Source organism: Pagrus pagrus (assembly GCF_965226575.1).
Source record: "Pagrus pagrus genome assembly, chromosome: 23".
NCBI classification, from domain to species: Eukaryota; Metazoa; Chordata; class Actinopteri; order Spariformes; family Sparidae; genus Pagrus; species Pagrus pagrus.
This window is the reverse complement of record NC_140205.1, coordinates 10346933-10468828: the sequence shown is the minus strand read 5'-3', so window position 1 is coordinate 10468828 and position 121896 is coordinate 10346933. Positions and strand designations below refer to the sequence as shown.

Below are 121896 nucleotides of genomic sequence, written 5' to 3'. Positions count from 1 at the left end.
GTGTTTTCCTGTTTGCTGTTGTGTTTTCTTATCTGCCGTTGTTATTTGCACTTCAGGGCCACCACAGGCTGAATACAGACAATAAAAAACTTTACTGGATAATGCTATATGTTTGATGAGTCATTTGTATATTATACTGCAGCATCTGAAAATCAAATAATCCTGATGCTGCATCATTGTTCATATTTTCAGTTGAAGGACATAAAAGCAATGCATTAATAATCAATCAAAATATTTCTAAATATTTTTTTAATGACTTTGTGGATGGCTGTGATGTTTCAGACAGTTACCAGAATTACATTTTCAAACAATATCAAATACTTCAAGTACTTTGTGAATGAAAGGTTTTTACTGAGAGCATAAAAGCTCCTGACTGATTGTTGAAATTCTAGTTAAATTAATTTATGAAAAATATAGGTTTGTTGTCAGAGGTTATTGGGATTTGTTCCATTTCTCTATAAAATAGATGCTATAGTCTCTTCAAATTCCCTTTTCTATTCTCTGTTTTAGCCTGGTATTACTGTTAGTGTCGTTATATTTACACTGACAATCACACAGACAACAAATACAGTACAAAAACCATATGGACAGTTTAATTGACTCGGTACAAATCATGGCGTCAGTCAACCAACATACAATGTGGACACATGTCAATCATACATTATACAGAATACTGTATACTGGGAATCACAAACAAAAATCAGACAGTTACATAAACAGGCAAATTCTCAGGCAATTTTGTCATCAGTCAGTAACTTAAAGACATGCTTTGTAAGGTGATTCAGAGATAAAATAGAAAAACGCTACGGGAACACTCACAGCCCAAAATACAATGAAATGATTTAGTTAAAAATATGAAACACAAGCAAATACAAAAATACCCTATATGCAATTTAATTTACACTGTTAATTTACATTGCAATTACATATATGACATTTCTAAATGAGATGAAATTACACTGAACATTTTTTTTTCATACGACATCTTGTTTTCCAGAGTGAGTGCTTCCATTATTGTTGTTTTAATCATGAATTTATAAAATGTAATTGTTATTTATGGCGAGTAATTAGAACAACTCACATGGCAATGGGACCTAAGTAAAGTAGAGGCAAACAGTCTCCAGCAAACGCATCGCTGTCATCTTAAAACATAATTTTTGTTTTAATTCCAGTAACATTTATGTTAAGGTACAACTGTATCTTTGTAGGGGAATACATTGCACCATGTAATTGCATTTTGTGATTGAAAAAATCTTAATCAAAAGACATTTTGAATTAATGATTGTAGATCTACTTCCTGTGAACGTTTCAGTTTCCAATCGTACGGACAAAAATAACTGAATACAGTATGCACAAACACACAGAAAGACACAGCTGATAAAGACAGAAAGGCAGACATTTTTTAAAAGATAATGTCACAGAAACAAACATTTTTGGGATGTAATCCATGTATAAACTCAAAAAATCTTCTTTATATTTATATTTATGTGAATTTTATATGTAATTCCATTACTTTCTTGGCACAGAGCCATCGCCCTTTCAGATTTGCAGAAGATTCACAGAAACTAATATTGCAAACGACCTTGTAAAACATTCTAGCAGCAACACTGATGTTACACAACAATGTTTACCATATATCGCTGTAGCCCTTCTCTCCCTTCTCTCATTCATTGCTTAAAAAAGCGTGTAGTCTGTAGATGAAGCGTTCAGCATGACAGAGGATTCAATGTGCATGCTTGCAGCTGCATATATAATATGCATGTGTGTCTGCAATATACAATTCAGTGGGATATGGGAAATGAGAGACATATTTTCCCCCCTGGACTTTTTTGTTGCGTCTTTTGACTCATAATCCCCCTTCATCAGTGCACGTCGGCTACCACCTGCATCTCTTTAGTCCCTTTTCATTTTGAGATTCAAAGTGGTGTGAGAAAGAAACTAATGGAAAAGTCTCCATGGCAACAACAGCCCATTAACTTGATTTCTTTGCCGTTTTCAGTTTGTGTAATATTTCCAGGAGTCGACCAATAAATGCTCGAAAACCACATCCAAGGTCAGTCGTGAGAGATTAGCTTTGTTGGTTATCGTGAGCAAAATGTGCAGTATTAGTTTAAAAAAGAAATCCACTTGAGGTGTCCAGTATCCAAACACATCTCTTGACTCATTCCAATCTCCTCTTTTAAATGAGAATGGGCGAAACAGCCAAGTCGTCCATCATCAGGAAGCAAGTGCAGAGAAGGAGAGACAGGTGAGGAAGAGGGAGGCCGAGAGAGATATAACAGACGCTCCTCCACAGTCATTGGCATTTTCCTACAGGGACAAAAGAGAAAGTGATTTCACATTGCGTTGAAGCATAAAGTTTATAAAAGTGTGTTTAGCCAAGCACGTTAAACACTTGGTGCTGGACAGACACAGAGGGGGAAAATACATAAACAGACTACGCACACTAGATAATGCTCCCATGAACATTTATTACCTACATGTGTGACGTTTTGGGTGCAAGCAAGCCTTTTTATATACATTTTATAAAATCAGGCAAAGTATGATAGCAGATATAGAAGCTATGACTGATAGCAACAGTACATCACCCAATTAGAAAATACTATTTGGGTCACAGTAGTGTAGTAAGACACTTAGTCAGTAAGAAAGGAGGTGTGTTTTATCAGAATTTAGACGCTTGATCAAAGCTGCTTTACACCATCTCCAGGGTGATTCATGGGTAAGCAACCAATGAGAGGCTAACCTGGGCGTGGTAGGCGTGGCAGGACTCGGGGCGTCTGCGAATCTTCTGTGACCTCATCCTGTCACACTTCACCGAGGCATTATGTGCTGCGCAGTCAAGGAGCGACAACTTGAGCAGGAGAAGTTTCTCTCAAATTCTCATTCAAATATTAATACAAGCATTTGGGGCAGAAAATTACACATTTCACAAACGCACCATAGCAGGCACAAGGAATATGAGTAAGAGGGGGCAGCTTGGTTCAAGGCGAGGAGCTTAATCAAAACAAAATTATAGTGTTCACGGTGGGAAGCTGGTCAGAGATTGTGTCCTTGTTGCTACATTACGGGATCCTGCTTGTTGGTCTGTCCGCACCCTCTGCAGAGAAAGAGAGGGAGTTTGCAGCAACAGCACTGCAGTACAAAGACAGGGCAGCAAACTGATCATGTTTATAGGTACATTTTGATCTTACTTATAGTATATTTTTAAGGTACAGATGTAGAGCACAGCTCTGGTCAACCTTTTCTTCTTCTACTAACATCGAGCAAATGTTAAGTCTAACTCTAACGATCATTAGATAAAGGATAGATAAACTAACATCCTCCATCAATTCCAGAATATCAAAGGATATATTTGACTTCCTTGGGCTCCATGTTGATGGGTGGGTACTGTCTGGAGCAGTCGCAGTCTGCCTGCACCACCAGCATCAACAGGTTGCTCTCTGGGATCTGTTGCACCACAAACATCCTGACACACACAAACACATGAATAGAAAAAGTGTGAAAATATGCACACAAACAAAAGCACAGAGAAAGAAAACCTCTCATGTAATGTATGATATTGATACTTTGTCCAGTAGGGGACGCCAAGCCAGGGCAGATTAAATGTCCATGATGACCTGTATGACTGATTTCTTTTTAAATAATCAGTATTTTATACAAATTTTATATTACATTTGTCACATTCAGGTCCAAAAATCAAATGACCACTATATACTGTAAATATAAAATGAGAGAAAAAAATAATAAACACACATCAGATGTATAATCCTACACTGATACGGATCACAATCTAATCTAATTCACAGACTGTTACATTGATAAAAAATCCTCAAAACCCAAATAATGTTTCACATCATCATTAATAAGATTGTTTCTATAAAAATAATAAAATAAATGAAAATAATTCCCAAGATTTATTTGAGTTGGGCTTACTGGATAATAAAGTGGACCTAACATTTGGAAATCTAAGAATCTTGCGGTTCTGTAAGCTTTTTGTGAGGCGTTATACCTCTCTTAGCCTCATGAGGGCGTTCACACTCAACCAATGATCACAAACCTGCTGAAATAATATAGTATCCACAGGACCACAGCTTCTTCTCTCTCTGTCAAACACACACACCTATCCTCTCCCCCCTCCTTTTACCTCCCCCTGTTTTTTCCATCTCTGTTTCTGTCACCTTCTCTCCCCCATCTCTCTTGCTTTTTCATTTTACCTCTCTTAATACTTCCTCTCAGCTTTCCAGCCTCTCTCTCACTCTCCACACGCTTCTCGGTCTTTCTCTAACCTCGCGCACCCTGATCCAATTCCGTTCCTTTCTACTTATTTCCCTCTTCCTGACACTCTTGTATAAACACACGCAGCTCTCAGTATGCAGAGCAGAGCAAAGCCGTAGAAAATGGATTTTGGAAGGACAATTTAATATGACTGGTCTGGGGCTTAGAGAGGACTGCAGTGCAGATTCGTGTGTGCATAAGTGTGCATGAGTGTGCGCTTACTTTTGGCAGCGTCCGCACTTGATAATGCTGTTGGTCTCTTTGACTGACGGCTCGTAGACGAAGCTGGGGTACTCGGTGTCACACGGCTGCAGGATGTCCCCTTTTTTCTTATGAGCTGAGGCTAACAGAGGAATAGACGGGGTCATGTCTTGAGGTTAGGAATTAGATTAAGTGTGTGACGTTTTGTTGGTGAGTGACAGGCTGAGAGAGTGTAATAGGAGAACTCTGGGTGCTATTTAAATGCTTCACACTTGGGCCATTTATTGCTCTTTCTACCATGACCAGAGGTGCTCTAGCTTTTTGTCAACTCCAAGCAAAAGGGAATTTGGTGTGTGTGTGCAGGTAATAATGGCTTTGACATCTGGATGTGAGCTATGCTTCCTGTCTGACTTCCCCTGCATTACATTCGTTTCAGTGTAAGACTTTGCTTAGTTCTTGTTTTGAAGAACGTGCCAGTTGCCCCTTTGCCCACTGAGAGCTTCTTACATAATCAGACACACCGAAATTCATTTTGTTTGAAGTACCCTACAAACACTACATCACACGCAAAAAGCAATTAAAAGGCAGCTTTTCAGAACACCGATCTTCCCTACAAAAACACTAAAAGACAGATACTCACACACGCTGAAAGATGGCTTGGCTGAATGGGGGGATGGTGATGATGATGATGTGGAGTAGGAGGAAGAGTAGATTGACAGGTGGAGTAATGAGGAGGGCGAGTGTGTGATCGATGGAGAGACAGAGGCAGATGAGAGGTGAGAGGATGAGACAGGATGTTGTTATTCCATAATGACCTCCAGACCGGTGACCAATGACACACACAACTCATGGTATAAGCTGGTATTGAACTACGGTAACATGTTTTGCACAGAATGACATGATGAAAGCGTAATGGGTTTTAAATGAGTATGAGTGAGTGAAGGGTTGATGGTGAGTAGTATTGGCCCAGACTCCAGGAGTAAAAAGTACAATATTTGCCTCCAAAATGTTGTGAAGTAGTACCTTAGAGATGTACTAAATGTACAGTACTTGAGTAAACATAAAATTTAGGGTCTGTTTTAGTACAAGGCTACACACCATGTTTGTAGAGTGCTACTATCCATCATGGTCTTATCTGTATAAGTCAAAGCTGCATAGTGTTTATAGCTTTATTTTTAGATCTTATTTTTCTCCTGTCTTGTTTTTATTCATCACTAAATCAGTTTTTTCCTCTGTGGCTCAGGAGGTAGAGTGGTCATCCACTAATCGAAAGGTTTGTCGTTTGAGTGGAGAAGTGTCCTTGGGCAAGATACCAAATTCCTCCCAGTGTCTCTCTATCAGTGTTTGAGTGTGCATATGAATGGTAAGTGCTCCTGATGAGCAGGTGGCACCGTGCAGGCAGCTTGTGCCACCAGTGTGTGTAAGTGAGTGTAAATGGGTCAGTGATGACTTGTGTTGTAGAGCACCGTGAGTGGTCAGCTGTAACAGGTGAATTTCCATGGTGTGGGATCAAAAAAGCTCATCTTATCGTTTAAACATGTCATAGCACGTATTGAAAGACTTTTGTCATAAAGAAGAATAGAGTTTGATCTTCACTGGCCAAACTTTGTCTTCAAGAGCTCACCGTCAGCGAAGTGGTCCGAGTGCCAGAAGCCACAAATATTAAACTCCAGGAGAAACCTTGAGAAGAAGAGAGGAGAGGAGAGTGGACAGAGATAGGGAGTCAAATTTAGGCGGCTAAACCAAAGCAGATTGCAAGCAGATTGCACGCAGCTTCCAAAAACTGGGCCAGGACCCAAAGTTGTGTCAAGGGAATATTAAAATGGGTCCCCAAGTTATTCAGCAGTAATTGGTGTTTTGGATTTTTTCCTTAACTGGATGACCAGCCTGTTCTTTTTAATGAAGCTGCTTGATGGAACGTGTGACTTTTTAAATTCAATTTGTTAATAAAAAGACGTCCCTTTCAAAACTTCTAATTTTCTTGACATTTATAAGACGTAATTTAAGTCTATATTTTGTTGTTGCTCATCCTGAGGCTACATATTTATGCTTCATTAAGCTTTATTGCTCAGTTTAAAACACTTCAGAAACGTTAGGAAATTTATCAGAACATAATCAAATGTAATAATTTACATAACTCTGAGGAAGTAATTAAAATAGTTACATTACTTATAGCATTTTTAGCATGGTAACTAAAAATCGGTAACCTATTACATTTCAAAAATAACATTCCCATCACTGCTTATGGATATGAAGGTGTCGTCATAAGCCAGTTAGCTTAGTTTAACATGAAGACTGGCAACTGAGGGAAACAGCTCTATTCAGCCAGGCTCCGTTCTACAGGAAGAAAATCCACCTACTGGCATCTTCAAAGCAAATTTACATGATATGCCTTGTTTGTATAATCCATAAAAAATCATGTAAACACTGTAGAACGAAATTTTGCAGTTTCACGAGGGGTTTCTATTTCTTTAAAAGATTTTGTTCCCCTTTCATGTGGTCATTTTGCTAAGCTAACTGACTGTTGGCAGTAGCTTCATATTTACCATACAGACAAGAGAATTTGTCCTCCTATCTAACTCTTGTTAAGAAAGCAAATGAACACGCTGATGTTAAAATATAACTTTCCACTGCTTTTACACATAAACAGAGTGTACTGTACGTGATACAATAAAAATGAACAAAAATCTCCATTATTTTCAACATTTTGACATGCTGTTTGCCCCAACAGCAACACTTACAGCAGAAAGTTGGAGAGAAACCACTTGAGGGCTGCAGCCAATCCATAGAACGGCTGAAAACATAGACGGACAGATCAATTACAGTTACTGCAAAATTGATTGGACCATCATGTTTATAATATTGAATACAGAGTGAGCAGACTGTACATACACTGAGGAGTGGACGGGCGCTGCTGACAGAGTGCGAGTTCATCTTACACATGGCCTGGTAGTCGAACAAGGACACCCTGAGGAGACACACACACACACAAAAGCACATGGTGCTGCTCTTCAGGCAGTATTCACTGGCTTACATCGATTCCTTGACCTCCTAGAGACTATTACACACAGTGTCGCACAGCTGAGTTTAACCTTTGTAGAAACTCTGATCCCTAACTTAATTTAGAAAGAAAGAAACCTGAGTGGAAATGATCTCCCTAGGATTATTTCCCTTTCTAAACAGGTGATTAAGCTAATGTTTTGACTCTGCTACACTGTGTGGTCCTTTAGCAGGTAGAAGCACAAGAACACACAAATACACACACAAATCTGCAGATGCGTGCATATACAGAGCACAAACATACACACACACACACCGTCAGTGAAGTTCATGCATGCTCCGAACCGGTTATGTAATATCTTGTGTCAAATGAAGCATGACGAAATCTTTTAGCCGTTTAAAAATAGCACATCACTCATGAGATTTCAAACATAAAAGACGGGCAAAAAGTAAGAGGGAGAAAAATCCGGAGCAGTCAAAGAAGCTCAAAGGGAAAAGCAGGGATATCTACACCACAAATACAAACATGGGGCGAATTAGTAACCTTCTGCACGTTGAAAATAAAGCACAGGGCTGAAGCTCTAACATTACATATCAACAAAAACAAAGCTTTTAAGTCTCTATAATGGCGGCAAAGCTTGCCCTTCAGGCTGTGGGTTTCATGCATTCTAATGCACGGCTTAGGTGTATGAGAACCAAAGGAAAACACGTGCAAGGCAACATCTTGGTTAAGACGAGACTCAACAGCAACAACTTCTGTTTCTAATACGGCATGCAATCGAATTCAAGAGACAAATTCAAATGCATGGTGCTGTGAGCATGAGACACTGAGATGCAAATTGGGGCAAGTTTTTCCTCACTCGAATCGAGGGTCGAAGGACAGAGGGTGTCGTCTCTGTACAGATTGTAAAGCCCTCTGAGGCAAACTGTGATTTGTGAATTTGGGCTATACAAATAAAATTTGATTTGATTTGATTTGACTTAACACTGCAATGTGGGGGCGGCTTCATGCCTTAGAGATTTAGAGAAGTTTAAATGAAGTCTAACATGAAGGAGCTCTTCCAGGCCCTGTCAAGACTCAGTAGGACACACAACTATCCTGTCGACCAGCCTGGAAATGACAGAAAGACGTTACCTTTTGAACATGCCCATTCTGATTAGTGTGGTCATCACCGATCCGTCAACCTCGCCAAAGAATCGTCCCGCCTATCAGAAAAGACAAAGACACTTTCACCTAAATTGGAAATGTACTATCAATTATTCCTCTATGTTTTATTGTGTGTTGGTTTAAAAGCAATGTGGCTCACCACACATGACTTTGTTAGAGTGTCTTTTTAAAGGAACAGTTTGTCATTTTGGGAAATATCCCATTTGCAGAGAGTTAAATGAGAAGATCGACAACACTTTCGTGTTTGTAGGGTAAATACAGACACAAAACTGACATTGAAGAATTAGCTGCATTGAAAGCCTACTGTCTCCTCATGTCTCCTGTGTCTCGGCCAAAAAGTCGCACTTGAACACACCGCAAAGTCTATAGTCGGCGGCCAAAAAGCTTGTACATTGTGCACCTGCATGAAAGAAAATACCTCTTTGCCGATAAACAAACCGTTGTTATGATTAAGCAGCATTTTTGAACACCAACGCTCTTGCTAAGACGGGTGCTTTTAATCAAGAATATGTCTGATAAAGAGGCTGACCGTCGGTGTGATGCGTCAGGGCCTTCAGCTTAGCATAAAGATAGAGGGGGAAACAGCTACGTAGTGTGGTTAAAGGTATCAAATCCGCTTAGTAACACCTCTAGATCTCATTTTTTAACATGTTATATCTCGTTTCTTTAATCCTTTTCTTATCAGATTGGATTAGCGCTCCTTCCTGATCCAGACCTTTACGTGAATGTATAAAAAAACTGAAAAAGAGCACAAAAACTCTCACTGCAACAGTTAAATTTCAGTGCACTTTGCTGCTTTACATATATTTTGTTGTGCTGCATAATTCTATGCTGGGAATTGTTGTCCCTGCTGCCTCTGTAGTGCTGTGCTACTTATACAGTTGTTGTGATTCATAAGCACTGACTCATTTTATTGTGTACGCTTATCATTGATAGTTGCTGTGGGAAAAGGCTGAGAATTGAAAATCTGAATATGTAAAAATATTATGACTCCCTCTTATCACTGCTTCTGGGTAAAAGACATGCATCTTAAAATATTTTTAAGTTTCATATTGGCACAAAGGTCATGAAAGTCATTTAAAGCTTTAACAACAAAATCAACTTATGTAAGGAGATGGAAAATGCAACAATATTAGCTAGTTGGACCTCACTCAGTTGGACACAGTGTCCAGGCCACAGACAGGATGTCAGCACTGCTGGTTATCAGTGATTCATAGACTGAGAGGACAGACTTCTCACTGAGTCACCAGGGAAATGTAAGAGATTTTGAGATCTATAAATGTATTTCTGAATTATACAAAATAATTTTTTCAGACTCCAGGTGTGCTTCTTTTCTTGTTCGGTAATGGATGAATTAACAGGAGTGAGAGCTCTGAAATAATCAAGTCAAAGACTAGAAAGTCTAGAAAGCACATCTTCTCTGTGTCTGTACGTGTGAGTGTGTGTGAACTTACGTCATTGCGCTGTTTAGAAATTAGGACAAAGCCATTATTGTCAATCACGTAGCAGGCGATATCCTGAGATGAGAGACAGAGGCAGAGAGAGTGATTACTTATGCAAGGAAAGATCTGTGTCAGATACCACTGACTAAGATAATAATGAGCACAGTAATTCATATAAATCAAACCATGAGTTATGAAATGACTCAAGATTAAAGCTATGAGTCTGTTTTTTTACTTTTGTGGCAACATATAGTAGCAAAATATGATCATTTTTTAAACTTTTTTCAGGCTAGCTTGGGAATTTAGATTCACTACATATCAGATAAACAACAAGATATACTCACAAAGCTGTCACACCGAAGAGGACAAGTCCCCTCTACATTCGAGCACTGGAGGACAGAGGAAAGCAAACGTCTGTAATGAGTTTCTTTAACAAGCAGAGAAAACACAGGTGATTGGAGCTGTGATGCTCATGTTAACATATGAGTTTAGAAGGGCATGTTTGTGTATGTGGGGAAATGACTGGCACACATGCACTGCTGGTGTTTGTCTGCTGAGGTGTCATGCTTTAATATGCGCCAGTGTAGACAAGTCCACGTGTACGTGTGAGTGTGAAAAAAAAAGCTGTCTGTGTTGGTGAGAAGGTGTTAATTTCGTGTCTACCTGTGATGAGCTCCTGCAAGTGTGTGCATGTCTCACGTCTTTAAAGTCTGTGACTGTGCGTGCATGTGTGTGTAATCTGCTTAAACTGGAGTGTGAAGATGACTTCACAGAGCTCAGCAGGTGCTGAAGATGTTAAATTTGGGTCTGTAGAAAAAGGAGAGTGAGGAGGGGAGACTGTGCATACTCACATCTGTGTCATTCGGCTGAGAGGACATGAAAAGAGGAACATAGAGATAAAAAGAGAGAATGAAGAAGAGAGAGACACATTACTTCAGTTAATGATGTGTAAGTCAATGTACTGACTATACGCCTTTTCAGAGCACATTTTTCAGGAAAGGGCAAAAGACTGCCGATGTTTCTCTTTATTATTTTTTTGGTAAATTTCTCTAACAGGTTTTCAAGTAGGCCTGAAGAAATGCAGCAAATCGATGGAATGAAAAATGCAAAACCTGCATTTTAATAACAGGATTTATTTACTTTATACGAGCCAGTCTGTAAATCTAACCTCCTAACATTTTCCTTCATCAGTGGAAGGGCCATGAGTCAAAATGTCAATAGCTCTCCTTATGACTTTATGGTCCCATCTTATGTCCAGAGTATGTGTGGATTGATGTCTATGGACAATATGTCTTTGGTGTCATGGTCAGGCTATACAGAGCGTGTCGAAGTGTGAATGAGACAATCTATCATCCTTTTCAATCCCATTAGAGCAAAGTGTCAGTCTTTCTCTCTGCTTCCCATCGCTGCCTCCTGAAATAAACTACAATTCTTTGAGTGCACTGACAGAAAGGATGATCCTTCCCCACATGCTGGTGGCTTGAGGAATACAATTTGTAGGAAAATATATCATCTGTTTCTGCTTATAACGCTAATATAAGTCAAACAAATCGATCTTAAGACCTGCTAGTGAAACCAGTTGGTAAAATTGACATTTTTTTCCCTGTAACTTTGGGCAGGAATTGGGCAAAAACAAGTCAATTTTGTCGTGATTGGTGGCACTATGGACTTCTTGAAATACAAAATGTTTTATTTTACCGGGTGTATTCATTTGCTCACCAAATTTGCTCATTAGATAATTTTTATTTGTGTGCACAATTGCTACTTTGGTCTAAAGAAGTGTAGAAAAGGTTCATCCTCAGGGGAGCATGGATATGCACAGTGAATTGCAGGGGACAAATCCTTCTTATATTGTGATGTTTCCTGTGTATAAACTGGATTTTACTCTGAGCTCTTTCCCTCTGAGGGCCAAAACTAACACTTAAAGGTGCGCCATGGGTCAAAAGCAAACTCGTGTTGTATTGCATTGTATTGTTAAGATGCTAAATAGTATTAGGATCCCAAGCTGACTGGCTTCCTGCGTAAAGTAACTCTGCAGCCCCATGCTCATATTATAATAAATGATTAAGAATCAAGGATCCTACATTTATAGGGCATTTTAATTGCAAAATAAAAAATAAAACGGCATAAATATAATTATGTACTTTTTCATTGATTGACTGTCTTTACCTTCCGCAATCTCGCTGCTGATGAATCAAAATCATAACTGCCAATTTGCTCATCTCATCTAACAGCTTTAATGTGTGTTTATCTCCTCCATAAACAAGTATTCTCTGACTAATCCAGCCTCTCTACCTCTAACATCACAGCCAGCATTCTAAATGTGGGCAGCATGTAAGAGGCTGCTCCCACAGATCCTGTGATGGTAAATGTGTCTCGTCTGGGAGCTCCAGGAGGAAGCAAGGTGACGGTGAGAGCATCAATTATCACTCTCGCTCCCTGAATCGAACGTTTTTTTCACCCTGACTGCACGCATAAACACTTGAACTGAGAGTAAGTAACACTCCACAGCAATAAATCTATTCAATATTGTGCTATGCTTTGCTTTAACACATATACTGTATTTCAAATAAAGTGTTCTGTCTGACGATAGAACATTTTTATACATCCATAAAATCGGTCTACGCACAAAGATCAATGTAAAATTGAAAATGTTGCAGTGCCGAGAGGTCACAAACAGTATGCAAGTAACAAAAACGGCATTACAGAGAGAGGAAAAATCTTCTGATTTATTTCTCATTACTTTTCACCTCACAGCCACTCACTGTCAGACAAAATATAGCAGCAGCAGACTGTGAGAGATGTACGGGTACTTACACTGTTGGATTCGCGCTGTATATTTTAATGTTAATGTGTCTTTTACAATTTTAACTAGGGTGGAAACATAATGTGTCAGTAGAGCAGGGCGGTGAGGTACAAATATGCAGTCTTTCTTTTTTAAAATTCCTTTGTAAAGCATTTATAATTGTTTCTTTCTCTTTCACTCGCTCTCTCTAGCACACACACACACATGCTGAGATAGTCGACAAAGCACAGTGTGCTGTACAGTGATGTCAGAACATTTTCCCATTAACATTCTGACTGTTTCCTATTAGATGGCAGCTCATGCTTTATTCCTCACTGATTCATAATTCATCAACTAATAACATCTTTCTCTTAAGGTCAACCTTATACTGTAGCTCTCAGGTCAGACAGGGTTTCCCTCACTTATGCTTCTTAATGCATGAATGCATCATTGCCACTGCATAAACACAACAAATTAAATAAAATATAAGGCCACATAGATGAAGATCCAAAGATTTATAGATATTTCCTTTCTCGTACAAGTACAGCATTTTGGCAGAAGTCTTTTGAGGTAGATGGTGTAGCTGCCACGTGACTGTTTTTTTCACTTCCTCCTGAATATAGGTACGTCATTTAGGATTTACAGTAGGTACAGTATCCTCACCCTCACCGGAGCTTAACACTTTAAATAGACCACAGAGAAGATTTCACACACAAACATACATGGATGGACACACAGTCAAGACAAGCACACACTGTGAGTGCGCATGCACACATCCCTATGAAATAAAGATGCCTGACAGTGAGTCCATGACAGGGAGATAAGATGATTATGTAAGCAATCTGAGGAGGAGAGGGAGGGCTGAGGTGAGGAGATGAGGGAAGGAGGAGGGGGTAAAGGAGATGAGAAAGGAGGGGAAGACAGAAAGTGTCGAGGGGAAGAAAATGGAAAGGGGGGAAGTGTAAGGGAGAGGACAGAAAATTGAGAATTAAGTCAGTAGAAGAGAGAGTGGAGAGTGGAAAGGACTTTCAATACAGCATAAATCTAGTGGGTAACAAGGCTGCTGCAAATGATACTAATGAGTTCTTCGGTGATGAATATGGACATAACAACACACTCATGCGCAGATGGTCATGCATATGGTCCTTGTCAACGTGACATTAACAGACACATACACATATACAGTAGCCTTGTCTTCACACCTCCACAAACACACACACAGAAACACACTCGGGGGCTGCTGAGCCTTGCTGTGGTAGCTATCCATCATTAAATGGCCAGCCAGCAGCCCTAATGCTCTTTTAACTACTGTCATTTACAGCCATGGGAGCAGAAGAGGAGAGCAGTCATCAAACACCTGCTACAGCAAAGGTGTTACGCCAAATTAGGCAAGGTTCTCCCGAGCAAAATGTTTTCTTGAAGGTGTGGAAGAACTCAAAGGATAACATAAGACTAGGGCTGCAACTAACTCTTGTTTTTTTATATTCTCGATAAATCTGTTGATCATTTTCTCGATTAATTGAAGTTTAGTTATTTTGTCTATAAAATGTCGTAAATTATATCATCCTAAACACAGAGGATGATAGATCCACTATCCTCCACTCTGCCTTCACGCACCTTGAAAATGAGAACACCTACTTCAGAATGCTGTTTGTTGATTTCAGCTCAGAATTTAAAACAATCTCACCCATGAAACTCATTGGAAAACATAACACTCTGGGCTTGAGTACCGCACTCTGCAATAAGGATATTGGACTTCACAGATGGTGAGATTTTGGACATTTTTTCTTTAAAAAAATGACTCGAACCAAAACAATGAATCGATAATGACAATAGTCGGGTATTCATTTAATAGCTGACAACTAATCGATTAATCTGAGACCCTCCACCGAAACAAGTACTAATGAAATCTGAGCAGCACAAAAGTATCCACTAAAAACAATTCTAATGATGACATTTAATCTTTAAAAATAATACATTAGGCAGGGTAAGCACTCCTTTAGCGGTGGGTGCAGTGATATGGAAAACACTGCATTACGCTTTGAATTAAACAAAGTTTAAATACTGTAATTACCAACTAATGGAGCAGAAAAAGAGCCTATAATAATCCCTGACTCCTTGTCGTATGGTAATAAATGGTGTCGGCACGGCCTGGTGGTTTAAAGGGATATTCATGAATACAGGACAACGGCCTCGGGCTAAAACCCTGAAGCAGTGTATCATCAATGGCCATGTCTACTATAGAACAAGATACAGAGCCGTATTCGAGTTGCACTTTAATGTAATCCTCTCCTCCAACATGAAAAATAAACTATTAAAAGTTGATGTGAGAGCAGTTTAGTAAGAATTAAATGTTTGAAAGGAGGTGTTTGCACAGATGTTAGCATTTTTTGCGACTGATCACTTCAGGAGATACAGCAGGAGTCATTATTTCAGGGTGTGGAGGAGGTAGTTGATAGTACCATTAGTCAGTAACTGAAGTAAAAGCACGATTGTGTTTGTTTGTATTCCACAAGCATTCCTAAATATAACTGCTGTAACCATAAATGCATCAAACTTTCTCATTAGTGCCGGCATAGTTCGGCAATCAACTTGTTTTATAGTGGACATTAAAATGTACAAAGAAAATAATATAAATCTGAAATGGAAAAAACTGAAGCAGTAATGCAATAATCACAGGGTTTAATTAGCAGGGACACCTGACATTCATCATTCTTTTCTTTTTTTGTTTTTCTACAACATTCACAAGACTTTTGTAAGACAAAAGTTGTAAATAGCTGACAACTTAGCAAGAAGTCAACGAGAAGTTATATCAATTATCCGTTTGTCAGTGTCACAATTCTTTATTTTAAAAATATGAGGGATTCATTCAGTCAAAGGTCTTTCTTTGTACTTTGTTCTTTGTTATTAATTATTGGAGAGATTCACAAAAATCTGCAAGAACTGTTATGGTGGAGAACTCTTAAATTGAGTGTGTACCTGTGCAGCGATGGCCAGGAATCTGGACTCAATCAGCTCCAGAGTCATCTGGACACCGATGGCTGCAGAGACAGACAAAGAAAGACAGAGAGAAGTGAATTAAGCACTGTCAAATTGGTATTGGTTAAAACGGGTATAGAAACATACAGATAGTGGAAGGGAAACACCTCTGCGAGACCAATGCTTGGGCTCTGAACCCCAAAGTGCCTCTCTATCCATTGCAAACATTATTAGCACATGTCAAAAGTGTCATGGCAACAACATGGAAGCAGGAGGAAAACAATGTACACCACCTGTGGTCACACAGCTGGATCTCTCCAGTATTATTATCGTTTTGCTACTCTTTGTATGGCTTCTCAGTTCTGGGAACTGCAAGGTTTGTATGTTTTCAAGATACATAGTCGACTGATTTCTTTTTATACACATTAGATTTAAATAAAAATTATCTCAAGCTACAGAAAGGCTGAACGATAATTTATTGCAAGAAAACAACCTCATTACATCCATAAAAGTGGTCCTAGACATGGCTGCACACTCTGTAGTGTGGGTTTGGGAGTTTAAAAGCAAACCATAAGAACTTTTTTTGAACTTTTGCTTGAATGTTTTCCCTCATGATCTTACATGAATATTTATAATCTGGCTAATTGCAAACAGTAGTCAACTTGAAGCAGATGTGTTACTCTCCACGAGCCAACCAAAAATAATTCTTGTTGGCATAAGAAACTATCCACAATGGTAGTTGTTTCAATTGTATAATCAAGTATACAGTCTGATGCATGATCAATAATGGATAATGAAAGAATTAATTGTGATCTTGAGATAACAGCGTTAAATATAGTATTTGCAAGCAAGGCTGTTCTCGACTTCCATATCTTACTATGACACGTTAGGAGCTCCAACTTTTTTATATATGTACTTTTTCAAAATTCCAATTACTAGCTTTTTACAGAGCTTTCACCCAAATCACACCGACTTCATCAGAAAATGGTCATGGAAATGGATCTTTTTCCAGCTCAGCGGCTGTTCATGTACAAATAAATAGAGCTTTTGTTTTTCATGCAGTTTTTGGTAAAACTGTCCAAATTCCAAGGTCAAGGATGACCTTAAATGGTCAAAAAAATACATGGGATACAGTTGAAAACTCTGGAAAAATAACATTCCTAATGCTACAATCACTTCTGTCTGATATGAAGACTGTGCAGCTGCACTGTGTGTATGTAGTGTGAAACTAGTAGAACTAGTAGAAATATATACATAGTATTAGTTACAGCACTGCTGTGATAATATGTGCAGTAATGGTTGTAACAGCCATAGTAGGCTGTAAATGGAGAGGGAAAGTTTAATTCCAGCAGTTTAGAAGAAAGAACATTAATGAGCCGATTAACGTCCCAGGGTGAGAGACTATCTCTCTCTCTCGGCTCTCAGGCTGGAGGAGTAGAAGAGGACCTGCTGTACAGATCAGCTCTGCCTTCAGAACTCAACTTATGAAAATCCTTTTACAGTAACTGGCCTTCTGAGCCTCAGCACCGCTGTGTGAACCGACTATTCTTAGACAGTGTGTGTCTGTGCACGCGTATGTGTGCGTCCGACCTCTGCCTTCAACATAGCACTCCCAGTCACAAAACATTAAGCCAAGAATTAGTGCGCGTTTGTACATGTGTCATGCGCACGCACACACGCGCACAGCGGCAAAGTGATTGCTTGTGTCAGCTTAGGGCCGTACGTCCATCAGCATTTTAGTCAGCGTGGTAATGCAAAAAGGAACTGTAATTGCATAAGTTCTCAGCGCACACATACTGTATACACCCACAAACACACACAACAAATACACACACACTGCGAGGGAAGATATGACACTTCATATTAGCATCAAAGACTCAGCGTTTTCCTCCCAGCGTGCTTTGTGTACTGCCACACAGGGAAAGCCTCCGCGGTGCTCACAGTACACAAAACACATATAAACACACATGCCTGCACACGCACCCACCTCCCCTCACACATCCTCGCACATATAGACACACAGCATGCACTTATACCCACATTCGCTTCATCGCGTATGGTACCTAATACACACAGTAGATTAATTATTTTAAGGGAGTCAGGTGGCTAAAAGGCTTTATTACAGGGGGTGATTAGTTTATGGGTTGGTCATTTTAATGTCTGGTTTGGAGGAACAAAGAGAACAGAGTGAAATCGACTTATTTTGTTAGCTGAAGATAAAAACATTTAGTGTATTATGGTTAGACCTCAGCCAGTAGGTGTTTATGTCTTACTCCATTCAGTAAAAAATCACACATCACAGCTAGGGTGCATTGCGTGGAACTCATTGGAATAATTTTCAATTTCATTTCGGCAGCCTGACATGACTGAATTAATCTAACTTTTATTGCAAACGGTGAACTATATTACTACATTGAAAAAGAAACAGCATTTAACAGTCCAGTGTGTAGGATTCAGTCGCATCTAGCAGTGTGGTTGTAAATTGCAACCAATCTACAACCACATTGCTTGTAGATTGTGGTTAGAAGGGCCTCTCCAGAGCGTTTCAGTGTTTCCGGCTCCCTCTGTTGATATAAAAGGTTCATTCTAAGGTAACAAAAACACAACAGTTCTCAGTTTCAGGTGATTATACACTAATATAAACACAATTATGAATATTAGATTCCATTTCTGCCAATGGATCCACTTAAATCGAACACACTAGACCTTTAAAGTGTATTGTGCAGGTCATGGATGATATTGATCCAGCACGTTGGATCACTGCATCCCTAATTGCAGCTAATCGCTATACAAACCATCAGGGTCATGGCGAGGATTTTATAAATACTGATGTCATAAGTCCAAATTTCCACAGCAAAGCCCCAGCCACCCAGGAAATGTATGGCTTGTCACCAATCAAACTCTAAAGAAATCAAAATGTATCTATGTATTTTTTTTTTCAAAAATATATCCTGCAATTTTCTCCTCTCCAAACCAATATCTGGAGCCAGGTTTGCTATTCTGGTGGAGTAAAATCCCTTTTCTTTCAATTTATTTATTTATTTAGGCTAAAACAGTCAAATCTAGTCTAAAAACATCAGCCTTAATCCATCACAGAGAACATCAGGGCTGTATTAGTTTCCTAATAACATTAGTGTTGTAAGGTAACAGAAATAAAAGAGAACCATTGACTGCCCGGAGCAGTACAAAACTAATGTACATAAGAAATATAAAACTGCACAGCATGCCTTTGAAGGCTCCGCAAAAATGCAAAGTATACATAATTTGTAGCCAAGGAGCTAAAATTATAACACCAGTATGGTAAATGAAAAGGTTATTTCATCTCAGCCCATAGCTATAGGCTGAGTTCAACACAGCTCACTCAATTATGCCTGTAAAATGCTATTAGGAGATGAATTATGGATCAGTAAGGGTAAGAATAAACCATGAGCTGTATGTACTCATGGGGATCAGGACAGATATTATAAGTAAAAGGCTCCGACATGTTCTGTCTGAGGGTATGAGAGTCTGTACACTTGTTTGGTTTGTGTGTGGATTCCGTCCAATCTCTTAAAAATCGGTCAGGACGCTGAATCGTGGCTGTAATCGGCCTGTAATCAGTCATGTACACAGAAAAGTTTGTTTAGCTAATTGGGGAGTTGTTTATCTATTCATAAAGCTCATACGGCTCCAGGGCGGCTGTTCAAAAATGTGTGAAAATCTACTGGCTAACGGTATGGATAACAAGAGAATTGTTTTGGTTTGACGATTCTTCTGTGAATACTGCCATTTGTCATGTGTGTCCCCTATGAAGAAAAACATATCACGCATAAGGACGCAAAATCGATGCTCTGTCATTTGTGCCAAAGGCACACAGGATCATCTACGCCTGATTTGTGAATTTTCTGTTCAGGTACTCAAACAGTGTCTCCCTCCCATCTCCTCTCCTAAATCGTGCTAGTGACCTTGAAGTCATCTCCCGCCACTATAATCTCAGATAAAGTGTTGGAAGACCATTATGGAGGGCAGCAGTAATCTGCCTTCCTTCCCACTCTGACTTGGAGGCCAAATCTAATTAAAACCATCACACTGATCCCTCTGCGTATGTGTGCAGTAATAGATGTTTTTTCCCAGAATGTGTGTGCAAGCATTACTCAACGTTTGTTCAGTTTGCCAGCACACAAGAATACGCATAACCTTGCAAGCATGCAGTGAAAAGTGTGTGCGCGTGTGTGTGTGCTCGTGAGCTTGAAAGTGTGTATGCTTGTGCGAGACCGTATCTTGCACACTCACAGTCTGAGCTGCAATTAGCGTGAGCTGCCAATCACAGAGGAGTGCGCTTTCAACAGGAAATGAATTAATGAGGAAATAAATAAAAAAATTGAAGCAACCAAGAGCTGCAGTTAATTGGTTATTACACTAACGAGATAGAGGGATGAGAGACGGAGGGGTGCGAACTGTGAACGATGGGAAGAGAGAATGTGTGGAAAAGGACGGGGGACGGGGGGGACATGGGTAAACAGACTACAGGACCACAGAAACAAAACATGGAGGGGTAGGAAGGCAGAGGAAAACAACAAAATAACTGAAAGACGAACATAGATAGACATAGGAAGAATGAAGAGGACACAAAAGCATAATAACAAATATTCAATATCAGTGCAATATCGGGCTAAACAGAACCTGCAGACCTCAGATACATTCAAATTTGTACATCACATCATCATTTCTACAATACGTGTCATATTGCATTTACTTTACATGCAAGTGAGCTGACTTTCATGTCAGGGAGTGGTGGGGATGATGGAGGTCCGACAGCTGGCCTGAGACCACTGTTAGAGACAGCGTTTCAACAGTTGTAAGCGTGAAGCCATCGGATATTTTTAGAGATATTTTCCAGTTGCATTAGAGGCAACAAAATCAGACATTTTTGAAGGGACATGCTTTAACATATTCAGAGTTTGAAGAAACGCACATTGCCAACATTTATTCTGGTAATTGGTTTGTATATTAATAGTCCACTACAGTTAAGACCAGAATGTAAGGCACAAACCCCAGTCTCCAACTGTCCAATGCTTTGTAAGACCATCATCCACCTCAACCACTTTGCAAAGAGCTTTGTGAGGCACAATGATGATACTGTAAATGCAGCAATTTATCAGAATTTTTATGAACCCGGGCTGCACGGATGTGCGACTAAAGCTTACTATTAATGAACAGACAGACAGAAAGAGACACGTAAAGGTGACGAGCAGATGGCCTTTTGCTAAATGGAGCAGAGCAGAGTGTCAGGTGTCTGACAGACTGGAAAGAAAGACGGAAAGATGGTGGAGAAAGAAGGAGAGACGGAAGGCTATCTGTCTACCGACCTACCTACAAGTAACCATCCATTCATCCATCCAGATTTTTCTATTTGGTTAAAACAGAGCTTCTGTGCAGTTCTATAAATGGGTGCGTGCATATATATTCACACATTTTTGGCATCATTTAGTGTGTTTGATTGTGTGTGTGTGTGTGTATATGTGTGAGTGTGTGTTGTGCTGAGTTGGCAGATGAGGTCAGCTTGTGTTAAATGACCAGAGAGCAGAGTTAGTGTTGATGGTTCCCTGAGCAAGACCCTGGAGTTGAGGCTAAATATATAGATGTCACACACACACACACACACACACACACACACACACACACACACACACACACACACACACACACACACACACACACACACAAACAGAAAGACAGAGTCAATAAATTAAACTGACACAATGGCTGTGTCTCTGGGCACAGAGGGGACACTGAAAATAGGGCCACTAGTGAGGAGGTCATTTCATTCTTTTCTGTTTCTCTCTTACAGACACACACACATGCACTCACACACACACACACACACACACACACACACACACACACACACACACACACACACACACACACACAGCAGATACTGTATTACACAAAAGCGGAAAAATGCAAGGGGGTAAGGGAGGGAAGACCAAAGGAATGAGCACATAAACAGACACACACAGACAGACACACACAGATCCAATAACCAATACAGGTCATCAACAGAGCACAGACATTGTCATCAAAAAAACTGATTAATTAATGTAATGGAATCAGGTGACGCAGGTGGAATGAGAGTGATGGAGTGATGGAGAGGGCCAAGAGGGAGGACAGGAAAGGAAGAGGGGATGAAAGAGGACGAATCGATTTTTAATAATATTATGAGTTGGAAACCCTTTTCATTCCGACCAAGCGTGGCTATCAATAATGAAGCGAGCGAGATCAAAAGGTTGTGTGTGTGTGTGTGAGTATGTGTGTGTTTCTAAGTCTTTCACATGTGTGTGTGTCTGAGTATAGAGAAAACAAGACAGGTGGGAGGTGTTGAGAGGAAAACAAGAAGTTAGGGATGGTGTATGTGTTTTTTTTTTTCAGGACGTGTGAGCACCAGCTTCAAATTTAAAATTCACACCTACTTAAAAAGATAATTCTGCTTTATTAAAGCACCATTTATTCAGTTTTGGCCATCGTTCCTGTTGGTAATAATATCACTGGAGACTGCACTCCATGAAAAGGTTTCATGCCTGTCATACCTCTGACCACACTCAGCAGCATTGATGACACCCAACAGTGATGTCACAACCTGGGAGTAAATTTCTACATCACTGCAGCAAGGTGAAAACCACTGGAGGTCAGGAAAACAGGATGTTCATGGGGTGTTAAGCGACTCTTTCATTTCTGACATCTGAGAATATGGTGACCTCGCTAAAAAGCAGTCAGAAGGGGAAGGAAACATGAGCTGTCAGATATTAGACAAACCACCAATACACCTTTCATGCCAGACAATAAACCCACCAACATCCAGTAACATCTGGCTTTTGTCCTCAAAAAGGGCACAAGGGGTAAACCACTCCAGTCACGGTATTTATTAGCTCTACCTCCGATTGGCTCGATGGATGGTGAGTTCATGTTTTTCAGTCCATCTCAGTTCAAGCAGCAATCACTTATTGTTTGGTCGTTGTTGAGTTTGAAGTAAAAGATATAAAAAGTAACCACCGTAACATTATGACTGGCCTCAAATGCTGCTTTCTACTGTTCCCTGTTTTCTGGCGTATCCATGATGTCAAACATGACAACCCAGAAAAAAAAATCAGAAAGGCAAACTTGTCTACTGGCAATGGGAAAGGAGTCTATGGCCCATTTTCAGAGGGTTTTCTCGGGTTCAAAATACCCTGATATATGCAGTAAATTTGGTGTAAAAAGGTAATATATAGCCAAATTTATTTGGAAGAGAAAAATGCTTTTACTGCACTGATGATGACGCAGAATACCTCAGATAACTCACATGAACACTTTGGCCGAGAGCGCAATAGGGATTATGTAAAAAGAGACATATTGTACTGTGAGGTTTTTTCAGTTGACAAGTTATTCAAACCTTGTCCTCGAACCACAATGTCTTTGCACTGCATTTAACCAATGAATCCACTGAGGGTCTTTATATTAAACTGTTATATGTCTGAATAAAACTATCTGAAAGGAAACATTTCTTAGCTGTTTTTTTTTTCCAGCTGGGTTTTTCTGTGTACCGATTTCAAGCTCACCACCTACTTGTGTATTCTGTGCCTAGTTTGAAGTCTTAAAAGTGTGCTTTGTATTTGAACCGATTGTGGACAACAAGATTACTGTTTATCTGAACAAATGTCAAAGACTTATCATGTCTCTTTCTTTAATGCCTTATCTCTTTTCTCATTTCTTGTACACACACAAATTCACACACTGAGACTACACTGACAAAGACACAATCGCACCAACAAAGGCACACACACAGATTATAGCTTTCTCACTTAGGAAAGTCACTTATGTTCTCTTCCTCTCTGTCTCCCTCGCAAACACACAAACACATAATTACAGTTTTTATCCACAAATGCCAAACATTCATCAGTATGATGGAACCGAGTGAGAAGCAGTTCAGAACATCGTTTTTTCTCATCCTTTTTTTGACTCATTTCTACCACATCTTTCTTGTCTCTCTCTCTTTCCGTCATCTTCAACATGTGACAGTTGACCCTGTGAAAACTAAATCTCTGCCTCATTGCAGTTCATCTAAATCTTATCATTACTGTCTCAATATCTGACATCTATATACGCTTCATACTGTAATCTGCATCTTACTTGCTTCACTTGCTTCATGCCCAAAAAGAAAAACTACCCACAAGATGACAAACGGCATTAAAGCTTAATACTGACAAGAATGGTGCTTGTAAAGAAGACAAAGAGACAAAAAAAGATTTCTGTCATTTAAAGGAAACAGTGTTGTTGATGAATCAATATTGCGGGGGCAAAAAGATGCACAGTTCCCACTGCATTCCTTAAAATTGGTTTTGGCTTATAACGAGACTGGTAGTGTGATTGGTAATTAGATTGGTAATTAAATATTTGACTCTAAATAATTAATGAACTGTCCACGGATCCAGAAAGAAAAATACAGAGTATCAAAACTTTTTCAGCAATTATAATTTGACTGACTACACTGAAAAACATGCTTCTCACTTTGAGTTTTATTTTGAACTTTTGACTGGACAGGGCTGACTTATTTTTCTCTCCTATTTGGTTAGTGAGGCAAGCACAAACAGACAAAACAAAATTGCCATCAAATTAATCATATATTAAATCACTCTTTGTTCACAGGCAATTGTTCAAAAAGCTGTATCACTAGGTCTATCTTATTTACATACAGATACAATAAGTAGATCACATTTTTGGTTTCATGCTGAAGAACTGACTTGGTACACCTCTTCTCTTAATGTTGGCAACGTAGGAACTGAAGATTTTTCGTCAGTCGAAAGTAACTCTGGATGAGGGCATCCTTTATCAGACTAATATCTCCCATCCCACATACTTTTTCAAGACCTTGACCAAAAAAAACGAATCTCACTCCACAAACAAAGAACTGAGTAACCTTTCAACTACAATACCAAAATTACTGTTTGAGTTTCACAGAAGCTGCAGTGCTACGTTGAACAAAGCCTGAGCAGATCCCCGTGACTTTCTGATGGAGAGTGTTCAATAAAGTCATGTTGCCATGCAACAAACACTGCGCCAGCCAGCAAAAGGAGTTATGGCAAATTCTGGTCGACTCCTCAGAGAGAGAGAGAAAAGAAAAAGTTCAGCATCAGATGATTATAATGATCAGTTTGAAAATAAATCCTTGACGTCTGAACACGCATACATACTTCAGCACTAACTTCCACACACGCACAGGCAACTGACGCACCAGCACATAAAAAAACATAAAACATTGCATGAATTCAAAGAACCGTTTAAACTTATAGCCTCATAGGTGAGGAAATACAAAAAGAAACACAAGCACACACATTCTCAGCTAAGCACATACACAAACAGATAAGCACTACTGATCTTGACTCATTTAACTAGTACAACAGATAAATAATTCAATCTGACCTTTGACCTTAAACTCTGCAAAGTCTAGTAATCATTGTTTTTGTCACAATTTCAGGAGAGAGGCACAAAAACACAGACACACACCTCTGTGCTGAAGCTCACTAACCTCAGAGGAGTCGCCACAGGCTGCACTGACATCACGTTACCAAAGCAACAGGCAGAAGCCTGGGATTGGATAAAAAGGATGATGACTCAACCTCCCTCCCTCATCCTCCTCCTCTCTCTCACCATAATCTCTCCCTCTGTCTCTCACTTTCTCATGCGCAACTTTTTGAACGTCAAGGATGCAGACAGAGGCACGCGCACGGGCAGAGCCACATGATATTTTTCAATTAGAAGAATGGAAACGGTGGCACGTGTCCGCTTGGGACTAAGTAGCTTTGAATTATACACACAGGAGGCGCACTCGCAAAGACACACACAAACAGAATAAGGCTGCAAATGTGTGCTATATAATCTGATAAGCAGGTACCACGTTCCCTGTGGAGCACGTACCAAACACTACATTATAAACATAAAAAGAGAAATTAAGTCATGCGTTTACAGAGCTGTGTTGATGGGTTTCTTTTATTGTCCACTGACACGGCTAAAAGACAGGCGGAGGATTCTGTCAACTCCGTTTAGTTTTTCCAAGGTGACAGAACCAAAGTGATAGAGTGTTAAATGGCCACCCTGCCTCTTTAAAATGGAAATAAATGCTGTTGACACTGGTGGTAGATGTGTGTGTGTGGACCATCTAAGTCAGCAGAGCCTACCTTAAGTTAACCTAGTTTCACAGCCTCCTTGAGCAGGCCTGTTGGAGGCACGCTCACTAAATCATTCATAGAGGAGAGACAGGGAGAAACATGTTCCTGTGTGTGTGTTTGATAGAGAATAAAGAGTAGATGCAAAACGCTGCGCTCTGTCTTCTGTTCTGAATGTTTACATGGCAGTTTGCACTCATAACAGGGCTATTTCATCACACATCAGAAAAGGAATTAAAGTGGCGACATTTTGAGGCACTAATTTGCTGTGAAATTCAATTACCTACTCAATCTTTTATAATACGAAAAGGAGATCAACATGGCACAGGGAGTGTGTGTTTTTTGTGTGTGGTCACCCCTCTTTCATTACCTTAGCAATCCAATTTTATGGTGGCAGACCTTAAGTATATGAATTTTGGGTTAATACATCAGCATATTCAGCCACAATCCAGGCCGCTAATAAATGTTTTTGTACAGGTACGATGGCACCAAATGTGAACTTGTGAACTTGTGTAAATCTACATTTATTGATGTTTTTGGCCACTTGAGGGCAGCAAAATGAGCTGTAAACACAACACTGACATACAATCACCTCATGATGTTGATGCGGTGAAGGTGTTGACAACATGCCAAATTGCACATCTGTCCAATATTCATTCCACTTAAAAGTCTGGGGTCTTTAGTTGCTAAATGCTCCACTTTGTTCACCAGCTAGTCACTTTTTTCGTTTATTTTGCTGCAAACAGCTGGTAACAGTAACAGACAGGCGCTGTAAAGCTCTGTGGAGCTGAGGGTGACTGCAGGGCCAGGCGATTATCATCTGTGGGGTTTGTCAATACGAGCAACCGCTTTCACATTACACACTTTCCAATGTTAGTATATAAATATTGATTCGTGCTGATTTAAGGAGCTAGACAAGTGCTTCAGTTTGGACAAAGCCAGGATTGCTTTTTTCCTTGCCTCCAGTACAAGACATTTTTATTGACCGTCTCAAAAAGAAAGCGAACAAGCATTACTAAAAATGTCAAACTATTCCTTTAAGGTATAGGAGAAACATTGAAATAGAGAAAGAATTATAAACCCATCTTCTCCTCTCTCCTCCCTTTTCCATCTACTTCCATGTTTCCTCCCTCGACATCCCCCGCCACTCTCCTGTTCCTGTCTCCCTCTCTAAAATGACAGATGGTGCTCGCTCACCTCTCCCCTACTTATCTCTCAATTATCCCTCTCTCTTTTTCACTCGATTCTTCTTTTGATCTCTTGTTGCTTGTCTCTTTCCCTGTCTCTTTCATTTTACTCCCCGTACCTCTGCTGTTCTCCTGCTCTCTCTTTACGTCACCCCTTCTCTGCCTTCCGCTTGCTTTCCCTCCCTCACTTTCGTCTCCGTGTCCGACCCACGCCACTCTCTGTCTGTCTCTCCCTCTTCCTCCCCTCTAGGAAATCCCTCTCTACCATCTGTCTGGCTGTGATGAATTCCGAGCCTTTCAGAACAAATCAACTTGGCCAAATTAATGAGACTCTCCAAGGGGATAAACTTTGTGTGAGCGTGTGCGAGAGAGTGCTTGTGTGAGAGAGTGAGTGTGTGCACCTAAAATGCTTCATAATCCGTCGTGCGCACCACTTAATTTATCCTGCAGTGACAGATAGCGTGTTACAGGGAAATACAACAGACAAGGCTGGCTGCACACATTCAGTTTCTTAAACCATTGCGGGTCAGGACCCCGGATGGGCCTGTTTTTGGTCGTCCTCACATGCTAACTGCTGCTTTTTTTAATGAGGGTGAGACACTACGTTCACTTTCAGCCACACGTTCCAAAAATTAGGATGCAACGCATCTACTGGCATATATTTTTGGGGACCAATTTCATGACTGCATAATAAGTCAAGCTCAGACTATATGGAGCCTCTAGTCTGGCTACTAGCTACGGTTTATGCGGTCTGACTGCAAGATGCACCAGTGCTGGAGGGAAGGCAACATGTCCTTTTGCTTTAAGTGTTTGCTGATAGCGAGCTATAAACAAGCACATATGGCGTTTCAAAAAGAGGCATATTAATTTCACTGATAAAGCTAATTAATCAGCATGGCAGTTTAATCACATTTGTTTTCACGTGTTCAGTTAATTTCAGAAAATAATTCAGCATTTAACAAAACAAAAAAACAATTAGTATTCAGGATGTTTGTGAAAAGATGTACTTTTGAGACACAAATGCTATGAGTGTATTAATAACTGTACATTAGCATAAGTAACAGGTTTTATGCAAATGTTGTGATTAATCTTATCACACTGCAGGTAAATTATTGATTATGTTCAGTAAGTATTGCATATAAATACAGTTTAAATGTCCCTTAAAGGCCTACAGTAGAAATGTGGCTGTAAATAAGGTGTCTGAAAAAATATGTCATTAGGGTTATCTCTAATAACTAATTTTAAACAGAAATTCCAAGTTGACTCATACTTGATTTTATGGATGTGAGACACTAAATCACTGGGGTACAGCCTTTAAGTTCAATGCAGGAAGTATACAAGGACTTGTCAGTCTTAACATTAGAGTTTATTAAACACTATGTAGCATTTTCTGTTTGTATTTTTCAAAAGTGTTAAAGGTCCAATATTGTAGAAAGAGAGATCCATGTCTTTTTCATTATAAAACATGTCTAAGTGCTAAATCAAAACCATGAAAGTATCAAAACACTCAGACCATGGAGATATCCATAGTCCGTATTCAGAAACTGTGCCTTTAAACAAGCTGTCAGGACTTCTGTAAAGTTGCGGTGCCACAACTACACAGTCACTGCATCCAGCACGGTTGTCATTGCCTCAACATAGCCAGAGCTGATGCGGAAACACGGTGGGCAGTGCCTGCTCAGGCCTGTAAAAGCTGACCAATCAGAGCAGATTAGGCTTTTTGGGAAGGGGGCCTTAAAGAGACAGGAGGTAAAACAGAGTGTTCAGACAGAGGGTGAATAGAGGTGCTGCAACAATGGACAGTATGAGAAAAATAATGTATTTTTTGGCTATCAAAGCATGTAAACATTGTTGACATCTGAAATAAAAGAATGAATCTGAAAATGAATGTGCAACATGAGGTCAGCATAGAAGATGCCTTTTTCCACAAAGCAGCACCTTTCCTGGAAGTTCAAGATGCCATTTAAATCTTTAAAAAATCACTTATTGAAATTGTTGACTGTGATAGGCAGGAAAATAGCATTTACTCTAAATTGCCACTTTAAATAAAGTTAATGCAATAAAATGCTTTACAAAACATTCTAAAAGTGCTCTAAAGCTAAGGAGGAAAACAAGAATACCAGACATATATTTTAAAAGAACAAAATGCAGAAGCAATGGGAATACAATACTCCATTCAATAAGAGCCTGTCTGAAAAACTGTGTTTCAAGGCATGAATTAAAACATGATTGATTCCTAATGGAGCAATCCTCATTGACCAGATTGACCAAAGGGCCATAAAACTGTCCGGTCAATATGAGGCTGATTCAAGGATGATATAAAACGCTGATATATGGGAACAGAGACACCAATGACTCCTTGGATGGGGTCATAGACATATACAATTTCTGTGTGTGTGTGTGTGTGTGAGTGTGTGTTAGTGTGTGCGTGTGTGTGTTAAGATGGATAGAGCCTTGAAGTCACTTGCTCCGTGCAGGAACTAGCAGTTGTAGCACTAAACGTGCCTGGCCAGACCTGGTGTTAATACAAAGACTAGAGCCAATTCATCTTCACTGACACTCGCCCAATAGCACAGTAAATTACAGCGCGAGGGAGGGGGTGGGGGTGTTAAAAGATAGAGTGAGATAGAGATGAGGGAAGAGACAGAATTGGTGGAGGAGAAAGAGACAAGAGGGATGTTGCAGAAAAGGGAGAGATGATGCACATCCATGCACAGAAACGCATAATGAATGCAACAGAATGGGTTGAAATTCATATATCATCGATATTAGAGGCAATGAACAAGCAAGGAGTGCAGGGATTTAATCATGCCTCCTAGATAATAAATAAACCAATACTCCTGTAGCTAGGGAATGAAAAAATCAGATAGAGAAAGGCAGGGTGCAACTATAATAGCCAGACAAAAAGGTTAAAAGAGTACACTTTCTTGCTCCAAACCACTGCCAGTCATCATTTTTCATAACACGTATTTCCTGCATCATTGATGGAACACAACTGGCCATAAAAGTCGCCTTGGCAGGAGGGGCTGGCACTGACAATGGATCCTCAAGCCAGAAGGCCTCTTCGTCCAGACACATAAACAGCCCGAAAAAAGTGGACACATCCCTTGGAGGAACAAATAAATCAACCTCACCTCACGTTCTTATCTGGTGTTAAAAACCCTCTTCCCCCTTAATCAGTGAACAAAGTCTCACAGGAGCTGCCTGAAGAGATTAGGCTAGTCACAGTCTACACACTGTTGTTTAAACTAACTTTTATAAACTCCATTTTTCAGCCAGTGAGTATACCATTTTCAACATCTTGGGATGTATATACTTGGACATTTTTTGTCCAGCTATGCTAGACTACCACTGTAATTCCAGATTCGTCAATTTCCTAAATGCTATTGCTCTCTCCCCATGATCAGAGGCCTTTGCTGTGCTTTTCCCAAGAGGGTTCATAGTGTAGAGTCAAAGTGGAGAGAGCCTAGTAAAGGTCATTAGTGATTTGTGTCATTCAGTTTAAAATAAAAGGCAGTGGCACATTCTTTGGAGAGAAAGTAAGAGTCAAACATGATGATCAAGAAGGGCTTAGGTGCAAGACGCCTTTTTCTGTTCTTTTCATCCATCATGGATTGCTTTCAGATTACATCACAGACAGCTGTCATTTCATGTGCTTCACACGGAGAGGTCATTGAAAAACGTCAAAGACAAAGCTGAAACAGATTTAATTTTGAGTGAAGTGTCGGGACATAAAATTCAAGTGCTGCCACTCTCTATAGGAAAGCAGTGGGCTCTCCCGATGACCATGCATAAAGGGCCTATTTAAATTTGATCTAACCAGGAAGTCCTTACAAGAGAGTCCTGGTCACAATGGCAGCACAAGACAGAAATCACATTTGCTGGGGTCAGAAATTGCATATTATGCACTACAAACCCAAATAAAGTATACTGCCTTGGTCGATGTCCGTCATTATCGTTATGTTGTTGCTGGTGTCAGCACTACAGCATTGCATTGTGGGATATTTATGCCAATGTAGTGCCCAGTCCTAACATACTGTAATATTTCCCAATATTTTCCAATAGTAAACAATTTAGATGTTTGATGTTAATTAGCTGACTTCCTTCTTTTCTCTATGATGTATCATCTGCTGTTTCCAATGTTTACTCGGAAGTCATAGTAACTAGAGGGGGGAAAAGGGGATATGACGCCATTGACAGATGACCAAATGAAAAACACCACTACCTTGAATATGGATTTCTCTGGGTTGGACACAGTTGGGAATAACAAAAGTACAGAACTAAACAAAATATATACACAGGTCTAGTTGTTTTTAGACATGTTAATGCGGGGATGTTATATAATATGCCTTTAGGATTTGTATCTATATTTGATGCAATGTGTCCTTGAGCCTGGCACTAAAATCTCAGCCGCTGAAAGGTTGCGTCACTGTGGGTAACCCTGGTCAGTGACCTCTGCGCTCTGGAGAGGATGGGGCAGGACTAATTAGAGGACTAATTACCCCTTTGGGATAACACACATATGCACACACACACACACACAAACAAACACACAGCTATCACCGTTGCTGTTATAAAAGCAGATGTTCCTCCTTCTACAAAATATCCTTCAACAATAATAGAAAACAAAATAAAACTTTTATGTGGAACGACATATTGCATCTCCACTGCTATTCCAGTCATTTCAGCCAATCACCATTTCATAACTACCATTGAAGAGTGTGTCCTATATAGCCAGCACTGGCAGCAGCTACTGTACTGGCAGCTAAAACAGATATCTGTTTGCCAGGAAGTACATTCAAGACTGGTGAAGCCAGCACAGCGCCCACATTTGGACAGGAAACCAGAGGACTCATGTTCAGGTTGTATTCGTGTGTGTGTGTGTGTGTGTGTGTGTGTGTGTGTGTGTGCGTGTGTGTGTGTTTGTGTGTGTTGGGCAGCTGACCAGTATAGTGCTTTAATTGGCCTGTGCAAAGCCATGAGGCTGGCAACAGACAGTCATGTGTGCAAACTCAGGAAGGTGTACCGGTAAATGCTGCTGACTAGTAAATAGAAGGGCGGGATAACATTGCCTTAAATCCATTTTATAATATACTGTTACAGTTGTATTGGTAAGTCTTTTCTAATAAATAAATCAATGATTTTTTTTTTGTCTTTTGCAGGTTTATTGCTTATTTGTCTGTCCTGATATTCTACATTATGACCAGTTAGAGGTTCTGGACTATGTGCTGATTGTTTGGTTCCAGCTAGATCCAGCTAGGTTTTTTGTGCCATACTCAGTTCATCATATGGGATTCCCACAGTTTATTGAAGTTTTTAACATACCAGTACATTTGGGTCTGTAAAAGACTCACAATATCAGTATCATCTTACAAAATTGACATGGTGGACTAGCAAACAATTGCTTATTTCCACATTTGGAGTCTTGTCTCTGGCCCATCTAATGTAAGTTATATATTTTCTCCCCTTTTACTATGTTTTGGTTTCCAGCAAGGGAAATGTATGGCTTTATAAATACACAGTTGAGCTAAATGTGTCAATGTGTTCACCATCTAGTTTCTGTCTGCTGGACTCCTACTGCAGTTGGCGGCAAAGCTGATGAAAGAGGTGTGAGTGAATCAAAACAGTCGAGAGGTGTGAAACTACAACAGTGAGCTGTAACCCTTGTGGTTGTACATTGAAATTACAGAAGGAAGACTCTTCTCTCATAAATGTCTTTTGGCCGTGTACAGACATCAGCTGCAGAGAGGGCTTAAGTTGCAAGTTTAATTCTGGCCTGAAGTTACTCATGGAATTAATGATAACTTGTGACAGCTGAAATGACCTGCTGCCGGCAATGTCGGTAATTTTAACCTTTGAGAATGATAGTTAGCGCCAGTTAAAAATGAGGAGCAACCACCTGAATGTTCCTCGCTGAACATAGCTTTGTCTTATTAGGAAAGAGAGAAGCGAGACAACAGATGTGACATAAAATTTGTTAGTGCTGGAGATTAGCGAACCTCGAATCTGTGGATTTTGCCAGTCTGGCTGTCTGAACTCAGTGTCACTCGCACAGGTGCAGCCAAATTTCTCACATTCACACACCGTCATATGCAGCGAAAACGCTGCACCGTGGAGCCAAATGATTCACATGCTCATTAACGGCACAATGTGTGTGTGTCAACTATGATTCAGTCCATGCAAGGAAGCAGCCAAGTAATTATATGCTGTGTGCAAACAAACACAGAGTACCCCCACCAGTTCATACCCCCCCCTCTACTCCCCCCACCACACTCCCTGTTTCTGTCTGCAACTGGTGTCTTTCAAAAGAAACGTTTTTGCTTTCTCACAATGACTTCCACTGCTGAAAACACACCACACACTTACTTGAAGGACGCTGCATTGACTTGCATTCATTTCTTGAGTATTTTACCTTAACCATAACAGCGATATTTACTCTAAAATATATTTTTTTGCCTTGTGAGTACCGGCTTTTTGTCCTGACAATGAGAGTAATACAAGCACATTCTAAGACATGTGTGCACATAAATTCAAATGCACAAGATAAACACATGCATACACACACACACGCACACAAAGGCAGCCGTTACGAGAGCTGCCACAGGGAATAGAATGAAAATGAAAGCCGAGCGAGGGAGACGTGAGGAGGAGAAAAAAAGGGAAAAAAAAAAGAGGGAGGAGAAAAGCCCATGTGGCAGAGGGAGATTCTCATCTTCACTGAAATCAGCTGATCCCTCCCTCCCTCCACTGCAAGAGCTTTCTTTCTTGCATCTCTCTTTCTGTCTCACCCCCTTCTATACCTCTCAGTCCTCTGCCTCCCTCTTTCTCCTCCGTCCTCCTACCTTTATCTCAGTTCAACCAACCTTTTCTCTATTTCTCTGGCCACCTCTCTCTCTCTTCACTTTCTCCTTGCCCTCCCCTCCCCTCCCACTCCTACTCCCTCTATTCCTCTATCTCTCTGGGCTTTCACTCTTTCGTATTATCGCTCTCTCTGTATTCCACCTCCCTCTTCCTCTCCCTGTCACAGTGGGAGAGCTGCAGGCAGACAGAGGCAGCATACACTAATGTTACTATATTTGACAAGACACACACACACATATTCTCCTGCCACATGCACGACTGCACAAACATACGGAAAAAGAAGAAGGGGAGGTGGGGGCACACACACACACACACACACACGCACGCACACAGACACACCGGAAAGACAGCCCTCAAGTGTACATGTGTGGATAAACACACACACATACAAACACACTCCGACGCGTGCTGAGTGCAGGAATCACAAACATAGCGACACACACACAGAAGGGCTAGCGCATGACGCCAGCAACCTAACGCTGTCGCTCTCTCTCTCTCTTTCTCTCTCACACACACACACAAACACACACATACTCCGTCTCTCTCTTTTTCACACACACACTCACGCCTCCCAGTCACACACGGCAGCGCGCAAGCCAGCGAACAGGACGGCGCTGGACGTATCATTCATATAGGGAATAGATCGGAAGAAAAGGATTAACTATCTCCATCCCTCTCCCTTCTATACGGACCTTATCCTCTCTTCCCTCCTCTTGTGTCTCTAAGCCTCTCTTCACCTCGTTTTTTTTTCTCTACAATCCCTCATTTTTTTCTACACAATCCCTCCTTTTTTCACAAATCATTGGTGGGTTGAAGGGGAAGCTGGGGGGGATTGTCTCTATACAGAAAGAAGGATTATTCTCTCTTTGACCAGGATCTTGAATGTATGGATTTCTTCAACTGACGAGGTTTTTCTTTTATTTTTTATCCTGTTGATTTTTTTTTTTTTATATGTTTTTGTTTTTACATTTTGGGGATATTTTTTTGGGGTACGGCTGATGGCAGAGAGCCGTAAGGCTGGTGCTGTCTGAGATATTTGGTCTAAAGGTAAGTCTGTTTGTGGTGTTAGTTCTCTTCTCCTCACTCTCTCACAAACACACACTTCATTCACTGCTCCTCATCTCATTTAACGCCTGGAATTAAAGATGTAAAATGTCACAAAAAGTAGACTGCAGACAACAAATGGGCATATTTGATGGGACCTAAAGTGCATGCTGAGAGGAGGTGGACGCTGAAAATGCCAGTCCTTGACCTGTGTTATGAATACACACAACATGCACATTCACTGGAAATTTTTTTTGGGGCTGTGGTTTTGGGGCAAAGCTTGCAGAGGTGAGAGCATCACTGGTGTATTCAAAAACAAGCATGGGCGTATGATTCTTAGTTTATTTATATTTTCCAGCTAAGCAGGAAAGAAGTACGCAGATGAAGACAAGCAGACCTCAGAAGAAGACCTTAAAAGAAAGAATCATCATCAGTAAATGATAACAAGATATTAGATAACACTATAGGGCATTGCTATTTTTCATTCCTTTCTTAACCACTTGATTTAAAAAGAAACAAAAGTCTTGTGGTAACTCTTTGTCTTGCACCAAAATCGCTTGATGCATAATATGTTAACAACTAGCCTGGCTAAGGTTAGCATTGCTAATGCAAACAGGCTACCTAATATAGCACCCAAATGTTTTAAAATTGTATGAGGTATTTAAACATGGCGGCCCTTGTATTCCAGTTAAAGACGCTCACTCAGAAATGCCAAAAATAAAACAAAACAACAAAAAAAAAGTTCTGAACACTTCCTATTTCGAAGCATGTGCATTAATCTCTGTATCTAGCTCTACTCGGCTGACTGAACATGAAAATCATACCTTTATACACCTTTTCTGACCATATATTAGGTCCATCAATTTATTCTGTAATGGATGTGTCTGGTAAAGTGTCTCTAAACCCCAAGGGGTCGTGTGACCTGCAGGTCTGACTGCACATCACAGTGCTGCTGTAACTCTGGGAGCTCCAGCTGTGCTAACTTAATGATAATATACTAGATTTATTCTGTTCGACCAACACTTTCTACATTAACGAAACAGAGAAAGAGGAAGCTACAGTCATTTGTTATACTTCTGACCTTACTTCTTTCTTAATTGCACGTTTCTCTGACCTTCACAGCATCTTATATAATTTTAATCCATTTAAAACCCTTGACAGGTTCTATTACTTGGTGTCATGATGATTCCCAGTCTAGTGCCTGCCGTCTGCATTGTGTGCTGCAGTTATTTTACCTGCTGTAAAACCCTCTGTAGACTCTAACCTTGCTTTAAAAATGTGTGATACAAAAACGATTGACTTTCAAGAGCTGCACTGTGATTATACCATAATGCAGTGGGTGTGAGGCACTCCACCCTAATGTCCTCAAGGCTCTTGTGCCTCTCTGCATTCGCTACCAATTAATGGGAATTGTCAAAATGTCCTCTATAATGCACTCTAACATGAACCTGGAGAACACAATAATTATCAATAACTAGCTCTATAGTTCGTGCTGTAGCTTGACATGTCTACTAAACCAGGTGACACCAACTCATCCAAAACTTGCTCATTAAATCGCTCCAAGGTGATGTTATTAATGTGCTTGAACAAACAACAAATCTTAAAACCACACACATAGTCTGTTTATCTATTTGTGTTAAAAAACACAACATTTACTATTTCCATAACTGAATAAATACGCCTTCCTGAGAGGCAAATAAGGTCCCCAGAACACAGTTTGAAGCTAGAAAAGGTGGCAGGTCCATCAAAAAATAAAAGTCAACAAAGTAAAACAGTAAGAAATTGTGTTGTCCTTAAAGGTCAGTTTGTTTATTCAGTTCACTCAGTCATGAAAACTAAGAGAGCTTGTTTATCTAGTTTGTTTACGCATGGAAATCAATCAATGAAGATTTTTCTCTTCTGATTAAAATAAAAAAACAAAAAACAAAAAACAAAGATAAGTCATACTTCTTTCTTTTAGCATGTCCTCAACCAGTATGTGCCTGGCATGTGACACATGTGTTCAAGCTTACATGTACGTGTATGCTTGAACAAAACGTGTGTGTTTATGAACACACTCTTACAACGTGTGTGAGTGTTTATGCACAGTGTGTGTCTGAATACCTACATGAATATGTAATCATATCTGTACATATTTTTACACCATGTGCCTGTCAACACATATGTGGCTCTATTTGTCAAGCTATCAGCAGGTCCTTTGGTGTGTGTGTGTGTGTGTGTGTGTGTGTTTAAGTGTGTTGTGTTGCTCCCTGTTCTATGTAAGAAAGCTATTAAAAATTGATTTAGGGTAGCTTGGCTGCCTCCCTCTGCCTTTGTTAGCAACCTGCGCTGTTCCACACACACTCATGCAAACGCATGGTCATACAACAGCAGGCATGTGCTCAAACCTTTTAGTTATTATGACCTTTAAAATTTCTTTTTCCTCTCTTTTGTAGAGGGTGGTTTGTTTTGTCAAATCGTCTGACATTTTAAACAAGGCTTGAATTAAACACCAGTCAACTGCCAAATGCTATTGTAGATGTGTAAGGAGCGAGCAAAGGGTAGAGCTGAAGGTGAATGATTGGGCTGTGTGTTTACAGCTGTGATGTCACTCATTCAGCGGCCACACACCCACATTCGCACGCCCACACGCACTTGCCTTCACACATGGATAGACGTCCTCTCGTGTGCAGGTGGATTTCAATTTAGTGGCAAATTGGACAGAGTTCCACCCATATTGATTAAAACTATTAGTCAAGCAAAGTGGACATGTCACAAAAACGATTAAATACTCTGAAAAATGGGCTCAAGTGGGCAAATCGGGCAAAGATGTCCACACGCAACACACATACACAAGCACTAAAAGGCTGTGTTGGACTTTTTCCAGCTGTTGTGCAGTCATTCTATACCTTAAATGATCTTATTCTGAACTGTAGAAGGCAAATACACAAACAAACATACCAATCAGTGTAGCTACTGCAGATTAATTAACATTTAACAACATTAATCTACATGTTTTTATTTACTTTGTGATAATAAAGTGACGATCATGGCCGGAATCCTTGCTCTGGAAATAGATTTGCTAAATCACAAACTATGCATCTGTCAAGCATGAATAAAAGTAAGAACATTACTGAGCCTGTCCTCATCTCGCTTCTTTCAATATCAACAGTCTCTACCAGCATCATAAACTTGCTGGAGAAAACACAAGCAGCCTCAGCTGACCAACCGCAGTTGGTGGTCCCGACTTGTTATCTGAGCCCCAAGGGCGTGTGGCTAAATTTTGGAGGAAATGCACGTCGGGGCTCTGCACGAAGCTGCTGCACCACCCCGCAGAGTTTAAATCCGGCTTAAGTGCGGACAGGAAACAGTTAGTGGAATAAACAGGATGAAAAAATAGGCTGGAAGAGGAGAGGAGAGGAGAGAGAAGAGAAGCCCAGAGAAGGGGAGGAGGTGTTACTTGATTCCCCCACAAGCAGGCCACCCTGGCACCCGAGTATTTTCACATGTGTGGGCGACTGTGTGCATGGGTGCATGTGTGGACTTTGGCTGCCCTGGTGTCCAGGTCAAATTGGTAAAAAAAGCTTTCTGAGAATAGCCTGACACCCATTTAACATGATGGGAACTGATGGGCGAACAGTGACATGTTGCTGCAGAGGTGACCTGCTACACCTCCAAGACATCATCTTAAAGACATTTCCAGCTTGATTGCACACATGATTGATCTTCTGGCACATTTCACTATCTGTACCGATGAATCATGAATCAATCATTTTTCCCTCGTACAATTTTAATCATCCACTCTCATTTGTGTATACAAACAATGAGAAGCAAGCAATCAATAATGAGATTTGAATGAGAGGCTAACAAACAACAATCAGACAACAAAGTTATTATAAACTCTTCAGCCAACGCAATCATCAGAATAAATGCTGGCAAGATATGTTTCTGCAAACCACACATATGCTGAAAGGTAAGAATTTCTTTATGATGCAACTTTATGTTTCTTTAAGTTCAATTTTCATTTGTATGCAATGACAACACTGTGCTTATGGTGTAGTTAGGTTTAGGCACATAACCAACTTAGTTAAGGTTAGGAAAGGGTCTGTTTATTAAGTTACAGTACAAACACAGCTGAAAAATGCCCTGACATATCCCCAAAACCACCTAGTGGTTTCACACTTACAAATGTTGAAACGCCATCTTGAACAGTGGTCTCTCACAAGTCAGCTCCTGCATACCTAACATGACCATGATATCACACATATCAATAAATGATATAATACCTATAACACGTACGAATTTGAATGTATCCGTGGTTTGCATAAAGGTAAAATGCCAACATTTTCTTCTGAAGCCATTTAGAAAGACTGAGGAATTAAAATTTTTGCTGCTTCTCAGCCAAACAGTTTTAGTCCCCAAAATAAATCAAAATAAACACGCGCAAAGCCATGAATCATTTGAAAAAAGGCCAACATGCAAACCAATCAAAGCAACACTTACAGTCCCAAAGCTGAAACAGAAATTCAAGATTGATTTCGCACAAATTGAAATGACTACAACAAAGGAAAAATAGCTTTCATCACAATGTGCGAAGAATGCCTTGTTAAGTGTGGGACAGTATATGAGTGAAAATATATTTATATATATATGTATGGAAAAGCAAAAACTATGATAAATATTACATCTGAAGCAGAGAGAGGACGTTTCCCAAATTCCTCGAGTCCCTTCCTTGTATTTCTCATCTGCGCTTCTGAATTGTTTAAATGAAGCTCATGTGCTCATTTGAAAAAGAACAACTCAAATTCCCCGGCAGAGCCTCGCTAATGTGACTTTAATCACATGCAGGAAATCCATCTGCCGAATACGCTCGGTACACGCCTGCGTTCCTTTGTCAGGCAGCGAAGAGGAGACGGAGGCAGAGAGATTGAAACGAGAGGGATGGGAATACTGAATATTGATAGGTGAAGGTCGTAAAGAAAAGATAGGAAGACAGAGGAGGAGGTGTTGGAGGGAAGAGGAGGTGGGGAAGCTCAAAATGCATGGGGAATATTAAGAAAGAGAGGAGGGAGCTGATAGATTAGATGAGTGTTTTATGTTTTGTTCAGTGTCTGGCAGGTACTAATAGCAATAATGATAACACAAATAGCACCACAGGGGTTCACGTACACAATGCCACACTTAACACGCAAAGACACACACCAAAACACTCAGGAGGTTGTGGAGGAGAATTTTAATGTCCTCTCTGTTGCACTTTTCCCTTACCCTCCCCTCCCCTTCTGGCATTTATGGCCTCGCCTATGTTTTCCTTTAATCCCCTCGTCGCTGTCTCTTTTCTACATCTCCTTTCCTCATCATCACCCTCTCTCCTATTTCCCCTCTTTCCCCACTTCCCTCTCCTCCTCCTCTCCTCTAGTTTCCACTAACTCATATATAACCAGCTGTAAATACCTTGCTGACACTGAGCAGATTGATGTGTGTTACTTCTGGAAGTGACTGCAGTTAAAGTCTGTCTGTCTGCTGGGCAATATGCAAACAAAGTTGTCTATCTTCATTTAGATCCATTTATCATATTTTCCTCCTCCACATTATTCCACAAATCAGGTGCAAATTTAAATAAGCACTGCACATGCAACTCCAATTCCCTTCATGGCAACACGAGCTGTGTTTCTGACTTTTCCCATAACCATTGAACAACAGACCTAATCTGATTAGTTCGATATTTCTTACATTTGCTGATTGGGTTTTGATGATACTTTGGGAAAAGACGCGTCTCACAGCAGCACTCCAGCGTTTTCAACATTACACTGATTGGCTCAGGGGGTGCGAGTCAACAGCGTGCATCAGTCATGTGGCACCGAGGTTTCAAAGAGCTTTTCTCCCACGGTAATTTCCCACTTGTAGAAACCTATTTTTACTGTAATGGCTCAACTGTGACATAGGAGTCATCTTTTTCCAAGTATGTGTGATATGTGTCATTACACAGCTGTAATTGGAGTTGGGTCATTCTTTTTTCAACTTTTATCTTTCTATCAAGAGAAAAGAGGGTTAACGTCTTCATGAGTTCATCTATCCAACTGAGACGACACACTAAAAGCCATTTACTGACTATCATATTAGAACAGGAGACAAAAAGACAAGCAGGAAAAAAGAAATGTTATAACTAACTATATTATATTAAAACAGTAACAAGACTTTCCTCTTCATATGAGTCAATCTCAGGCAAAGAGGTTCTATAGAACTGTATTGTGAAACTCTGAAAGGTCCAATAGTCTGACATGAATAGTTGATTTCCTTTAAGGAAAATGTTTGTTGGTTTGCTGAGGTTGACCAAACGATAACCTCAGAAATCTCTGAGCTAATATAATGTATGCGATCAGTGAGAAACCATTGTCCCCTCAACCAAAGAATTTCAGGTACACCATGTACTCTTGAGGTGACACTTTTTACTCAGTGGGAACCGCATTCAGTTTAGGTTTACTGTAGCTTTGTTAAGGTTGTCACAATACCAAATGTATCAACTTCGATACAATACCAGTATAGAAAATGATACCTGTTTACTCTTTGGATATCACGGCAATAAGAAAGTCCTTGGCATACAAAATAGCATTATGTTTATCGTTTTGTACTATTGAATGCAAATATGTAGAGGCTTTAAGGGTGATTTCGAGTGTTAAAAGAAAACTTTACAATGGCTGAAAGTAATTATTTGTGTCAATAAATGGATTTTCTTTATAGTTTTTTGCATAATGTCTTTGTCCCTAAAAATACCTATATATTTGTTTTGCATTGTTACCTTTTAAGTATATTATGTATGGTAATTTTTTAAAAAGGTTTCCACACTGTAATGTGTCTTGTAGTACAATATACAACATTTTCCAGTTTAGTAGGTTTGTAGTCTAATATAACAGCTCTATAATAAACCTTAATAATAAAGACTGCTGTGCTGCTCATACAAAAAAACAAACACCTAGATTGGTCAAGTGCTTTATAATTGGTAGATGATTTTATAATCAGGAAGAATGCAACCCTAACCCTACACATGTTCTCAGGACAGATTCCCATTTTAACTTTCTTCAAAACAAAAGTGAGAGAAGTGAAATAAAAATACTTATTTAAACAAACATCACGACTATGAGTCACCCTGTATAAAGGGGTCTTTTATGCTTCAGTTCTACGCCACCAATGCTAACAGTTTTCGCCTTGCCAGGTTGTGAAAAACTCCCCTCCTGATGTTGTTTATCCTTTCGATTTTGAAAAAATACAGCTATAATATGAGAAACTTTCTTTTGAATAATGGATCACATTTGCAGTTAAAAATGTTAGTAAGCTGTTAATAGCAGATTCTGGGTTTTTCCATAGTGGTAGGTAACTGGTCCAAACACAACCAAGAAACCTGTTAAAAAAGAAATAAAAAGTATTAAAGTATTCATATTTTTTGATAAACTTAATCTGCGTTACCTCTATTTATTCAGCAAAGAGTTCAAAGAGTGTTTGCAGAACCTTCTGCCCTTTGCTGCCTCACTCAAGGGTAGTTTGGCTGCATCGCACACACAAACGTCATTATTCTTCCCATTTCTTCTTTTCACTCTATATTCTGTTTTCATTCCCTCCATATGTCTCTGTTTTCCCCAGTTCATGCCTGTATCCTTCTCTCGCCATGTTCTCTCCCTCACCCTGTGTCATTCTCGCTTTGTTTCTCTCAGTCAGTCTCTGTGCCAGACAGTAGCAGTAGGGGGTCTGTCTGTGGGAAAGGCAAACTGATTGTGTAAACTGCCAAAGACACATACATCTATTATTTATGCCTATCAAATACCGGGGGGCAGTCTGTGATGGTTGCGCACGTACACACACATACATACATGCAGTACGCACACATGCGAGTAGACGTGCAAACACGCACACGCTCAGACACAGAATTACACTTTTAATGTATGCAAAGAAGCCTTCTCGCCCGCTGCTTTAGCTTTCATCGCTGCTGGCGTATATGGGTGTGTGTATACATGTGTGCACTTTAGTTTGTGTAGCCCTGTGCAGTATCAAATTAAAGTGATATAGCCTTGGTAATGTCTGAATGTGCAAATAGTTATTTTCATTTTCTGGCATGCTTTTGATGTTTTATCAATCTGCGTGTCTCATTCATCATTTTCTCTCCCTCTCTCAGGTGCTCTGGTGTAGATTTTCGCAGTCGCCGCCCTAGTGGAGGCTGCAGGCATGGCGGCTTGACGCCCCTCTGACAGAGGAAGGCCGCAGAGCTCTGTGTCATGCCTCCCCACACCCACCCCCCTGGGGGCGTCGGCCTGCCCCAGCCCAGCTCAACCAGCCGCCACCTGGCAAGACCTGGTGAGTCGACCGAGAACGAAAAACCAGAAAAACTGTCAAGAAGAGGAGAAAATGTGTGCTCTGCTCCCACTCGACTCTGCTCGATCTTATTCCCATCTATTGTGCTCCTAACTGCACATGAAAGGGCCAACACTGTCTGTTTTGACAGCTGCTAATGTTAGCATGCCTAGACACACGCACACACACATACACGGAGAGGATGAAGGCACTGAGCATGCAGTGGCCACGTGCCAAGTCCTCCAGTGAAATGCCACATTACTGTATGTATTAATACAGCCAGCAGTCTAGAAACAAAAGTGTGGGGAGGGAGTGATGTGGAGGAGTGCTGCAGGTTATTTGTCTGCCTTTCCTTTCTCCTGTTCTTTCATGTTCTTTCCCCAACACATTCTTCTCCTCTCATTATTGACATATCTCACTTTCCCTTTTTCTTTCCCCTTTTCTTCTGCCTCACCTACCCTCTTCCTCTTATTCTCTACCCTGTTTCCTGTCTCTCTTAGCCCATCATCTTCCTCTCCTTCCCCATCCTTTACCATGGGCACACTCAGTCAAAACAAAAATCCATCAGAAGTCGGGTGGCATAGCAACAGATACGACAGCTGTGTGCATGTGTGTGTGTGTTGTGGCTTTGACAGTGGAGTGGATGGATCCTGCTCTCTGAAACATTCACTTCTCCAGCTAATAGGCAAACATGAAAGCTCCTCTCAGCATTCTCTCTTTTGTCACACATCTAATATGACACAAGCGTGCGAGCATGAGCACATTCTGTGATCTCTGCAGGAAATAAATGGCGTTGTGAAAAAAGAAGAAGAGAGGGCATAAAAATGGGGATCTTTGTCTTCCTGTTGGAGAGGTATTATTGTTCCAGAGGTGTCTGGCAAAAGCGCCCCCACAAAACTGCTGTGCAACACCGGGGACACTAAATAACAGGGCAACGCTATCAGTCAGAACCTCCACACACCCACACAGCACCTCTGAGTCGATAGATATACCTCCCTCTGGGCCGCTCAGCCTCCCTCCATCTCCATCTCCATCCCAACACCTCATACCTTTTCCTTTGTGTCTTCCCCTGCCGTCCACCTTTTCTCCATCCCTCCATCCATCGCTGCATTGAATTCAGTTCAATATAACCGCATTTTCCGTCTCAGTTCCCCTCTCTCATCAAGCTTTATCGCCATAAATACTGCACTAACGGTATTGCTGAAGCCTTTTAGGAGTATGAATCAAAAAAATTCTCCGTCAGTCATCAAAACTGTTCTTCGGTCTCAGTGTCTCTTCCATGCAATTACTTTCTTGGCATGAATGTAACACTGCATTGCCAAAACTGTGTCTGTCTCTCAGCTCAATTTGCTGACACAAAATGTGCATTAATGATATTGCATGGAATTTTTTTCTATAACAGGTGGGCTCTCTGCCACTTTCTTTTTGATTTTCGCTGTTTGTCTGTATTTTTCTTGCAACGCTTGAAAGCTCTCTGATCTCTGCCATTACTCTTCAAGATCCTCACATGCTGTCAAACACACACATAGTGAGTCACTGAGAGACGCGTATAATAAGAGCAGAAAGGGGTTAGGACCATCGCATCAGAATGAACAAACATGTCAGACATTATGACAGAGTTCAAATCATCAGGGATGTGTTTTCTTCTGATGGGCTGATATTTGACAGAGAGAGAACACAAAAGATGCATTTCCATCCAATATCTGTCTGTGAAAACTTGTTGCAAAAATCAGAGGTGTGCTTTCATCAGCAGGGCTAAAACACGAGCTGTCTGAGTGACAGAAAAGAGATCAACAAGACAAATATGGAGACTTTTTAGTATTCTTCAGTGTCAGCGAGTGTTGGCCATATTTTCAACTAATGACTGAGCAACTATGATGAAACGCTGTAACCTACATGAGACTGAAAGCCATATGACATTTCTGAAAGGTTGCGGGGGATGCTTTAAGAGTGTTTTCAAGTGTTAAGAGCCCATTTTTTAAGAGGCTTTGTGCTAAATGTTCAATGAATGAATTTTCATCATCGTTTAATGCAGCATTTCTTCGTCTTTGTATGTGTAATATTAGTCAAGTGGTTCATAATTGGTAGATGATTTTAAACCATGATTTTAAACCCAAGATTCTCATTTTTTTTTTTTTTATCATCGATGCAAATTCCAAAAACAAAGGGAGAGAGATGGAATAAAAATAACAAATTTACAAAACATCATGACCATGAGTCATCCTGTATAAAAGGGTTTTTTATGCTTCAGTTCAGTTCTGAGCCACTAATACAAACTGTTTTTAGCTTGCCAGGCTGTGGAAAACTCTTCTGGATGTTGTTTATGCTTTCAGTTTTGTAATAATTCAGCTGTAATATTGACAAACCAATACTTGTGGCTTTCATTATTGTTAATAAGTGTTAATAAGTTGGTAATTCATGGATTTTGGTTCAGGGTAACTGGTCCCAACAACCAAGAAAGTTCTCACTAATGGCGCATAACTGATCTGTAAAGCATTTGTAAATAATGTATTATCCATTAGTGGTACCAAAAAAATCTGACGCTTAAAATGAAAAAGATTACAGGATTAAATGAGCCTAAAAGTGACAGAGAGCACCGCAGACAAGGGCAATGAAAGCTTAAAAAGACTGCAAACGAGGGGAGGAGAATATAAAATGTGAGTGACAGAAACAGCGAGACAGAGGAAGCGAGAAAAAAAAAAAGATGGAAACAGTGGGGGGCGGAGAGGATGAGGAAGATAGATGCCAGATCAAAGAGGCGTAGTGAAAGAGAGAAGACAGTGAGGAAAAAGAAAGGATGAAGGAGGAGAGGCGAGAGAGGAGTACAGAGAGGTCTATGAGCGACACAGTGACCATATGGTGCCTCCAGGCCTCCGCGATCCCCAGCAGACTGTCTCATCTGACACAACACACACACACATTTGCACACAAGCAGGCATGATTTCATCCCTATTCACACACACATAAACACACACTGTAGCTTATCTGATCGCACTGTGTGTGTGTGTGTATGTGTTTATGCACCTTGTTGCAGTCCCAAACAAAGCCGGCAGATTAACTGGCCACATAGCTTCTAATCAAAAGAGTGACGGAGAAAGTGACAGAGAGAGAGGGCTAAAGGAGGGAGGATTTGGATTTAAATGGAGACCTAATACACTGAGGTTAAAACATTTGGCTTGGAACGGAGCCATAATACAGTGACTTAGGTTGTAGCATTATGCCTGGAGTACAGCTGTAATACTGCGCAGTGACTAAGGGAGTAGAATAAGCCACAGCGGAGTCAAACTGGCTCAGTAAAAACTAGCATTTTGTCCGCCTGCAGCAGCTATCGGTTTGCTTAATTGATTGGATACATTCTCTATTTAACAAGCACGTTTGATTTTAACTTCATTGGCATTGGTCGGCAGTAGGAATGCACCAGCAAACCAAATACATCACTGGGTGTTTAGCAGCTGGTGGCACTTTTAAACCCTGCCGGGATGTTGGGTTTGGCATGACGCCACAGCCGTTTGACACAGTGTGGGTATGTGTATGTGTGTGTGTGTGTGTGTGTGTGTGTGTGTGTGTGTGTGTGTTTGTGTGTGGCATTGGGTTTGGAGTGCAGCCTGATCCCTTCACATAATATTATATGAGACTTGGAGTTGAATAAATATTGAAAGGACAGCTTGTTGGCAAACTATCCAAGGCAACTGGCAAATTCAAGTATGCAATCAATAGCTATTTTAATGTAATTGATAGTTAGAGACGGAGGTACACAGGTACACAAATGTATTCCACCAACAGCCAACTTTAAAACAAGGTTTCTCTATTGAGGGAACATTTTGGTTTTAGTTTTCCCCTATCTCCTGCAATGGTTTACAGCATTGATTTTTCTAGGAACACCGAGGTATTCGAGTGGTTTTGACCCCTGACCTGCTTAGTGGCTTGTATTGTTTGTGTTCTAGGAATTGAACTATAGTTTGTTGTTGTGGTGACTTTACGTCAGCTTAGCCACCAACGTTGTGTAGGAATTAGCAGATTTCTACCTCCGAGGTGACCTTGGGCAAGCTCCATCTATCCACGGTGAATGCAGAGACACACACACAAACACTTGCCCGCAAGCACAGTACGGCAGCTTCAACTTTCCCTTTTCTTTTGACCGCAGTTTAGCTCGGTGCAGGTACAACAAGAATGTGCCAGATGAAAACACACAAATACATGATGCTGGCCCACTTTCAAAGGACATTGGCGGGGATAAATCTGGATAATCCTCCGCGCCACAAACAGTATCACTCCAGTTCAGCACTGATACAGCATTACACTCAAAACAAGTCCAGTACGGCTCCAGTGTGAGGGTGATAATGATCATACCAAGGCACACTCGCGAGAAGAAGAGTACTTTACTCGCCAAGTGATCATATAAAATGGATGATAATGGTGCTGGATAATATAGCTATTTGAGATGTGCTCGCGAACACTCCACAAGCCTCTGAAAAGGGCATCCAATTAGAGAGATAACAGATCACAAGCACTGTACAAGCAAGTCTAATATTAAGATTAGAGCAACTACTTCACCCCTATCCATCTATCTATCCATCTATCTATCTATCTATCTCTAAAAATGTGGCTGACAGCACATAAAACAACAAAATAACCCACTATAATCTAAAAACATGAAAACCACAGCATGATAACTGTCTTTCATATATCCTGTGTATATGTGTGTGCGCACGTCTGGATCAATACCATCTGTCTATCCGTCCCTTCTGAAGAATGAGTGGGCATACATTACGACCTGTCACACATCCAAGGCACAGTCTATTCTATTCCAGTCGCACTGATGCGGATGTGGCATCGAAAAGCCAAGCGTCCTTCATTTTCTCTCCAAATTCTGAGTGTATTCAGCCTTGGACTGAGGCCCAGTTGAGTGGTCAGAAGAAAGCAATACATCCATCACAGGGACGGTGGAAGTGGCCTCAAATTCTGCTTTACTTTTAGTTTGTTTTCCCCTTTGTTCCTACCCCTTTATCTCTCCCTCTCTTTGTCTCACCTGTCACTCTGGCTAATTAATAGCCACTATCACGATAACAATGTCACTGCATTGCATACTGTCCCCACGGGCCATGCTGTTGTGTGTGCATGCATGTGTGTGTGTGTCACTACAAATTGATACAGATACCATGAATTAGAGAGGCAGATCAGCCTACATATTACACACTCACCCCTCCAAGTAAAAATAACGATTCTGTCTTACCGATGCAGAATTCAATCCCAGGAGAAACAGACAGTGAAAGACAAACAGGGTGGGAGAAAAATGGAGGCTAGGAGAGGGACTAGGTAAACAGAGAGGGAAGAGATAGAGAAAAACTGGAAGTAATCCCAAAGGGGCTGAGAAAGTATAGAAAAAAACAAGATTTCCGACAACAATCTTTCCCCTCCTCGTCACACTGTCAGCAGGAGAACGGCCTAAACCCCTCCACCAGGTTCTTGCTTATCCTCAGCTGCTGTGTGTGTGTGTTTGACCATGACTTCCTGTGTGTGTGGGTGAATAAGCGATTATACACAGTTGTGCCTGAGTGTCAGGTGGAAAGGTGGAGAGAAAAGAGACAATGTGGGTTAAACGACGGGATTTGATGTGAACCGCAAACTTCTCTTCCTATGCCTCTTCTCTTTCTTACGAACGTTGTCTACACCGCACTTGGTTGCTACGGTAACACAGCACTACCTTGTCAATGTTGAAATAATGTGGTGGTACTGCTGGGACCTTGATATTATAGATGTGTATGTGCGTTGTGTATTCTTTTATACCTCCTATAACTGAGCCATAGAGAGAGAAGACAGGAATATAGTGAGGACATGTAGTGTATATTGAGATTTAAACACAAACATGCAAGGTGAGCACACGCATACACATGCTGGCTGACTATTTTCCATCTGCTCAGTAAATGAGGTCTCAGGTTACAATGGAGATCAGACTTGGACTGTGACTGATGACCCAGAGACTGTTGTTGTGAGAAGACAGTTGAGAGATAATATAATATGATATATATATATATTTATATATATATACATATACATATATATACAGTATATATATATACACACACACACACATATATACATATATATATGTATATATATAACACATCATAAATGACAAATCATAATTATTAAGATGCTTCTCTTGTCTCTTAACTGCCTCTGTTCCTCATGCACATGTATCTGCCATGTCTCTTCAGGCGCACAGTTGATACAAATTTGTCTTTTTCAAAATTTTGCTCGACTGTATTCAGATCATTTGAAATTATGCTACACCTTAAACAAACTAGTTGAAGTTGGCTGTTATTGATTGACTGTTGCTTTGAGAAAAGATTGTTTTCATTCCCAGAGAATCTGAAAATCATACCTTTGAATCGTCTACAAAAAGGCATAAAATGGGGAAAATTGCTCATCACCAGCCCGAGGTGATTTCTTAAAGCTGCTCACTACCATCTTTGTCTACAACTTTGTTTACTATCTTGCACATTTCAAACATTTTATATATTCTTATATTGTATACAGTGGACTTTTTTGGATATTCCTGCATAAAAAATGTGAAGCTCATAACATATTATACATATTTTTTATAATTTGTTCATAATTTGTTGTCATTTTCTGTTTTCTTTTTATGCTTCTTGATTTGAAGTACTTTCTTTTTTTATCTTTCATTATATTTTACTACTTACTATGTTTATTGTTATGCACCAAAGCACAAGGAGAAAATGTCATATAAACTTACTTGGCAATAAAACTGATAAAAGCAGCCAAAAAAAAACTACAATAACTGCATGTTTTTTAAGCTAGGCAGCAGTTCCCACTGAGGACATTCAGAGGTTGTTATCTTCATGTAAGTCACGGCACACTGTAGCGTTGTATCAGGTCGTGTATCTGCTGTTGAGTCACAGGAGTCAAATCTAAACTCTGTGCTGTTGCGGCAGCAGGATAGATTTGGGTCAGACTCCTGCACAGAGAATCATGTGAAACATTAAAGAGTTAAGAAATACAGGCGAGTGAGTCTGCTGCGCAGAGGACAGCTGGTCGTTCTAGTAATAAGATAGCAGCCAGTCTGTCGTTTGCATGGAAAACAGCTTGGCCTCTGGTAACATGCGACTGGGCTCAGTAACAGAAGTCTCTGTGGTGGTGACATCATAGCTGGGTCCAGTGTCACCCAGAGGCCCCTGAATATAAATTTACAGACAGCTGAGGCCCCGGAGTTGTGTTGCCTAAGAGACGCTGTCAAACATCACCACCTTTAAAGCACAAAAAAGTCATGTGACACCAGAGTTGGATTAATTTAGTTTAGGTTTTGTGCCCATGAGGTCAAAACCAGTAAGAATGACACATTTACAGCAGTTAAAAAAAGACATAGAAATTAAAGCGGAAAGCACTGCAAGAACACATGCAAATGAGCATGCAAGCACACACTGACAGTTAATTATCCCAATTCATAGATTATCTATGATTAACGTGTCATTTGCACGCTTTCACAACTTCAAGCACACGTGCACAGACTGAAGATGGGTGTGCCAGTTACCGTGCCAGCTAAAAGAAAGCTCAGAAAGATCCTAAAACCAGGCAATGACAGAAAGACATTTTAAACTGATAGCTCTAATTATCATTAACGTGATTAATGTGCAATTTGAAAGGAAGAAAAAAGATGTAAAAGTGAGACAAAGGAAGCAATTTATTAAATATTTCTAAGCCAACTGATTATCCTCGACATCTGAGGACTGTAAATCTTTTAAAATGTGTCACTTTTGACAACTAGATGGAGACATCGGGGGTCTTATGGGCAATACTGCTTTCAGAGTTGCCTCTGAAGTCTTGCTTCAATCAAACAAGAACATCTTGTTGCATTTTAATGCCTTGTCTTAGTGTGTTTCTCGTCGCTGAGAGCATTGCCAGCCTACATTTGCCAAAAATGTCAGCACTTTTTACGGCATGTGTTTGGGGATTCTTATAAAAGATTCAGTCTGAAGTCTGTTTGGACTGAATTAAACTGCACAGAACCACTTAAACTTATTTGGACTGAGCCTCCCCGTCTTCCTCTGACTCTGGCTGAATATTTTCCTTCTGGTTTGGCTGCATGGAGCGCTGCAGCAGAGAGGATTTGGAGCAGCTAAAATAAGCCAAAACAACAACCACCTCCTCCACGAGAGCGGCTAAAACCACTCATAAATGTTGGAAGATAGGCTTCAGCGCTGAGGGAGGGTGGGAGGGGGTGAGGGGGAGTTTCAGTGTAGTGTAAGAGAAGAGGAAGATAGGAGAGGGGTTGTGGTGGTGCAGAAAGGAAAGGAAGAGAGAAAAAGAATATTTTTTTGGCAAAATAAAGCCCATATCTCAGGCTGTTAGAGATGAATGGTGCACAATAATGACCACAATTTTGAAATTTGACATGATGTGAAGGAGAACAGCAAAATATTCACAATTTCGCTCTGCTCAGCTCTCTCAGTTGTGTAACAGTGCTTCTACCTCCGAGCTACATTGTGCTTACAAATCTCCTGCACCACTGTGCCTTTTCAAACCTGCTATGGGAAATTCACAGTCACTGTGCATCAAAATCCTCCTAGATTCCTACTTAGCTGCTTCAGTCAAAGATTGGCTCTCCGAAGCATTTCCAGCACAAAGTAAGACTGCGCAGGAGACTTCAGGTTACTTCAAAATCTCTCCTTTCTTCAATTTATGAAGTGGAACTCATTTTCAGAGAGATTAGGATTATACTGTAGGATGGAGCAGCGAGGATAAAGGATACGGGAACAGGAGAGAGTCGACACACTGATCTGTCTCTCAGGGCCACAGTCTTTACTCTCTGAACATTTTTGGTTCAGAATGCAAAATGAAGCAGTGTCCTGATTGAGGGAGGTCATGTTCTGTCTGGCAGGTAAAAACTGTCTGAGAGAAGCTGCTATTTCTGACCGCTGTCACTGTGTATCCTCTAAACTACGCTATGTAGTTTCCAGAGGTTCAACAAAGTGCTATGTACTGTAAAAAAAACAAAAGACAAAAAAAAAAAACACTTTAAAGGAAAAGTGAGACAAACTAAATTAAATTAAAAACATTACTTATTCACCCAGAAGTTTCCTATTTGCACATTTCCTGTAAAAAGACATTATTACCCTGGGAGTTGCATACAAAAAACAATTAAGTTAAGATTCAATTAAACTACTGTAAACCTTACAGATAAAAAAGTAAGTTTAAAAAATATATACATTTTTAAAGGAATAGTAAGTTCCATTTTTATTTCTTTAATCCAGAAAAAAATGTAAATGTTTTGTTGTGGCATTAAGGGGGTTTTGTGTCTTCTGGCTGGTAATATCAATACCATACCGTATTGATGTTGCAACTTGCCAGGTCTGTTGATAGACAACATTTCCTCATTATTATAGTTTCAATGCACATATTTTGTATGTGTTTTTTTTTTTTTTTTTTACAGTTATTTGTATATTTTAGTTCTTTTTGTATTCTAGTACTATATATTTTATCCTACTTCTTTTAATCCTACTTCTTAAATTCTTATTTCTTATTATTTTAATTTATATATTCTTGTAATCACTCAGCACAGCAATAATGTATCCAATTTCCCCCTTAGGGATCAAGTATTTTCTGATTCTGATTACGTTGGCCTCAAAACATATTTGATGTTGCCTATTCATTGTATATAAACAAGGAGACAGGGCTGGCTGGCTGGCTGGATAACTTCATCTTTCCCAAAGTATATTTTTCCTATTCCTTTAACAATGTTTTGATAAGGTTAAAGGGGTGATAAATCATTTAGGGGCCACGATTTAATGACAGCCTTAATAACATTGTTCGTTAGCACAGCTGTAGCTAATTTACTTTAATTGCCAACCACATAGTTCATTTAATGTGAGCTAAATTGGCAAAAGCTTAATGTTACGTAGAAACAACATAACTTCTCAATGAACACTTGGAATAGTAGAAAAATACAATTTTCCACAACCGAGCATTGAACACTTTACTTACTTTTAAGACCACAAATAGAGTGGTCTGGATCTTGTTCTCACATCATTCAGCCCTTCTTTCCACTCTGAATGCATTACTCATCATTTATCATTAATTAGACGGATAAGTTCACTGTCTATCCAGTGGTGTCACTGCAATTTCCTACATTTTGTTCTCACTGGGAGCCTATTTATGACCAGTTTAAAGGGAATAAAACATGACTTTAATGGGATATATTAAGCATTCTCTCAACTCTCCTTCTCTCTGCACCATTCCAAACTTCATATTTTATCAGTGATGAGATACAGACACCCTGGGGAAATTCAAGTCACTTTAGAAGAATGATAAGACTTTCATTACACAGTCACTCATATCTTCTGATATTCATCAAGTCGTTTTTTTTCTTGTTTTTTTTTTCTTAACACGATGTGGACTGGGCAGTAAAGGGCTGTTTCACAGAGTTTCATCACACTTGTAGCCAGACGGCCAAAAATATGCGTGGTGAAAGGGAATTCATTCTCGAATGTGAGCGAGAGGAAGGAGAGAGAAGATGAGAAAGGAGACAAATTTAGAGGAAAACAGATGGACAAACAGAGAGAGAAAATACAACAACAGGGAGCGGGTGAGACATAGTGTGACAAAAGGCAATGGCATGCTGCGAAATAGATGCTAATAATATGCAGATGATGCAAGCGATGAAATGTGCTGGTGAAGCAAAGACCCTTGTCAGGAAGTAAAAAGTGCTGCGTCTGTGTCTGGAGTTTAGACAGAGTAGTTTTCTTAATATCACGCTTTGCTGGTGCTAAACACGCACGTACGCACAGACGCACAAGCATATGCCCACACACACACTCACACGCATACACAGTGAGATAAAACGTAAGTCGTGCTGATAAGCCACTGGATGGAAACAAAGTCAGCCACTGTAACAAGACACTGAGGGAATACCGAGCACTGCTGAGAGACTTCAAGTGAAAGAGAATGAGAAAGATAAAGAGACTCGAGTGGGAGAAAGGGAATTACAAAGTGGAGAGACAGGCAGACAGATGCAAAGACAGACAGGCAGAGAAAACAAATAAGTATGAAAAGGAATGAACGAAAAGGCCTGAGAAGACAGATGCAAACAAGGACAGGAAAGCAGCAAAAAAAAAAAGAAAAAAATGTTCAGAGGGCCAAAAACAAAAACTTGAAACAGAATGAAAGAGGAAAATGGAAAGAAATGGAGATAATGAGTGGAAATGATGAAATGATTGTAGTCTTCTGGAAAACAATGAGTTGAAAATGAAATAAAACAGAGGGGATTTCCCTCCTCAGTGTCGCTCAGTCTGCTGAGATGCACACAAATACACACAGACAGACAAATAAAAGGTACAAAAAAAGTACAGCTCTTATTCTAAGGAGATGGTTAAATGACTTTGCAGAATCAGAATAGACTGCTGCCATGGAAATGCTGGCAAGACTCGGCTCGTCACACACAGGGACAAAAAATTAATATAACTAGTCTGGCCATGTTTTGGTTCTGCGGTAATCTTTCAGACAGAATATGACTTAAGCAGGATTTTTTCCCGAGTTTCCTCAGCTTCTGATCACACAAACAGGCAGAATCGGAGCTCTGCGTGGTTTTCTTGAAGTTTAAACATCTGTGAAAACCTCTCTTGTGTGGCACAAAATGGTGGAAATGGAAATTTCCTGTGTTATTCCAGCATTTAAATAGCATATCAAAACCACCTTGGGCACAGGAAGGTATTTCATTAGGCCTGAGATGCTGTTTCCTTCCTCCGCCTAGTCTTTCTGTTTTTTTTTTTTGGTTTTTTTTTAACTCTACAAGCCTCTGTGTCAGAGATGGTTCTGGTTCTACTTTCTGTACTTTTTTTTTAAAATACATCTCACAAAATGTACAGCAATAAATTGACTAAATGCTGGAAAGCCATGTTGACCATGTGTCTCACAGCACAAATGGCAAACTGAACTTATACATCCATTGTTTCTTCCCCTTTCTATTCAGTTCTTCTCTGCTCATCCTAATTGGCTTCCACAGTGAAAAGATCATTCACTGGAATAACTAACTAATCATGTTTCTTCTCTCTCTTTTCTCCTCAAGTCTTCCTCTGTGTCCTCTGCCTCCTGGCAGCGCTGCTGCCGCCTGCCTCCTCCTGCCCTTCTCCCTGTCTCTGCTACTCAGACGGACTGGTGGACTGCGGGGGCCGGGGTCTCTCGTCTCTGCCACCCCTTCACCTCCTGCCTCCGGGGAGTCGCTCCCTCCTGCTAGCCAACAACAAGCTCGCCTCGCTGGGAGCCTCTGCCTTCGCTAACCTCTCCTCCCTAGAGGTCTGTGGCCCTTTGTTAACTGCTGTAGTGAAAGTTTTGAACATGTTGTGTGTGTTGTTACGTGCTGTTCAAGGTGCTGTGTAGAGTGTTTTCTGCCCCCAGGACAAACAGTGATATGTATGGTGAGACTTATATTGAGCACACTGCAGACAATCTTTGCTCTCAGTCTGCAAAGTTAAGAAAAGTTGACATTTTCTACTTTCTATTAGCATATTGTGTGCAAAGCACAGCCAAGTTGGTATTTAAAATATAAGAGCAAAAAATGACGGATAGTACTGCAACTGCCAAAGAGGCTGAGTAAAAACAACCTCATTAGTTTCAACCTCTGGCTGTGGTTCACTTCCAGACATAAATATTATTACTGTGTGTTATTTAGTACATCAAATACAAAGAAATGTCAAAACTTAACAGTAAAAATTATTTATCTTATAACTTGTGAGTCCATTCTTAATCGATTCTTTCAATAAAAAATATACTTTATATTACCACATATGATTTAAACCATAAATCCCAAAGTTCAACTGAAAGACAATTTACTTACTCTACAGTATGTAGATTTTTGACACTTATCCTACCACTGCACTGGCTGTGAGTTACTCTAAATCAGTGTCAGCTTAAGGTACAAAATGTGCATTAAGAGTTTTGAAGCAGTTAATCTATTTTAATAGATTCCTCAAGGTCTTATGAATAAAGTCTCTCTGAAAGGGTTTCTGACTTTTTACATTTCAATTTTCCATTCGAAAATCCTTTTTTAATAAGCAAAATGTGTATGTAAGTGAAAATGTATTTTTTGTATGTGTGTATTTCAGGAGCTGGATCTCTCTAATAACTACCTGGACAATTTACCAGCTGGATTATTCAGAGACATGTCCAACCTCACGAGACTGACTCTGCACAACAACTCACTAACAGTAATGGACAGAGAACTCTTCCAGGTAGCCACTAACAATTACACAACAACACACTTGGTACAGTCTATAGTACAACTCACTAACAAGGCCTTAACACTCGTGTTTGTCTGTCATGTAGTGTGTGAGATACACCAACAGATCAGTCAATCCGCTAATATGCAGACACCGCTGCTGATACACTGTTTCAACTCCTGGGTGAGGCTCTGTTTAGGAGCAGAGCCAACCTGAGCTCATATACATGACTGGGCTCCCGTCCAGGTGGTAAATTAGTAATAAACCATTTGCTCAACACTTTCATCCACTTTTATCTGAACCCAAGCAGCCTGCAGGATGAACTTGTGTCATGACTTCACTGGGGACCCTAAATTATACAAGATTAGCCCATCAAGTGATGCTATCTGTGCCTCTTGGCAGCAATGAAAGAAGTCAATAATACTAATGTGAGTTGTGGGAGAAGTCTACTGTGTAGTGCTGTATTATTTGAGCACAGATGGATAAATGAAAAGCTTGTTCTGATGTTTCTCCAGGGTTTGGGGGGTCTTCAGAGTCTGGATCTGTCCCTGAACGGTCTGTCCTCTGTTCCTCTGGGGGTACTGGACGAGCTGCAGAGCCTCAGGTAGACACCAACACATATTTTAAGAAGTATAACTTTTACCATCAAACTAGCACAATGGCTTATTGGAACTGATTAACTGGTGTAGCTATAGCAGAATTGGCAATAAGTCCAGGGTGATATGGCAGAAATCAATATATTAAAGTGGCAATATGTGAGGATTTTAGTTGAAAATGTAAAAAAAAATGTACCAAAATGATCAATTTGTATAAATTGCAGTTTTGACGTTACGTTGTCTATGTATTCTGTTGCAGCAATATCAAATGAAGTAAGCATACTAACCAGCTAGCTCCGGTCCAAAGCTCCTGTGCTAGTGGTGTAAACACTTACATGCTGTCCAAACCGCTAGCTGCACAGCTAACTGAGCTAAGTAGCTAAGGGCAGCTGTTGTTAGCAGCAGTTATTGGCTACTCTGGTGATTCATATTTGTTTTGAGTATGAAATTGTCAGGTGGCTTTAATATTCATAGTCACAAAAATGTACCTCCCAAATCAGTTTACAGTATTTTATTTTATACATTTTTTTATTTGAGTATTTCTAATTTAGCTTAGATTGCCTTGAATAATTTCAGAGACTGTATTTTGGCTGCAGTGATAATTTTTGTTGTTGATTAATCTGTCAATTATCTTTATGACTTACTGATTATTTGTTTGGGCTATAAAATGTCATGAAATAGTGAAAAATGTCAGTGTCCCAAAGATGACATCCCCAAGTGTCTTGTTTTGTCCATAACCCAAGAAAATATTCACATTTTTACTGTTTTTTTATTTTATTTCTTAATTTGGATCATAATAGTTGGCAATTAATTTAATAGCTGACAACGAAAGTATTAATCATCGCAGCTCTAGTACAATAACACGTTTGGGGCATATCATCAGTTTACAAATAAAATGAAATTCCACTGATGATAAAGTTGAATTATTGCCCAATCGTTGTAGTACAACACACATATTGGCTGACATTTTAAATCAGTGCCACAAGGGTAAATTCTTGACTTCTGCAAATAATTAATGACTTCTATTCAAATTATTTCATAGGTGGCTGTCTCTAGCGGGTAACAGGCTTCATGGTTTGGAGAGGGCAGCATTTGAGCCGCTTGCCAACCTGCAACACCTGGAACTGGGACACAACCCCTGGGAATGTGACTGCAACCTCCGTGATTTCAAACACTGGATGGAGTGGCTGCTGTACAGAGGTAGATGTTTGATTTATGTTCGAGGAGCTTTTAAAAGCAGCTTCTAGCGGCAGCACAATATAACCGTGTGTGAATGCGCATTACCACGCTCATTGTGTGTACTGTGTGTTATCCACGTGTCTCTGCAGGCTGTTAATACATCAGATAACCACAGCTGCTCTCTGCTCTCTCTTCATGTGTAAAAATCTACATTCACCTCAGCGCCTCAGGCCTCAGCTGCCCCGCTAATGAAGCATCTCTTCTCTTTTCTGCTCCATTCTCCCCTTTGCTTCATTCTGCTCTTTTCTGCTTTGCTGGGCGCTACTCTCCAGCTCAGTTCGGTACACTTCAGACAGAGACCGACACACGGTGGACGTGATAATTTAATAATCATCAGGGCAGCAGAGAAAATTACAAAGGGGCTTTTTCGTAGTTGGACACGAAAGCATGACAGTAGCTGCTAAAAGGGTAGATAATGCACGATATGTGCAATAGAAAGTAATACAAAGCGCAGAACAAGTGTGAAATGCTTGTCGACAGCAGCCTGTGTTGACTACTCTCTCCTGCAAACCACTTCAAGCACACACAGCTGAGATATTTGGAGATATTTGGAGAGCGGGTGCTGTTTGCAGTGGGGATTCTTTTGTCACACGCTGTGATAAAAGCATCTGGGGCTAAATACCACTTCCCTCATTCTGCCGTTTTTATTATCCTACGTCTTTATCTCATTGTTTCTGTTGCTTTACGTATCCGAGGGCGCAGATCAATGGCTTTCAAACACGTGACCCGGAGACGAATACTATGTGCAGAAACAAATGCAGCATGTGATGATAACACAGCAGATCCCCCACCCTCCTGCCGCCTGTGGGAATTAGTGACTCAGATATTTCTCTCTTCCACACATACACTAGAGCTCTGCTGAAGCTAGGCATGTCATCTCATGAATTATAGAAGGGCTTAGTTGAGGCTATCTCCAACTTAGTGTCGAGGGCACAGCAAACTCTGTGTGTGTGTTAAGTGATGTATGACTCATCCTAGTGTTGGTTCAACCGCCCCCCTCTCTCTCAGTTAATTGGTAGTGCTTTAGAGGCATAAGGCATTTTATAAATGACCTCTCCCTGTCCTCCTGTCTCTGCACCTCTTTCTCTCTCCGTCAGGGGGGAAGGTGGACGCGGTGGAGTGCACACTACCGAAGGATCTGCGTGGGCGAGACATCCGTGGCGTTCCAGTGGAAATGTTCAACTACTGCCTCCAACTTGAAGATGAGAATGGAGGAGGAGGAGGCGAGGGTTCCCGTTCTGGACAAGGAGGCGTTCCTCCCTGCAGCAGAAACGCTCTTGGCCCCAGTGGGGCAACACCAATTTCTGACAACAGCAACACTGCTGATGACTCCTCTTCAAACACGGGAGGAGGAGGAGGAGGCGGAGATGCCCCGTCGGATTGTGTCCGCGCACGTTACCGGCCTGTGAGCGTGCGCCGCGCCATCGGCACAGTGGTGATTGCCGGCGTGGTGTGCGGCATCGTTTGCATCATGATGGTTGCAGCTGCGGCTTACGGCTGCATCTACGCCTCGCTGATGGCCAAGTACCAGAGAGAGCTGAAGAAGAGGCAGCCGCTGATGGGAGATGGAGAAGCAGACGGGGAGGACAGGGAGGAGAAACAGATCTCCTCTGTGGCCTAGAGGAGTGACGGGACGGGGGAGGGTTGGCATGTGAAAGGGTGAAGGTTGGAAGGGGCGAAAATTAAAAGGGCTTGAAGAGGAGAGAGATGGAAGAGCTTGTTTTATGCACACAGACAGTTATGGTATCTCTCCCTCTGATTCTCAAACTGACACCTTTCTCCCACTTTGTGTCTTCCTTTCTTGGTCCTCTTTCTATTTTTAACCTTCTCCCTCTGTGTCCTACTCTCTAACACACACATACCTTATCCGTTTCCTGATTTTTCTCCTCCATTTGGAGGCATTCTCACTGCAGTATTTGTTACTAATCATCCCTCCAACTCGCCTACCAACCACCTACTGCTGCTCTTGGCTGCTGCTGAATTTACCATTATATTGGCTGAGAAAAAGAATTATCTGGTACTCTCTCTACCATAAAACATATCATTTAAGCTGTTGCAAGACACTTATGGTGTACAACTAGTCAGTATTTCTCAAACTGGATGAAATTTTCAGGGATATACAGCATGTATGGCGTCGACTGGACCAAGATTCAGATTGATGAGCAGAATTTGTTGCATTAGGTAGCGCCCAGCTCTCATTTTGTTTGCATTTTTATGTCCTATTCAAAGCCAGTTCCTCCAAAAAACCAAGACCCCTGCCCAGATTCCTTCACCCTCACCTGGCCTAATGCTCCTCTGACGTTCCCTTGGACCTCAAAGAAACAGTCAGTGTGGAAAACCTTGGGGGCAATGAGGGAAACGTGGATGAACACTAAGCGATGTCATTTATATAGCCAAGGCCTCTCAAGTGCTTTGTTGCAGAGAGAACACTGGGGATACATACAGATAATATGTTAATAGGAGATCAAACACAGAGCCTCCTGAGTCTTTCGTCTCTTGAGGCTTGTTAGGGATGTTAAATATGGAACAAGAAACCATTTGAATTGACAAAATGATTATTCATTGATGAATAGACCTTTAAAATAGAGGAGATCAGAGACAACGGTTACATCTGGACCAGATTTTTTTCTTCCTTGATCTTCTATGGACCAATAACATCCACCAGGCATCACAGCCTGGAGCTGTGTATGAGATCCTACAATGAATCTTAACAATCAGTTCGACAGAGAACCAACCATTTTCACTGGAATCGTCTGTATTTGTCACTTTTCCTCAGAATGAAGGGAGGCCCTTGTTTACTTGATCCTTGATCAGTGACTGGACAGACCAGAAGCCTCTTATCGGGGTGAAAAAGTGGTCAAACAAATTTTCTGGTATTTCTTTGACTAAGCTTCCAGGCTGGTTCAGAAATGTATTCACAATGGTTTTAATGAAGTTGTAGAGATTTTATGGACCACAGACTTTGCTTTAAAGCAAATATTCTTTGTTCAGAGCAAATTTTCAGACTGGTTTCAACCCTCAGAGGTGAATGTTTGCTACTTTGGCACGGAAGCACTATCTCAGAGAACCCTGTCTCCTGGAAAGGACTACAGAACTTCATCTAAGGACTACAAACTTCAGACTTCCTGCACTTTATTTCCCTTATCAGATGCCCTCTGGCCTTCCTCTTCCTCCCCCCTTCCCTGTCTTTCTTTCTAAAATGGACATTTTGCCCAGAGGGATTATAACGAACAAAGGATTAAACAAATAGACGCTGCTATTTTCCCCCCTCCTCCTCCTCCTACTTATCATCCCTTTATCTCTCCATCCATCTTTCCATCCAGTGCTATTTATGGAAAGTTTTTCACGCTTCCTTCAAGACTTCCACCTAGTTTCTTTCCTCTCATCCACCCCTCCTCCCATACTGTTGTCCTTGTGTTTTTCCTGAAAGGTAAGCAATATGCAATGGAGGTCGTGTCACCTTTACATGAAGATTTTGTTGCAGCCAAAGAGTCCCTCTGTTGTAAACTTAGTAACCATTACTCAATCAAAAGAAATCTGTTCGATTAGCATTCTTAATGCATTCACAAAAGGTTTGTTTGTTTGTTTGCTACACACAGTTTCTTTATTTATGCCCTGAAATATTTATGTCAGCTTTAACATTTTACAGTTGTGTCTTCAGTGATAAACAATCCCAAAAATCTGACTTTCATTGCATATTGCTCCCCTGCAGTAGGAGGACTATTGTTCCCTCTCAATTTTTAATTGGCTGGAAATAAACTTATATTAAACGTGTGTTATCTTATACCCGGATATGATGCAGATAAATATTATTATATTAGTCTCTAATATGGTGTGTTGGCCCAACGATCCCCGAAATGTTTTTTGATGTAACTGTTTATTGTTTTTTCTGTATCAATTCATGATGTTTGTCCTTTGTTGTGTTAATGACTTCTATGTTTTGTTTTGTTTTATTTTAGGTTTAAATATCTCTGTAATGTTTGTTTATTTGTCGTGTTCATTTATTTGTGTTCAGTAGTTTGTAAAGTTTCTGCAGGAGGCATAGAGAGAGTTTGGCCATTGAGAGTAAAAACTGCTGCCACGTCTCTGAAATATATCATTATTTAGCATAGGGTTACGTTTTTGTTTCAATATTATTGTTTTAGAGATGCACTAATCGACTGGCCAGGGACTGCAATTGGCCAGTTTTCAGCATGATTGGCCGGTCAGTATCAGATATATCCAATTCTGTGCCGGTCTGATTTACACACATTTCACCAGGGCCCAAATGGGACCGCCGGCCCGTACTGAAAGGAAGGAACTAAATATTTTATGTTATTTACTTGTTTCATTTTCAGCGGCGCATTAAAGACAGACTCCTTTTTACCTTTCACAATAAGAGTCCCAGTTATACCAGTATATGTGCGGGACTGCTTATTAGGTAAAATTCACTTAAACATTTCAGCAACAGGCCATTAAAATAACGTGTTTTTTTTATATTAGTTACTTAATAGGCAGTGTTTTTAATACAAACATGCAACTGAATGTTCCATTAGAAAGAGCTATGTTTGTGTATGCTGTTAATTATAGTTCATAGAAAGAAAGAAAATCAGAATCGAAATCGGCAGGTCAGACTTTTAAAAAAACTGAAATCAGCCAAGAAAAATGCAGTCGGTGCATCTCTGGATTTTTTTCATGGAGTGTTATAGGACCAACTTTATCTCCTCCAAATAATTTTTCATTAGCATTTATGGAGGAACATTCAGCCCGTATTGTAGCAGTCAGGATATCAGGCAGAACATTGACAACATGTTGCGTTTGAACCATTTAGCAATTGGTTATTATTTCTTCAATATCCAAACATGATAGCTAGTATGGTTAAGCTGTCGCAATGATATGACAACTAAACCAAGCTGGTAAAGCTTTAGCGAAAGCTTATGTCATAAAAAAGCCAAGGTTAATGCCTTGTATGAGATGGGACATGAGAGAAACCAGTGTTGAAGACACACTCCTATCTTCCACCGAGACTTCCACACTGTTACATTTTCCTGCATTTCTAAAAATCACACAACTTCTTGCATCAGAATATTTGCATATAAATACTATTTGCCGGAGCTTGAGCTGGTGGGAAGTCAAGATGCACAAAAAAGATGGATTTTATGATCCTTCAGTCCAGTCCTCATCAAGTTTGCACTGCAAATTAAGTCTGGAAGCACTTTAGCAACATGGTACAAAAGGAAAAAGGTCAAAATAATTTAGATACTGATCTAAATTAATAATTGGCACTTCCAGGGCATGTGTGACAGCATAATAAAGTGATGGATACATGACAGGTGTTAACATAGCCATGAATTCTAAAGGGACTCTGGGGCAGTAACTGAAAGAAAGGCAATGACTATACTCTGTCTATGAATGTAGAAACATCGTCCTCTCACCTCCTGGTCTGCAGGTCTCGTGTTGTTGGTAGCTAAGTATCTTAGCTAGCTGAAACCTGTTCCTATAGCCTGTGTATGTAAAGAATAATAAATTCTAGTTTGTTACGTAAAAACTGCAGCAGCCATGATGACTGAGGGCCTCAAAGACTATATTGCCCAGAAATCTATGGTGTGTTGTGTTATTATGATGATTGTGATTATGACGGTGATGATATGATGATGGTGACAAAGCATTTCCTGCTCAATATGCATTGATTTAAATAAAAACATATCACACTTATGTCAAATTTACATCCACTGTTAAGCTTCGACAGACTACAATATCTATTTATCCTTCCAAAGCAGAAAACTAAAGTGGTGTATTACACATAGTTTCAAGTCAAACACAAATTACATTTTTGGCGATAGAGAAAGCCAGATGTTGTGAATATGTGTGAGAACATGATGTTGTGAGATAAAGGCAGAAACTGAAGAAGGAATATATGCACAGGGTCAAATGAGATCATAAATCAGTCATGATAACATCCCACCTCTATACTATACCTTATCTCATTTTCTCTGTCCCATGTCCTCTCACCTCTCTCTTTCTCATCTTCTCTCTCCTCTCACTTATCATGTCTCCATTTATCTTTCTGTCGCCTCTCCTCCCATCATTTCTGTAGTCTTTTCACCTCCGTTTCTCTCATCTCTGCCTTCTTTATCCTCTGCTCTGTTTGGTCCATTGTGTCTCTTTTTCACCCCTCTCTCCTCCTCGTTTTTATGCTTATTCCCCGCTTCCTCTCCTCCTCCCCCATGTCAAATATCCTCTCTCTATCCTTTATTCTTTACATACACTCTCTCTGTATTTTTTATTTACCTCCTTATCTCTCTTTCTTTCCAGTCTGCTTCCCTGTCAATATGAGCGCATTAGGTTTATTTACATACAGCCTGTCACTTCTGCCACAGAGATATACTAATCCATTGCTGAGCCTTAGAGCAGCATAAACACAGTCTTTTTTGTAGTCACTGTTGACTGATTTTGGATCAGCCCCTGAAATACCAAATCCCTGGCCTCCATCACCAGGAGCAGAAATTAAATCTGCCTCCAAATCAGCATGAAAGCTAAAAACAAACTGCAATGAGACACCGACGGGGGAAACTGACCAGATTCTGTTCAGACAAACACTGACACTCAGTGGTCAGAAATGGAATTAAAATCTTTGTAGCTGCTCAATGCTATTCAAATGTTGATTATTAAATTGCAATTAACAGAAACTCATACATTTTCACTGAAACACAGCTACGTTGCATTAACTAGCAGCTTTCCATCCACTGTGTTCGTCATTAAGTGGGCATCTAATGATTTAAGAGGAGACACTCCAGGTGAAAAAACTGTGATTTTGTTATGTTTTTTCTTCCAGAACATGTCTACTTTCAGACTAGTGAGAGGAAACGTCCAAAATATACATGTAGGTGTTCAGATTTCTGCAAATTAGAGCATATTTAAGGCAACATTGTGTAACTTTTTTACCTTAAAATAGAAGCTTCAACATCATTTTGATGGTACAGTGTCTTGTAATAGGGTGAATGGTGTCTCTCAGCCACTCCGCCCCCCTATCACTTGTTTCTGCACTATGTAACTTCAGTGTAGATATTTAAGTAGATAATGACTTGATCGCATATTTAACCATACAATGTTCAAAAACTTGAAATACGATAAATAATATAACATTTAATATAAGTAATCAATCTGTTCTCTGTTATTATTGCTATACAGTTAAAATCTACCTTATTCACCTGTAGTGTCTCCCAATATTTTCAAAATGCTACAGTATCATTAACTACATCTGCAAACCTGCACATGGCAGTGTAGGTAGTCAGAAAGTCATGTCAACTGAATGATCCCAGTTCAGATGACACTATTCTACTGCTTTTATAGTGTAACAGAGCTGTTTTCTGTGTTTTTTGTGTATAGTGTTTACATGGCATTTTCTGATCTTTACAGCAGATGCTAACTCATTCAAACACTACATGAAGGAATTTGTAATACACACAACAAATACAGTACAGTAGAGCTTTGCGGTTGTATGCATGTATGACGAGACAGCGTTTGAAAGTCCTCGTGTTCAGAAAGTAAACGTGACCCACACTGATGCAGTACCACGTACATGTGAAGGGGAAGTAAGCGCAAAAAGGAAGGAGAGAGAGTGTGTCACGACAGGGAAAAAGAGAGTAATGAGGAGAGGAAAAAGGCTGAGAAAAAAGTGAAGCGAGACAGGTCTGACAGCTTCCGAGGAGAGAGGCCGAGAAAAGAGAGAGATGTATGTGAGGCTTTAACAGGGTGAGGAGGAGTGTCAAAGGGTGAAACACGATAAGTAGTGTGCGAATGTGTGTTTGAGTGCGTGTGTATTCCTGTGTGAGGGTGTGTTAAAGAAAGTCAGACTGAGCCAGCCCATAAAACATTGATACTGCATTTCCCTCTATGTTTTTGTTAAAGTGGAGCTGCTTGTAGGAAAGCTGTCCCACTTAACATCCAGTGATGCAGCGGTGAAGACAAACTCCAACGTCCTCATACAGGTGACCAGCGTATGACAGTGTACCATCAACATACATTGTGCTTCCAAGTAAATGCTGTTTTTAGATATAATAGTTAATTTACATGTAACTAAGGAGGTACACTAGGATATAGCAGAGCTCCGGATTTGACATACTGTGACGTAAACGTTTCCAAAAAAGCAGAGAAAGAAAAGTATGACGCAAAATCGAGAAAAAAAAGAGAAAAATGGTTCAAATGAGAGGCAGTGAGATTAAGAGAGCGACAGAAGCACATCTATTTTGAACTCTTTCTCACTTCTCCCTGCTCTGCCTGTTTTCCATTTCCAAACATAACATGATTTTCACACCTGAGACAATTTCTAGGAAAGCTGTGAAATACAGATAAGCGCGTATGTGTGGAGGGTTTTTCTGACTCCGTGTAATGAGACACCAAATGCATGAAGGTAGACACTCAGACAGCACACGCGCGCACACACACACACACTAACACACACGCACACGCTCTCGGGATGCAGCTCTAGAGAGCCCTGTCTCACCCAGATGATTATGAATGATGAGTGTGTCAGTCACAGATGGGCCTCCCAGGACAAAACACACAGTAACACACACATCAGGAGGCAGTGAAACAAAGCCAGAGACTATGAACAAGACAAAATGCTCTCAATTACAGCCCCATAATCCTTCAAGAAAAGATACCACACTCAACAATCAGTAATGAATCCATCAATCAATCAGCAATGAAATTAGAGCTAAGGAGCTACTGAACAACCCAGACACAACAAAGGTACAGTAGTCTCCAAGCAACTCGGGTAAGTAATCACAATAAGAGCAGGACCAATGCATCAGCAGGCAGATATTATAGATGATGTCTGGCTCAGGTTCGTTCTCGACCTTGGAAAGAGAACATTCTCATCCCGAGGAACATTCTGGACCTTCCGATCATATCACACGATCTTCATCAGCAGATAGAGTTTGCGCAGTTGTCGTGGATTTACAGATTTCCAAATTTCCAAATTTCCTATTCATTAGTGCAGTTTCAGAACTGCTTGTTCATGCTGGCTGAGGTGACAGTCTGTTAAACTATCAGCAGATGAAGATCATATGGTATCACAAAAACTCTTCGTGGTAAGACTGACCTCAATTTTTCAAGTGATGTAGACTATTAAAATCAATTCAAATTTCAAATAAGCTTATATTCAATCATGCTGGTATCTTTGAAACAACTGCATTGTTTCCATTGACCTCAGAGTATCAACTACGAAAAACACTGATCAAGTATGGTTCAAATCCCAATGACTGTTTAAACTGTTTATCCTGTTGTGGAAACCTATGGATCGTCACATCTTAGAAAAATTTCACAAAGCTCAAAGTACATTGTTATCTTATCCAGAAAAAATCTTCCAGTGAGTAAAACAATAGAATAAGCTTAATGTGACCAAACTGTGAACGTAAACAAACTAAATCTGTTCTCTTCTCAACAACTTCAACAACCACAGATGCCAGCTTTTTGTTAGTCAGTTTGTCTCAGAGTGAATTCCATTGCCCTTCACAAGTGTTACAGACGAATCAGCACATCAGTACCAAAATGCTGATTGCAAGGTGATGCTTCCAGCAGTCTCCATCAAATCAGCAAGTTCACATCTCATCAAAATATCAACTCAAGGACAGTCAATTTACCATGTGAAACCGCAGGAAAAGACAGACGGAGACAAGAAAGGAAGAGCCAAGAATGAAAGCACAGAGGATGCTTCAAACATGGAGGGATAAAGCGCTTTGCAAGAGCAACGTCACAGTTTAGAAAGAGAAAACGTTGCAAGTATATGTGAGGGAAAGAGAAGCGTGAAGTAGAGGGAGCAGTAAAATAAAATGTGTGTAAAAGACAGACAGTGTGTATCCAAAAAGAAATTATCTTCCTACCTCCAGCGATGGCCGTTTTCTTGCCCACCGTGACAGTGACAGCAGTGGTAGCAATCATTATCCTCCCTGCTGGTAGAGCAACACACAATTAGCAAGAATTCACAGCACTTTATCAATACATGCATGTGGCAACATTGGCGCATGCAAGCGCACATCACAAAAAATACACTCATATTCCTTCTAAACATACACACATGCAGTGTGAGTACCTGCATGCACAGGAACTGAAAAGGAAAAATATCCCAGAATTATTCATTTTCTCACGTACTGAATACATCATTTGTAAGTCTGTGAACACTAGCGGTGATAGTGACAGCTGAAGTGTTAATACAGATATGCCAAAATGTGTTCGAAAATATGTGGGTGACAGATTGACTTGGACTCAGTAGGTAATATTTAATAAAATCATGCATTTGTCTTCTGTGTGTCTAATCACAGCCATCCTGCCAACTGTCACCAAGCCACACATTCCAGCCAGAATGACATTTTTAGCGTTTATGTAACACAGAGTATGAGAGCTAATCGACTAACACACTCATAACAGAAGGCCTCTGTGTGTGCACTATGTGTTTCCATGTGCCCCATATTTATATTTCTCTGAACACCACTGTTTGCCTCCATGATTCTGATGAGACTGATGTAATACAGCCAACAAACTCTATGAAAGCAGATTTTTTTTCTTGAGGATTCATCAAAGATGCATTCAATGCAAATGAACCAGACACCTTACTGGCAAGCCAATAGAGGAGAGGAGGTTCTTATACTTTGGCTTGCATGCTCTTGCAGTGACAGAAAGTGAGAGAAGATAGAGCAGGAGAAGAAGAAAGAGTAAGAGAGCAGAGCTAAAAGACTGCTACAGAGGGGGGTGAAGAAACAGAAAACAGAGTCCGCAGCAGTCATCATGCTTTGAAATCAGGGGTGAGGAAGAACAACATGAGGATGAATAAAAAGAGGAGGCATGCCAAGAATATGTAAAAGTTTTCCTCTACCCTCCTCCTCCTCAAAATCATCATCCGCCTCCCTCTGTTTCCTCCCTCCCTCCTCCGCTTGGAGCTCCAGCTCCAGCTCCTCTGCGCTCAAGGTGGCGCTATAGTCAGCCTCATAGTCCCTGAATATATCTGAACACAACAAACTGTATCTAACATCAACCTAAAACATATATAACACCATTCTTTTCATATCTGTAGGACTCAGAGTTTTACATTTTCTGAAGTGTGAATATCCCATACTGTCCACTATTGTTTTCTGTAACATGAGATTTTAAATCATGTTTAGATTTAGTGCATACATGCACATAGACTTACTTTAAGTAAGAGTAAGAGTAAGAGTAAGAAGTGTATATATACACACACCCTGTATTCTGTCATCGCAGTATTATCAGCCTCATACTCATTGAACATGCTGTATTTCAATAAAATTGCATTTAACTCTGCATGTAGTGAAGATTAAATTCCTGTTCTTTGCTGCTGCCTGAAGCCCTTTGCTACAAACACGTATTTCAAAAGCACATTATAAATATATTTCATTTAAGGAGAGCTAAATAAGAAAATTAGATCCCGAGGCAGAGAAAGACCAGGCTCAAAATCCCATCTGTTTACTGACTTTCATGTCTTGACTATATTTAAAGACGGAGTTATGTGTTAGTATGATGTGATGATAAACATGATGGTTGTTAACTTCATGATTATTCTTACAAATCAAGACTGAACTGCCACAAATAATCATTTTTCAAACCTAACCCTACAAACTACATAAATATACAACAAAGTAAACAGAAAGGAGCAGTTGTAGCCTGCAGGCTGTAGAGAAATGAGCCTGTCACTGAGAGATTTCTGGCTCAACCTGCTGAACACGGTGGAGAAAATTGGAAATAAAAGAGTACAAATAGTGTTTTGTGTGCCTGTGTGTGTGGATGCTTGCTCAGTAAAGGTATGTCCTCTACCTCTAGTCTCTTGTCTGGGCATGTAGTATAGAAACTGTCCAGCTGGGTACTCAGCTGCTCTGCGATACCACACTGGGAAATGGTCCAATGTGAACATATTCTCCTTGTCTGTGGAGGTCAGGAAAGACCTGCGGAGAGACAAAAATAAGCTTTTAAGAAAAAAACCCTACTATCTACTGGCTAAAAATGATAACAACAGCAGAGAAGGACGAATGATGAGAAGATAAAGTGGAGAACTGAAAGATTTGGGGATATCTGAGGTAAGAAAAAAGAGAGTAAAGCATGATATGATAAGAAAAAAGCAGTGAGATGAAGTGGAATATAAATAAAGGGGGAGGACATGATGAAGAAATAGAACAGTGAAGACGTAAAAAGTTAAACTCAAGGGAGACAATAGTAAACATCATCTCCACTGATGCTTTAAAATCCCAGAGAGTAGCTGAAAAACAAAGAAATACTGAAAAAAGTAAAGGACATAAACCAAATACACCAAATGTGCCGTGTGCTTTATGTATTTTCTATTGTTTTGGAGTGTAAAATGTTTAATCAGTTGCATGTCTTGAGTAACTGGACTTTAACTGAGATTCCTTACAGAAAACAATTTCTTCTATTGACCACCAGAGGGCGGATTCCCCCATACCGTAATTTCAGCTTCATTTCATCTCTTTAACTGCTTTAACACCTTATTAAACCCCAGTTTGGGCTGTAGACAAGAACATATGACTAGTCTGGTGTGATGATATATATATTTTTAAATATTTTCCCCTTTATTATTAGATTAATGACAGTTTAAGATGGGCAGGAAGGGGGGAGAGAGAGGAAGGCATGCAGCAAGGAGCAACCGGTTGAAAATGAAACCCGGGCTGCTGCCAAGGACTCGGCCTTCGTGCATGGGCCGGGGCACAGGAGCACGAGATGAGCTACCAAGGTGCCCTATGGTGCGATGATTTTCAAGGTAAAAAATGTATGTGTTTTTCTTACTCACTTGCCAATTCTTTTCTCAATACCAGTGTATCTCTGGAATCTCATCAGGCCTGAACGGGTCCCCAGGAACACCGTCTCTACCCCATCATCCATACTGAAAGAGAGAGAGAAAATGAGACAGGGTAGAGGGAGGTGAAGCAGACAGACAGGGACAAGCTGATGTTTGTATAAATAAAAAGAGTAATCAAAGTCCATGTCTTAATTAAAAAGAGAACTTGTGCAGGTTAATATTTACCCAGATGTGTTGAGCATCAGAGCTGTCCAGTAGGCTTCCATGGGAGCCGTGACCACAGCATCAAACAGGGTTTGTTGCAACAACAGCACATCACCTGTAGAAAGAAAACAAACGGCGTGTTTGAGAATACTGCAAGCTGTGCGAGTGTGTTATTGTCTCTTCTAATTTCTGATGTCTATGTGAACAGACAGTATCCATCTACAAAGGAATTGCAGGGGAAACGTGTGTGTTAGTTTCCCTAGAGCAAAAGTGAAATTAAAGTGTCAACTTACAGTCCAGATCTGGTTCTTTTCCAGTGAGGTATCCCACCACAGCCTGCAGCTGGCTCAGCTTACGATGGGCCGGGTCAATGTCTGTCTCGCAGTAGGTCCTACGAGAAGACGCAAACAAAAAAAACAAAACAAAAAGCAAGATAATCATATTTTTCATTCAGAGCTACAATCACTCACACAGGTGGGAATAATATAAAGTCTATGTTCTGCTAGTTATGCAGTACTCACCATTCATTGGCTATGGTCAGGTCTGGAGCCAGTAAATCATGGAGCCCTGAGGCAAAAAAGAGAAAAGACTGAGAGTAAGACAGGAAGATACAAATAAAGAAAACTAAGAGAGGAAGGAAAGACTTACCCTCCTCGACAGAGACGTTTCCGATGAAGATATATTGGCCATATCCCCTTGTCAACACTATACCCAGACTGTAAAAAACAGAGATGATGAGTTACTTTACTACTTTTTATATTATATGTCAAAGGCAGAATGAATCATGCTCATAAGAACGTTATTTCCAACAACATGTGTTCTTACTCTGAACAAATGTGTCGGCTGCAGCTGTGTTAGGCTCCTATTAAGCATTGTATGCAGGTAGAGGTGCTGCTGTCGGACATATAACAGTTTAAAGGCTAACGCTTCATGTAATCCTGTTGAGTTGAAAGGGTCAGACAAACCTGAATGGTGTCTCATTGATGACGGTGTAGGAGTAATCATTCTTCAAGAACATCACTCTGGTCTGTGAGAGACAGAGAGAACACAGAGAGAAAGAAGAAGACAGGTTGTACTTGAAAGCTAGAAAATACAAATGGACCAGTAAAACTTGAAAGGAAACATGGAAACAAAACTCGGATAACACAAAAAAAAAGACAATAAAACCCCAGACGTAGAAAGAGAAGAAAAATCTAATCTCTGATGTACACAAATACAAAAGTACTCACTCCTTTATCCACTGAAGTTCTCACGTCTAAAGACATCCCTCCAGTTTCTCCTTTAACCATGGCTGTCCTCAGCTGAAACACAAACATCACATACTCACACTGACATACAGAAGGGAGAAAACAAAGAACAGAAATGTGTGCCAGTCTGCATTACTCACTTTTTCCTCAGTGTCTTCCCATTCCACCTCTGACAGATCAACACTGTTATAGTTGGGTTTTGGCTTCAGCTTCTTCCCTTCCTTATACTGGCACACACACAAACAGCACAACAAGTCTTTGAACAACCTATCTGATTGCTCTATGCGTAGCTAATTGCAGTAAATATGTCAAGCACGGATACAAAGTTTCTCAGTTCAATTATTCACTGTATAACGCAATCTCTGTCTGTACCAGAGGCCGTAGGTCGGGATGAGACAGGATGTAGCCGTTGTTGGTGATGAGGTAGGCATAACCATGGACACCAAGCTGAAGAGACACATTCACATTAAAATATGAATCCAAGATGTCACTCGCCGGTTCATAGAAGAGTCAATACAGAGTATGTATATGCACAGTGTATCTCATGGATGGTTTACCTTGTATCTTGGAGCTAATCTCATCAGTTCTCTCAAGGCCACATCAGTTCCTACCACTCCCAGCAGTATCCCATGAGACAACTACAGGAAAACACACAGCAGATAATTATATAGACACAATTTCAGATGACGTCTGTTGAGGCTAATAGTATTACTGTTGATTAAAACTAATACTCACAGTCTCTTTCTTCTTGCTGAACACAGGCATGGCTACTGAGGTCATCAGGAGCAGGCTTTGAGCCTGAGTGTTGAACAGCTGAAGTACACACAAACACGCACAAAAAAAAAACATTTTGTACAAGCTAATTTAGTTAGCAAAGCTATGAGAAAACAACTGTAAAATTTAAATGGAGTTAGAGGAGTTCATTCTGGTTGACCAAAGGTGGGAAATGACGTGAAATGGAGTTGGGTAGGAAGACAATGTTTGGCTACTTTAGTAACGCTACAAGATACATTTAACTAGGCTAAGCTAACGTTTTCCAAAAGGGAAAGTTAAGAGAAGCTAATCACACAAATTACTAAATTTAAGTGAAAATGGTTAGGAACAAACTCTGAAATAAAATATCTAGAGTAGCTAGAGTAAATGTCAACGCAGCGTGTTTGCCGTCAGGTTTCAAGGGGAAAACTAAGACTGACTAAGCTACTGTAGTCTAGCGTTAGCTAACTAGAGGAGCTAAGCTAACGTTAGCATTTAAAGCAATGGTGCCAACATGGAAACTACTGGACACCACTAGAAGCTGTTAGCAATTGACTGTAAGTACAATGCTCAGCAAAACCTCACAGACGCTATATACTGAATTTTATATGGCTACGTTACTTAAAAAATACATTAGGCACAATAAACTCAAAGCTCTAAGCAGGATTAGCATTACCTCTTGTGCGTTTGGGAGCTGAAGGTGGAGATGAAGAGGATGAAAGACATGAAATGGCAGTGAAAAGATATGCCACATGGTACAGATAAAAAACAAGCTATTAAAATAAATAAACAAACTAAAATAAGTAGGCAGAGGAAAAGGAAATTAATTGAATTATGTAGAAAATAGAAAAACAAACTGGCCTGGATTGGCTTTTTGCTAAATAGTTGTCAGTGCAATGTTGGTTGGCTGCTACATGACTAACAGTGTGCCACCACAACTGTTCAGTTACATTACAAATACCAATGCTTTATTCATGTCAGGGATTTTTTTTCTTTTGCTTTCCCTTGCATGAGTTTGCCATGATCTGTCTGGGTTGTTAGGGGGGCTGTAGGTGGGGGTTGGTGGCTTAGCTGCTGCCATCAAGAGGAGGATTATGTCCTGTGTTAAAGTTAAAGATAATGCTATGGTGGTCTGTGTGGTGGCTTGGATGAATTGGATGGAGGGATTTTGATGTTTCAGCACCACGGAGAGAGGCGCGGAGATGAATGGCCCGGCTTTAAATGCTTTCATGAAGCCAGATACCAAAAGTAATAGCACAGACGTCCCAAATGAGTCTGACATTTTGATTACAGATGCCAGATGATAGTAATGCGAGATAATAGTATGTGTTCCCAAGAGAGGCAGACTGACCACGCTGTCCATATAGGCCTCAGTCCAGATGATGTCGTGGTCATGGTTGATGACCATTGGCCTGCTGAGAACATGGAGGTACTCCATAACGTTTTCCTGGACGTCAGCCAGGGTGGAGACGTGTGTGTAGTAACCTGAGGGACATGCAAATACAAACACACCATATATCATGAATTAATGTACTCAGATGGAAAAACCAGGACCCATAAATTTTAGCAAAAGAAAAATGCCCACCACATTATTTTTATCTTTCTGGCCTTTGGGTATTACATTTAGAGCAGCAAATTCATTTATCTGACTTCAAAAAAACCTGGTATTCCCAGAAAACTCTAAGCTGTTTTTTAATGAAAAAAACAGCTTGAATCTCCCATCAGTGCAAATGTGCTTTTTGACGTTCCTTTAAAGCTTGGCTTAGTCTAAGGTTTATGGCATTTTTGCAAGTGGGAAGACAATGACGTCAATGGGATACCTGCAGCGAAGCTGCTCAGTGACAACAGGCTACTGAAGCACTGCCAGGTGTGAATGTGTGAACGTGTGCAACCTTTCTCCCCTTTGTAACGTCTCCCTGAGAGCGCTGCGCTAAATATTATTAAGTGGACCTGCTCACTCGACTAAAACTGCATCAAGAAGGTTTTTGCAGGAATGTAAGAATAAGCATGTTTAAGTATTTTGTTGCTGGCAGAGACAACTGCCAGGATACGCAACAGAAGGGAGTGCACCTGTTACCCATTACACACACAGACACGCACGCAGATATGATATTATTTTGGCCAGCGATGTGTTTACAGTGTATCTGTTCTGATAATCAGGTATTTAGTCAGGGGTTTCTGATGTGCTCAGAGCTGTATAAAGCGATTATTTTCAGCTCTGAGCTGCTGCATGACCCCTGTAATTCACAAGAGGGCAGCACCTGATACCCACAGCACCACCTGGGAGCACCGCGGAGGGCCAGCAGACCTCCTTTTTCTTTCTCGATCTTATTTTACTAAGAAGTAGTTTTCACATCGACTGCTCTAGTCCTTGTCCTGAAATTACCCAAACTTTATATTTTGTGGGCAAACCAAGGATCAGACTAGCAGTTTTTATGTCACAAGGCAGATTGTTTGACCTGTAGGTAAATGATTAATCTCGATTTGTTTTATACCCTTGTTGTTGCAGGCAATCCATTTTACATTGTCAGCAAATGTCATCTCTCGTCCAATCAGATAGGTGAACACTCGAACCTGGAGAGAGGATAAAGTGAACTGAGCGTGAGTAAGAGATGCATTTGTTTGCTCACAGTACATTTCACTGGTGTTTGCGGATGTGCGCGTCATACCCGTCGTTCAGGCCAGTTGAACTCTTCAAAAACATCCTGGAAGTCCTCCATGGCGCCGTCTGTTATCAGCATGATGGCCTGGTTACACAGGCTGCCCTGGCCGAGCGCTGCAGCCTAAACACACACACATACAATGTACTTTCATTGCATATAACGTCGTTATTGTTCAGACCTAGCAGTAAGTGTGGTTGTTGCACGGGGGCGCAAACCTCGTTGAGGATCTTGAAAGACTCCTTCATTGCTTTTTTCACTTTGCCCTCTCCTTTGACATGGAGCCCGTCAACCAAAAGCTTGAAATGCTGCAGAGAGATACACAACAAGTCAACAAATAGACGTCTTTTGCCCTGGCTCTAAACGTAGGTGAATGCCACCACAGTAAAAGAAGAAGAAAGAGATTCTGAGGGAGTGAGTGAAAGAGTGTAAAGGAAGGATTTTTCCTGACCAGTAGAGGCAATGTCACTGCAACACCAGGAGATAATCAGGACTAATCAACATGTGCACACAGACCCCCACACGTTGACTATGAGGAATGGCAGCAATGTTGTGTATTTGAAAAAACTGATAATTGAAAGGATTTTAAAACACACATATTGGTCTTTTTTAAAAAGTTTGTGTAAAACTCATTCTAACTTACAGTCGGAGTAAACAAGATGAACAGTTGTTCCAGAATGTGTCTTACATAACAGCCACTAAACTGAAGATTGTCCTCCTGTGTGTGTGTTCGACATGAGTTTGTGCGTAATTGTGTCAGCCAACATCTGTAAGCCCATTCTGTAACAGCCTGCCTCTCTAGGCATTCAACCAATCAAATCCCCTGCTGACGGGTCATGTGACCTACTTAAAATTGTCAGCATCCAGTGACCTCACCTGATCTGCGATGATGTGAAGGGGAGTGAAAGTAGGGCATACATCCAACAAATAACACACACACACGCTCCCACAAACACAAAGACTGAGCAGGTGTTGGTATATGAAAACAAGAGAACAGATGAGTAAAAGAAAAGAAAGCAGCAGTGAGACAATGAGATATTAATGGTGTTGTACATGCAAATTCAAAAAAAGAGAGCGAGATGTTAAGAGGCGCGAAGGAGAAGAGAAGAGAAAAGAGGGTCGTGGCTTTGTAGAGGAGGTGGAAACAAGGAGATGGAGGAGGAGAATGTGCAGGGAAGTGGAAGAGAGGGGGGAGAAAAAAAAATCTGGATTCTTGTTGAGTCAGAGCACAAACTTTTCACCACACATGAGCCGGTCCTGAGGGTTTCATTGCTAATCCCCTAACGAACATGTTGAACCCCTGATAACACACGTTACCCTGTGATGTTTGAACTGTGATGTGATGACAGAGTAATCTTTGTCTTTGGAGGATTAGCGAGATGACGGCTTACGATTAATAGGTTAACAGAGGGTAAGTGAATTAATTAGCTGGGAGCTTGTTTGTGCGTCTCTTCTGTCTGTGTGTGTGTGTGTGTGTGTGTGTGTGTGTGTGTGTGTGTGTGTGTGTGTGTGTGTGTTACCTCTCTGTTATCCAGATCAGCCTGAACCAGCATGCCCTTGAAGCACGGCTCCACGTAGCGAACATAGTCACTGTACTGGAGAGAGAAGTTGAATATAATCAATGATTAGCATTAGCAACTTTTATAACAGGTTATGATTAAGGCTTGTGCATGTAAAAGGTTTTGAAAAAGGTTTCGCAGTGGATGAGAACTGATATTTAAGTCAAAGCTATAGACAACACAAAATACATTAAGTTACATTAACACCTTTTTCAACAAAGGATGTCTCATCTCGAAATAAAACAGATTTTTCATTTTGCCGCGCGGCCACTGCATCGAAAGGAGTGTAGCTTTAAATTCTGTGTAAAAAAAAAACAGCTTAAGGGCAGCGGATTTGCTGCAGGCGTATGATTACACACACAGTAATACCAGGATAAACCATGCTTATTACACCGATTTGTAGTTGTAGGGCTGCACACAGCCAAAATCCTGAAAAACCTAAAAACAAAATGAATTCTGAAGCACTGACGTTGCTGAAGATAAGTGAATTGCATGTTCGATGTGTGTATATGTACTTTGTACCTGTCTCTACGCTGTATCTGTGTATGGGCTTGTCTGTGTGTTTATCTCAAAGTCACGCTCGTCGGGATTTAGACAGTCTGCCTCTGGTGAGCGTCGTGTCTACTTACAGCTATGATGTTTACAAAGTCATTTTCTCCCAGTGTGTCCAGGATTGTGTTGATGGTGTGTTTGGCTATGGTCAGTCTGAGTCCCTTCATACTGCCGCTGACATCCACCACGATCACCACATCTTTGGGAGAAGTGGCCGCCTGGATGTACCTAGAGAGAGACGGCGAGTCGAGGCAGGAAGCGGCTAAGACTTTATGATAATGTCAACCAAATACCACTCAGGCAAGAAGAGACCAGACGTTATTTACCAGTAGTCTAGCAGACGGACAGAACAAGCAAAGGTCAGTGCTTATCCTTTTATTTGTTCCTCTGTTCTTCCATCTATGTTTCTCTTTATCTCCTTATTATTATCCCCTGATTTTCCAAGCTCATTAACATCAATGAGATTTCCACTACAGCCGCTGTGATTGGCAGTTTCCCAGACCTACACGCTCCTTGATATCCGCCGTCGAGGACACTGTCTGCGTACAGGAAAGCAGCTCCTGGAACAAGTAATCCAGCTCTTGGTCTAGTTGACACCGCGAACATTTTGATGTGTCACAGCAGGCAGGTAGGTAGGTAGTCAATTTCATTTAGCTGCTTCAGGCTCACTGTTACACTCATGTAACCTATGACTTAAATATGTCATGACTTACAGGTACACTTGAATCAAACAGAATCGTCTTTATTTGTAACGCCTGTGCTTTTTTCCAAGTACGGCTGACTGATAAAGTGCTTTTCTTCGGACCAGATCACCTCACAACTTGCACTTGGAGGAGAGTATATCAGGAGAGACAGCACTTAATAGGTAAAGCCTCTGATGCAAGAGGCTGAACAGCTACTCAGAAAGACTTCTTCTCCCCATGACTGCCTTTGCTGCTAATTAAACACGCTCAACTGGCTGAATAATCGTTGATATAGGCAGAGTGATGCCAACTTGCAGGACACATGAAAAAAAAAACTACAGCCATAGACATTTACTTATTGCCCAATGGAGTCCATTGACTGCTGGCTTCGAGTGTTAGGGCCTACGACTTGGGTTTGGCGCTTCAGGTTGAGCTGAGTTGTCATGGTTCTTCACATTCATAAAGATAGATTGCATCTTGAGAAGCATTATCCTGCGCTTGCAAACTATATAGAGTACTACAGCCACCAATAAGGAAGTAGAACTGATGTTCACGGAAAATGGCCCTTACCAGTTTCTGTTCCTGGAATCAAAGGTGACCACGCCATTTTCATCTGGAATCCACTGGATCCCTGGAGGGAGAGAGCGCAAAGCAGAGAGATTTACTAAAAGCTGACGCTCAGGCGGTGCTCGGCTGATTGACGGATGAACAAATGGATGCCTGGATGGATAGTGACAGCTTGTCAAATGAGGCAGAGATGGATGACGGTGGCAGATGAGTAAAACAAGCTGTGTCGCAAATTCTTTGCTAATTACACACACAGTAGACACCCACATAGGAGAGCATTCACCAGCAGCCCTACTGCAGCTGAGACTGAGTCATCACATTTGACAGACAGCTCCCTGCGTTGTCAGTTGCTGTGTAAGTGTAGCGTTTGGCTTGCGTAGCTGGATGTTTACTACAGTTATCTAGAGCCCCGCTCATGTTGTCTAAACACTGTGCCGATGCAGGAGAAACGTGCAACTGAAGATGGATTCGAGACTCTGATGTGCACGAACCTGGGTACAGCCTGAAGAAGCCAGTAGAGCTGCCAAAGTACTGCCACGTGAGGGTTGGATCCTTCTGGAAGTTATTGATGAAGACGTCATTCAGAGCCTCAGACATATAGACTCCATTCAGAATGTCTGGATCTAGAGAAACAGAGAGAAAGAATGAAATGGATACTCCACCAGCAATCAGATGTATTATACAGGATATTGAAGGGAATACAGGCTGCCCAGGTATGTGTTTTCATGCATCTGTACCTCTGTTGTAGACATTAGTAGGGACTTGTATGTTACTCAGTTGCGTGTTGACTGGAAGTTTATTGAAGTGTTCGTTTTCTTCCAGAGGAAATTCTCCTCCCAGCGGCAACGAGTTCCCGTCCTCATCCACCTTGTTGATCACCAAGGAGTTATAGTAGTCAAACTGGAAAGAACAGTGGATGATGATGAGCATATAGATTATTCGACGATGACCTACAGAAGATGTTGAAGACGTGGAAATTCAAATCCACATGTGACAAAAACTGTGCACATATATTGAAGCGTATTGTCACATACCTCCATTGTTTCATTGTACTCGTGGTAAAGGTCAGCATCCTCTGCTGCTTCTGCCAACCTCTGTGATGAAATACAGAAGGTTAAAGACACACTCTGCCCGTATGATTGCTCTTATGGTAAGTATGATTAGTTCCAAGATCACACAGATTACATAAAATGTGTCATTATTACCTTAACAGATTTCATCTTCCTCCCAAGCATCTCCTCCATCTCTTCAGCAAACGTTTTCACCAGCTCCTCTCCATCCACCTCCTCTATCTTCACCACACCCTCGACGTCCTTGTATTTCTTCAAAACAGACGCAGTTGGCTCGTCAGTAAAACGTTTTTTTTTTTTTTTTTGTATTATTATAATATATCACATCCAGTTTGGCTACTGTCTGATGTCAAGGACAATATATTTCCTTAAATGCACAGTGGAAAAGAAGAAATACAAACACACACACACACACACACACACACACACACACACACACACACACACACATAATCATGGAAAAGCAGATCCTGGTATTATATAATTACACACACGCACACACACACATTTCCAGTTTGCAGTACAGATGAGGGTCAAGCCCTGACTTCATCCCCTCCCCAGACCCCCTCATAATCTGCAATATGACAGAATGATGCCAGAGAAAAGCATTTAGTGAACACTGCGCCTCCTGACTGACATCTGTGCATGTTTCAACGACTGTTTTGTGTTTTGTGATGCGTCAAACATGTAATTCACTTCATTAAAGATGACATTGAAGGCATAAAAAAAAAAATCAACAATCCAACAACTGCTAACAACAACAGAGCAGCTGTGATACATCACAGAGTTTTCTATGGGAAAGAGGAGCTTCTGTTGGTTCAGACTTTGACTTCTATTACTTAAAGATCTTCTACATTCAGGAGGACATACATAAAACACTGAGGGAAAAGAAAACAATGAAAAAGACTAATAGCTCTCCTTTAATGTTGGATATTGAATCCTCATTTGACAAAATTAGTTGTTAACACATAGAGATTACTTCATCAGACTCCTGTAAGAGTCTTTGATTGAACTTAATGTATTCTTCTGGGTGCACGTGGTCAGTAGGTTTGTTCACAGTTCCAATTAGATTTATTTAAGCAGCTATATAAATGTAATCAAAGGGAACTTGCAGCGTTGTTGTCTGTGGACTTGAAGGTTAATTTCCTGAACTGGTGATAAATGATGGGAGACGACAGATTTGCAGCAAATGTTTGTTTTGGTGATTGACTTATTTTTAATTACTCACATTAAATTACCCTCCCTTCGCACTTTGATATGGTAGGTACATTTGTTGAGAAAATAGGCTTGTTAATGGAAAAATCTGAAGGTCCCAGAGTCCCCCAGACAAGTGTGAAAAGGCCCTTTCGGTCACAAATATGGCAACCTGTTAACATATTCTGACAGCTTAGGTGAAGAAAGTGCTCAATTTGTCATTCAAAGTAAGATATATAGTCCATTTCCACTTTCACAGATGACGCTTTTCAATTGTCAACGCCTGAATTAAGCAGATAAGAGAGACAAACATGTAAAATGAGAAATGGGATGATAAAGACCTATTACAAATAACCTTTTCAACAGAAGTAAAGCTCAAACATTTGTTGTTATCATCGTCAAACACTCAGTGTCCCACTCGGTTTACTCAGGCAAGAGGAGAGAGTCACTAAATGTACCACAGATAACGAGAAAGATATCGATCAGACAGAGGCGGGTGATTAATGGCTTCTTGTTGCCGAGTAAAAACTACTGCGCTGGGTGCTTTTTACACATCACTGCCTGAATAAAAAGATAAAGTGTGCAACTAGGAGAAAAATACATGAAATATAAATACTGCTATTACTGCAACTGGTACTACTGCTGCTGCAACACCATGACTGTTACTGTGACTGTTTCTGGTGGTCAGTATTCGACATCCTGCGTGGTGTTCACTCTGGAAAATTGTTTGTACCCGCTAAACATTGAGGTTATCTGAGGTTAATCCAGCCTGCAACACAGGCACAAACAACAAAACCACGCGCCGCTCTCTTGGTTTTGGAAGAAATTGATTTATTGAAGTTACGCTTATACGCTTTAGAGGGAGATGGGTGCATGTTTCTGCGAACACACAGTTTATGTGTGTGTGTGTTTGTGTATGGCAGATGGTGAACGGGCCTGCTAGGGATTCTACAGGGTGGCATGCAGAGGAAGACCGCACATCCTAATTACTAAAACACACACACTCACACTCACACGCACACACACGAACACACACATACAGGCATAACCGATTCTTGACTGACGAAGGTAAATTACCACAATACAGTTAAATTCAACGCAGTAATTGGTTCCAGGATATCAGTATGAGATTTTGCTTCATGCATTGTTAAAGCACAGTAATGGTTTTAAAAGATGAGTAAAAGTTGTGTGTGAGCGTGTGCCTGTGCATGATGTGTGTTTGAATTAAGTGTGTCATCACATTGGTCTCTGGGCCATGTGCAGATGTTGTACAGCAACTGTATGCCAGCCAGTTGTGCTCCTATTGGCCGACGGAGCAGAGGGAAGTCGGGGGGGAGATGCTGACCCCGCCCGTCCCAGTCTGATGTGATGATGTCATGTATCCTATATCCGACTGTGTCTTATGACTGTAAAGTTCATTTGTATTTCACCCTTCTCTTTGTCTGTTTCTATTTTTACAGCAGAAACATTGTAAACTGGCATATGTTGGCTCTGGAGGTGTTATCAGCCATCATTGTGAGGTCCAAACGCACTCTGTAGCTTTAGATAGCCGGTTATATATTGAGACTAGGACTGGTCGATTGGGATGCCAGCCCAAATCAATCTCCTATCTACGTTCTATGGTATGTCCATGTTCTGTATGTTAGGGATGATCAATCAAAGGGGATTAAATCCCGACCACAGCCATCACCTCCCCCTCAACCTCACTGATCTGTCCGTCCGAAATGGAAAATTAAATAATATGATGCATCTTAACTCACCTCACCTGCTTCCAAAAACATTGGTATTTTGTGTATGTGTGTGTGCGTGTGTGTGTGTGTGTGTGTGTGTGTGTGTGTGTGTGCAACTGTTTGCATCTATTTGTGTGTGATTTCTCACCTTCTGTAGCAGTTTAGCTCCAGAGTATCTGGCAGACAGAGCAGCAATCTCTTTGCCAAACGATACAGCCCACCCCTGCACACTGGACACGGAGAAATACATGACAGTCAGTGATACATAAGCAAGCTGTTATTAATATTGATGTAGATGAAGCTATAAATTAAAAGGCAAGGCAATTCAAAGTGCATTATATGGGACATAAAGGCAAGATAGGGTTACACTTTCAAATAAGCCATTCTTAAAAAAGGGTTGATGAGTTGGGACTAATGCCTTTATTAATGGTTAACAAATGATTTATGAAAATTGAAAGGTAATGTTGACGATTGTATCGATTACTGTTTTCAGTGTTTAATGTTAATGCTTCATAATTCAGCGACAAGTCGTTAACAAGATGTTTGTCTCTCTTATATTTTAGGTTGCCAGGTTGTGAAACATCCGTTCATTGATTTTTATTTTGAAGTAACGCAATTACAACGGCTGGCAGTTCATTAACAGATGCAGCTCTTTTTATCTGGAAGGTGACACATGGTCCAATCAATCAAATAGATTTTTCATATCATGGTAACCTCAAAGATGGTCTTATTTGTTGCTTGTAAGTGATCTATAACCCGATACTCAGATTGGAAAGATAGATTGGAGATTAGAAAAAGATATCATTTAAATTGTAAAGTAAGTAAGTAAAGTAAACGAGCTGATAAAGAAAAAAGTTAAAATGAACTGAAATAAAATGATCAACAATAATTTATTGTTTCAGATCTGAAACAGTTGTGGAACAAATCGTATTTGAACTTTTATCATCGCCAGAAGTTGCAAAGTAAAAGCAGCTAACCTGAGAAAAACGATAAGGCCTCTTTCTAAATCACCCTTTTTCCAAATTATTACACTTGTATCTTTCCTGAGAAAAGAAAGGGCTAATGAGATGGTCTGTACTAAAGGTGATCATGGAAAGGTCCTGACAGCCAATCAAGTTAAGAGGTTATCCTGCATTCACCAATAAGAGATTAAAACAGATTACTGTTAAGGTGACAGTAAAAGCTGACAGTCACAGGGTCACTCGGCTCTCAATAACATGCAGTCATTCTACAAATCCTCCATGTGAATGCAGCCAAGGTAAGGTAATAGAGGTTAGAGTGTAGACAGGATGTGACAGATGGCTCAACCTATGGGGAGTCTGCCAGCTCGCTGCTAGTTAGCAGGCAGGGTTGTCACGGCTAGCCAGCCTGCCAGCCTCGGTACTGAGAACTGGCCGATGATTGGTTGACTTGTTGATATTTTTAATGTGGAATATGAGTGTGTGTTCATTCTTAAATGTGAGTTGAGTGTTGCTCTGTTAATATTCTTCTGCTGTTCAGGGCTACTAAAGTCTCTCTTGACTGTTTCCTTGACATGAATCATCTCTGTAGCTGTTTTAAGAAAATGTTTTGGCAGATAAATGAGGAATTGATTCATTTAGATCATTAAATAACCTGTAGAGGCATGTGTTGCACAATCCCTGTGGTGCATCTAAAACCGTGTGCTGTTGCCGTCAGGTAGAGCACCAGCAGGGCAGGCAAGGTCAGATTAAGACAGAACCTTACGCAGGCCATACTTGGGTCAAAAGCTCTAATTAAATCTCTACTCTAAAAGGGCAAAGGGCAGCAACTGCTCACTGTGAAACTGAGAAAACACGCTTACTTTTACTCACCAAGAAAGTTCTTTTTTTCCCAAATTTCTGACCTAAGAAAATAAAAAAATCTAATTTTGTACCAAGAGGGAATCACAGCCTTTGATGGGAGGATTGTTGACAGAAAAGGTTGCTCATTTTGCTCATTAAATTGTTGCTAAAACATATGTCATTGCTGTTGACGTTGACTTTTTTCCTTATGGCGGCAGAGCGACGTTCCATCCGAAGCTAAAGATTTGACCTCCTTGGCCTGAAATGTTCCGGTCAAGGCCCACTAACTTCCAGTGCCGGAGGGGCCCTGCTGCCAAATCTTCCCCAGGCAGAGTGAAGCACTTTGGGCTCAGTGACCTGTGTTGGCCTGCTGAACTCTGCTGTCCCTGGAGCTCTAATCTCTCTCAGTCACACCAGCCTGCCTAGTGACGACAGCACACACTCCCTGAGCTTCTGAAGTACAAAACTCACACATACACAGAATATATCCTGGAACTGCAGAAAAAAACGATTGCTGTTATGGTTCTGGACGATTAATCTATTGAATTGACTATTGACTATTTTACTGACACACGCACACAAACAGACCCAAAATGCTGTGTATTTGTCTCTGTCTTTTTCTGTCCCTCTCAACCCCCTCCATTTTAACACACACACACACAGAAACACACACACAGTTAATAGGCTATTGTGGACTGACAGCACGGTATCGATTTGTTAGTGTTTTTAGTCAGCAGGAGGTTTGAAAACTGTTCAGGGAAAAGAGCTTCGTCTGGCTTCTGGAGAGCAAACAAACGCAGCGTTGCAGTCCCAGATGAAATATAAATCTAAGTGAACACTGGTCAGGAAATAAAACACTTTAGGCATCGTGATTTGGGAAATTTTGACTGCTTAATTTCTGATTAGCACTGTTATTTCAAAACTAGCTTCTACATATCACAACCCTGGATGTAGCTATGAGCTGGAATTACCAGCAATTGGCACCTTGCACAGCAGACATTATGAGGAATGAGATAAATAAAGCAATAAATTAATGAAAATTAATGAAAAAAAAAAAAAAACATCCCCAGGGAGAGATGACTACCCTTCAAAATGGTACAAGATGTTGAAGGGGGAGCTGGTACCATCACTCCAGACCTCTTTTAATTAGACTGATAATAAACCACCAGATGGGCAGAAGCAATAATCTTAGATAAGGACAGTTGTGTGAGCTATTTTGATCAATACCAAACATAGATTCTAAATTGTGTGCTTATGGCATCTCAAAAAGATTGCATCATTTTATAGCAGTACTAACAGACGGAACAGGGTTCATGAGAGGTCATCAAACTTAGAGCAATATCAGGAGAACTCTTCATCTATAACACTAAAGGAGAAACAAGGAAGTTGTTTTATGTTTTACCGAGAATGGGCTGTGATTAATAGTCGGACGTTATACCATCATTGCCTGACTGCCGCTTCGGCATGATTAACATCGTAAGCATGGATATTAGCAGTGATAGCGATAGCTGTCTCCCAAACATGAGGTCTCCTTGGGTATTAAGGAGCTGTAGAGTTTATTCATGGGCAAACTGTGACCTGTGCTGTACGTTCACTGCAACTAGACACCTTCTCTGCTAAACTTTACGTCTGCTTCAGTCTCTAACAGCTTTCTGTTCTGAGCTCAGTACTTCAAGCTTGAAATATCACCTCCATTTATTCATTGATTCACTCATCTACTAGTTGAAATATCTTTAACCGCTTACGACAAATACTGGTATGTGCGATTCATTTCGATGAATTAATCGCAAAGCTTGTAATTAATTAGATAAATTATTTTAATCGCTTGACAGTCCTAATTTTTTTACTGATTTACAAAATGAACATCGTGCTGTATTGAAGAAGACTTGAAATTAGCGTTATTAAAGTCATTAGGACACCATTTACTGAGGTAATATATCAAGTGAGAGGCAGGGTCATTTTCTCATAAGCTTACATGCAATCAGACTCCTTTTTGCAACCAGTGGAATCACCCCTTGCTGGCCATTAGAAAGAATGCAGGTTTGAGGCACTTGAGCATCAGCTTCACTTTTCAGACCCAGAAGCTTGGACATCACAGTCTACTATGGCAAAATGTTATCACTACCATCATCTTTTAAATATACTGTTTTTTTATTAGTATGCGTACATTCATTATTGTACTTCTAAAGTCGGAGCATGAGCCAAATGCATACGTCAACTGCAGTTTATTTGGCTGTGGCTGTAGCGAGGCTGTAGGACAGTTTGGCAGTTAGCTATTCCCCACAGGTGCCCATATGGCCCATATGTATCTGTGTGGAGTAACCAGCCAAAATAGAAAGAACACTATTGACTCATCCACCTGACATGTGGATTCCAGAAGGACGTAGACTTGCCAGGGTGCCCACAGGGAAACGACCTGGTACTGTACCTCGTAGAGTGGTTGATGTAATGTCTTAATAAAGCACTCGGTTGGTGGTCACCTAACTTGTGTTTTTCCCGCTAAATGTCTGCATGTTGTGTCTCGCTGTAAGTGAGGATGCAATCATAGTACACAAGATAATGCGTTTGTACCTCTGCCATATAGATAAACCAAATGTAAAAAGTGTGTATTTTCATTATTTTCTGTGTATTTGTTACTTTTACTCCAGAACTGACTGAAATAGTTCCTCCGGATGGTTCAGACCATATAGAAGTCAGTCACTGTTTTCTAGTGTTAGTCTGACTCACGTTTCTGGTGAGATCCTTATCTGGCCATCCACCATCAGGCACAGCGAACTGGAGAGGATAATCCACAGCAGCATCATCAGCTTCCCTCTGTGCGGCCCACTTCTGTCCGATTTACTGGCATTCCCAGCGTTTCCCCTGCTCCAGCCGTTCATCCCTGCAGCTGCCGCGATCTGCATCAGTCCAGCAATTGTTGCACGCTGGCTCCAAGAGAAAAAAGGATGAAATTGGGACAGCGCAAAGTGAGATTAGAAGTGATCAGGTCACAGTGACAACACACAGAGGGGGAAGCGTTAAAGGTGCAATCAAGTAGCTGGTGACTGTCATGTCAGCCGGAGTAAACCCCTGAATACAGTCTGTGATGGTCTAGAGTGTTCAAAGCAACAAGATCTATGCTACATGGCCTGTTTAGATTGATATAATTCACGGACCAAGTCAAAAACTTTATATATGTTGCCCAATTTGCTTGCATTTTTGCTCAGAATAGGACTGACAAGAGAAACTGTCATAAAATTGTAAATAATTAAAGATCAACGAAAAATCAACACGAGAGCACGTTTGCATTGAATTGTTCGTCTATTGAATTCTATGTATTGTTTTCACAATCAAAGTAAAGGGCATCTAACTACAAGTTTACACAATATCCTTGGAAAAATACAAATTTACCAATATTAGCTGATTTTGGGCAAAAAAACATGCTGTAAACCCAACACTGACATTTACCAGCTCTCAAGTTGATAAAACAAGCTTGCAATATTGTCCAGCTTCTATAAAGCAACATTGCGTTCTTTTAGAGTCATCTTTCTGGCCACCGAGTGTTCAGAAGTCCAATATTTACTCACTTTTAGCTCCATTTTTGGTCTCCACCAACTCCTGATAGAAATAGTTGGCTCTTTAACTGCAAAATGCTCCACTATGTTCACCAGCTATTTGCCAACTTTGTCTTCGTGTTTGCAACAGGGCAGATAAGTTACAGCAGGTTTTTAAAGGCCAGAAACAATGCTGTGAGAGCGCTGAGAGTGAACCAAAAACAGTATTGTAGTGAGCTGCAAAACAAAAACGTTAAGAGCTAAAAGAGACTAAAATACTCCGAGATAGGATGCAGTGGGATCTGGTCTTTCATGGAGTCCGCCATGTCGCACCTCCATGTTTCTAGTGAGAGACTTTTGCATGTTTGTACGTTCACTAACACGACTGAAAGGGGCGAGGGGAATTCAGTTCATCACGAGATGCCAGTAATTCCAATATACTGGACTTTTTAATGAAAGATGTTGATTGAGGCATCTTTTTTGTAATACAAGGACATTTTGATATTAGAAATCTAACACATGCAGGAGCACTTTTTGTCAACTTGCCTGGTAGAGAAATACTTAAATTTATAGATGTAATGCTTTCTCAAAGATATTCATGTAGAACTCAAATCCTGTGACTTTCCAGAAACTTGAGGAGAGGCAGACTTTGTAACAGAGCAGTCTAAATACACAAAGATTCATAGTGACACAAACAGTCCAAGGCCTGCTGTGGAAAAGCGAAGGACCCAGAAATCCTATGTGCAGCACAGAAAGCATGTCACCATGAAAGCAGTCACAGAGTTAAGACACTACTAAGAATGATACTGAGAAGCCACAGCCTTTGAGTGGAAAGACTTAAGAGCTGTGAGACTTAAGACCGAAACAATCCTGTGTGCTGTCCAGAAACGCAGCATGCTAATTTCAAAGAAAAGCAAGCTGGAGCCCAAAAGTGGGTTGCAGCGAGATTAAAATACTTCCTCAAATCATTATAGACAGAATGGTAGTGAAGATTACTCACTATGTCATGTGGTCAGAGCTTTAAAACCATTCCCTTTGAGACACGTGGGTCTGAAAAGAAAGTAAGAAATAAATAAGTGTCTGATTGATGATCCGATGTCAGCTCAGCTGCTCAACCTGGCGTACAATAGAGTCTAGAAAGCTCTTGTCTCCGGTGTCAAAGGTCACTTCTGCGCGCCAGGAGTCACAATGGAGTCTTGCCATATTCCCGCCCCTCTTAATCCTACTTCTACTGCTCCCATCATCCACCTCTCTCCTCCATGCTCCCCCTTTGGGATCTAAAGGAGAGTGATGAAGACTTGAGTCGTCCTGGTGAAACTTCTGTCCTCACACGAGTTCAGTCCTTGTTATCAGGCAGCGAAGCATCCTGAGCAGAACACTTATATTCCCAAGAGACTTCAAGTCCTGGATCCTGAATGATTCCTCTCTGCTGACCTCACATCCTGGTGGATCCAAACCAAAATCGTGCAGCACTGGGACACGACTACGCTACCGGATGGATAGTAAGATGGATGGAGGGATGGAGGGATAGTGGGACTTCCTCTCTCTCTCTCTCTCCATCGTATCTCTTCCTGCTCTACGGCACCAGTTTATACCATAATCCAGGCAGGATTAAACCCCTCCTCCCTCCCTCCATCCCTCCTTTTCCCTCTCTATCCGTCCTGCTTTCTCTCTCTCTCTCACGCACACACACACACACACACACACACACACACACACACACACACTATCTCTCTCTTGCACTCTGTATCTTTTCTCCAACGCTCTTTGACCTATTGTCTTTCTAGTCCTGCCTTTCTTTCTAGTTGTGTTTTTCTCCCTCTTGTTTTTCCCCCCTTAATCTTTCTCATTAAGCTCTGTCACACCTGCCATTTTGCCATTATTCACCCTTTTTTTTCTTACTTCTATGCTTTTGAATCTTTCTCCGTCTGCTTTTAGTGAGAAAGAGAACAAATGAGAGAAAAGGTGGCTGTAGTAAAATGAAGTAATCTGTCATGAGAGAGGAGAAGGAAGGAGAGAAAAAGAAGAAGAAAACAGAAAGGTGAAAGTGGAAGCATATGGGAGATCAAGGTAAAGAGATGTGAAGCATTAGAGGCGGAAAGAGAAGAGAGTCCCAGTGGGATGGCTGCAGTTGGAGCAGAAGGAAGTCGTGATCGTTGGAGGAGGACACACTTGACTGACACAAGCTCATAATATAAACACACTGAGACATCTAGTGGACTCTCAGTGACTCACATGCATGCACGTGCACACACACAACACACACACACAGCCAGGGTGCTGCAAATGTTTCCTATTTTGCAAAAAAAAGAGCAGTCTTTCTGTTATCAGTTTTAGTTATTTTTCAAATTTATTTAGGAAAAATCAGCTATCTCTGTAGCCAATTGAAGATGACTACAATCTTGCACTCATCTTTTCAAAATATCAAGAGTTTAATTCCTGTTTAAATGTGCTGTCTCTGTTTCTGCACAAAACTTGCATAAAATCTGGAAAAAAATATGTACCATATATTCATCTTTATGATCTTTATGATCTGAGGACCGCTCCAGGAGTGCCACCGAACCCCCAGTTCACCGAACATTACAAACACAACCAAGCAAAAAGGCTAACGCAGTCATTTGCATCATTTCATTTGAGCAGATATGAGACCCTATTCCCGCCCTAAATCCTACAACAGCCAATGAGTGATTGTGAAGACCAGTGACCCACTCTATCTTCTTTTTCCTCTCTCCTGAGCCACTTACATGCCAGCCTCTTGATGATTGATGCATCATGCAGCTGGTGAGATTTCAAATCCAGAAATATATAGTTTATTACAGTTTTTAAGCCCCAAACTTGGAAATTACGCAAGTTTATGTTTTTTTATGCATTTTTCTCTTTCTACAGGCTGTTTTTCCACCTATTATATGCGTTAGACTAAATGATGAGGACCCATTGTGTTTTCCAGCTAATAGGGGCAGTTAAAGTTCATCTGCAGGCTTATTTTTGCATTGAAAAATGTTGGTGAGTAAGATAAATAAATAATTCAGTATGTTCAAACTCATGTAGATTAATGCCTGAAGCGCTTACAGAGCTTCTGTGAGCTTGGGGAAAAAATTAGCTTATAACTTTCCAAAAGAGCCCAAAACCATGCCTATACTCTAAATGGTTAAACAACAGCTTCGAATTTACTTTGGGCTCAACTGGGATAGGCCATTTTCTGATGATTTTACATACATTTCCAAGGATAAGAATATAATGCGCACTACATATGAGATTAGAGGATGGAAATGCAGGACAGACTTTCTGATGCATATTTTTCTCTTAGTGTAACTTGCTTTGGACTAAAGTGTGAATGAAATGAGTCTAATGTAATGTAATGTGATTATTGGACATGCTAGCATTTTCACTGAGAGACAAAAATTGTCCTTTTTATGCCCCACTACTGTGTGTAACGAACAGCCTCCATCGTTGCCACAGACTACGTACAGTTTTGCTCATGTTTACAGCTTCAAACAAGTAATCTTGTCTTTATTGCTCAGCCTAAATGACAATAATGAATTAAACGGTACAAGAGGTACAGCAGAGACGTGACGGTGAAATGACGTCTGCAGCTCAAATGGTCTGTCTGCTGCTGGGACCATTAAGCTACATTTAACTAAATACCAGGGACACAAAGTCAGACTTACACACAAACACACACACACACACACACACACACACACACACACACACACACACACACACACACAACCATAAAGTGTGTGGAAAATACAGTGCACAGTTACACACATACATTATAAACACACACACGCAGTAAAACATCTGCTCATGCTGTTATGGAAATTAAAACGCAGGAAAATACACACAAATCAGTAATACGGCAGTGAATGAAGGAAGAGGCGATTAATAACAAACTGGAACGAGACCGACTGAGATACAGTAAGACCAGCGCACACACAAAAGGGTTAGGAGGTTAGACACGCACGCACATGCTACATATGTATATCCATGTACAAACACCAGCCGTGTGTAACAGCTGTGGGACTCCTCCTCCCCCACTGACCCAGATCACTGATGATGGGGATGAACACTCAGCCCCCCGCCTCCCCCTCCCCTCCAATGTGAACGATGAACTTTTCTATCAGCAAAAGAGGGAGTTTCATGCCGAATTTACTACGAATGCACAACTTCTACAACAAATTGAGTTCTGCCACCAGCCTTAAAAAACAACCAAAATAGACTGTTGAGATAAATCCCGGTAAATGCCTTTATTGAGTTTTCTTACTAAATCTATATCATCTGTAAAGGGATGAGTTATAGGGCAGGAGGATTTCTAACCACATGCAGGCATGAATGCAAGAGGGTGTACGCCCAAATGCCACACAGGAGGGCTTGGTGATTTTGCCTTAAATTACATTAAGATAATTTTAGGCTGTATTGCGATTAAGTACATATATCTTGATATTTTGAAATCTGACGAAATCGACAAAAATCAAGTTGACGAAGAAATCAAATATCACACAATTTTTGACCAAATACCTCGATATCAATGTTGCGACAGGATGATTGATACTTGTGATAAATATCATCAGTAATGTTGATATAATGACTAAGTGGGTGAAGACACGTATGAGAACAAGTAGAACAGCCTTTATAACAGGAAAAGACAACAATTACACCATATTAGAATATAACAAAAACTAAAATCTAAGGTAATATTTAGTGCTGCTAGGAATTTTTTATTTAGACTGTTTGTGTGAGCTCCATGATGGACAGTGTGGTCTCCAATCTGATGCATGCTAAGGTTGGATTGTGTAGTGAAACTCAAGAATTTTAATACAGTTTGGTGCCCAAAAACAATTGAGTACAGCAACATACAAACACACAACACACAAAGGTAATTACTTGCATGAGGCCAGATTGAAACTCTTGCCACACAAAAATCCAAGAATTTTAACAGAGTTTAACATGAGCCAAGAAGAAAGCTGCTATTTAAAACAGGCGGAAATATTGTGGACATTTGCAAACTATAATCAGGACCAAAACAAGGATGTGGAGTAAAAAAACAAACAGTTTGTTTACTCTATTATATTTTCATTAACTCTTTATTTTCATTTACAGGTTTTTTTTCCTTATTAATTCTTTTTAGGTTGCAATGTTTAAGCCCGCTTTTTGTTTTTACCCTTCTCCTTTTTCTTTTTACTGAGCAAACTATCTTATCACATAAACACACTTATGAATACATTGGACTATGATTCAATGATCCTCAAATGCCATCAACGCCCTTTGTAGCATAAACTACCAAATCACTGCATCACTCACCTGTGCCCCTGGAGAGCGCTGTTATGGCTCCAACTTGTCTTGTCTGAGTGAAGGAGACTGGGAAAAAAAAAACAGACCTAACAATGTCTCTATAAATTCAGTTTGAGAGCAGGACAACTCTAATGTGCCTGAATAAATCATTAAAAAAAATCATAAAAAGTAAAAGTAAACCCCCCAGAAGAGTTAGAACAACAGTGTTACTCTTGTCTGGTTCATCAACTCTTGGATTTCCAAAGTGAAACCAGACGACATCCTCCATCTGAGAATACAGTGGCAACAAAAGTGGTTCGGACTCACTGTACTGTACAAACTGAAGACCCCGCCTCTCTGGGCATGGACACACGCACGCACACACACACACACACACACACACACACACACACACGCGCGAACCAGAAGTCATTGATTAGTCTAAGCCAGGGCTAATAGTCAGCCTTTACTTTTAGCTCCATCAGCTAAACCAATGGTTTGGAACCTCCTGGTCTCAGAGGAAAAAAGGTGTGTGCTTGTGTGTGTATGTGTGTGTAATTCCTGGAAAAAACATTTTTTACGCTCTAACAATATTATAAACATGCATTTGGGCCCTCAAAAAAAAAAAATGTTTTACCTTTTTTTGCGTATATGTATTTTGGGTATAAATCCTCTGCTCCTGTAAACATGGATGTTAACTGCCATGTAAGACACCACAGTGTTGATGGGGGGGGGAGGAAACAGGAAGGAAGGGAGAGGGAGAGGCAGCCAAATTCCCACAGTGTGCCAAAAAAGTGGCCAGCAGACTGATTGGACTTTGATCACTTCACACTCAATTCTTAAGGAGCCATTACCAACTCTGATAACAACACTAATTAGTACTAATGGGCTTTTAAAATAATCTGTCACACACAGACAACAAAACACACACTTTACACACAAGGAGAATATCATCAATTTCATCAAAGGCGCCAGCAATATTATGAAACGCCGATATGCATGTATGTATACATGTGGAAACAGTGAGTGACAGGTCATTATCCCCACTGTCCAGAGTCTATGTTCGCCACAAGAGACCAGCTGATGACTTCATCCAGAGGGGCCACTTTCTGTCAATCAGTCAATAAGGCTGACAATGTTATTATGTGTGATTTGTCGGGAGTTCATCAAGTCAGAGAGTGTAGTGTGTGCGATGTATAGGGATCAGTGTATGTGTTGTCTTATTACCTTTTTACAGAACATACTGTAGAAAAAGGCATCATCCAAGAAGTCCAGGATTGATTGGGCCCTAAACTGAGGTCACCCAAAAAATAAGAGCATCAATGAAAACATGTGTTACATTGTTTTAGGTGAGCTCATAATGGTGGGTTTTAGCATTTATTTATATTTTTATTGAATGCTCATATTTTATTCATTTTACTATGTTTTATGTATTCTCAGTCTGTGTGTTTCAGGATGAATTTCTATTTCTTTCTTAAAAAGTCTGTAGCAGAACAGTAGCTTTCCTAATAACGACACTGCAAATCAAGTTAAAGTAGAAAACCAAACAGAGCATGCAGTAATTCATTGAATACGATACGAACAATTGAAAACAGCTCAAATTTCCATTTTTCATTGAGCACTCTGAAGGCCCTCTCATCCATTTAATTTGAAAACCCGAGGTACATAGTGTGTATTTAGCAGCTGCCTCGTGCTGATGAATGTCAACTGGCTACAAGATGTTGTCTGAGCGCACAGGCTGCTGCGTCGCCTGTGACCTGCCTGAAAACTCCCCTGTTCAGTCAAATTAACACCACTGTGTCAGCACCTCCGCTTTATTGGCTTGTACCGTGTGCTCAGTTGAGCGCGACGAAGACAGGGTTTGATATTGGAAAAAAACATTGCATAAAATCTTTTAGAGCTAATTAGGCAAGGCCTCTCAATACTGCTGAGTGTGTAAAAACAGCTGATTAATCACTGGAGACATATTGTTACAATATTGACTGTGGCAACGATGTGACATTAAAGCAATAATGAGTGTACCTGTGCTGTGATTAGTTACCTGAGGCTCGATCAATCCTGAATAATAATAATAAAAACCATCATAATATTAGAAAGACTTGAGAGCCATAGAGAAAACAAAAAAGACAGAATGAGACAACAGAGGCAGTTTGAGAACATTTAATATCCAATTAAAATATATTCCAGTTTAGGCAAAACATTCCCGACATAAACAAATAAAAGGTGTAAAAATGTATCCGTTAACATTCCCATGTCTCGTTTTGCCTAAAATGACAATGCGTAAAAGAAAGATTATGGATGACAGCTTTTGAAATAAAAGCACAAAATCGCATAAAGAGCTGTGGATATGTTGTATAAGAATGAATTGCCACTTATATCTTAGCTGTGATGTAACATGCTGGTTATTTGTACTACGAGAACAATACATTTTGCTTCTTGAGTACAAAAATAGGGGAAAAAAATATTCTCTTTATGTTGTTGCTGCTGCTTTTGTGTATTCTCTGCGAGCTACTGTAGTCTGGCTGGGAATGAGTTCAGCACTGGAGCTAAACACAGACTGCAAACCCTGACCCCGAAAATTAAATTTTTTTGAGTGACGCGACTTCTGCTGTACTGTAGGAAACACACAATTCATGAAGAGTAACAGTATTTTTGAAATGCATTTTCTATTAAATTTCTACTATACTTGCTTTGAACAGGCCTACGAAGTCCAAACAATTATTAGCGGATATATTTATTTATATACCTTCTTTGCAATGCCATAAATCATTTATTTAACATCAATAACAAACCATTCAATCACTAATCTGTTTTTAAATTCCTGAGAGGAGTTTTTTTTCTGTTTGGCAGAGCGAATGTTCAGGAACTGTGGCATGACTGCAAAAATGCTACCATGTTAACTAGTAATGGCTCTGGGAGAAGAAAAAATAAGGTTCTCAGTGTCTTATTCTGATGAAAACCCTTTAGGTAAACTGAAACAAGAGTCCTGACCAGATTATCTAACCTTAAAAATGGTCCAATCGCTAAAGTAAAAACACAGGTAACGCCTCGGAACTAGCTCTCTGTGAGGTAGTGCAGGTTAACAATCTCCTGTACTGTCCTTGATAATTAAGTTAGATAGATACCATGTCATTTTGAATTTTTCGTCATGATGGTGATATTCAAAGGAAGAGGAATAAGACTAATAGTACGTGTCCACAGGATCTGCTGTTTCTGTGCTTCCCGTTCCCCCTCCCTCTCCAACATTTGCATTTGCATTTCTGCCTACGGTAGCTCTCAAAAAACCACAAAGCCTTGTTGTTGAGTTAAAATAAAGACGGCAACAACATAGCTTATTTCTCACTTTAAGTGTTTCAAAAAGTTTCCAAACAAGCTGCCATATTGGATTAGTTTAAAATCCTAGAGCAGACAGTCCAATATTGGCTTTCGCCCAATCAGGTGCAGCCAGTAAGTTTTGCATGGTGTTCAGTTGGAGGGTGTAGCCTGTTTTAGTCAAGCATCCAACGCTGGGAAGCCTCGCGTGCCCTCGTGTGCAAAAACGCCCCGTGGACACGTACCATGACAAAGCACTAGTAGTACACACAAGCTTTAAAGTGCCGTGAAGATTTTCTCTCACCTGAAAATCCACCACTTGTCAGAGCTACACACTAAAAAGATATATCTCGATGCAGACTTTACTCACAAAATTGTCGACAAGCCCAATGACAACGTTTAGTTACTGTAACTAACATACCAACACAGCTATGTTGGAAAAAAGAGATCAAAATGACAAGGTATCATTTTAATAACTTTAAAAGAATTTGGATAGTAAAATATATTTAAAATTCCTTTAGAAAGCAAACTTAATTTAAACGAATTATAAATTCAAATCCAACAAATTCTGATAGCATGTAAACATACTTTTCAAAATGTACGGAAAACAAAAACATGTTTAACACGTTTTACACTTCATTTTACAAGTGAAGTCAGTTTCAAGTCAGTTTGAGCGAATCCTTCAGCGCTAGTTCTTTGACTAGGAAGACTTGTTTGTTACAGCCCAGAAGGCTGGCTGGTGTTAGACCACTGAGTCTGAGTAAAGACCGCAGATTATGAAAAAAAAAAAACAAAATAAAAAAATTCTGCTACATCTGATGAAAAAAAACTAGTGCACTTTTCAGCTAAATCCAAACGCCTGTGAGGTTGCAGCATAATAGGCTACATTTCCCATTAACTACAGTTGAGGTCGAAACTGTGTGGCTATGCCACATTTGTGCATTAGTGGACCTCGACTTGAAATGATATGAGTCAAAAGTTGTTATTCTGACATTGAAACAAAGACATTTATAATATTTAACAACTGCTTTTTATGTTGCAACCAGAGAGACTTGTTTTGAAGTGAAGAATGTCGGGTTTACTGGCTAAACAGTGCATAGGTGTGTGTGATTGCAGTGGGTTGGTTCAGAGGAGGAAGTGGTGCATCCATCGTAAGTGTAAGACTGATCCTCACTGCTCTCGACGGGATGTTTGTACAGACAGAGGGTGTGACGAGTCATCAGTACTGGCTGCTGGAGTCGTTGGCAAAGCGGCTGACGTAGGCTTCGTAGATGGTGTCCAGGAATGAGCTGTCAGTCTGAAACACACAAGCACGAACCAACAGCTTGAAATAAAACAACAAATTGACAGTGGGGAAAGATGCGTCATTGTCAGTAATCTGATTTTTTTTTTTACCTGGATCAGTTTCAGCAGTGTGGCTTGAAGCTGACTTTTGGACAGAACTCTGATCTCCTCCTGCAGCGGGGGAATGGGCAAGGCTGAGGGGGCAGGGCAGCCGTCCTGGCCACCGGCTGTCAAGCTGCCACTAGACTTTGCCTGAGTGAACACGCTGGGGGAGAGGAGCAGGTTGGGGGCCACAGTGGCTGGTATCCGCTGGGGGGAGATGACCTGGACACAAAGGGACAGTTATTTGTTATCCTCGATTGTTGTTCCCAGTTAAAAACACAAATATAAAAAAGAGTTTACATTGCTTACCTGAAACTGCAGTGCCGCCTTCTGACCTGCAGTGGCTGCGGTCGGGTTCGGGACTGAGCCTCCGCCTTGACCTTGCGTGGGCCCCTGAAATCGAGGGGCCAGAGTCGGAAGGAGTCGAGGGGGATCGTGAGAAGTCAGGCTTTGCTCCTGCTGGACCAGCTGGAGCTTTTGCAGGAGCTCGTGAGGCGACACCACACCTTGCATCTGCGAAGACAGACCTGACAAGACAAAAATGGTAAATGTCACTGAAAATGAATAGGAGTTGCAACTCGAGAGGTTCTTTCAAATGTAACTGGATTTATGTGCACTTGACCAAAATTACTTCAGAAGTAGAATCGAATTTGTGTGACACAAAACAGAAACTGCAAAGCAACTAACTATTTCAAGGAACCTGATACCTTGAGAAGGATGAAGGACTTGATCATTGGTCACCTGAGATGGCAGCAACCCTGGAAATGGAGGGAAAATAAATAAAGTATTTTTACATAATTTACTCTTACATTTGCCAAACAAGTGTATGTGGTACACTAATTCAGAACATGGTCATACTGCTGGCATACTGAAAGCATCACAGATGTCCCACCTGTTCCCTGTATGGCTGAAGCTGATTGGCTGTGGTGCTGCGCCTCAGATTGAGGTTTGGATAAGTTGAAAAACATCTGCTGGCTTTGTTGCGCTTGAATGTGGGAACATGACATAGAATCCACCATTATGGGCTGGGAGGGGAGATGGGGGTTCTGCTGCAGGGCAGGAAGAGGGTTGGGGCAACACGGGGCAGCAGAGGTGAAGGTGTTGGACGCAGGAGGAGGAAGTGGCTGGGGTTGGAAAAGTCTCTTGATTGGGTCCGGTTGAAGCTGTTGCTGTTGATGATGATGATGATGGTGGTGCTGCTGATGATGATGGAACAGATGGTGATGGTGGTGATGCTCCAGCGGTACCCCGTTGTCACACAGCCTGTTCTCGGGGGACTCGGACAGGGTCTGAAGAGTTCCTCCGACCCCTCTCTGTCCCTGCATTAGCTTTTGGATGGCTGGGCAGTGCTGAGGCTGGTTCTGCTGCTGCTGCTGATGATGGCCGGAGGTGGGACTCAAGCCCACAACATTTCCACCATTGTCCCTGACCAGTTGTCCTCCAATCACAGCCACGAGCCCTCGATCTGAAAACCCTGCCATGGCGATGTTCCCTCCCTTGGAGGTCACAATCCTGCCAGAGTTCATCGTCTCCTCGTAGGTCAGCGTGCGGGCCACAGGTGGGCGAGTGACTCTTCCTGTTGATGCCTCAGCCAAAGGGGTGGCCAAAGGAGAAACTGGGTCAGGTTTGGGTGACTGGTGATGTTTGGTGCCAAAAAGAGTGGCCAGAGAGAGAGGCTTGGGTTCAGCACCTTCACTGTCCTAGATGAGGCAAAGAGAGACAAGTGTGAGAGAGGGAAGGAGGGCAGTAGGAATGAGAAAAGAAGATGATGCAGATATTACTGCAGTATTTTTAAACATATCAGGCAAACTCCACAAAGCTCCGAGCTGGCCCTTGCACTGCCTTGGTGGAAAAGGGGTATAAATAACAATCGAATATAAAACAAATTAAGGACTGGAGTTTGTCATGGAAACACTGTTTCTAGTTGTGAGTACCATCTAATTTAAACTTTTGGATTCCCTGCAGAGGACCAGATTGGCCCTCTTCCTGTACATCAAAAATACAACCCCAGAATGAAATAGGAGGTAGATATGGGGGTTTTACCTGAGTGTTTGGTTTAACAGGTATTGGTTTGATCAGATTGGGGTTTCCACAAAGAACACTGCTGCCACCAATCTCCTTCGGCTCCGATGTAGACTGCCAGAGAGAGAGAGAGAGAGAGAGAGAGAGAGAGAGACAGAGAGAGAGAGAGAGACATAATGTGAAGCAAGGAGTATGAGACACAAGCACAGAGGAACAAAAAACATTTGATAAGTGACATAAAAAAGAAAATCTTTTGGTGTTTCTCTACCTTGTCATACTCTGTGCGTGCTTTGGTCAACATCTGGATGATGTCCACTCCTTTCGCTTCACTTCCTCCTCCTCCTCCAGCTATTCTTCCTCCTCCAACTATTCCTCCTCCTGCTCCTCCTCCAATTACTCCTCCTCCTCTAATTACTCCTCCACCTCCAATCACTCCACCTCCTCCAATAACTCCTCCTCCTCCTCCAATTACTCCTCCTCCAATTATTCCTCCTCTTCCAATTATTCCTCCTCCTCCTGGGGACAACCATCCACCCTGAGACTGAGCCAGGGCTTGCTCCTGCTGGGTCAGACTGCACACACAAACACACATGCAAGTCAATTTGAGAATCCATACAGGCCCATATAAAAATGTGAGTATTTTGTCAGGAGAGTTCTTGTTGGTCATTTGTTGGCACTAAGTCCCAAACACAGATCCAATCATAAACACATGTAGTCTCTGTCATACTCAACCTAAGATATGAAACAAACTCTCACAGCTGCGGTGGCTGACAGAGCATAACTCCCTACTCCCTGTTTAGTGGACAAAATCTCAATTTGAATTTGTTTTCTTTAAGTGCTGTATAGTTTATGCAAAGAGTCTGTGGTTATAGAAGCACTTACATCTTCATCCTCTGGGCAATGCGTTGACAGTCCTCCTTGTCATAGAACCAAATCCCATGGATGACCACTGGGGGAGTGAGAAGGAGGGGGACAAACAGGGGAAAAGAGAGAGAGAGAGTTGAACTTGTGAACATGTTTCATAAACAAAATGAACTAATGGTCCTGGTCTGGAGTTAATGCCACAAATCCAGTTAGCCGCTGATTAATGAAAGGTCAGCAGACAACTAAATGAGTCTTCTGACCATTACAATCAAATGAATGCACAGACATGCTGCTGTACACCTCTGCTGCTGTAACTTTGAGCAGGCCTGGCGGACACATGTTCACCGTTTATTATTAGCCCGGCTGGTTTTAAACCCAGAGTTTAAAATGAGTCATTTCCCAATGGCAGCAGAATCCAGCAGTACCATTACGGGCCCCAGGAGTCTCCTGATCTACGTAAACATGATCAACATGGGAGGGAAAAGGCAACACTAACACCCATTTGTCACAGGATTACACAGCAGTATGTACTGCGCTATTTTCATTTGTACTGGCTCCTAAAAGCATAGAGGTAACGTTTTGACATTATTATTCAATTTCAGTCAGTCTGTATGGTGCAAGTCATAATTTCGCCCAGAAACAAAAACAGCGAAAGTCTAAAAAAAACATCAAAATCCCACGATCCTTGAACTTCTTTAATGTATCCAGTCAAACAAGATATTTTCCAATACCAGTACCAATTGGGTAACTGAATTTTGGTGGCCAAGATGCAAAACCATTTTTTACTTTGAGGAATATAAACATGTTTTTTTTCTCCAATCCCTTTTCTTATTTAACAAAAAAAAAGACAAAAAAAGACACCAAGGACCAATCAAGACAGCAGGACATCATCTCACACCTCAACATGCTTTAATAACGTGGATCACAAGAAAAGACCAATCCCAAAAAGGAAAAGAGGCGTTAAAGCGTTAAAGACATCAGAAAGTAAAATACTTATGAATGGAGTGGAGAGGCAAGATTTATAGCCAGCCAGAATAGAGTGAGACACAGAGAACAGAAAGTAAAGTGGGGTCTACTGTACATGGTGGACAAAGTTACCACCACCAGTCTTATCAAAGACACACACACATTCCTATGCAGACAGACAGGCAGGCAGGCACAAAAATACACACACTTGGCTACAAACGAGGTTGGACAGGCCACAAGGGTCAGTACGGATGAGGGGAACAGCGAGAGGGAGAGGCAGAGACACACACAGAGTTCAGTTGAGCCTGGGAAAATCAGCCCTGTACCAAAAAAGTAACTGCAGTGGGAGACTGTCTGCTGGAGCCAGAGCCACTTAGTGCTCACTGGGGATGAGACTGTTTGACAGAGACGGAGAGATACGCAGTCAAACGCAGAGAGCTGGAAAATTGAGAAAAAATGAGCAAGACGGATATAAAATAGGAAGAAGTGAGGTGTGTTAGAGAGGAGATTATCAACAAGTCCATCAAGAGGGAAAAGATCTAGTTCTGCCAGCAGCTCTTGAGCTGTCAGGAAGCAGCGACTGAGTTTTGTCAATGAATGAAAAATGTTGAACTGAATGAAGTGAAGTGACGGGAAGACACAGAACAGGACTAGAAGCTGTGACTGTCCTTACTCCCAGAAGAAAAGGAGGACAGAAATAGTTTGATAGAGGAGATTCTAACAAGTTTTCAGCTGCTCTGAACTACCAAATGTCTAAACCCTTAACAAGATAGAAAACCCCTCAGAGAGACCAAAAGAGAGGGAGAGAGAGTGGGAGGAGGACTACGACCAGTAGCACCAACCAGAACAAGTTCCTGTGGCCACAAGGTTGAGCTTTAAGGGTGGACATTAGAAAGAAAGTGGTTCCAGTCAACAACACTGGAGACTGAGCAGGAGAGGAAGAAAGGCACTGAATAGGTGAAGCAGAGATCCTGACCAAGGGAACTGGACGGCCACATGGGCAGCGAACTTCAACAGAAGAATGACCAAAGTTGAAGACCACTACTAGGAGCATTCACTAAACGGGAAATGTCAGTTCTGCATGTGACGCCATCCCTTTACATTTTGAAGAAGCAGTGGAAACGCTATTGCAGTTTGTAAGTGATCCAGTGCTTAAGCTGTGTGGTCCTTTCAATCCCCCTGTGACTACGACAAACCACGTGTGATGTCTGCTGGAGACCCACAGTAACTCTTCGACGAGACTCGGTTGAGACGAAGAAGATTTTAAATTTTTAATCTGACGTTGTAGAGATTTTCTTTTAAGTCTGGGCGACTTGTCATTGTCTGTACTTACCATTTGGGATTTTGCTTTTAGTTCTATCAGATTTAAATGTTTCGACTTGCTTAGAAACAACACATTTCCCGGGAGGTTAAACTGCTTAAAGTGCACTACTGGGACTACTCAAAGAAAGTTCTGTTTAGCTTTAGTATTGTCAGATATATTTGAAGTGTTGTCCCTTTATTGTGGTATGTGATCAGCTTAGTTTGGGCTGGTTTAGTTTGCTGGAGGTCAGTCAGCAGTAAGTGCTCTTACAGTAACACACATGCATGCTTGGAATTATTGTTGTCCGAGAAGAACCATCGCTTCCTTTGTTTGTGAGAATGGAATTCATGACATTGGACGAGGAGTAAATATTGAGACTTCCAGCTAACCAATACTCATCTAAGAAGCAGGTACGTCCAAATTGCTCTTTTGGCTCTGCCACAACTGCTGTGACAGCCGTATGTGCTTACTTAAGAGACGTTTACACAGTGCTACCCAGTATATATATCAGTACATCCTTTACTTCTGGAGAAGAAAAATCTTATGAGGGGAAGTTTCATATCACCTTTGGCATCACCTTCACTGAACTTTTGCCGGATAAGGAATTACTGAACTTTCTATTCCGAGAGAGATTCAGACCAGTGGAGCCATGCTGAGAGGCCTGTTTCAGAGGAAACCTAAACATGAGAGACTGGAGGAGGAACCTGAGGTCAGATTCAAAGGCTTGATGGTGTCAGAGCAAGACCTGGGATATACATATGTCCGACCTGGAGGTAAGACTGTCTGTACACCTGACATACAGAGCGCCATGTTAAGGGAAGTGTTAGTCTCATCTAAACTCAGATACACATTGGTCTCAAAATGTTAAATTAGTGCTGCAAGTAATCATTTTTTCATTATCCATTAATCTGATGATTATTTGTTCGATTAATTGATTAATTATTAAGTGCATTATACTTTTCTAAAGGCCAAAGTAACATCTTTCAAATTGCTCACCTTGTTTGACCAACAGTCCAAAATAGAAAGATGGTCTATTTACTTTTCGGGTTAATTTATCTCATTATCTCTTAAATTTCAACTATCATAACAATCTAACACGAGAAAAACAACTTCATAAGATTCATGAGAGAGGACCATGACATACACACAATGCTCTGTGTGGGTTTGGAAGTTTCAAAGTAAACTATATCAACTTTTGCCATTTGTTGCAAGAATGTTTTCCCTAGTGACTTATAATGAGAGTATTTACATTATGTCTTACATACAGGGGTCAATGTAAATCAGATGTGTTTCTTCCCTGTAACTAGTGTAACTGTAAGAAAAACTGTTGGCCTAGGGGGAACTGGAAAAGAAATTCGCCACATTGGTGATTTGAATCATATAAAAAAGAAAGTATATAAATAAGGTAGGATTGAAGTACACTCTACTGCGTCGATCAATAATTGGTACTTCAGTTGTCAGGATGCCGTCAATGCAAGCTGGCATGGCTGTTCTGATCTCTGATAAACATTATAAAGAAGTAAGCATTTTGTTTTCTTGTGATAATTTGTTGATTATCTTGAGATAAAAAGGGTATCGAGATAACAGCATAAAAAAACCAAAAAAAACATTGCAAGCTTGGCCGCTCTCAGCTTCCATACAGTACAAAGAAAAGCAACAATCTGTATCTTCACAGTTGAGAAGCTGAAAGCAGGTAATGTTTGGCATTTATTCTAATAAAAAAAAAAAACTTTAAAAATTAACTTATTATGAAAATAGTTGCCATTTTATTGATTATTAAGAGTTTCAGCCCTTCAATAAATTAACTCTTAAACATCTTTGGGCTCTGCTTTATTAGAAGTACTTGCAACAGCAGTGTGGAAAAATGAAACCACCTCTCACACTGACTTCACCAAACCCTATAAAGTACTATCCAAAATCTGTATGAGAGAGTCAAAGGCACAGGAAGACGGATATGACTCTCAGTGTCCTGCAGATGAACTATGACTCAAACTCAGAATACTGTAAACTAAACTTTTAGAAGCATGTCCATGATTTTCCTTCATCAAATAAGACATTTAAATGCGTTGTTACCAGACAACAGCGCGACCACAACACATTACACATCAGGAATGTCGGTGCTTGCAGGAAGGAATGTAAAAAGCCTTCAATCACAACATTTGTCAGAGGAATAATGACTTGCTCAGACCAAAATTCTCTTCCCTGAATCTTGCCCTGTTCTGTGGTATATCTCCGCAGTTTATTTTTAGCCTAGGGTGCCACTTTGTGCCAACTGCCATTCCAGGAAGTAACAGCAGCACTGAGAGCTACATGTTTGTCTAACGATAAGATTCCACGACTCTTGCACACAGAGGTCATGACACAGTGGGATTGGCAGCATTTACCAACAGCCTGGAGCCTAAACAGTCTCACAGATCTGATGCTAGCCAGTGAAACAAACATCTTTACTGAGGCGGAGATGCGTTCCTTTGTTTATACAGTTTTCTGGAAGACATTCCTCCGTCCCTCACATGCCATCATCCGGTAAATGCTCAGCGACTGCTGGCTTTCTCATGGTGGACTTGACACTTTGATGTCTCTTAGAGCATCTGAGGTTTCTCTGGTTATGAGTAATGTGTTTTGTTAGTTAGATCTGTCTCAATCTTGTCACATATCCAACAATCATAGTAAATCACAACAGCTAAGGCGATAAAAATCTGTCTGATTACAACCATGCTCCATCTCTCCTTATTTGGGTGCTTTATTAACCATATCCAATCAGTAAAATCTGCTGGAGCCACTGACCATTAGCTTTGCTATGCACCCACTCACACAACTGCTGCCATATTTCATTTTTATCAGAGGAAATAGTTCTCAACTGAGCTGTGCTAACTAATCTCTTGTGTTTTTAAATTTCTTTCCTTCCCAAGACATGCCTTAGCAAGTAATGCCTCGGTTTCACACTTTAAATTGTAAAAGTTTACTTTACAAACAAAGAGTTATGCGATTACCGCAGGATTACCAAGTAGACAATTCAATTTAAGCTGTGTGAGCTGAAGAGGTTTAATAACTTAAAATTATTAGTTTGCTTTACTTAGTAACTTTTTAATCTTTGAAATTAAATTAAATTTGCAACTATTTTGACAATCGATTCATCGTTTTAGTCAATTTTCCGCGCAAAAATGTCAACCACTTGCTCGTTTCAGTTGGTTTGAGTTGCAGCCCTGATTGCGAGATCTTTCACTGCCACCCGACAAATCTGTGTGTTCTCCAAACTATGATTTGTCATGAAAAAACAACAGGCAAGAAGCGACATAGGAAATTATGCGATATCATGCGTGGGACGGGATTTTTTTCTTTCTTTATATACACTAAATTTTCCTCCATTTCTTGGGCCTAAGAAGTCTGCTGAACTCTTCTTGTATCCACATTGCAGGTGTTGTCGTCATGGTGCTTGTGGTTCCTATATAAAACTAAAGCTATAAACTTATAATGTGATCTCAGCATTGGCTGTTCACTTGCAACTCGTTCCCCATTACCGATGCTCTGACCACCTCTCGAGGCCAGTACCATCACAGATCATCATTAATGTGTACAGAGTGCATTTAAACCTGGTGTAAAAGGTGTAGAGAGGTCACAGAGAAAAGTGGATGTCATGCACATTATTTCACTCATGTCAGTTAGAGTAATGAAGTATTACAGTAAAGGGATCAAAGCAGGAATAAGGAATTCACTGGTATCTAAACAGAAGCATTCCACCTGCCTCTCACTGAGCCTGATGGAGAGTGTGAGACCGTGACAGAGAGGGAGGGAGGTCTGTGTGTGTCAGCGATTCCTGAGTGAATGTGTGTTTAGATTATCAGTGACTGTTGTGGTGTATCTAATCTCGGCTGGCTGGTTCTGTAGTGCTGTCAGGCTCTTCTCCCACAGGCACACTCTGCAACGTGTTTGTCTCCGTGTGTGTGTGTGTGTGTCTAAACCAGATGTAGGTCGCAGAGGCAGACAGGCTGATAGAATTGGAGTCACCACAATACCTCTGAGCCTTATATGGAGCTAATGTTTCCCACTCTAATGAACAGCATGCTGCACACTTTGGTCACCATATCAAACCATTTGTCTTTTATCTAACTTCCTTCCTGTGGCTGTAGATACATCTGTCATTTTGAAGTGTGATGTGATCACACTGCTAACAGGTCTTCGACGTCACAAAGATAAGAGTCTCGTGTGGATTTTGAGGTGAATTATACAAAATCCAGTGTGCATAGTTTACATGCGTATTAGCAATCTAAAGAGTCAGAGTTTCAAAAAGTGACAAAGATACTATTTTAAAATGCTGTCCCAATTTTATCTCACTGTCTACCTCTCTGTATACACAGGGGGGCAGTACACTAAATATTCCTGACTCTGTCTGACATTTGTCTTTTTTATATCTCTTTTTTCTGTTTATCTTTGTCTCCATCTTTCAGTAAGTTTTTCCCTCAGTGTCTGGCTGCTTGCGTAACAAAGCAAAGTCTCTTCACACTTTTTAGTCTATGTGGCTAGTCCTGGTATTTTATGTCTGACTGTATCTATGCCTGCACAGTCTTACTACAGCAGGCACAGTCACTTGGTATGTTACTGACCCCTGCATAACTAAGGTTTTTCACAAAATTGCGTTATTTCTTTAATGTTTCAAGATTTTGATGATATCCAGCATTAGGATTGAGTAAGAAACTCTGTAGTTTTAAGGGAGAGGACCGAATCATGTTGATACCACAGAGTACCACTTCCTTAATTGGTTCCAGACAGCACATCTGGCTGAAAGTGTAACCTTAAGTATAGTGAGACTATGTCAGCCCGTAGCTTCTTCCAAGACACAGTGAGTCAGGGCAATTATGAGCTGAAAGATGTTGCATGACTTGTTAGACTCAAACTCAATGCAGACAAGAATATTTGACGAAATCCAAAGTTGTCCAGGGCAACCCGTCTAACCTGAGGAGCCACCTGGCCAATCAGCATAGACCCTATTCAGCATACGGTGAGCTACACTGAAAGTGTTTGGGCAAAAAAAAAAAATACAGCTATAGTCATATCACTGTGACACTGATAATTATGACTCCTTCCAATGAATATCACATTAACAGGTTTCCGTGTATACATAGAATGTGTCGGGAATGTGTCTGACTAAAAACTGAAGGTAGTAATAGCTAACAGGCAGACAAGAGGTGTGTCTGTGTGTGTAACTGCGTTCATTTCTACTCACATCGCGCATTGCGGTAAAGCAGGAAGGGATGCTGGAGCTGGAAGTCCAGGTCTTTGGTGATTGGCTCTGTCAAGTTCTCCATATTGAGCCTGTTCATAATGGTGAAACCATGTCTGGGAGATGCCAGCCTGAAATACACAGAGGACAAAAAAGAGTCAATGACAACTTGAAACAAGTGGCACTTGAAGCTACGTCATTCTCTTCCTATATTCACCATCATACATCACACAGATGTGTACGGTATATAACAATAAAGTGATAAACAATAGTATAGGTTAATAAAGCAATTTTACTTTCAGCAATTCTGCATACAAATATTTAAATATGGCTGCAGCTTCAAGATGTCAGCATTAACTTCATTTACCTTGTGTAGATAAAAAGGGTGCCTTCCACCTCGGTCTTTTCCTAAAACACACAAACACAAAGACAAGTCATGTAGTGTCAACTTCAAGGATCAGGTGTGTTATTGTGTCAGTTACAGGTCTGCCTCAACTGAGCCAAGCAAAATCACACATTTTCAATCCTTTAAATAATAATAATTGAAAGGGTTGAGCAGTTGAATGTAATTGACGTCAGGCAGTCCTTTAAGTAACACAGGGTGAGAACATGTTATTAAAAATACGTGTTAATTGCTAAGGGGGGAACATTTAAATCTATTGGTGACGTTAATATCCAAATGTAATGGTAGAATATTCAAGGGAATCAGATAATAAAGAATAAAACCATTTCATTTATGTGGAAAATAACTATTTAGACCCTGAATGACCATATCTGGGGTTAACAGCACTGGTTTATAACTTCACTGGAGGTAAATCTGTGTCAGTGACAAAGCGCGCCTATCAAGCAGGGAGAATGACGAGGCTAAGCTAAGTTAGCACACGATATCCTCAACACAAGTTCAGGCTTACCCACTCATTTGTCCTGTTGTTGTAAGTGTACAGAGCGACTTGGCTGGCCACGTCCACAATGTTATTGATGTACGGGTCTTGTCGCTGCAGAGCAGCCAGACTTATGTCCAGTCCTTTAGCGGGGACGCAGCTGCTGCTACCTGCAGAAGTCGCTGTCATTGTTCCCTATGGAGAAGTTAGCTCGCTACCTAGCTTCAGCGGCTAGCGAGCCACAGGAAGGTAAGATAAAAACCAAGCCAGCAACAAGGTAAACTAGGTAATCAAATCGGTACTTGCACAGTCACTCGTTTGGCAAATTAAGACTTGTGAATTTTCTAAAATCAGAAGTTATCGGGCTCTAACTGCCATGAGTGAGTTCGTCATCGGCCATGTTTAGCCAGAGAGATTGTAAACAACCAGACATGAGTAGTTGCGCAGCAGGATTAGAGATTTCAGCCTAATCAATCAAACTTGGAAAAATCGATGGGGAATTTTGCTGTCAAATGCAGGGAAGTTCAGTGTTACTTTCTTCAAACAGTTCATGATATGTCAGTATAAACATTACCATGTACCAATAGGTATGTCGCTGCACTTTTTTTAAATTACAATTTATATTTAATCATATATGTTGATTTCATTGTCAATCAACTTGATTTTGTTTAACTTATGTCTCTGTCATTTCTCTGTATACACGTAAACAGCTGATGTTTGTCTTTTTTTAAACTAATTTTTTCATCTCGGTATATATCTGACAGTTAGAAAATAAACCCTGATGCTGACTGACGTCTTCAAAGTCACAGTTACATTTATCATAAAATTCACTAGGGGGCATCAAAGGGATGGATAAAACATAACCATCCCTGCTCTGTTCATTTACTGCATGGGCTGGAGCTGATCTAAAAGCCAAAACTAGTATGCATATGTCTCTCTCTCTCTGTGTGTGTGTGTGTTTGCAAGTAATCCCCAAGAGAGGAGAGCCTATGAAAGTGCAGTTACACAATGTTACACAAACTCCCAATAGAAAACAAAAATTCACTCATGTTTGTTTTTCTATTGGTGGCCTTTTCCCTGCAACGAGCATAGTCCAAAGTTTACAATGGTGCTGTTATTCAGTTTTTGGTTTATTTCCTCCAATTCAGTCGTCTAAACCTGCAAGTTTCTAGTTAATACATATCTCACTTTTTCACCTTTCACGATGCTGCCCTTCCCATGTGTATATTGCGAAACCTTCTCCTCTTGTTCTTATCCAGATGCGGTATTTTAGATACAGGATATAATGCACCAGCTCAAGGGTTCAGAAATGCGACACATCCTTCCTGAAATTAATACTCAAGGACGATACAGTATCTGATACAGGAACAGGACTTTCAGGACTTTAAGTTCTCGAAATCCCTATCAGCCATATCCCACAATATCAGTAGGATCATCTGATCGTGAATCTCCATATTCAGTTCAAAACATCCTGTTCTCTTGCAAGGGCACATGAAGGAACACAGACACCTTCTACTGGACACACATAAGCCCCATTCAGTTTATTTGATAGTACATTATTTCTTGTGTCATCTCTCAGTTAGTTGGATTTACAGACACTGACAGAGACATCATACATGGATTCCCCTGTTTCACCCTATTTAGCATTATACTGTATATATGACAAAGCCTCTGCAGTGTACTGTAGTAGTTGTTTCAGTAATTAGATTCATTCTGTCATAGAGCTACAACAGCTGGTGAGCATCCATCAACAGCCATGTCAGAGTGTCCTTGAGAAAAACAATGACCATCCAACTGCTCACTCAGTTTAAGCAGTACTGGATGAAAGCATCTGCTTTAAACACTTCAAACAACTTCCAGGTCAGACGATGACATGTCTGTCTCTCCATTAACATGGAAATAGCTGCATTGTGATTCAGCATGGGCCCATTTGTCTCTTGGCAAGTATGTATCTTACTTTGACACGGTGGCAGTGTGCTGTATGTGTTGTTCAAGGTATATATTTCTATTTGTCCCGCTGGTGTCTATCTGTTCGTCAGGGGGGCGTGTGTTCGTCAATAATGAGGCTAATGGTTTATCCATCAGCAGGTCAATACTGTCAATAACCTATTCAGCTGAGATTGAGTACTTGACTGTGATTGGTGGGGACAGGCCAAGAGATGCTGCTGATTGGCTCACAGGCAGGAAGGATAATGAGATATAGCCAGTAGGGAGTTTGTTGAAATTGAACGAGGGGAGGGTATGCCTTGTTCTGCAGGGATGTACGGCGTCATTTAATGGCCACCTCTGTAAGCACCTGCACACATTTTTACAACACTTTGTTAATTGATGACAGATCATGGAACACAATGAGTTATTATTGTTCTGCAGTTGAAAATGAAATAAATAAATTAAGTAAATTTTACACATTTAATTTCAAAAACATGTCCGACATTATCCTTTATTAAGTGAGAACTGACACAAATCAGGGGATTGTATAATTGGTGGGAAACAAATCTATAATTGACATAGGGGATACACTGCATAATTTCAATTATCCAGCTGAAGTCATCCATATGGATGGACATGGGCCTGAGGGTAAAGGGACATTGTGATTGGGTGATAGATGGCCTGCTCAGGGTGTTCAATATGGGTCCAGGTTGAGACAATATATTCCAAAGCTGGAGCCGTTGAGTCAACATTAGGGGAGATTAAAGCAACATTATGTAACAGTTTTACCTTGAAATAACAACTACAAAAATTATTTTGATGGTACAGTGTCTTGTAATTCCTGCACTTTGTAACTTCAGTGAGAGGGAAGGATCACAGCGTCACATACAAGTGTACTTTCTACACGTAATGTGTTTAGTTTGAAGTCAGCACCTACATTACGTCTGACAAATTGTTGCATACCTGGGGTTTGCATTTATGACAGCGGTGTTGCACTCAGAAACTGTGGAGGGCGCCACATCGCACAAATGCCAATTTCTACACAATGTTGCTTTAAGACCTGTTTCTCTTATGTCCAGTGTGCAGACTAAATCTTCATGACTGATGACACAAAACTTCAAAATTGTGGAGAAGCAGTAGTTTTCCTGTGAATACAATCTCATGTAGTTTTCCTTCTTATTCATTCTGGGGGAAAAAAGAGAGAAGGTAGATTAATTAATGCCAATGCTCAAAAATGTACAGGAATAACTTATAAAAGCAACATTTAAATATTTGTGGTCTTCATTGGAGCGTGGAATCTAGTTATCAATAAATTAATAAAGGTCTCCCTTTGTATAACTGTAAGTAGCTCCCTCTGTCATGAGGGGATTCCCCTTTGACTGACCAGCAGATAGTTGGTTTCCCACATGGGATGCGTCGAATGTGTTTGTCTGTACCGAGATTCCCAGAGACCAACTGAGCTTCAGAGTCACACACACACACAGACAGTCACGCACACACATACAAAAGGGGTTGGGAACTACAAATATAGACATGCAGAAATAGAGTAGATATTCCATGTGCAGGCTGGATTACAGAGGACATTTGTGTATGCGAGTCTGTGTGTTTGTGCGTCCCCTGGGCACAAGTGTCTGTTCCCACGACCTGCCCTCCATCCGTTCTTCCTTCTTTCAATCCTTCTTTCCGTCTGTCCTTCCATTCATTGGCCAGTGTAATCAAGCAGAGGCTGGTTTGGCACGAAAGTGAAAGGGAGACTCAGACGGCCGTTATGCCACTCAAAGTCCGTCTGTCTACATCCACAGTGGTGGACAGTGTGAAGCACATTTTCTCGAGTACTATACTCGAGTATGATTTTAGGTACTGGCTTGAGGATTTACACTTCCTCCGCTGCCAAAAACGAAAAGACACAAACATTAAATTTAAGGGGAAAATGACTTAATGCTAATGAAATGATCTGTGCATGCAGCAAGATAATTAAACCGCACAAAAACTCTTGAAATAAGTTGGCTCAGTCTAAATAAGTAGACTCTGATAAGTGCTCAAAGGTTTGAAATAAGCGGGAAATTATGGTTTTTCGATAAATTACTTGAGATTAGACTTGCTATGTAACTTTTTTATCTTAAAATAACAGCTTTAAATCATTTTAATGGTACAGTGTCTTTTATTAGTGCAAGTGGTGTCTGTCACAGATCTCACTCACTTGTTTCTGCACTATATAACTTCAGTGAGAGTTTAGGATCACAGCGTTACATACATTTTTACTTCAACATACACATTTTCAACACATAACATTGTCACGATGTAATGAGTTTTGTTTGAAGTTAGCACCTACAGCACTTCTGACAGACTGTTACAGACCTGGGATTTGTGCTTACGACAGTGGCGTTGCACTCAGAAACTGCGGAGGGCGCCAAATCACACAACATGCCAATTTCTACATAATGTTGCTTGAAGTGGAAAATGCCTCTAATAATGTTGAATGACCCTGAATTCAAAGCTAGATACCAGTTAAAACAAGATAATTCATGTAATTTTTCCAAATCTACGCTTTTAAATGACTTCATTTATCTGTAACAGCCATAGTTACTTGCAACTTTCCTGATTTAAATAAAACATTACTGAAGATTAAACCAGTGGCTTTCAACATTTTAGGTTTGTGGCCCCTTACAAAAAAGCTGTGTCTAGACGGGGCCCCTTGTCATGTTTCTGGTGAGTTATTAAGAGTTCCACCAAAGAAGGATTTCCTCCAAACTTCTCAGATACTTTCATTTTTACAACAGTTTACGGTCCAAAGACATAAAAGTAGCCAATATTTCACAATAATCAGAGAAAAGTCCAAAAAACATACATGTAAAATTCGGTAGCAGATCTTCTTCTTTGAATTCTTTCCTATATAATCATCTCACAAAACCTCAGATTTATCACCTAACCACCAAACTGTATATAAAGTAGCTAAAACTAGCTCCACCCAGCTATAACAGTAAAATCGTATCAGTGTATCATTGCATATTTAAGTGACAGGACCCATTTTTCTTCAGAACTAGTTCTTACTAACTGCTGAAATCCTGCTTTTCTTTGAAATAGTATACTCATCATGTACAGCGAAAAACTCGGGGAGTGTTTCCATGCATTCATCTGTGCAGGTACTCAACACACTTTCCGTACAAATACGCAGTGTATTAACATAACATCTGCATTACAAAGCGCTATACATTGTTCTGAAAAAGACAATCCATCTGTCAAACGTCACCAATAGAATCATTTATCAGCTGTCTCCCTGTCTTTACTATGTCTGCGGTGACACATGTAGACAAAAAGCTTTCTTCTATTACAGGGTGGTGGGTGGTGATTTTGTGCTATGGCACTGAACAAATGAATACAGGCTGGGTTGAGTCATCAGATTCACCTCCTGATTATAGCCTGCAGTGGGATTGACATGAGGCCTGCACATTGTGAAGTTCGTCTTCAGTGTCAAATACAATTATATGGGATTGGCCGGTGCCATAATTAGAATGTGAAAGATGCTGCTCAGTACCTTCAATACATCCCAGTTCCCATTGTTCTGTGTCATGAAGCATCGCCGTACCTTTTTATACACACTTGACATCTAAAACTGGGACAGGATTCGTGTTCCGTGAGCATGTCCATAAAAAGACAGGAACTGCTTTTTCAAAATAAGGTCAGGATCCGTCTGAAGACCGAGTAGATGATGGGAAAAAATGTTTCTTCTTACTTTTTTATCTTTCATATCAAGCTGCCTGTGGAGAGCTTTTAAGAAAACAGCTCATTTTAAGAGTCGACATGTTATTTTGTGCAAGGCTCCATCCAAAAAGACTCAGTCGGAGCGATAGAGCCAAGCTGACTCAGTGTCATCAAGGGCCCGGTCCAGAGCTATTTAGTTAGGAGCTGATGCTGTTGACTTTGTTTGACGTTTTACTCCCAAATGAGCTTCTATTTCATTGTTGTGTTACCTCAGAAAATGGGCCCCGTGCCTCCAGAAAATGACTTTGTGTGCTTCAAGGGGGGGGCAGGACAAATTTGGCCCTGACAATGTCGAAACATACTTCAGTGTCCGTAGGGCGAAGAAAGAACATAATTGAATTCTAAAAAGCATTCTGTTGTCCTCTAGATGAAAAAGGGTTCGCGTTCAGGTTTCTGCGAGCGCCGACCTTTCCTGAGTATTTACACAGCATCCATTCCGAAGAACTGAAAACCGGCTTCCTTGTGGGTTTTTCCCTGTTTAAAAGATCAGAGATTGAGTCATGAACGAGTTGAAAAGCCAGATCTTTAGTGTGTGTGTAAACACAGACTTGGCCAAGGAAAAGAATGAGGGTGAAGCAGTCCAGATGTGTGGAAGGACTGTGGGCAAATCAGACGTAGGTACGACATCTCCGATCTCTGTTTCTTCCTGCAGAAATTAGAGTCTATGAAAGCCTCGAGAGTGCTGATCATTATCCCTCTTCACACACACACACACACACACACACACACACACACACACACACACACACACACACACACACACGCACACCCACTTTTTCATTCTACTGGCTCTCTATCTTCTGTCAGTTTTGCTCACCTTTTACTCTCTTTTTATGTCTTGTCTTTGCCCTTCTGCTCCTTTTAAGATGTTGATAGCTCTCCTCTTCTTCCACACACACAGACACACACACACACACACACACACACACACACTTTAACGGCATCATCATCATCATCACCATCACCATCTTTTGTCTTCATCATCTCCATCATCATCATCTGGATACCAGCCGCCAGCCAGCTCTCCACTCCACTGTTGCCTATACAGTCTCCCTCCTTCTTTCTCTCTGGCACACACACACACACACACACACACACACACACACACACACACACACACACACACAGACACACACACATCTGGAAACAGTCAAAGCGTCTACATGCACGAGGAGGGAGGGGGGCTACCTCTCTCTCTCTCTCTCTCTCTCTCGGTATCACTGCAGAGCTGAGCTGCAGGGGCAGCAGAGGCAGAGAGAAGAGAGAGCTCTAACTCCCGATCAGTGAGACACAGGCAGGCAGACAGACAGACAGCCGCACAGAGAGACAGGCACACGGACTGACTGAGTGACAGACACACCGCCGGACCACCATGGACTGGATCAGGACAGAGAAGCCCGTCTCCGGATGAGACAGGACGGCCTGGCTTGTGTTTTTTGGGGGGACTCTGCCGCTGTAGATACGTGGAATAACCGACAACCCATTGGGAGATTTAACCCCGTGCTACCCGTGATGGAATATTTACACTTCTCTTCTCATTTCCTAAATTTTCTCCTCTCCTCTTCCTCCTCCCTCTCTTCCTCCACCACCTCCACCACCTCCTCTTCTTCATCACCTCACATTTTGACACGCTGCTGAAGATGCGCACGAATGCGTCTTTTGCGCACTTCCATTGCGACCGCCACTGACAGCGCCCGTGCTTTGTAACCTTTTTGAAACCTTTCTTTCTCTTTCTTTTTTGAAGAACCAACAAGGGGGAGAGGGGAGGAAGGATAGAGAAAGAGAGAGAGAGAGAAAGAGAGAGAGAGAGAGAGAGAAAGAGAGACGGAGCGAGCGAGGTGTGAATTGAATTGAACGCGGTGCTGGTCTCATGTTTCTCGCCTAGGGCCCGGATGTACCGAGAGATGCACCGGTGCGTTTTCCCAACCGGTTCCGCCGAAAGCTCTCTCTTTTTTCTCGCCTTCACCTCCATCATGGGGATTAGGTAATATTCACTCCATCCGAAGAAACCCTCCCCATAAATAAGAATAACGGAATACCCCAAAAACTGTCCGTGTCAGACAGTTCTCTCTTCTTTTTCTCCCCCTTTTTTAATTTCTTTATTTTTGGGGGGCTTTTTTTTTTTTTCTTCCTCTTGTTATTTTTCCCTCCTCCTCTCCAGCTTTTTTTCCCTCCTCTCTCCCTCCTTCTCTCTCTCTCTCGCGCGCTCTCTCTCTTCCATTCACCCATAGGGATAACGCCGGACTACATTTATGGTAAATGAAAGCAAAAACATGTACATCCCGGAGGACACCCTTGAGAACCATCAAGGTACGTTGGTGTCTTTTTTTTTTTTTTGGAAATGTATTTATTTATTTATTTTATTTATAACTGGCAAACATCTTGTAACTGTGCATGAGAGAGGGGAGGGGAGGGGAGGGGAGTAAGAGAGGTATGATGATCTCGAAATGGGGATGGGATGGGGAAGGGGGAGGAGGAGGAGGAGGGAGGGGAGGTAGAGGGGAGAAAAAAGGGAAAGGGGTGTTAGCTCTTCTCCTCGTTTTCAACAGATGGACAGATCTCTTTCCTCCACTTTCTCCCTCTGTGTGCAGTTTGTTTATTTGATCGCTCCCCCCCCCTCCCTCCTTCCTTTCCCTCCTCCCTCCCCCGCCGTGTGCAGTTTATGTGCAGCAAGTGAACTTGTGCCGTAATCACGCAACACGGCTGCAGGTACAGATAATGGACGAGGCCCTTTCTTTTTCTTCTCTCGCTTGGTTCAGTCCACACTTGTGGGTTTCTGACAGGCCTATCCACCGGAGAACTGTGGCACAATGGGTGGGCTGTGGTCGCATTTAGCCAACAGGCAGTTGTAGGCGGGCAGCATTATTGTTTAGGGGGGGAAAATGGCAGCAAACGCGTGTCTGCGCGCGTTATTTGGCACATCTCGCCTCCCCAAGGCTTCCCGTCTTGGGGATGAACTCAACTGCACGTTGCTGGCCTACGTTTTGTTGGCTGAGAGCTGAGCAGCGCCCACCGATACGCGCACTCGATCACCATCGATCCCACCCATCTCCTATAATCAATAGTCGTATTTGTCACGTTTTAATCCAACTTCTCGTGTCCGCAGGGCTCCTCGATCGCGGCGCGCTCGAGAGGAATCGCATAGAGATGACAGGTGGCAGTAGGAGGGCCTGCAGGACTTACTTGCCTGCTGAGAATTGGGTTGATGATGTGCTATTTTAGGGGGGGAAGGCAGCGGAGGACAGTGCGCACAAAAAAAAACAGACGAGAAAAAAAAAAGAAGACACGACGCGAAGTTCAACGCGACGACTTTTGAAGTGTTTTATTAGATAATAAAAAAGCCAACAAAGAGTGAATCAGATCCCGGGGCTGTGGTTTGTTTTACGGTGAGGAAAGGGTCTGTTTGCATTGCGCAGTATTACGCGTCGCTCCTTCCACCCACGTTGCAGAGAGCAAAAAGCCCAGCGATGCGCTGCTTTATGGCCGGCCGGACCTTGTAATTCAGAGAAGGGGCTATTTATCCGATCACTATCATCACCGCCATCATCACCATCATCATCGTCGTCCGTCTGCCTTTTCGTCCACAAGCTTCCATCACAACCACATACCTCTCTGCCTTGGCGACAGGTTCCATAGCAACAGGGGATGAGGAGAGGGGTGGCGGTGGATATGTGTGTATGTATGTGTGTATGTGTGCGTGCGTCTGTGTCGCAGCGAGGCACATTCACCAACAGTTTGCAACTAATCGCAGGTTGAATGCTGCCGTCGCGTTCAGCTGATGAGCAGCTCAGACAGGATGGCATCATCATGAAGGGCAGGTGGTTGCCATGATGTAATCTTTATCTGTTGTTGTCAAGAAAGAGCCTCTCGGTCTAAGTTGTCCAAAGAAGTATGAGATCACAACCTTGGCTGTATGTCCAGCGAGACAGAGGTGGATCCTTCATTAGCTCTTCATCGCAAAAGCATACGATCCTGATCAAGGTTAGAATATGATGATCAGTGGCATTCTGCTCCAAAAGTCTATAAATGAAAGGTATTTCAGGTGCAGTACAGCAAAACACGAAGTTTGAAGCACAGTGTTGGTCTGAGTGATCAGACCTGACTAAAATAACTGTTTGATTAATGTTCTCAAGCTGATAAAAATCATGTCGGAATAAGCTTTTTAACGCCTTTCTTATCGGTGTGACATAAGCACAGTCGAGGCCCAGTTAAAGTGAGATTTGTAGCACATTTGTCTTCAGGCTGAAGTCCACTTGGGTGGTGGGTTCAGCACCACGGACAGTTCATTATTCATTGGTCTATTGACAGCTACATGACAGCTACAGAGAGCTACAAAGGCAGACACGGACACCAGTGCATCAGTGTTTGAATCCTGCACGGCTCCAGCGATTGTTTTCGTATGTTGCAGTGCAGGTTGGTAGCTGATAAGGAGTGTGACATGAGGGAAAAAAAAGCTCTAATTTATACAAGATCACCAATTCTTGCAAGAATTCAGTTGGATCTTACAATCCTCATTACAGAAGAGTCTAGACGCTGTGTGAAACATAACTTAACTGTGTTTACAGACAACAGTTTCACAAAGTGTTCCCAGGCCCATGTAGTAATGAGGACCGTCCCACTTCCCAAGTTGGGAAGCTGTTCTTCTGACTTTGGTGTGCGTCAAGTCGGCATGTGGGAGCAACATGGAACGCCAAAAAGTAGTTGCTTTGTATTTTATCACTTTCTCGTTGATGGTTACAGTCAAAAATACCATAATACAGTTAACATACGAGCTACAACTTGATATACAATACGTAACTTTGGTAAAAGTTTCTTACCTTCAACCCAGTGTTTACTTTCATCCACCATGCTTCAGCGTCATGTGTACCATCATTCAGTGCGTTCATGTGGTGTCAGAATGGTCTGGAAAACTAATTTCTGACTGGGAAATTCATGTGAACGCCCCCTCAAGTCAGAGCAACAACTTTCCAACTAGAAAGTTAACCCAAAATAACACTGGGTCGATGCTAAGAAACTTTTATCAAAGTCATGTGTTGTACAGTCATCGTGTTGTTTCCTTTGCCCTTACTTGTCTTTCAAGTGCTGGAAACAGCTGTCAACGTGTAGTTTAAACACTCTGAGTGATAAAATGCAAAACAACCTCTTTATAGCGTCCATGTTGCTCCCACATTCTGACAAACTGAAGTCAGAAGAACGATTTCCCAACTCAACAAGCTGGACCATGCGAGGATCATGTGAATGCAGCGTCATTTTTTCCAACTTTTCCGAGTTGTTGTTCCAACTTGAGTCGGCGTGATATCATTTATACAGTCATGTATAACAAAAACTGGTGAACCTCGCCTCATGCTTGCTTGTGAATGACTGAGCCTTTCGAGGACGCCCCCTTTCAAACCCAATCAGCTCTTACCAATCAACCTGTTTACCTGGGGAATTTTCCAGACAGATGTTTTTTTAGCAGCTTTCCAAGTCTTTTGCTGCCCCGGTCCCAACTTGTTTAAAAAGTGCTGCTGGCATCACATTCAGAATAAGCATATATTTACAAAAAACAATAAAACATGTTGTTTTTGTGCTATTTTCAATGCAGTATATAAAAAAAGGATTGTTATAGACAGCTTCCCAACTTTTTTTGGAATCAGGGTTGTATATAATTAGCATATTATACATGTTAAATTGACTTATATTACTGGTTTTTGTGTGTTTGTTAAGGGCAGTGGTTTGCTGCAGATGAAAGATGAAAGCGCTCTATTGTGTACAGTAGCTATTAGAGAGACCATCGTCTGACTAAAAGTTTCAAAAGTTCAATTTTAACTCAATCCGCAGTGTTTGCCAAGACAATGAAGCCCCACCAGCTCCTTAGCCGCTGCTCTGCAGCTGACCCCGACCTCTCTCTTCTCTCTTGTCAATGGAGGCTAAAGAAAACAAATTCCTCCGTGAGGGATTCAGGGAAAAAGTTCTGCCCACATATAAAAACAGAGGAGATATTTTGTATTCTGAGGCTTTATGTTACAGTTCAGTATTATATTTTCTTCCTTACAGCCGCTCTGTAATTCAAACAGAGTTGATGTTACACATGATCGCACTGAACAAACCAATTATACATAATAATGCGTCTAC

General features: G+C 40.9%; 4 protein-coding genes across 18 annotated transcripts in view; 2 read left to right on the top strand and 2 right to left on the bottom strand.

The window, feature by feature from the left end:
- Positions 1-566: 566 nt before the first annotated feature.
- On the bottom strand, positions 567-90450 carry cacna2d4a (calcium channel, voltage-dependent, alpha 2/delta subunit 4a). 3 transcript variants are annotated; one of them, XM_084345453.1, is made up of 41 exons: positions 89866-90450; positions 88060-88256; positions 83679-83760; positions 80742-80858; positions 80571-80630; positions 80274-80436; positions 80028-80159; positions 79540-79600; positions 78364-78514; positions 77696-77770; positions 76394-76483; positions 76185-76298; positions 76011-76089; positions 74867-75000; positions 73498-73575; positions 73320-73400; positions 73135-73209; positions 72903-72989; positions 72745-72816; positions 72481-72542; positions 72164-72231; positions 72037-72082; positions 71809-71906; positions 71537-71630; positions 71303-71395; positions 70318-70445; positions 69365-69493; positions 68376-68441; positions 15851-15912; positions 10938-10952; positions 10431-10475; positions 10099-10161; positions 8612-8682; positions 7369-7444; positions 7218-7270; positions 6101-6156; positions 5117-5137; positions 4498-4618; positions 3351-3466; positions 2744-2826; positions 567-2310 (listed from the first exon to the last, which is right to left on the bottom strand). In XM_084345453.1, exons 2-41 carry the CDS (start codon positions 88233-88235, stop codon positions 2218-2220), a joined length of 3486 nt encoding a protein of 1161 aa, XP_084201579.1. In that variant the 5' UTR covers positions 88236-88256; positions 89866-90450; the 3' UTR covers positions 567-2217. The 3 variants fall into 3 exon arrangements, with proteins under 3 accessions (XP_084201579.1, XP_084201580.1, XP_084201581.1); XM_084345454.1 differs by lacking the exon at positions 5117-5137; XM_084345455.1 differs by lacking the exons at positions 5117-5137; positions 69365-69493 and having other exon boundaries at positions 68376-68444; positions 89866-90449.
- Positions 34536-64203, top strand: lrtm2a (leucine-rich repeats and transmembrane domains 2a). The gene is made up of 7 exons (XM_084345456.1): positions 34536-35126; positions 43267-43445; positions 55525-55751; positions 56561-56686; positions 57190-57278; positions 58313-58470; positions 59607-64203. Exons 2-7 carry the CDS (start codon positions 43367-43369, stop codon positions 60128-60130), a joined length of 1203 nt encoding a protein of 400 aa, XP_084201582.1. The 5' UTR covers positions 34536-35126; positions 43267-43366; the 3' UTR covers positions 60131-64203.
- A 5833-nt stretch (positions 90451-96283) lies between the features above and the next one.
- On the bottom strand, positions 96284-110506 carry dcp1b (decapping mRNA 1B). Its single transcript, XM_084346443.1, has 11 exons — positions 110122-110506; positions 109578-109618; positions 109214-109341; positions 101742-101808; positions 101128-101431; positions 100881-100973; positions 99730-100537; positions 99545-99595; positions 99147-99364; positions 98847-99059; positions 96284-98748 (listed from the first exon to the last, which is right to left on the bottom strand). The coding sequence occupies exons 1-11, from the start codon at positions 110278-110280 to the stop codon at positions 98671-98673; spliced, it is 2160 nt and encodes a 719-aa protein (XP_084202569.1). The 5' UTR covers positions 110281-110506; the 3' UTR covers positions 96284-98670.
- Positions 110507-117026: 6520 nt separating this feature from the next.
- Positions 117027-121896, top strand: part of cacna1c (calcium channel, voltage-dependent, L type, alpha 1C subunit) — a 193308-nt gene continuing 188438 nt past the window's right edge. For all 13 annotated transcript variants that reach the window (XM_084346431.1, XM_084346429.1, XM_084346441.1 and 10 more), the window contains exon 1: positions 117027-118092. In XM_084346431.1, the coding sequence (XP_084202557.1) occupies positions 118035-118092 (58 nt within the window). In that variant the 5' untranslated portion in view covers positions 117027-118034. The remainder of the gene's footprint in view (positions 118093-121896) is intronic.

Bases quoted from the DNA above. Each gene is read 5' to 3' on its own strand.
- lrtm2a (XM_084345456.1), top strand. From the start codon at position 43,367: ATGCCTCCCCACACCCACCCCCCTGGGGGCGTCGGCCTGCCCCAGCCC. The intron at 55,752-56,560 runs GTCTGTGGCCCT...TGTGTATTTCAG, and splicing joins CTAACCTCTCCTCCCTAGAG to GAGCTGGATCTCTCTAATAA. The intron at 58,471-59,606 runs GTAGATGTTTGA...TCTCTCCGTCAG, and splicing joins GGAGTGGCTGCTGTACAGAG to GGGGGAAGGTGGACGCGGTG.
- cacna2d4a (XM_084345453.1), bottom strand. From the start codon at position 88,235: ATGCAGATCGCGGCAGCTGCAGGGATGAACGGCTGGAGCAGGGGAAAC. The intron at 72,990-73,134 runs GTACAGACAGAG...TGTGTGTGCCAG, and splicing joins ATCCCGACCTACGGCCTCTG to TATAAGGAAGGGAAGAAGCT. The intron at 71,907-72,036 runs GTGAGTACTGCA...GTCTTCTCGTAG, and splicing joins CTGACCATAGCCAATGAATG to GACCTACTGCGAGACAGACA.
- dcp1b (XM_084346443.1), bottom strand. From the start codon at position 110,280: ATGACAGCGACTTCTGCAGGTAGCAGCAGCTGCGTCCCCGCTAAAGGA. The intron at 109,342-109,577 runs GTAAATGAAGTT...TGTGTATTTCAG, and splicing joins ACCCTTTTTATCTACACAAG to GCTGGCATCTCCCAGACATG. The intron at 100,538-100,880 runs GTAAAACCCCCA...TGCCTCATCTAG, and splicing joins CTGTTAAACCAAACACTCAG to GACAGTGAAGGTGCTGAACC.